This window comes from Argopecten irradians, chromosome 15 (genome assembly GCF_041381155.1).
Source record: "Argopecten irradians isolate NY chromosome 15, Ai_NY, whole genome shotgun sequence".
NCBI lineage: Eukaryota > Metazoa > Mollusca > Bivalvia > Pectinida > Pectinidae > Argopecten > Argopecten irradians.
The window spans coordinates 9,216,373-9,360,551 of NC_091148.1; the positions used below are offsets into that span (position 1 = coordinate 9,216,373).

Consider the following 144,179-nt stretch of genomic DNA (forward strand, 5'->3'; position numbering starts at 1 on the left):
AAATCCTAGGAAAATCGCTACAAGTCATAGAGTTCTTTATTGTAAACGCTAATTTTGCCACTAACATCCTTCAGGGAGGTTGGAACAGAAGAACTTGTATAAAAAGTAGGGGGCGTCCCATGTCTAGAGGAAAAGTCCTTTAAATCGCTCAATAGAGTTCTACTCTTACATAAATTGTAACCAACTTTTTGCCACAAACATCTCTTGGGGGAAGGAACAGAATGGTTTTTATATAATTTTGTTTTGGCTCTGACCCCCCGGGGTGTGCAGGAGGGGCGGGGCCCAATTGGGGAAATAGTAGTTAAATCCATTCAAATCGCCTACTTGTCATCGAGTCTTTCTGGAATGTAACAAAAGTTGGCCCACAAACATCCTTGTGGGGAAGGGGAACAGAACATTATGCTTTTGTATAAATTTTGGGCTCAAAAATGGCTCTTTGCCCCCCGGGGGCTGGAGGGGCGGGGCCCCAATAGGGGAAATAGAGGTAAATCCTTTAATTCGCTATTAGTCATAGAGTTCTACATGGATTGTAACCAAATTTTGCCACAAACATCCTTGGGGGAAGGGGAACAGAACTTGTATAAATTTTGGCTCTTGCCCCCCCGGGGGCTGGAGGGGCGGGGCCCAATAGGGGAAATAGAGGTAAATCCTTTAATTCGCTATTAGTCATAGAGTTTTGCTTGGATCGTGACCACATTTGGCCATAAACATTCTTTGGGGAAGGAGAACAGAACTTCGGCTCTGACCCCCTGGGGGCAGGAGGGGTGGGGCCCAATAGGGGACTTAGAGGTTAATATTAAAATTCCTTCAGAAAAGAAACAATGAACCTGTATTCAGAACATTACTTAGCATTACAAACCAGGTGGAGCGATACAGGCCCTCTGGGCCTCTTGTTAGTATGAGTTTGCATTCTGCCGTACACTGTTCTTTTTTTATAGCTCACACCTGGCCCAAAGGGCCGGTAAGCTTATGTCGTGGCACGGCGTTTGTCGTCCGTCCCGTCAATATTTTCCTTTTAAATCGCTACTAGTCATACCGCTCTGCATAGATTGTAACCAAATTTGACCACAAACATCCTTGGGGGAAGTGGAACAGAACTTTGAATATAAAGTTTGGCTCTGACTCCCAGAGTCCGTTTTGGTGTAGTATGTCTTATGTTTTTGTATTTCCCCATCCCTGCTGATGTTCTTGGAGTAGGTGGCATTTGGAAATAGTGCTGTCCAAGTCAGATGAACTATCCAGCATGTATATAGATGTTATTGTATCAGTTTGTGTGTTTCTGTTGATTTTTGAACAGTGTCTTGGTGGGCAGGTGTCTGTGTGAAAAGTTATTGGTGTATTGAAGTGTTTGTGTAGAGATTGGTGTAGACTGTGTAGATATTGTCTGTTCTCTCATACCAGTTTTGTGTGTTTATAAGGTCACGGACTTTGTTGATTACGTCCCTATCTGTGATGCTTGTGTAACGGGCTATAAGGACTTTGTTGCCTGATAACTCGGCCGTGATGTGTATTCCTGTCTGTGCGGTGGGAGCAATTGTTTTGGTTATGATTGGTTTTATAGTGCGAGTATTTTTGATGACATCTATATGAATAAAGGATGTCTTTGGAAACATGTGGTATGAAGGTTTTTTTGCCCTTAAAATCGTTTGTTTCTTTTATTCTGTTGTGCACGTTGTTGGGTGTGTGGTGCGTTGGATTTTGTGACGGGGTAAGTGATTTTATTAAAACCAACTTCCCTTAATTGTGTTGTTGTGTTAAATTCCAGTAAGATGGATGTAGTGTGTTGTTTGTTTTTATTGTACATTCTGCTGGCTGATTTAACGTTATTTATTGTTTGCTATTGTGATGTGGGTGTGGTGAGAGGGATGCGATATATGACTCATTTTGACGAAGATAGTTTGGAGGGAGCGTGTTTGGACCGGGGTGGGACGGTATACAGGAGGTACCGTCGATATGGTTTACCATAAACGCCTTTTAGAGTGTCACCATGGTAGCACAGAGGATGCGAATGTTACCTTTGATCCGAACATCTACACGCCCGTGTAGGCAGAGATGTCTCCACGTACACGCCCTGCATGAAGTGGCTTCTTCTCCTTGTTTGTTTGATTAACGTCCTATTTATGATCATTTTAAAAACGTACACTATGAAAGGACAACAGTTTCACTATACAAGAAGACACAACATGACCATACCGCAGTCTCCCGAAACACGCACATTGCACAACATACACACTGCATGCATGAGAGGCATTCCTTACATAACCATAGCTGTTAATAGGACGTTAATTAATCAAACAGATAGCATAGTAGCAATACGAATATGAACGTAATTCTGGCTGACTTATCCAGTCTACCAAAGCCAGCTCGTGGTTGACATCCTCTACCATATGATGAAAAAAATATTTGATGATGCCGACGAACTGTCCTTGTGAAAGGCCACAGAAAATCACACACAATGAAACATTTGCCCTGTGCTGTCCTATGTAATGTCTATCTTTAGTGCACCTCTGCTGCTCCTGATGTTTTGGAAGCATAGTGGTAGGTGGTGATGCTCTGACCGGTGACAGGTCTGCCGAAACGTTTGTCTATAGAATCACGTTCAATTGATGTCATTTTGCGCGGTGTTGGTTGAAAGGCCCTTTCCTCAAGAACTGTAATGGAACCTTGCAACCATCTTGCCGCAAACTAAGGGTTCTGGCTAACAAGCCCATTACAGCATGGTCACCAGCCAGTGCAACTTTGAATTTACAAAAATACAAAATAAGAGATATTTATTTATATATAAAGAGATGGTTTGTTATATATCATAGACATACAATCATGTATCAGCAAAGTTCTATTAAAATGACTGAAAATATTTTATTGTATACTTTAATAATCTTTTAGCTTATTGATACACAGAATAATTTGTTTAGTTAATCGTCATTGACATTGTTAACATTCACATTTTTTCCATATAGCAGTAATCTAATTATTTTTGTATAGATGGATAAAATTAAGTTCCACTATACCAGAAGACACAACACGAATATACCGCAGTCTCCCAAAACACGCACCTCGCACTTCACACACGCTACACACTGTATGCATAGGAGGCCGTCCTTATAATAATTAAAGCATACAATTACACCCAGAGATATTAACTGTTGTTTATTGGAGACACACGCAACATACCTTCATCTTCCTACTAGCACTGAGCTCCGGATTCCTATAGCTGGTGATACACTCAGAAAAGGTCTTGTTAAATCGCTCATTATGGATACATCCAGAAGTAGTCTGGCATACATGGCAGGCTGTCCTTACATGACCATCAAGCTGTTAATAGGACGTTAATTAATTAATGAAACAAACAAAGAAGACACAACATGAATATACCGCAGTCTCCAAAAACACACACCTCGCACAACATACACGCAACACATCACAAACATGGGAGGCCGTCCTTACATGACCGTAGCTGTTAATAGGACGTAAAGTAATCAAACAAACAAACTATCTATATACAGTCACATCTGCATAAGTATCTGGAAAATGTTCGAGTGCAAAGAAAATGCCACCCGGACATGTAGATTTAACAGGAGCACTTGTCCAACGGACGAGTGCATTTCACAGTTGTGTCAGTGTTATAGACTGTACCTGTTGCGACGGGTTTGGCTGGTTACCTATCTGCCATTGGGATATGAAGACACCTGGACAAGAGAACAAATATAACACATATTCAGTAATTGAATCTGGCCTTACCTATGAGGGTGTGACAACAAAACCAACAAGAGGCCCAGAGGGCCTGTATCGCTCACCTGGTTTGTAATGCCAAGTAATGTTCTGAATACAGGTTCATTGTTTCTTTTCTGAAGGAATTTTAATATTAACCTCTAAATCCCCTATTGGGCCCCACCCCTCCTGCCCCCAGGGGGTCAGAGCCAAAATTTATACAAGTTCTGTTCCCCTTCCCCCAAGGATGTTTATGGCCAAATTTGGTCACAATCCAAGCAAAACTCTAGGACAAGTAGCGATTTATAGGATTTACCTCTATTTCCCCTATTGGGCCTCACCCGTCCTGCCCCCGGGGGGCCAGAGCCAAAATTTATACAAGTTCTGTTCCCCTTCCAAAAAGGATTTTTGTGGCCAAATTTGGTTACATTCCATGCAGAACTCTATGACTAGTAGCGATTTAAAGGATTTACCTCTATTTCCCCTATTGGGCCCCGCCCCTCCTGCCCCCGGGGGACCAGAGCCAAAATTTATACAAGTTCTGTTCCCCTTTCCCCAAGGATGTTTGTGGCCAAATTTGGTTACAATCCATGCAGAACTCTATGACTAGTAGCGATTTATAGGATTTACCTCTATTTCCACTATAGGGGCCCACCCCTCCTGCCCCCGGGGGGTCAGAGCCAAAATTTATACAAGTTCTGTTCCCCTTCCCCCAAGGATGTTTGTGGCCAAATTTGGTTACAATTCATGTACAACTCTATGACTAGTAGCGATTTAAAGGATTTACCTCTATTTCCCCTATTGGGCCCCGCCCCTCCTGCCCCCGGGGAACCAGAGCCAAAATTTATACAAGTTCTGTTCCCCCCTCCCCCAAGGATGCTTGTGGCCAAATTTGGTTACAATCCATGCAGAACTCTATGACTAGTAGTGATTTAAAGGAAATGTTGACGGACAGACGGACGGACGGACGACGGACGCCGCGCCATGACATAAGCTCACCGGCCCTTCGGGCCAGGTGAGCTAAAAATGTACCTGTTGCGATGGGTTTGGCTTTCTGCCATTGGGATATGAAGACACCTGGACAAGAGAACAAATATAACACATATTCAGTAACTGAATCTGGAAGAAGAAGACACAAACATGGATATACCGCAGTCTCCAAAAACACACACCTCGCACTTCACACACGCTGTTAATAATATAATAGGACGTTAATTAATGGAACAAACAAAACTTACTGCAAATGTATTAAATTTATTATATAAATCCTATTAGTTATAACATTACTTGTTGAAAAGTCCTACCTCCTGGACATACACTCTTTAGACCTCATTAGGACTTCACTGCTGATGAACCCGTTAAATTACCTCTCTTGAGCACGCACTTTACACCCATCTTCATCTCCATTGAGTAATTTTGTGATATGCTCGGCGACAACCTGAAAATAATATCTACCTCTCTGGAGCACGCACTTTACATCCATCTTCATCTCCATTGAGTAGTTTTGTGATATGCTCGGCGACAATCTGAAAATAATATCTTTAGTATGAAAACTATGCACAGTAACAGTCAAGATTTGATTGTTAGATATTCTCCCTCCCTTTTCTTGTTTTTAATACTAGGTATTATTGATGTACATTAGTTTATACACTACATTTAAATTAAATTAAAACGTATATTATACTCGTACATCTACCCACCTCTCCCATTTTATTTAAGAAATACATAATAAGTAATAGGATTTAATTATACAAGACTGATTGAATATGATATTGGACACACCAGTGTTTATAATAAAATTTTAGCGCTAACATAGTCTTCCGAACAACTAAAGTTTAACTCTACAGGAGTTAATGACCTTAACAACATGCATCAGTTTCACAGGGGAATGTTGGCGTTCCATATCGAGGTAGGGTATTCTCATCCACTGGCGGCTTCCATATCGTCCACTGTCTTGTGTAGCTGATGATAACATTGCCTTGTGATTGGTACTAGAATGTAAAACCATTCAAATGAATACTAGAAAATCTAAGCATATATCAATTTACAACGAATACTGAAAGGTCATATGGGGACACCTTAAATGACTAGCACCCAGTGTCTCTACAACATCAATTCAACATTAAAACTATGCAAATATATATACTATGCTAAAATATTAATAAAATTTGAGATGTATTTAGCAAAATATTCATAAGTGAATAAATTAAATTTTTGTATGAAATCACAACATTTTTATCACCTTAATGCTTTTGTTATAGTAAAATTGAATATGTTGATTCACTGATGGACCAATGCTCAATTTCTTTCTATGATAAAGACAAAAGCAACAATCTGGTTATATTATATTATATGGCACCAAAAATTTGAAAAGCACCACTTGCTAACTTTGCTCCTTCGTCATGTAATTTGATCAAACCATGAAATTTGCTTGTATAGTCAATATTTGGGCTCCTGCCCCCGGGGGAACATAACTTTAATAAACTCGAAATAGTTACGTACATATTGTAACAAAATGTTGCCCATCTTGGGGGAAGGGTTCCCTATCAAATTTTTTGGCTCTTGCCTGCATATATTGTGGTAACCAAATTTTGCCACAAATTTTGCCACAAACAAACATGCATGGGGGAAGTAGAAACAGAACTTTATAAAGTTTGGCTCTTGACTCCCAGAGTCCGGGGAGGAAGGAACTAGTATAGGAAATCATTCCCAATGGGGTAAATAGAACGTCAATTTCCCATTTAAATCTTTGGGGAAGGAGAACAGAACTGACCCCTACTCGGTGCGAATAAAGTTAAGAGGTATAATATTAAAATCCTTCAGAGGTGGAACCGGTAATACAGACACTTTGGCATTACACCAAGTCACTCCTTGTTAGTATGAGTTTGCATTTTCCGTACATCTGTTCTTTTTTATGAGAATCCAGATAAAGCTTAATAATATTTATTTATTTTTTTTTCTGTAAACCTTGACCACAAACATCCTTGGGGGAATATGGCAGGTAGTTTGGGACTCCCAATGTCCCAATCCCCCCATCCCTGCTGAGATCTTAAAGGTAACTGCACAATATATAAATATATTGATATGCACCAAAAAGTGTTTTCATGTTAAAAGAAATGTGTGATGTACAAGATGCACTTGCTAGACATGTTGGACTGTGTATCCTTACACAGTCTGTGATTTATGAAGGTCAGGGGAACGTCCCCTACTAAATGCTTTACCAGGCAATGACTTTGTTGCCTGATAACTCGGGTCGGCCGTGATGTGTATTTGTCTGTGGCGGTGGGAGCAATTGTTTTGGTTTTGATTGGTTTAGGAAACCAAGTGCGAGTATTTTTGATGACATCTATATGAATAAAAGGATGTCTTTGGACAAACATTGTGGTATGAAGTTTTTTTTGCCCTTTAAAATCGTTTGTTTTTCTTTTATTCTGTGTGTGCACGTTGTTGGGTGTGTGGTGCGTTGGATTTGAGTGACGGGGGTAAGTGATTTTATTAAAACCAACTTCCCTTAATTGTGTTGTTGTGTTAAATTCCAGTAAGATGGATGTATTTGTGTGTTGTTTGTTTTTATTGTACATTCTGCTGGCTGATTTAACGTTATTTATTGTTTGCTATTGTGATGTGGGTGTGGTGAGAGGGATGCGATATATGACTCATTTTGACGAAGATAGTTTGGAGGGAGCGTGTTTGGACCGGGGTGGGGCGGTATACAGGAGGTACCGTCGATATGGTTTACCATAAACGCCTTTTAGAGTGTCACCATGGTAGCACAGAGGATGCGAATGTTACCTTTGATCCGAACATCTACACGCCCGTGTAGGCAGAGATGTCTCCACGTACACGCCCTGCATGAAGTGGCTTCTTCTCCTTGTTTGTTTGATTAACGTCCTATTTATGATCATTTTAAAAACGTACACTATGAAAGGACAACAGTTTCACTATACAAGAAGACACAACATGACCATACCGCAGTCTCCCGAAACACGCACATTGCACAACATACACACTGCATGCATGAGAGGCATTCCTTACATAACCATAGCTGTTAATAGGACGTTAATTAATCAAACAGATAGCATAGTAGCAATACGAATATGAACGTAATTCTGGCTGACTTATCCAGTCTACCAAAGCCAGCTCGTGGTTGACATCCTCTACCATATGATGAAAAAAATATTTGATGATGCCGACGAACTGTCCTTGTGAAAGGCCACAGAAAATCACACACAATGAAACATTTGCCCTGTGCTGTCCTATGTAATGTCTATCTTTAGTGCACCTCTGCTGCTCCTGATGTTTTGGAAGCATAGTGGTAGGTGGTGATGCTCTGACCGGTGACAGGTCTGCCGAAACGTTTGTCTATAGAATCACGTTCAATTTTGATGTCATTTTGCGCGGTGTTGGTTGAAAGGCCCTTTCCTCAAGAACTGTAATGGAACCTTGCAACCATCTTGCCGCAAACTAAGGGGTTCTGGCTTAACAAGCCCATTACAGCATGGTCACCAGCCAGTGCAACTTTGAATTTACAAAAATACAAAATAAGAGATATTTATATTTATATATAAAGAGATGGTTTGTATATATCATAGACAAACAATCATGTATCAGCAAAGTTCTATTAAAATGACTGAAAATATTTTTTGTATACTTTAATTAATCTTTTAGCTTATTGATACACAGAATAATTTGTTTAGTTAATCGTCCATTGACATTGTTAACATTCACATTTTTTCTCATATAGCAGATAATCTAATTATTTTGTATAGGTGTGATGGTGCAATTCCCGCGTTCCATATCAGTGTAGCTGACACACAACACTTATACCGCAGTAGCTCCCAATTTGACAAACTGTTCGCCTTCACACACGCTACACACTGTAAGCAAGGAGGCCGTCCTTGATAATAATTAAAGCTACAATTACACCCAGAGATATTAACTTTGTTTCAGATCCGGTTAGACGACACGCAACATGGGCCCTTCATTTCCTCAATCGGCTGGTCATCCGCCGAGCCCTTGATTCGTAGATACACTCCAAGAAGGTCTTGGCTTATCGGTCAATCGTGAGTTTACATTTGGATTGTCTTGATTCTGATCGATCTTGCAGGTGTACAATCTTACGAGCGTGACGCAAGCTTGATTTGAATTATGTTTTGTTCGAAATATTCTTCCGAGAATACAATCTGTGTAGACCCTGACACTTTGACATTGGATATCCATGTCATCATGAGTGTCACCCCTGCACAACATTGGGCTCCGAGGTGGGTGGGGGCACAGCTATCGAATTGTAATTAACTCTAAAAGATGGCTTCCAAAAACAAACAAAAATGAACTACAACCAAAATCTCCCCAAAAGGAATCAACCACAAATCAACAAACAAAAAGCGGTACAACAAACACATTCCCACAGTTTCTGGTCATGTCCTCTACACAGAGGGGCAAGACCACTGCAGGTTTATCACCCTTAATATTGCGAAAGGGCATCAAGGCATTGCTGGAGATGTCAAATCTGTGCGAAGCCTTTGGGATCGGGTGATCTCCTAATAGAGGTTTTCCGCAAGCAACAAGCGGAGAACCTCCTTGGAACCAACATTTTTGCCGGCCTACCTATGTGTGTGTAAAACCACACTCATCATTAAATTGCAGCAAGGGGGTAATCAGGTGCCCAGCCTTGCGCAATGACAATGAGGCTGACATACTGTCATACTTCCAAGAGGAGAACATTCCGGTCTCTCAATGTTAAAAACCATCATGACGAGCCAAAAAAAAGTGGGAGCTTGGTCCCAACACACACTTTTATCTTAACATTCGCTACACCAACATTACCACAGAGCGTAACTGTTGGATACCAACGTTTACAATGTCACTGTCTACATCCCAAATCCATTGAGGTGCCGTAACTGCCAGAGGTACGGCCATCATTTGAGAACAATTGTAGACGGAAAATGGTATGTCAGTACTGTGGCCGTGAAGGTCACGACGAAAAAAAGACGAATGTGACATTGTCAACCGTCACTGCGTCAATTGCGGGGGTGACCATGCTGCGTCTGCTCGCACCTGTCCCGCCTGGACTCGGGAGAGGGAGATATTACGGGTCAAATATACCCAAGGTGTCTCTTTCCCCGAGGCTAGGAGGATAGTCGAGCGTTCAGACCTGAATGTGGCAACCTATGCTCAGATCACCCGCGCAAAGACGCCTGTTGACAGTGTCACCGTCAAACATGCGTCGGTCCAGGCCTTGGTTGACAAGCCTAACTGGGACAATGATGTCCCAGATATGGCTGATGCTAAGACCTGCAAAATAATCATGGGGGACCCGAACAGGTTCAAGTCTGGTCCATATAAGCCCCAACACAAACCACAACAAAAACCACAACAAAAACCACCTGGAGCTAAAACGCCAATCCCACCGGCGTCTCCAGAACTTACACAACACCAAACACCGAACATTAGAAAAAAAGTTACCGCCGCTCGTCATAGACGTGCTACATCTTCACCGTCTATTGACGTAAAAAAAAAACCCTGAGAAAGCCAAGCGACCAGCTAATACACCACCGCAGGAGCAACGCCAGACAAAAACCACCAAGGTAAAGCTGGCGAGGCTCCCTGCACTAAACAACAAACCCAGTAAGGGATCAGATGACCCTATCCTTGGACGGAACATCTATGATGTTCTATCGGACGACAGCGAGTTTGGTGACAACACATTTATCGCCACCAAACAACCTACTTCAAGTAGTCCTGTCGGTCCGACAAACTATCCTCAGGGACCAACATAGAGACAAACACTATCATACAATGGAACATTACGCGGATTTAAAGCGAACATAGAAGAATTAAAACATCTTATACAATCAAAAAAACCCATCCATATTCTGCCTTCAAGAAATAATGCTGAAAGACACCATCAATCTCAGACAATTTACACTATACACCAAAACTCCAACAACAGGTGGCCGCCCATCAGGTGGTGTGGCGGTGGCGGTGCATAAAAACGTTCCTCACAGACACATTCAGCTAAATACCACCTTACAAGCTGTTGCTATAAGCGCAACTCTTCACCGAAAAATAACAGTCTGTTCTATATATTTACCTCCAAATACTCCATTTAGTTGTGATGAACTGAGTAACATCGTATCACAACTACCAGTGCCATATATTATCATGGGTGACTTTAACGGTCATAATAGCCTCTGGGGCTCCCCAGGCACTGACGATAGAGGTAGACGTATCGAAGATTTTATTAATAAAAACAGCTTATGTCTTTATAACACCAATGCCCCAACATATTTACACCCTGCCTCTGGCTCGCTTACCCACATTGATCTATCGTTGTGCCATCCATCAATTCTTCTGGATTATGATTGGATGGTCAACGGTGATCTCTGTGGGAGCGATCACTTTCCAATTATACTTAAAAACATAGGGTCACCAAAACTTGAGGAGCCTATTCCTCGTTGGAATCTACATAAGGCGGACTGGGTTCAATTTAAAAATTTGTGCGCAGAGGAGCTCATTGAGGATAAATTTTTGAACCTCGATGACCCCATTAAAATTTTCACAGAAGCGCTCACTTCTATCGCTACAAAAACCATACCAAAATCCGTGCCAAAACCTACAAAGTTTCGTCTCTCAAATGATTCATTTATCAATAGATCTGGTTAGAAATTCCGCTCTGAGGCGGTACTTGGCTTCGCCAACCGTCTCAAACTATAAACAATTTTAAAATTTGGAGAGCAAAAGCTCGAAGGTCTATCAAATCCGACAAAAAAAAGTACTTGGAAAGAGTACGTCTCAAAAATTAATTCCAATACATCTTCGAAGAAAGTTTGGGAAATGATTGGAAAAATCAGTGGGAAAAGAAAAGCAACACCATCCTCCCACCTCATTAACAACAATAAAATATTTTCTTCAAAATCCGAAATAGCTGACGCCTTTGCCAAAAATTTTGCTAAAAATTCATCCATCAAAAATCATTCCAAAAAATTTCAAAAAATTTAAAAAGGAAAAAGAGACGTCTTAATTTTAAATCCTCCAATAGTGAAAGTTACAATAGGCCTTTCGAGATACCAGAATTGCTCGAGTCCCTTGAGAAATCAAAGGACTCGGCAGCTGGACCAGACGAAATTCCATATATGTTTTTTAAAACAATTTAGACTCTTCACTAAAATGTCTTTTAACTATATTTAATCAAGTTTACTCTTCTGGCAAAATTCCCGAGTCTTGGAAGGAATCTACTATTATACCCATTCCCTTCCGAAGCCCGGGAAAGATGCTACTGATGCCAATAACTATCGTCCTATTTCATTGACGAGTTGTATTTGTAAAACTCTAGAACGTATGATAAATACCAGATTAGTTTGGTTCCTGGAATCAAACAATATTTTAAGTCCTTTGCAAAGCGACTTTAGAAACCGCAGGGGAACGGTAGACCACTTAGTTAGACTAGAAACATTTATACGAGAAGCATTTGCCAAGAAAGAACATCTTGTAGCTGTATTCTTTGACCTTGAAAAGGCATACGACACAACTTGGAAATATGGAATCATGAACGATCTCCATGATATCAGTTATACGTGGTAATTTGCCAAAGTTTATATCAAATTTATATCTGACAGGCATTTCAAAGTTCGAACGGGGTTCAACTTATTCAGAAACAGAAACACAGGAGATTGGGCGTCCCTCAGGGTGGTATCTTGTCCGTCACACATTTTTGGACTAAAAATTAACAGCACCTTAACCAAATGTCTTGGCCAATCTACGGAAGGGTCTCTCTATTTGTGGGATGATTTCTTGATCTGTTACAGATCAAAAAACATGCACACTATAGAACGGCAACTACAACAATGTTTAGGCAAATTACAAAATTGGGCTGACGAAAATGGCTTTAGATTTTCAAGATCAAAAACTGTCTGTATGCACTTCTGTCAAAAACGAAAACCACACAATGATCCTGACCTCACACTCAATGGAATTAAAATGCCAGTAGTTGAACAAACTAAATTCTTGGACTAATATTTTGATTCGAAACTGTCCTTTGTTCCACATATCAAACATCCTGAAGGATAAGTGCTCGAAGGCGTTGAACATTCTACGAGTTCTTTCCCATTCTGATTGGGGTGCAGACCGTGAAATGGTTACTTCTACGTATCTATCGGGCACTTATTAGATCAAAACTTGACTACGGCTCTATTGTCTATGGATCGGCTCGCAGCTCCTATCTACAGATGCTTGACCCTATACAGAATCAGGGGACTGCGTCTGGCACTTGGAGCTTTTCGAACAACACCTGTGAAGAGTCTCCATGTGGAAGCTAATGAGCCATCTCTAGACGATCGACGAAAGAAATTATCCTTACAGTATGCTGCTCAACTGAAATCCAACCCAAAAAAATCCTGCATTTTAACAGTTCTTGTATTCAATCCACAACACCAAGAAATATTTACACAAAATCAAAAACTCTAAACAATTTAAACAGAATTTAAAATTTTTTCCCCTAACTTGGGCCCTTCGACTGTCCATGTCGGTGGGAGACACCAGAGCCAGGAAGTTTGTACCACTCTCTGTGGCTCCAACTGGACACACATGATTTTACACATTTATCTATTGAGAGGGGAGGATTCCAACATGCCATGCATGTGATTTAAACCATCAAACCTCTCTCACAGTGGAGTGCATATTTTTATTGCATTGTATTGATTTTAAAGTACACAACGAGATAAATACAAAAGATGTCTGACATGTACAACTTTGTTTTGTTTGTGGCATAATCGTTTTTTAATTATCTCAAAGAGATCTATGACTATTTTAGATAAAATTGCCTCCATTTTTTCTGAAGGGAAATCGTATCATCGGGGGGCAACTCAACATCGAAGAACATCGTTTCATCAACATCTGTTCATGACTTTTCTCAAGGTGTTTTAGGCTTTGAAATCCCATGCAAACCCTAGAAATTTAACGTTTAATCCAATTCCTTTTAGTCCTTACTTGCTATTTTCTTACCCTGAATTACTTATCCTGATTCCCATGTTTGTAGTTTTTGGCCCCTAAAGGGGACCTTGGTCGATATGGCATGGTTACCATAAAACTCAAACTTCATGGGTAGCACAAACACAGAATACCCTTTTGAACATACGCCCGTTAATCGATTTCTTCCCCATTGTCAACATTCACACTTTTTGCCATATAGCAGTAGATCATCTAATTATACACTTTGAATTGATGGAACCAATTAGTTCCCACTATACCAAGAAGACAACTATGACGAACATTCCGCAGTCTCCCAAAACACGCACCTCGCACTTCACACACTCTACACACTGTAGTGCCCCATTCCTTACATGACCCCGGGGCTGTTAATAGGACGTTAAAATTAATCAAACAAACAAATTTACGCATACAATTACGCCCAGGAGCTATTACTGGTTTATTGGAGGATCCACTACATGCCATGCATGTCTTCTCCTCTCAATAGTGGAGCTCGGGATTTTATTGCATTGATACATTGAGGTCTTTTAAATCGCACATATGGATTAAAGGCCCAGAACGTTGTCTGGGTGTTCCATGTACACTTTGTCAGTGCTGTCAAATGATGTAATGAAGGTTCATCACAAATCTCTTAAGCAAAAAACTCATCATACTTTATCAACTCAAACAACATATCATTACAAATTGTATGAGTTTTTACCCTCTATGTGTTTATACAATTTGCCGAAAGTTTAATGTATAAAATCTTTTTAAATCCGTACGTGATGTGTTTTATTTTCATCAAAATATTTTACAAAGTTTGACTTGAAACCTCTGCCCCTATTTTAGCTTTTGGCCCAAAGATTTTGTGTCGATGGGATTTTAATCTTTGATAACAAGAATCTTTGAGAACTTTTATACTTAAAAAAAAATTGAAGAAATTCAATTCATTTTTGTAGTTGCAAACTTTTATATTATATACAAAGACAAGAATAACTTAGCATTTATTTAATCTGAAGAGATGGTTTATCAATGTAATTACTTAAAGATGCTCGAGAGAGCATAAAATGATGGCCATTATTTGAACAATAATTGGTGTTTAATCATGTATAATAAATGCCTAATAACTTAACACAAAAAATAAGATTTAATTTATTTCGTCTTTGGTGCATGCGCAGTCATGAGTTCATTCCATATCAGATAATAGTGCCAAATTTTTTTCATGCTATGGATAATAATTATTTTTCATTTGTAACTTGGCAAAATTAGATGTTAAAATTTTCAAGTGTGGTGTAAAGTAAATAACTTTTGTAATGGAAACAATACTTAATCTCTTTCCTATAATTATTTTTTAGCTCAACAACCTACCCCGATAGGGCCGGTGAGCTTATACAAGTTGTCCTTATTGGCGCGATGTCCCAACAATAGTCCGTTCCCGTTGGCCTCCGTCAACATTTCCTATAAATCGCTACTTGTCCTAGAGTCTACACTGCATGGATTGTTGTTAAAAATTTGGATACACAAACATCCTTGTGGGAAGGGGAACAGAACTTGTTCCTTTTTGGCTCTGGCCCCCCGGGGGCAGGAGGTACTTTATGGGCCCATTAATGGAAACAATAGAGGTAAATCCTTTAAAATCGCTACTAGTCATAGAGAACTGCATGGACCAGCAGGAACCAAATTTGCCACAAACATCCTATTGGGGGAAGGGGAACAGAACTTTATAAATTTTGGCTCTGCCCCCCGGGGCAGGAGGGGCTTACATTCCCAATTAGGGGAAAATAGAGGTAAATCCTTTAAATCGCTACTAGTCATATAGTTATGCATGGATTGGAACCAAATTTGGCCACAAACATCATTGGGGAACGGGAACAGAACTTGTATAAATTTTGGCTCTGACATGTAGATTTACAGGAAGGGCGGGGCCCAATACAGGGGCAAATAGAGGTAAATCCTTAGAGTGAAAAATCGCTACCTGTCCTAGATGTTTGGCATGGATTGATAACCAAAATTTGGGCCATGAAACATCCTGGGGAAGGGAACAGAACTTTGTATAAATATTGGCTCTGAATCCCCAGGGGCCAGGAGGGGCGGGGCCCAATAGGGGAAATAGAGGTACAAATCCTTTAAATCGCTACTTTTCATAGAGTTGTGAATGGAATGTACCCAAATTTGGCCATAAAACATCTTTTCTGTAGGAAGGGGAACAGAACTTTTTAAAAACTTTGGGGGCTCTGACCCCCCCGGGCAGGGGCGGGCCACAATAGGGGAAATACAAGAGGTCTCCTTTAAATCGCAACTTGTCATAGAGATGTTCTGCAGGGAATTTTGACAACCAAAAATACAAACTCCTGGGGAAGGGGACAAGTAACTTTATAATACCTCTATTCCCCTATTGGGGCTGGAGGGGGGGGCCCAATAGGGGAAATAGAGGTAAATTTTAAATCTACTTCCCCTTCACAGATTTTCCACATGGCCAAATTTGGTTAACATTCCATTTGGCCAGAAACATCCTTGGGATTTAAAGGATGTTACCTATAATATTTTGGCTATCTGGTGGGCCCCGCCCCTAAGCTAGAAGGTAAATTAGCCAAAATCGCTATACTAGTCTGTAGAGTTTTCTTTCCCCAAGGATGATTGTAACCAAATTTGGCCACAAAGAACTCCTTGACTAGGGAAGGGGAACAGAACTTATTTATCAAGAGAGGGGAACTCAATATGGACTGTTCCCCAATCGACTCAAAATTCAACAGTTCTACATATTTTATGAAATTAAACCCAGACCAAGTGATGTTTGGAAAACAAAAACCAATGACATATGGTGTAGATCTAAAAACTAAAACCAATAATTTGACCTAATGATTTGTGTGCTCGCATATTAAATATAAGAAACCATAGCAAGTTATCTGTTTGTGCCCCCGTGAAAGAGAAATTACAATCTACAACAAAATTTAGTTAATGCTATGAGCTATTGTAAATTCACATATGTGAGCACAACAAATGCAAAAATTTTGTAATAATCCATGCATTGTTCCTACTCTGATGGATCCTCAAATTGATTGAATGGAAATGCAATTCTATAGAGCTTGTTAAATCCAATTATCTTTGACATGTTATTAAGAGTTACAAATGCTGTTACCTTCAAACATGCCATGGTTGTAAATTAATGTCAGGATATTAATACGAATGGGTTTGGGTTCAAAACTCTGTTTTCTTTACACCTTTCCAGATGTTATAAAAATTTCACTACTCCACTATACAAGACTAAAGACAACATGGAATATACCGCAGTCTCCCAAAACACAACACCTCGGCACTTCACACACGCTACACACCGCATACATAAGTGGAACCTTACATGGCCACTGGCTGTTAATTAAACAAAACTTATTGCAAATGTATTAAATTTATTATATAAATCCTATAAGTTATAACATTACTTGTTGAAAAGTCTTACCTCCATTTGACATACACTCTTTAGACCTATCAGGACAATTGCTGATGAACCGGTTAAATGTACTTCTCTTGAGCACGCGCTTTACATCCATCTTCATTTTCCATTGAGTAGTTTTGTGATATGCTCGGCGACAACCTGGAAAATAATATCTACCATCTCTGGGGCACGCACTTTACATCCATCAAATTATCTCCATTGAGTAGTTTTTGTGATATGCTCGGCGACCAAACTGAAAATAATATCTACCTCTGTTGAGCAACTTTACATCCATCTTCATCTCCTTTGAGTAGTTTTGTGATATACTCGGGGATTTAACCTGTAAAATAATATTCTTTAATTATGAAAACTATGCACAGTAACAGTCAAGATTTGATTGTTAGATATTCTCCCTCCCTTTTCTTGTTTTTAATACTAGGTATTATTGATGTACATTAGTTTATACACTACATTTAAATTAAATTAAAACGTATATTATACTCGTACATCTACCCACCTCTCCCATTTTATTTAAGAAATACATAATAAGTAATAGGATTTAATTATACAAGACTGATTGAATATGATATTGGACACACCAGTGTTTATAATAAAATTTTAGCGATAACATAGTCTTCCGAACAACTAAAGTTTAACTTTACAGGAGTTACTGACCTTAACAACATGCATCAGTTTCACAGGGGTATGTTGGCGTTGCATATCGAGTAGGGCATTCTCATCCACTGGCGACTTCCATATCGTCCACTGTCTTGCGTAGTTGATGATAACATTGCCTTGTGATATGTACTAGAATGTAAAACCATCCACATGAATACTAGGAAATCTAAGCATATATCAATTTACAACGAATACTGAAAGGTCATATAGGGACACCTTAAATGACTAGCACCCAGTGTCTCTTCAACATCAATTCAACATTAAAACTATTCAAATATATTGCTATGTTTGTTTGATTAATTAAACGTCCTATTAACAGCTATGGTGAATAAATTTGAAATGGAATGATTGTTTGATAGAAAATATAGCTTTAAACATGTAAGGACCGGCCTCCCTATTGACAGCTATGGTCATGTAAGGACGGCGTCCCATGTATGCGATGTATTGGCGTGTATGTTGTTCTGGGTGCATGTTTTAGGAACTTTAGATAAAGTTAGTTAGGAAGAAGAGAAAAGATAAGATCCTAAATAGTCGCCTTTTACGATCATGCAATAGGGGCAGCAGGTACAATTCTAACGAATTTACAACTTAATCATACCTAACAGTTTTTCATTTGAGATAGGTTAAATCCCCACTTATTAGCCCACTCGTAAATAGTTGATTGAATATACATACATTTTGTAGATAAAAACCTAACGTTTTTGTATTAGTCCAAATACATGCGTCATCTGCATTCAGCATATTGAGCTAAATTGGTCTTATTATATAGCGTATCTTTAAGAGCATTGCTATAGATATTAAAAAGAGTAGGAGATATTACGCTACCCTGAGCTACACCGTTTTCCAATTCATATTGATCTGATAACTTATCGTGAATTCTAACCTGGATCTTATGGTTTTTAAGAAAACTGCTCTCTCAAGATCTAAAAAGACGGCTTATGTACTTACAATCTGATTAAAATACAGATCCTTATTATCACTACATTAGATAAGAACGGAGTGGTTATAAGGATCTGTATCTCAATCATTGATGTACTTTGTTTGAGATTGAAACCTTTCTTTATATCTTAAGTTAGTCTAAGAATTGGGTCTAATGTTGATCCATCTTTACAGAACCCGTTCTGTTCCTCGTTAATGATACCTGATCGCTCTAGTATATTAACGAGTCTTTTATTTACCAGTATTCGTAACTTAACATAGGTGCGATGTTAATGCTATAGGCCTATATGATGCAGGATCCAGTGGGTTTTTAGTTTTTACCTCGTTTTAGTATAGGTTTTTCCACGATGTAAGTATATATACATGTTCCAAAATATGGTTAATTAGTGTGACAATAATCCTTGTTATGTTATCTGGATAATGTTTGAGGATGGTGTATGGCATGGTGATGTGTTTTTCTTGTTCTGAAGTGCCTGTTCGTATTCTGTAATTGTGAATTGGCAGTTCAGGATACCTGTAATGGGGCCTAGATCGTTAATCAATTTCTGAATGCTAACCTGGTCTTTAATTTTAATTTGTTTAAAATTCGGAGGTTAAATTATCACTACTGCTAGCGCTTTGATGTTGTTTAGCTAGAGTATCTGCCTTTTCCTTATCAGTTATGTTGTTTATACCTAATATAGGAATTCTGATCTATTTATTTCCCAAATGGCTTTGGCCTTCGTCCAAACATTCTTTAAATTAGTTTTATTATTTAATGATGAGCAAAACTCTTCTCAGTGATTTTGTTTAGCATTTCGAATAATGTTATTGAAATTGATTTTACACCTAACATTCTGTTTTAGGTGATGCATTAGTTTTATCTGTCCTCCATTCTTAGCTAACCTACACTCAACGTTCCACCATGGATTAATTTTTCCTAAGTTTTTAGGTTTACCTGATGTTCTAGGTATACAAGCTGAAGCTAGATCTAATATAATGGTGGTAAAATTGGAATTGAAATTATCAATTTTATCGTCATAAATATCGTCAAGCTGGATATTTTCAGTTAACGATTAAATTTATACTGTTTATAAGGAATTCCGCTTTTTACACAATTGGCCAAACCTTGACCCGAATCATATTGGAGTCTGGGATTGTAACCATAAATTTTAGGACTTTTGTGTTTAGGTTGTAGTTTCGTTTCTTGAATACACAAAATATCGGGTGAATTATATTTTTTTTTTAAATAATAATTCTGGGAGTTTTGGCCTAATACCTTCTGAATTTCAGTGCATTAGAGTGAGGCCGGACTGATCTGGAGTCATATTATTGAACATAAATGGAGGTGTTATTTCAAGTGGCTTTCAGTATCTATTTGCAGAGTAGTTTGCGTATGACGTGTCCTGATCTTGTATGCGTATCTGTATCTTTTGCCCTAGATTTAGTGTTTGGGCGGGGATGTTTTGGTGTAGTATATCTTATGTTTTTGTATTACCTATCTGCTTGGGTTTTTTGAGTAGGTGACTTGGATTGACATTTGAAAATTGTGTTATCCAAGTCAGATGAACTGTCCAGCATGTTTATTGATGTCATTATATCACTTTGTGTTTCTGTTGAAACGGTGTATGTAAAAAAAAAGTATTGGTGTTGTTAGAGACTGAAATGTTGTTTGTGTAGAGATTGGTGTAAGACTGTGTAGATATACTGTGTAGGCACGTTGTTGTGTGTGTGGTGCAATTTGAATTTTGTGCGGGTAAGTGCTTTTTAAAACCCACTTTCCTTGGTAGTGTTTCTGTCCATTTTAAATTCAGAAGTATTGGTGTAGTTAAATTCCAGTAAGATGGATGTAGTGTGTTGTTTGTTTTAATTGTACATTCTGCTGCTGATTTAACGTTATTTATTTTTTGTAGTTGTGGTGTGGTGAGAGGATACGATATTTGACCCTTTTGGATAAAGATAGTTTGGAAGGAGCAGGTTTATACCGGGGTGGGGCGTTATAAGGCGTGTTTTTGACCACCGCACAGTACAGGAGGTACCGTCGATACGGTCTATCATTAACGCCTTGTGGAGCATCACCATGGTAGTGCAAAGGATGAGGATGATACCCGAAGGTAACATCCGAACGTCTCTGACGACACTGGTGACGCCCGTGTAGCCAGAGATGTCCCAAGTCCACGCCCTGCATGACGTGGCCTCGTCTCCTTGATGAGGATAAACCACTGCAGGGTTAACAGCAGAGGGAGTTGATGGGACCATATGTTACAAAATGAAGTATGGATCGAAAGGGGAAAAAAAAAACGGATAGAAGTAAAATTTATGGGGAGATTACGCCTATTGACCACTAGCGGGTACAGGTGCAATCAGGTTTTGACGTGTCGAGTCACGGAATGAGTCTTGGACTCAGCGTACTTGGGTGTGTGAGGGTAAGGGTAGTCTAGTGTGATAATAAAGTCTAGATAGGTGTTTAGCGAGACGAGGCAAGTCAGGTGTGATAGGTGTCTAAGGGTAGTAGCGACCCCTGAGGGCATGTATCAGTCAGGTGTGACGAGGTGAGTCACAGACAGTGCATTATTACCAAGATAAAGATCCAGGATCATAAGGGTAGTCAGCCCAACTGAGAGGGATAACCACTGCAGGTTTAAACAGGCAGAGGAAGCTGATGGACCATAGTTGCAAAATAAAGTAATGGATCGAAAGGGGAAAAAAAAAATCGGATAGAAGTAAAAATTTAAGGAGATAACGCCTATTGACCAATAGCGGGTACAGGTGATCAGGTTTGACGCGAGTCACGGAACAGTGTGCGGGTAAGGGTAAGTCAAGTGTGATAATAAAAGTCCACTGATAGGTGTAGCGGAGAGGGCAGTCAGGTGTGACGAGAGTCACAGACAGTTTACACAGGTAAGGGTAGTCAGGTGTTGAACGAGGTGCCTGACCTGAAGCAAACAAAAGAAGAGCAAATTCCATTGGGGGTCATGTTGGGGATGACCTTCATACCACTGCACTTCAGATCAAATGCAGATTCTACAACCTTGCTGCATCAATTGAAAACGTCATTTCGTCCCTGTAACCATATACAATTAGCTTTGTTGTGCTTTTTTGGGAGATATTATTTATGTACACGAACAAAATTCTGACAGCTTTTTCAATCTATTTTCGTCCTTGAAATTCATTGAGTCAAAAATTCTGCAATCCAGCAATTTGATTGGTCATTTCCAAAGGTCTGTTCATGACCCCTAATGGAATTTTTCTCAGATAATCTTATCAAACGTATTGATAGTTAAGGATCTGAATTTTTAATCAGATTGCTTACTCCATACGGTCGAAGAAGGATACTGCTAATTCTTCGTCCCTTGTTCTGTATGCTGCCTTATCTTCCTCGAAACTACGCGCGTATGAAAGGAAGGGTCAAATCTGAAAACGACGTGATCCTGTGTAAGCTATTATTCTGCCTCCTGCATGTTTTGTCTTATACAAGAATAGGATTGTGAATCCCTAAAAGAAAACAACCAAAATCTCTGGGGGGGGTTGATTCATTTTACCACAGGAAAAAAATATAAAAAACCTGTTATCGATAATAAAGATTGGTTTGGTTATTTTTTACGTCCCTATTAACAAGCCAGGGTCATGTACGGACGTGCCAGGTTTGTTGTGGAGGAAAGCCGGATTACCTCGGAGAAAACCACCGACCAGCGGTCAGTACTGCAACTTCCCCACATGGGATTCCGAACCCCCGCTTCCCAGAGGAGGGCTTGTGGTAGTATGTCGGGACATCTTAACCACTTCTGGCCACCGTGGCCCTATCTTATACCAGTTTTATAACATCATGTATTTGAATAGTTTTCAGTTTTAATGACTGCTATTAGAATCGCAGGAACCAACCATCACATCAATTCACACAATCAGTCCCTCTGCCAAAACAGTATTGTAACCATAAATAGAAAAAAATATTTAAGTGAAGTGTCACGTAAGAATATCGGTATACTTATTATGGTGTTTATCAAAATCACAGAAATATGTTTTGCTTACTGTCTGAATAGGCAAAGTAAAAGTGAGATGGAATATAGAATGACATGCATTAAATAGAGTCATTTTATTAGTATTTAACCTTTCAATGGGTAACTGGTTAATGGGTACACGATGATTATAGCATTCTGCTGTAGCATGGTTCTGTTTTTTTTAGCTCACCTGGCCCCGAAGGCCGGTTAGCTTATGTCCATCGGCCCGTCGTCCGTCCGTCTGTCAAAGACCGTCAACCTTCCTTTTAATCGCTACTAGTCATAGAGTTCTGCATGGAATGTAACCTATAATTTTTGGCCAAAAACAACCCTTCGGGGAAGAGGAACATAGTTTGTATACATTTTGGGCTCTTACCCCCAGGGGGCAGGAGGGGCGGGGCCCTATAGGGGAAATAGAGGTAAATCCTTTTAAATCGCTACTTGTCAGAGTTCCAGCATGAGAATGTAACCAAAGTTTGGCCACAAACATCCTGGGAGAAGTGGGAGGGAGTGGGAACATAGAACATTTTTAATAATTGGCTCAATTTTTTTTTTTTATTTTTTTTTTAATTATCCTAGGGTTTTGCATTAAATATATGGTATGTGAAACAATTCGTATTTTATTAAAATTGGGTTTCGTGGTCAAATTTTCCATTGTCCGTAAAAAGTGGTTCTTTTGGACAGAAACATCCGTCGGAGTAAGTGGGATAGAGTTATATAAAATAAATTTGTGGCATCCTTAATTGTTAGAATCGTGATACGATAAGGCCATCCACAGCGCTACAGCAACCAATGGATCTACAATCCAGTCCGAAGGCCTAGCCATACACCATTCAATAGTGGAATTATTAAATGAATGTTTAGTCAATGTTTACGATGATAAGGATAATAGTCGATGGAGATTGAAAAGGGGATTTCACTTACTGTTATAATAGGGTCTATGCCTAGTGCCGGAATCTAATTGGTCAACTAAGGAATAACGTTGAAGCAGACTTATGGAATGAAGTTTTAAGAAGGATTTCTCGCGCCCCGTTATTACAAAGAGTCCGAGACTGTTTGGTCGATATAAAGAGATAAAAATGCTGTTAAGCGAAGTATATATGGATAGAAAATGAGACATAGGACCAATTCCCTTGCCCAGAAACTTTAGTCCCATCCGCAGATTGAATTATTTAAATTCACATTCGTTTTAAACCATTGAAATGCATTTACCTATATCCATACCGGAATGTAAGTCCCTAAAGACCCCTTATAGTAAGGCAGAAGAGCCAAAACACTTTCAAATCTATAATTTCAGAAAAAAATGACGTCCATTCTTAATACTGGATATCCAATATGATATAAGATTACTAATATTGATAAGAGGATCGTACAACAGTCCCGTTTCGGGGTCATGTATCCCGATGACCTTTGATTGAAAAAGACCAATCAGATTGCTGCTGTCAGAATATATGACCTGGGCACACTGAAATTGATCCTGAACATGGGACCCGACAATAGTGTTAGTATACATCTCTTGGTTGAGCACAAATCGAAGATGGCATACCAGTGACATGCAATCATTAATTAATTTCCAATATAAATTATTGCCGATGTAGTCATAGATGACGCATTAAGGCCCCTTGGCCACTTGTTTCATATTCCACAGACTGATTGATGATTTACATGCAATGGGTGCTGCTTGGTTCAAGCAGTAGCTGCCTTATACCGAAGCTTCTATATATAAACACACACCACAAAAGACAGCTACAAAAGTTGTACCTCCAACGTCATCAATTCATACTGAGTTTTATTCGCCGCAACTTATACATACTAGAACAATGTCCAAGCCATTAATAAGGGATACTAATGGGATATTAGTACTGCAGGAGAATTAGCCATTATGAAGCTATGAAGTGAAGTAATATTGATTCTACATGGTTAAAGTGTGATAAATCGTTTGACTCACAGCATTTAAGGGTGGGATATTGACTCATGTTATTGAAGATTGTTCTTAAAACAAAGGCCCTGCAGGTAGGCATTAGAATTGTACTGCTGCCCATATTCATGATCGTTAAGCGACTAAATTTAGGAATCTTATCTTTTCCTCCTCTTTTTTTTCCCCCCTAACTGAAAAAAAAAAAACTTTATCTTTCTAATGGCCTCCCTTTTTAGTGGCAACCCGCCTCACTTTTGCCTTGAGTTGAGCTTCGTCCTAGTGAGGAAGGACTCTGGGTTCTGTCCCCTGCCGAGACACACCGAAAGTCTATAAAATGTTTTAGTATTTCTGCTCCAGCTTTGTCGCTCAGCATACAGGGAGTGGAGGACGACTGGTTCGCCCGTCGTCAGTATAATGTATCGGTAGGTGTGTTCTGGGGCTTCGGCGGCATGTTCAGTGGGATATAGCACTATAAAAAGGGCAATCATATTTTACTAAAGGAAGAAGAGAAACATGAATATGTCCTTGCAGCCTGCCCAAAGGCTTGGCACTTCTCGCAGGTCAAATACAATGGGGCCGGTCCATTACAATGACCATAACTGGGTTCAATACAACGTTAATTACATCAAACAAACAAGTTCTTCAAAAAAAAAACATCCAGGGTCCCAGAAACATCTCACATAAATCCTAAGGGCTGAAAAGGTTGTAGATTTGTTAATAAATAAGCCTTCAAATACATGCAAACATATCTCCCAAGTTATGAACGTTGAAGGCTTGAACACATCTTTGGACGTTCCTGCTCAACACATTTGCACACTGTTTTACATACAATTGTATTGTGGGCAATCATCATCCATTACTATTTATTTACTTTTACCACATATTTGTTTTTCATTCATTCTTTTGTGTTCATACCTAACACAACAGAGCATTTATGTTTTAACATTTTTTTGAATACACAAAACGATTTCCATATATGACTCTTTACTGTTAAGTCTGGGTCTGGTTATAGCCTAGCTAGCAGTAGTGGGCCTTTAAAAAAATTCAGTTCAATTAAGTTCATTCACTGTCCAGTAATCTTGACTAATCGTTTCCCCAACTGGATTAGTTTCCTGTGCATTCTTTCAGGATTCATACATTTGGTGTGGTATTGGAAGTCTGGATAAAGATCTGCAACTTCGGCCAACATTACCTGAAAAAACGTTTTCAAAATCTGCAGTGAACAGGACTTGGGTCTTGTTTGTCTTTTTTTATTTTACGCATTCTGGATCACATGTTCTGGATGATACCTGTTTGAATAGCCAGTATTAAAATGTGTCGTAATCTTTTATGCCGTCCCAATTAACCTATCTTCTACAAAGTCTGCTGAATGCAAGAGGAGTATGATGAATTTCCTGTGGTTCACCTTCGATAATCAATCTCAATTCAAAATTTGCCAGAATATGGTCCCCACCGGGCCCCAAGGTCCAGATTGGACGACCAAAATGTTGTAAAATTAATAAACGAGATTTACCAAACAATCTTTCTTCAAAAAACAAATGTTTATTAAATGGCAGCAAATGAAACATTGTATTCCTATCTCCTATTGAAATTCGGTTTGAACGGGAACGTCCTTAAGGTATCTATGGTGACTCAGATATACCAATATTGAATAGGATTAAATTAAGCCAAATTCAAAAGTGGCAATTACATAGGATGCAATATCTTAAGTACCATAAACAACTGGAAGTGATCATTTACATCGTATTACACATGCACCCATCATTGTTATAGGAAGCCAACTCCTAAATGTTGTCATAATTACAGTTTTGCCTTTGATGCTTTAATCCTATTAAAAACCCAAATTTCCCATCCAGGGCAATTAGGAGCATGGTCACAACACAAATAGGCTAAAACTTTTTCAATAAGCATCGTTCTAGACTAGGGAAAATGGTAAAATTAAATATTTTAAAAATGGGAAAGGTCCATTAAGGTACCTTTATTAAAAAATTATGAATCATTTAGCTTACCCTTCTATATCGAAGTCACGTGTTTAGCCTGGGGAGCTAGACAGTCAAGTTTACAATATTTTCAATTTATCGAGTTTTGCTCAAACTCATGGAGTGTTCATTGTTATTGAGTTTTCCCAAACTTGGTTATAATTTTAGGCCTGCAGATAGCCATTTCAGGTTCATTCCACATTGCGTTGTGGCGCGTATATGGTTAAGTGAGGGCTGGATCGAATTGTCCAAATAGGCTGAGACTTCAAAACTGATCGGTATATTCATGACTGGACCTGTTAGTAAGTGAAATTTTGCCCTTTTAAGCTAATAGCAGAAAGGGCCGAGAGACTTTACAAAAATGTGAATAAACAGGACCCTGGGGTCTTGTTTCCCCTTGGGGGAGGAGGGTCAAACCATTTATTAGTTTTATATAGGGACACTTAACAGCATTTTGGATTGTTTGCTCATTTCAAATTTCTCAAACAGTCAAACTTGGTTAGGGATTCGAAACAGCCTGAATAGACATTTTAAATAAAAATCTGGCATTTGGCAATTGACCCCCTGGGATGATCTGAGGGGCGGGGGCCATAAAAAAATAGTTAGGCTCAAAACTTCAAAAATACTCTTTTAAAATTCATGGAGTTGCTGGATGGTTAATCAATACACTTTATAGATGAAAATCAGCCTTGGGTTTGCCTATAGGAAAATTGTAACTACATATGACTGTGGGTCTGAGGACCTGCTGTCCCATTGGGGGAGGGGCGTTAAGTTTAATAGGGAAATAAGGAAAAACACATTAATGAGCTACTTGTGCACACAATAGAGTTCATAGGAAATAGAGTTTGTTTTCAAACTTGGGCTCTACAATTATTATCCTGAGATAACAGATTTTAATATCAAAACATTGGTCTGGTCCGACCCCCTGGGGGCAGTGACGAGGGGCGGGACAAAAATAGAGGGAAATAGGCAAAAACTCAAAAATCCTAAAATTCTGGCACAATGTAAGAATCACTAAATATTTTTAATGAAAAGGTTTTGAAGGGATTGCCTTCAAATATGCAAAATATATCCAAAAACACAGTGGGTCTCACGATTGCCACACCTGGCAGAAAACAATTGTATTTAGTTGGCACCTGACCCCGAACTTTTGGATATTTATTTGCCCAATTGGTTAAGGAAATAGTCAACACTTGATTAAATCCTATACAGCACATACTTCTTATCTGCATTTTAACCATTTCCACAAAGCCGTCCTCGATGACCCCCTGGGGACCCAGACGGGTTTAAAATTTTGTCAGTATTTAACAATCTGGGTCTGTGATTAGGTGTGCTCCAAAATGATTACGGACGGATAAAATGCAAATTAAGTATCCATTCACTTCATAGTCTTAAATGTCAAATTTATAACTATCCTTTAGGTTTCAAAATGGCAGTGAACATACTTGGATCTTGTTCAATGTTTTACATGTTCTACATTCTGGACACCTGTTGCATTGCCATATAATGTGTCAATCTGCCGTCCCAGATAACCTACAAATAGACTGTGACGGGCAACTGTTTCCTCTGTGAGATTTCCTCCTGCATCCTTCAATGATTCTGAAAAAATATATGTGTATATGTTCAAAGTCCAACTGACAAAAAACTATAATAAACATTTAAACAATGTCTTCACTCAAAAACATAATGTTTATTTCCACCAAACCAAATACCTACCCACCATATACTAAATTGAAGAGATGAAAATTGTTATCTTAGTGCTATTACGTGAGTGAAACGAGGACATACGGAAATGTATCCTTGACCAGATATATATTATATGTATAGGATTAATTATGCCACATATTATGCAATTGTAAACATTGTAGGGGCTATAGTCCAATACATTCTAGAAGTGACCATCTACCGGATACATACACCAATGTTGCACATTAGGTGAAGCACATCCAGTCATTCACATTTTGCCTTTGATGCTTCTAGTAGCTTTGAAAAATAAAACAATTTCCCTCATCTCCAGGGCATGAGCATGGTCCACCTCTTCTTACTGAACTTTTTGAATAAGCAGCGTTCTGTTAAATAAAATTAAATATGTTAAATTAGTGGGAAAGGCTCATTTATACCTTTTAAAAAAAGAAAACTCATTTATTCAAATTTTAAATGCAAGTCATGTTTGACTTTCTCCATGTTTACAATATTTTGTTTGTTTGTTTGTTTGATTAGTTAACGTCCTATTAACAGCCAGGGTCATGTAAGGACGGCCTCCCATGTATGCAGTGTGATGCGTGTATGTTATGCGAGGTGCGTGTTTTGGGAGACTGCGGTATATTCATGTAGTGTCCTCATTGTATAGTGGAACTTTTGCCCTTTTTATAGTGCTATATGTCATGAAGCATGCCGCCGAAGACACCAAACAATATACCAGGTAATATTGAAGAATTCAACATAAACCATGTATTTAAAGTATTAGATGACAGCTTAAAAGCAGATTTTTCCGGAAATAATTGTCATTCTTTACTCTAGACATTAAGAAATAGGAGTATCAGGGTTCGAAACTAACGCTAGTCCGTTAGTCCGACACTAGTTAAAAATCTGAAGGACTAGTCAATTCTGTTTGTCTGATAGTCCCGTTGATTAGTTATCATATCAATTTAATACTTAATAATGACATCCATATGAGTGCTGTTTACGACTTTATGAAACGTGCCTTCCGTAGCCCTTTACGTAAGGACTGCGTTCATTGGATAAACCACGATTGCATCAGCCAATGAGAGATAGCGTTACACATCGCTAACTTACTACAGTCATAGTTATGCTAGTGTTTGTTTTTTATGAATATCATGACGGTGATATCATGTAAATAATCGAGATCGAACGATATTGAAAGTGAAAGTTCGTCTGTTAGTTCGCCGCCCGTAGATCTCGATGTGGAGATACCTAGGAAATGTTGCGCCACACTGTAAGAAAAAAAACAGATGAAGAGGTATTGGCCGGCCAGAGAATTTACGATCAGAAGCAGCGTGTCAGAAAATTCCAGCCGGCTTGGCAGAAGACATTCACTTGGTTGGAATATGACCCCGACATTGGGATATTTTGTACGTTATGCAAAACAGAGAAGACCAGTACAGGTAGCTTCATTACCGGTTGTCAAAATATGCGCCTGGAAACTGTAAAATCTCACGATAATTCAGAGTCCCATCGGAAAATTGTACTTACAAATTTTGTGTCCTATTAACAGCTATGGTCATAAAAGACTAAAAATATACCAGACGGAGGGTGCTAGGATTGTATCCATGATGCACAAGTCTACACTTGACAAATTATCTATCCTTTTTAGAAACGCCCATGCCATGCTATTTGATAGAATGGAAGACCATTTACGGACTCTACCAAAATGTGCAAGTTAGACCAGGCCAAAGGTTTAGATATTGGAAACACATACTTGAATGACAAGTCATGTCAAGCATCCATAGCAGCTATTGCTGATACACAAAGAAAAACGCAGTGCACGCACGTCAAGGACGCTAGATTTATATCTATAATTAGTGATGGCTCAACTGATTCTTCATCTAAAGAAGCTGAGATTTTGTACCTGAGGACATCTGTGAAATGCAAGGTAAATAAAATATTGTAGGTTGTTCAATAGACTGAGTATAAAAGTCTTAATGCTGTAAAAGTAATTCTATTTTGATTTTAAGACATTCAGAGGATTCTCAAATTTATTTTATAAAGTGAAAAAATTGTCTTAAAGTTTTTAAGTGAAAAAGTGAACTATTTATAGCTTGAAACAGAAATAAAGACTATAAATCATTATTGCTTTATATAGCTGTGCAACTATTTCAATTGCAGGTTTCCACATTTTTTGTTGGGATTCGCAATGTACCTCGCGGGGATGCAGTTACCATCAGTTCAGCTCTCATTCAACTACTGAATGATCGGTTTGGAGAATCCTGGAAGGAAAAGCTGATCGGGGCAGGGATGGATGGCGCTGCTGTCATGACAGGGAAAAAGTCCGGAGTAGTGAAGAAAGTGTCTGATTACACTGGAAAACCAGTTACAGCAATTCACTGTTCTGCACACAGGTACATTTTTTAACTCACCTGGCCCGCTCACCGGCCCTTTGCCATGGCGCGGTTCCGTCCGTCGTCCGTCTGTCAACATTTTCTTTAAATCGCTACTTGTCATAAAGTACTGCATGAATTTTAACAAAATTTGGTAGAAACTTTTTTAGAAGAAGGGCATCAAATTTTGCATAAATGGTGACCCTGACCCCCTGGGGCAGGAGGGGCGGGGCCCAATAGGGGTAATAGAGGTAAATCCTATAAATCGCTATTTGTCCTAGAGTTCTGGATGGATTGCAACCAAATTTGGCCAGAAACTTCCTTAGGGGAAGGGGATCAGATTTTGCATAAATGGTGACCCTGACTCTCCTTGGGCAGGAGGGGCGGGGCCCAATAGGGGTAATAGAGGTAAATCCTATAAATCACTACTTGTCCTAGAGTTCTACATGGATTGCAACCAAATTTGGCAAGAAACTTCCTTGTGGGAAGGGGAACAGAACATGTATAAATTTTGGCTCTGACCATGTAGAGAACCAAATGCAATGGATTTCTACTTTAAGATTTAGTTCAAAATAACAGCATTAGTCTTCAAATTTAAGGAAAATGATGTATATTCATCCTTTTGATTTCTTTAAATAACATTGTATATATCCTTCCATTCATTTTTGGTAATGACACAAACAGCAAGAACAAGTTCTTGAATGAGCTATGCCAGAACATAGCAGCTAGATTCGGTGGTGATATGGAGTTATTTCGCCAAAGCACCATACTGTCTTTTCAAACCCCTGACAATACATATAACTATATTGATTTCTTTAATAACATTGTATATATCCTTTCATTCATTTTTGGTAATGACAAACAGCAAGAACAAGTTCTTGAATGAGCTATGCCAGAACATAGCAGCTAGATTCGCTGGTGATATGGAGTTATTTCGCCAAAGCACCATACTGTCTTTTCAAAGATGGCCTTTTGATATCGAACAACACGTAGGTATTCTGACAATACATATAACTATATTGTTTCTAAGCAATATCATATCATTGTGTTCAAACATTTTTATTATTATATTGGATAATAAGATTCTAGTGAAGGAAACAAGTTAATTCTCAATGTAAAAATATCTTTCAAATATCAAGACAAGATCTCCAAAAAATCAAAATAGAATATTGAAAACGATTTATTTCATTAATGTTTATGGGTACATTTTACTTATTACATCTTATTATGTTGGGCTTATCGAATCACATTTCGTCCATGGTCTGTCGACAGTCTGTAGTCCGATCGTAAAAGGCGACTAAATCTAAGATATTATTTGTTCTCTTCTTTCTAACTGACTTTATCTTTCTTAATGTCTCCCATTGCACCGCCTCACTTTTGGCCTTGAGTTGAGCTTTCGCCCCTGTGAGGAAAGCTCTTGGTTCTGTCCCCTAGCCGAGACACATCAAAGTATTTAAATGTGGTACATTCAGGGAATTGAACGACTGATTTGCCAATTCTCGGTATAATGTGACGGGGGTGGTGTGTTGTGTTTTGGTGTCTTCGGCGGCATGTTTCAGTGATATAGCACTAATAAAACAGCAACAGTTCCACTATACAAGAAGACACAACATGAATATACCACAGTCTCCCAAAACACGCACCTCTCCCAACATACACGTAACACATCACAAACATGGGAGGCCGTCCTTACATGACCGTAGCTGTTTATAGGACGTTGATAAATCAAACAAACAAACAATCGCTCCACATTCCCTCGGGCATTTCTGCTAGACAAAAATTGGTTGCGTATGATCTGAGGAAGGCTCTGGGTTCTGTCCCCTGGCCGAGACACAACAAAGTCTATAAAAGTGGTAGTTTCTGCTCCTGCTTAGCGTTCAGCATACAGGGAGTGGGACGACTGGTTCGCCCGTTGTCAGTATAATGTGACCGGGTGGGGTGTGTTGCTTGATGTCTTCGGCGGCATGCTTCAGTGTATAGCACTATAAAAAGGGCAACAGTTCCACTATACAAGAAGACACAACATGAATATACCGCAGTCTCCCGAAACACGCACCTCGCACAACATACACGCAACACTACGCATACATGGAAGGCCGTCCTTACATGACCATAGCTGTTAATAGGACGTTAATTTATCAAACAAACAAACAAAACCTTGCAGGTAGGGCGTTAGAATTGTACCTGCTGCCCCTATTTTATGATCGTAAAAGGCGACTAAATTTAGGATCTTATCTTTTCCCTTCTTCCTAACTGACTTCATCCTTCCTACCGCCTCACTTTTGGCCTTGCGTTCTCCCCTGTGAGGAAGGCAGACCATCGTTAATGAACTTAATAAATTACGGCATGAATAACAAATCCAATCTTTCATGACTAGGTTAGGACGGATTTTTTTTCGAAAAAAGTCTCGGGTCTCTCAAAAATATCAAAATCTGATTTTTCAAATGTAGTCCCCGGCTACGTGTTTGCACCTAGACAAGTAGACATTGTCAGTTAATTAAACGATAATGAAAACCCTTCACGATTTTGTTTGTTTGATTAATTAACTTCCTATTAACAGCTATGGTCATGTAAGGACGGCCTCCCATGTGTGTTGTGTGTATGTTGTACGAGGGTCACATTACAGTTTTTCCCTATTTGCTCCTCCTGGTCCTTTGCCAATTGGCTCCTGTCCCTCTTCACCTTGTGAACCACACTCCTTACATTAAAATGTCGGGGGATGTCAGCTGGGCTCTGGAGCACCTTGTGTCTCCTGGCTACAAGCAGCTGCATATGCGCAGGTCTCTGTGCTGTATATTTGCAATTACTGTAGGGGCATTTCAGTTGTTCCCCATGTTTGTCCCTGATATGTTGGTCTCTTCATCTGAGGGTAAGTTTTATTGCATGATGCACAAAGGAACAACCTTGGAGGGACGACATTCTGTATCACAAAAAAAACTGAAAAAAAATCATTAGTTTCTGGTAATGTGACCGGAAGGGGTGTGTTGCTTGATGTCTTCGGTGACATGCTTCAGTGATATAGCACTATAAAAAGGGCAACAGTTCCACTATGCAAGAAGACACAACACGAACATACTTCAGTCTCCCAAACCATGCATCTCACACTTCACACACGCTACACACTGCATAAATGGGAGGCCATCCTTACATGACCCTGGCTGTTAATAGGACGTTCAAATAATCAAACAATTCTAACTGCTGTCCCCTTTTGTTTGTTTGTTTGTTTGATTTATTTACGTCCTATTAACAGCTATAGTCATGTAAGGACGGCCTCCCATGTATGCGGTGTGTTGCGTGTATGTTGTGCGAGGTGAGTGTACTGGGAGACTGCGGTATATTTGTGTTGTGTCTTCTTGTATAGTGGAACTGTTGCCCTTTTTATAGTGCTATATCACTGAAGCATGCTGCCGAAGACACCAAGCAACACACCCCACCCGGTCACATTATACTGACAACGGGCGAACCAGTCGTCCCACTTTTATAGACTTTGGTGTGTCTCGGCCAGGGGACAGAACCCAGAGCCTTCCTCACAGGGGCGAACGCCCAACTCAAGGCCAAAAGTGAGGCGGTGCCAAGGGAGGCATTAGGAAAGATAAAGTCAGTTAGGAAGAAGAGAAAAGATAAGATCCTAAATTTAGTCGCCTTTTACGATCATGCAATAGGGGCAGCAGGTACAATTCTAACGCCCTTCTGTCCCCAAGCCGAGATACGCCAAGTCTATAAAAGTGGTAGTTTCTGCCCTGCATAGCGCTCAGCATACAGGCAGTGAGACGACTGATTCGCCCGTTGTCAGTATATGTGACCGGGTTTGGTGTGTTGCTTGGTGTCTTTGGCGGTATACTTCAGTTATATAGCACTATAAAAAGGGCAACAGTTCCACTATACAAGAAGACAACATGAATATACCACAGTCTCCCAAAACACGCACCACGCTTAACATACACGCAATACAACACATATATGGGAGGCCGTCCTTACATGACCCTGGCTGTTAATAGGACGTTAAAATAATCAAACAAACAATTCTGGGTTCTGTCCCCTGGCCGCGACACGCCAAAGTCTCTAAAAGTGGAAGTTTCTTCTGCTTAGCGCTGAGCATACAGGGAGTGGGCCGCATGCTTCTGTGATATAGCACTATAAAAAGGGCAACAGTTCCACTATACAAGATTTGTTTGTTTATTTGATTAATTAACGTCCTATTAAAAGCTATGGTCATGTAAGGATGGCCTCCCATGCATGCGGTATGTTGTGGGAGGTGCGGGTTTTGGGAGACTGCGGTATATTCATGTTGTGTCTTCTTGTATAATGGAATTGTTGCCATTTTTATACTGACAACGGGCGAACCAGTCGTCCCACTCCCTGTATGCTGAGCGCTAAGCAGGAGCAGAAACTACCATTTTTATAGAATTTGGTTCGTCTCGGCCAGGGGACAGAACCCAAACCTTCCTCACAGGGGCGAACGCTCAACTCGAGGCCAAAAGTGAGGCGGTGCCAAGGGAGGCATTAGGAAAGATAGTCTTTTTACGATCATGCAATAGGGGCAGCAGGTACAATTCTAACGCCCTACCTGCAGGGCGAACTATACAAGAAGACACAACATGAATATACCGCAGTCTCGCACAACAAACACACAGCATGCATGGGAGGCTGTCCTTACATGACCATAGCTGTTAATAGGACGTTGATTAATCAAACAAACAAAATATGAAGGGTTTTCATTATCCTTTAATTAACTGACAATGTCTAGGTTCAATTACATAGCCGGGGACTACATTTGCAATATCAGATTTGGATGTTTTTTGAGGACCGAGTCTTTTTTCAAAAAAGTCCGTCCTTCCCTGGTCATGAAAGATTGGATTTGTTATTCATGCCGTAATTTATTTAGTTCAGTAACAATGGTCTGCCGTTATAGCTATTATAATTATAGCTTCAACTATAAGAGTGCCTCGTGAATTGCCCCTGAGTCTGCTATTGGCCTCAAATTATCTTAGTCTATCGTAATGTCTTACGAAACGCATGATGATGTTTACTTTGTTGTAAATTTAGTTTGGGCAGTATTCTCTGCAGCCAATCAATTTATGCAAAAAGATATATGAATCGTGGATTATAAGCTGTACAAAAAAGTGTAGCTTGTTTGGACTTGGTCGATCAACAGCGACCAGGTATCTGAATTGGTAGATCATTGATCCGACTAGTGTTCAGCGGAACTAGTACTGTGTTCGAGCTCCAGACTAACAGTTCCATTTTCTATTCTGTTCCAAAAAAACTCGAAAAAGATACGAAAAATTAAATCAACACTAATTAAACCTTTGTGCCATATACCTGTATGTTTCAGTAGTTATTGTGGGAGGCATTTGTGATTTAAGCAACTGTATTACATTTATATGAAGCCAATTATTTTGTATTGAAATTATCTAAGCCATTCCAGGGTATAACATCTAATAAAAGCTTGAAAGAATTATTTTGCAGGACCCAGATCAAGTTGTAAAGGTGTGTGTGGTGTTGATGATGATGTATGTGTTTTACAGCACGGCAAAACTTGATGCCATGGAAATTAACAACAATCCCAGCAATCTGATTGGTTCAATTATTCCAATTTATTAGCACCTGGTGACAAAATCTTCCAAAACTTTTGCCGCCATTACACAGGAAAAAGTGCATACACGTTTTACATACGTTGTAAAACGCATGTTAAGGACCACACATGTAAAACGTACGAACGAAACGTATGTAATACGTGTGTTAAACATGCGTAATACACATGATCTTTGTTTGATTAATTTACGTCCTATTAACAGCTATGGTCATGTAAGGACGGCCTCCCATGTATGTGGTGTGCTGCATGTATGTTGTGCGAGGTGCGTGTTCTGGGAGACTGCGGTATATTCATGTTGTGTCTTCTTGTATAGTGGAACTATTGCCCTTTTTATAGTGCTATATCACTGAAGCATGCCGCCGAAGACACCAAGCAACACACCCCACCCGGCCACATTATACTGACAACAGGCGAAACAGTCGACCCACTCCCTGTATGCTGAGCGCCAAGCAGGAGCAGAAACTACCACTTTTATAGACTTTGGTGTGTCTCGGCCAGGGGACAGAACCCAGAGCCTTCCTCACAGGGGCGAACGCTCAACACAAGGCCAAAGGTGGTGCCAAGGAAGGCATTAGGAAAGATCAAGTCAGTTAGGAAGAAAAGAAAAGATAAGATCCTAAAGTTAGTCGCGTCTGCTTCAGTTATCGAATATGAAATCCCTACCCTATACTTAAACTTATTCTCGAGATGTGGAGAAAAAAAAATAATAGTTACTTCCCTTCGTTTCACTACGGCGATTCGGTGCACATTTGGTGTCTTCAAAGTTTGATACTCCATTTCAAGTGTTATATTAAAGTGAACAGTCGGGCAAGGATGGCTAAAGTCGGTAAAAATGGTGTGAATATATCCAGTATAATTTCTTATGAAATAGAAAAATAAAATCTCTCGCCAAAATCTGTCTGCGTACGAAGAAATTAATTTAAAGTATAGGAATCCTAAACTGTCCTCCCGGCTGACTATGTCCGTGGTTACATTTCCACGCAGCCTTGCTTTCAATGCTTTCAACTTTCCTTTACTTTAATGGTCAAAACTGGGAAACGTAAGCAGAACTTGACGGCCCTGCAGGTAGGGCGTTAGAATTGTACCTGCTGCCCCTATTGCATGATCGTAAAAGGCGACTAAATTTAGGACCTTATCTTTTCTATTCTTCCTAACTGACTTTATCCTTCCTAATGCCTCCCTTGGCACCGCCTCACTTTTGGCCTTGAGTTGAGCGTTCGCCCCTGTGAGGAAGGCTCTGGGTTCTTTCCCCTGGCCGACACACACCAAAGTCTGTAAAAGTGGTAGTTTCTGCTCCTGCTTAGCGCTCAGCAACAAGGGAGTAGGACGACTGGTTCGCCCGTTGTCAGTATAATGTGACCGGGTGGGGTGTGTTGCTTGGTGTCTTCGGCAGCATGCCTCAGTGATATAGCACTATAAAAAGGGCAAAAGTTCCACTATACAAGAAGACACAACATGAATATACCGCAGTCTCCCAAAACACGCACCTCGCACAACATGCACGCAACACACCGCATACATGGGAGGCCGTCCTTACATGACCATAGCTGTTAATAGGACGTTAATTAATCAAACAAACAAAAAAAACGTAAGCAGAACTTGACCGTCGTATTAATATGTGAGAACTTTTTGAAGGCCAATGTACGCATTTAGACTGGTTTTCTTTGCCCGACTATTCACTTTAAGTTATATTGAAACTGAAAGTCAGCAAAATACTTGATACTAGCGGTGGTCACGTGGCCTGAGAAACCAACCGATATGTTGGATAGACCAACCATTGATTGGTGTCTTCAACATCGATCTCTTGAGCAGATACTTGATGAGATACAGTATAGATGAGTGAGACAATATAATACATTTGTTGAATGAGAGATATACATGAAGAGTGTAAGCCGTATTCGCAATCTGATTAAAATACATATCCTTATTATCACTACGTTTGACGCTCAGCATACAGGGATTGGGACGACTGGTTCGCCTGTTGTCAGTATAATGTGACCATAGCTGTTAATAGGACGTTAATTTATCAAACTGTGCTGTACTTATAATTAGGAATGTTTTCAGCATAATCATTCACTGCTAATCCCTACAGTCATGTATCAGTCGGAAACCTCCATCAGGCTTTGATATGACCCCTAAAGGACTGACTATCTTGGGTGTAAAGGGCACTTTAACATAATTACCATTCTCAATTTCGGTCAAAACTTAAAGGACTTGAGGGTCTAGCTGATGGGTAATTTTTAGGTCATCTGACCGAAGGTCAGGATGACCTGTTGCCATCGTGTTTTGTCCGCCGTCGTGCATAAGACTATTTATACAAAAGCCTACTCCTCCTTCATCCTTGGATGGATTTCATCCATATTTGGTGTGAAACATCATTGGGGAAGGACAATCATATTTTATATAAATGAGCCTGGTCCGACCCCTAGGGGCTGAGGGGTGGGGCCCCAAAAGGGCTAATTTTCTTAATTTTAGCTGGCCCATTTCCTGTTTTCAGGTTTCGGTCTCCGATCTCAATGAAAATTGGTCTTTAGGGGTTTTAATTGATGCCGAACAACATGCAAACATTATCGTTAAGATTTTGGTATTCCAAGATGGCCGCTGGCCCACTTCCTGTTTTAAGGTTTCATAGGGGTTTATGGTGGTCCAAAATGGGAGCTTTGCTGAAATTTGGCTTTAAAATCCGACTCCTCCTTATATTAATCCTTGAATGGGTTACAACCATATATGGATGAAGGGCTACCAAGTTTGTTAAACAAATGACATTTACCTTTTTCAGAAACTTACATATTCAACCAAGGAGTTTCTTGTATTGTTTATATTAATCGTCAATACTTTATACTGTGACTTTGTTGTTTTGTGCCATGAGTCAGATGACCGTTAAGGCCCTTGGGCCTATTGTTTGGATAAGCTCTGGCAGGACTAGATACAGGATCAATAATATCAAAACCATTCCTAATTCCATTTAAGATGTAAGACTTCAAAATCATTGCCTAATTCATTCTCCCAGGCCTTTATGTTCAAACAAGCAGAGGGCTTAGATTGCTTAGCTACACTTGGTTTTTTTAAACTATGGTTTCCTCTAGCATGAGACGCAAAACATGCTGGTATTGAATAGTATTGAACAAACATGCCCGTATCGACACTGATGTGCCTGACACACCCCTTTAGAATTAAATCTTTTGCATATTTCCTTCCCTTGGGGTGTAAAATTAGCAAATTTCTGTTCAGTACCGGGGGCCAAAGGTTTTTCCCTCTGTTTTGCAGACTGAGAATTTGATGACTGATATGGTCTGAGGCGCAAAAATTCGTCCGATAGGTGAGAGACAGCGCTGCCCCAACAGAACTTGTGGACATGTTGGAGACGTCTGTATTCCCTATCATATAGGAAGACAGATATCGAATCGTGTGTTGAATTTTGTAAACGATATTAATCCCATTGATTGCTGTGTGATAAGGTAATCCTTAAAATGTGAGTCTTTGGAAACAGGAGCGATTCAATCCAACACAAATTTTATGTAATATAGCCTAATTTGCATGGGACCATTTGTGACAGAGATACATATTTATTCAAATTTAGGTTTTTTGGGGGCCCAGCTTATAAATAAATAATAGAAGACCCACTCTTATTTATGACACAATTAATCTGCATATACCCCACTAACATAATCTGTGATATCTAAAATTGTTTATGTCAAACGTGGCCTGAAAGTGGTGATATTTACATGTAACACTGTGGTTCCTGATCATGTTAAACCCCTACACTTGCAGTGTTTCATCAAGTTTATTTTTCAACCAGGCTTCCCAGTCGTGATACGGTTAGCTCCTCTATGAAGGTAGAATCAACATCATGTCCTATCATAATGGGAAGTGTCATCTGATTGTAGCCGATTCCTGGACCTGGGGTGTGGAGCCGCCTGTGGCTCCTTCTGCTCTACGTTGTACTGCCTCTACCGGATCCGTCGAAAAAGTTTGTTTCACAGCTTTGACAATGAGTTTGACCTGTCCTTCAGGGATCTCGGACTTGGCCAGATCTTGGACTTGGCCAGGTCCTCTGAAGTAAGGCATGAGAGGGCCTCCATTGAACAAAAACCCAAATGGAAGAGTAAATTTAGTGAATCCTCAGTTGTTGTTTTTTTCTGTGTTGCCCAGATCTCCACTTTTTTCATTTCCGCGTTCATATCAGAGGAATCCATGATTAGTATTTGTTCCAAAATCAGGCCGAATTAAAGTTGAGTTTATGTTCTTTCTAAAGTTGACTGAATAATGTTACTGACTTGGAATTGACCACAAAAAAAACAGCCAGTCACAAAAGGCCTCACATTCCTAGTAGAAATGGCAAAACAAATGCATGACTCTTCAGAAGATTTGAGACGTTTTTCATGATGCTCATCCATCCCTCCATGAATGGAACTATGAAAGTTGTCCATAGATACGTCCAATTTGGAAATATTAAAAGAATTAAAGTGTTTTCTTTTCCATCGCAATTTTGTAATTTTTCAAAATTTTTAATTTGATCGTCAGTGTGATATTATGATTCGCAAAATTTAACAGCTAGAGATATAGAGATGTGTGACAATAGTTCAGATGAACAATTGATACCATAAAATTTTCTGCATGAGAATATATAGGCCGATATGTTTTCCAAAAAACAGAAAGTATTTGAATCCGAATATTCACTGACGAATCAAGCGGGTTCCGATTCAGGCACTGCCGAAAATTATTTGAAAGTGACACTTTGCTTTGAATTTCCTATATACATATCAGAGGTTGGAGCAAGTCTTTAAACGATTGGATGCTACCTACCCTATCGTAGAGTTGTTGTGTCCCAGGGGAAATCACAACATGCTCCCCATTTGTTTACATATCTACTATACATGAAAAAGTCCGAGAGACTCGAACGACAGTAAACCACGTTAACGAGACCTTGCGAGACTTGATAAAACATTGTTAATAAACACTAATTTCGTTAAAAGGCAATATCTAGTAATTGTGTTCATGTAAAACGAATTCCTAAACTGTAATTTAATTTCAAAGGGGGCATACTACAGAAAGATAATAGAATGAGGAGGGAAGGTACCGGAAGGTACAGTGCCGAAGAACAAGTGTGGTGTGTAGCGAGACAGGTATTGCATGTAATATTGTATACATATTACAAATGATTCTTCCGCCTACAATTAATAAAATATTATCTAGATAATATATACTACAGTAGGTAGGTATCAATACGGGGGTTTAGAGATCCCAAAACAACGTGAGTAAAGTACAATTTACTGTCGATTAGTCCCACAATCATGTTATTTGACTTTTGCCTATAGAGCGTTCAGCCCCTGTGAGGAAGGCTCTGGGTTCTGTCCCCTGGCCGAGACACACCAAAGTCTATAAAAGTGGTAGTTTCTGCCTCCTGTCTTAGCGAACGTTCAGGCATACAGGGAGTCGGGACGACGTGGTTACGAACCGTTGTCATTATTGACTGATAATGTGACCGGGTGGGGTGTGTTGCTTGGTGTCTTCGCAGGCATGCTTCAGTGATATACGCAACTATAAAAAGGGCAAACAGTGTCCACTTATACAAGAAGTCACAACACAAACATACCGCAGTCTCCAAGTACACTCACCATCGCACAACATACACGCACACACATCCGCATAGCATGGGAGGGCAGCTTCCGTCCTTACATGACCATTCAGCGGGCTACCTGCTGTTAAATAGGACGTTTAATAAATCAAACAAACAAACAAATGTGATTATGAAGCACGTCATTATTTAACCTAGTTTCAAGACGTCATAATCACCGGATGGTGGGACTAATAGATGGTAAATTGTACTACATGTACTTGCGTCATTTTGGGAGCTTGAAACCCCTGTTTTGTTATTTCATTAGTGTTCAAGTGAAAATTACATCATATTCTCTGAAAATAATATGTAATGCTGACAAATTGATGACGTTACAAACAATTAACATGGGCAGATCACTCTGAAAGTGCAACAGGATAGTCTAGATATACTGTACCCTATATAAATATTGATAAAACATTTTACCACTGAGTAAGTATATTTGAGTTTGTTTAGATAAAACAATTATGGATATTTCAGTAGGAATATTTCCCATTCCACGTGATACTCGATATTGTTTGTGTGGGACTATTGTTTCTATTAGTGATGGAATGACGTTAAAAGATGATATCCCGCGCTAACGTCATTTCAGCGGGAATATTACAAAGGACTATGTTCCATTACTGCTAGAGATACTAGTACCACACAAACGTTATCGGGTATCTCGTGATATGGGAATTATTCCAATTATTGTTGCCATTATAATCAATCATGTGTTCATTCCTTTTCACAGGCAGTGGATGTAAAGGCTCGCTTTATGAAGGTTGGTGCATCGGTACGCGGTGAGAGGACAGCACAGCTTAACCGACTCCAACAGATAGAAGGCATATTGGAGATGTCCGGACGACTATAAATTTCCCCACACATCTCACCTCCCCCTCTCCCGAGCCAGAGGAAGGCGAGGAGGAGGTTCCAGCTAAAAAGAAAGCAACTCATCGCAAGAAATGAACAGATGATGATATATTCCATTGTACAGCATCTTCCAATGAGATTCTGTGTTGTTCTTATCGACAATAAGGACTTCACCAGCAAAACATTCCACCAGAATCCAAGGAAATTTTAAGCATTTGCACTCTAAGGTTGCTTGCAAATGAAAGTGAAATTCTATGAAGTAGTAATATTTTGAAGATATGTGTTAAAAGAACATACTATATCTAAAAATTTTGTTTTCATATTGTGGATAATATAAATTTCTATATCTCGTATACATTTTCTGAAAACATGAATCTGGAAAGTAATCATAATTTATTATCTTTTGGACGAAGTCTCTGTACTTAGTTCCGTCCACCATCTTGAACTGTGATAAAAGCATGAATACAAACGGGTACCATTGTTCAATCTCCATTCAATGGGTAAAAAATTCAAAACCTAACATATTGTCATCAATTTTTATTCGTCATTAAAAAGTAAATATTTAATCTCTAATGCTTAAGTCCAAAAGTTTTAAATATGTTCCACATTTTGAGTAGTTTCCATAAACAATACTATTTAAGAAATATAATGAAACTGTAAATGAAGTAAATTCCTTTGAGATCTTGAATTAAATATTCTGCAGATAGATTTCAGACTTTTTAAAAGTTTAACTAAACACAAATATCATTTTTGCCAGTCTGCTACTTCCTCAGGTAAAAATAATACACATCAAATCAAGCATCACATACCATACTCCCAACACACTTTACGTATATGTTTATGTATTTATGATTAACAATAGACCGTATTCAACCCAATACACGCCCCTTATGTATCTCACATATTACACTCAAATATTGAAATGTAGAGTACATAATTAAAAAAAATGACTTTCACCTATCATTATCGAAGATACTTTGGAATCCTAGATCTGTTTCTTGAATTTTTCTAATAGTGTCCAACTTAAGTCTCTCATTGAAATGTGTATTCCATTTAACCTTTGTAAATCAAGTAGGGAGTATTTTTTTCAGTAGGAATCATTTCTTTTGCAGCATAGTAAACTGTTTTGAAAACACTTTTGTACACCCATCTGGTTCGGGTGCACTGTCGTCAGCATCTGTATCGTTAAAAACCTAGTCCTCTATTTTGAGGTCACCTGAAACGTAAAATATCATCACTGACAGAAATGTGTCTGTATCAATCATAATTATGATTGAATTTTCAAGAAAGTATATTGTCTTCCCAAAATACTTACCTCTCACAACGCACACGCTACACACATGTCTGTTTATAGGACATTAATTAATAAAACATTTAACAAACAGGCAATTTCTCACGTATGTCAGATCAAGATCAGACGTCCGCGTGGTTTGGTTGGATAGACAGACACGCGCAATTTATTAGGCTCCACCAAGCTATCTAATCATCACTCCATGTGCGCATGTTCAGGTATCACTCAACAAAAAGTAGCATACCCAATGATTGACAAACCAAACAGTGATATATGGCGAAACACATGTAAAATCTGCAGCGCCGCATGTTCAGGTATATTTGTGTATACGCTATTTTTTCATGTCTGTTGTTAGCAAAAGCTGCGGTTTGTGATGTCTTACTGGATATTGGTATAAACTAGAGCAGAGCCGTTTAATTCAGTGCATCATCCGAACTCAAAGGGTTATAATCACTGTGGTTATGCCATGCATGTGATTCTGCTCTCACAGTGGAACATATTTTAGTGCACTGAATTGATTTTAAGCACATACGAGATAAGTACTACGATGTCTCCGACATGTACACTTTGTTTCATGCCCGAGACATGATCGTATTTTTAATTATCTCAAAGAAATCGGTATGAACGTTTTCTCATCATATCATCGTATCAACTGAACATTTCATTGTTTTATCAACTTTGTGCATGAGTTTTCTCGTGTGTTTTAGCCAAAACTATTTTATCCCATGCAAACCTTTTTTTTATCAAATAAACGTTTACAATCTGTGTTTTAGTCCTTACCTACCTTTTCTTAACCTGATCTTTTATCCTGATATTAATGCATGACTTGTAGTTTGGCCCTAAATGACCTTAGTTGTCGATGGGCCGTAAAACTCGAACAAACAAGTTTTATCCCCACGCGTATGTCATAGTAAAACTATGAGGCATTTTAGGAGGAAACAACCTAGTCAATTACATACCACGTCTTTGAAGAAAGGAGCCACGCCCAAGGCCATACCCACTATTGTACCATATATTGTTTTGGAATAAGGCCAAACAATTAATATGTCTGTTTAGAATTTCCCGATCGACCCTTTTTTATCTCCGACCCTATTAAAAAAACAAAAAACACACACACACAAAAACAATCAAAGTTGGGATTTCGATCTCAGACTCCGGTTCCGGCCATTTCTTTAGAGTGAAATACACTAAAAAAATCGCGACCTACCGACCCTATTTTTTGCCAATGTAACCCTAAAACGACGTATATACTTTTTTGGCCTAAAAAATTCTGTTTGTGTACAGCAAAGGCCGAACTCAACTGTCTCATGTTGCGCGAAGAACCTTCAGTTTTGTTATAATATTATATGAGTGGATATAACAGTAGTGTTAGTAAGCCCTGGATCATGTAAATCACTTGAGTCGACTTTCAGTACCATGGGTTGCGGAAGGCTATGGATCCTATCTCCTTGCCGCGACACATCTTTTATAACAATGATAATTTCTGTTCATGATTAGAGCGCTTCATAGGAGTGGGACGACTGGTTTGTGCGTTATCAGTTTAATATGACCGAGTGATGTGTGTGGTTTGATGACTTGGTGATATGCCTCAGTGAGATAGCACTTTAATATGTGACAAGACACGAACATACCGCAGCCTCCTAAAACATACTTGACAATCACCATGCACAACATACTGCACAATGACTATAGCAGGCAATTGGACATTAGACAAAGCCATAAAGCACTAGTGAATCTCAAATGTTCGAAAGGAACATACCACAGCTCCATATACTTACTGCACATATACGACTGTTATGCACGTTATAGTTACATAAACGCCTTAACACGAAATTGATATTCTCTAAGATAATTAATCAAGCTGGGCCATATAAGCTGGTTGTTTTCCGATGTTTCTGAATACCTAGTGACATTTATATTGTATTTTATAGGACATTTTCATGCTAATTTCATACCAAGCATCGATCGAGGACGGGAGTGAATATAACGAAAGTAATAGTAATCCCTGGAGTACCGAGGATGGCAAAGAGTTTGACCTGATTTCACATAAAATGCTTTTGTCAATTGACATGGAAATATGATCGAATTAACGTAAAGAAAACTTCATGTCAATTTTAGTTAAAATTCAAGTTGAACAAAGAGTCACATTATCTCCCGCGCCCCGCAGTTGATGTAAAAACCTAAATACATCAAGGTCAAAGTAACAATTATTCAAGTATAACTTTAAAGGGACTAAATCGTTAAAAAGTCATATCATAAAAGATAAAAAGAATTATAGGACAAAAAATAATTGTGAAAGTTGTGTGCTTTGTGTTAATAACAAAATTTAAGTTTGTATAACAATTTTGTTCAAAATGGAGAAAAACTGAAAATAAATAGAAACGACCTAGTCACTATTTCATATTATTATCTTTCGGCGAGTGTAAACAAGCCATATGTGCATGCGCGACGCGTGAACATTCAAAACATTCGATCGCAGGAAATCTCATCTGTCTAATGGACATATCTGCTATCGACTGAAAACACAAATTTATCGACTACAGGTTCCTGATTACTGTGTTAATCTAATAAACGTTGAAACGTATGCAGAAGTTTTGTCAAGAGTTTCTAAGTGTAAATAATCCTATACTGTACAGATTTTTGCTGCCATAAAGAAGAGTTTTTACTATGTTATATGGTTTAATACTTGCTTCTACCATTATTTTATTTTCATTTATCATGATATTATTCCCTGTGAGGAAGGCTCTGGGTTCTGTCCCCTGGCCGAGACACACCAAAGTCTATAAAAGTGGTAGTTTCTGCTCCTGCTTTGCGTTCAGCATACAGGGAGTGGGACGACTGGTTCGCCCGTTGTCAGTATAATGTGACCGGGTGGGGTGTGTTGCTTGGTGTCTTCGGCGGCATGCTTCAGTGATATAGCACTATAAAAAGGGCAACAGTTCCACTATACAAGAAGACACAACACTAACATACCGCAGTCTCCCAAAACACGCACCTCGCACAACATACACGCAACACACCGCATACATGGGAGGCCGTCCTTACATGACCATAGCTGTTAATAGGACGTTAATAAATCAAACAAACAAACAAGGTACTATTCCGCTAAAACTGCCAATATTATTAGGCTTATAAAAATTTGGTCTAGTATATAGACTTTATAATAAGGACAAAATGGGGGAAGAAACCCTAATAATACAGGCATGTTTAGCGGACTAAGTAAGTACGTGTATTTCTTTTATCATAATATCAATATTTGACATTCCCTATACATTGTATATCCTTAGTTATAGTGTCTATCCGTCTAATGGACATTCCCTATATATCTCTAGTTATAGTCTTTATCCGTCTAATGGACATTCCTTATTTAGCCCTAGCTTTAATATATATCCTTCTAATAGAAATTCCTTATATATCCTTATTTATATTATCTATCCGTCTAATGGACATTCCCTATATGTACCTAGTTATAGTCTCTATCCGTCTAATGGACATTCCCCTACATATCACTAGTTATATAACTTTTTACCATCTGATTTACTTTACAAAAACAGCCTATTATATATTTAAATCTTATGTGTATTTTTATGTATTCAAAGCAAAAGTATACCTTACTGTTTGCTTAATATTGTGCACGTACACCTGTATTCATGTATAATATATACATAATGAACGGATGAAAATACCTCTCACTTCTTGTCATATTTCCATCAAAATCTAAAGCTTCATAGAAAGTATGCTGTTTTACTTGGCAATGTAGATACAGGGGCGTAGGAAGCGGGGGTGGGAGGTGGGGGTCGCGGTTGGAGGGGTTCAGGGGGGACAATTGCCTCTCCGTTTCCCAGGACGGGGGCATACATGTCTCCCCCCCCCATTTTCGCCGACTGAAATGTTCAAAAATTGCACATTTGAAAGAAAAAAGGGTCCTCCTACACATTTTCGTGAACTAGACTAAAAATGTCAATCAAGGGATTCTACGTACTATTTTTTAAAAATGTCTCTTAAAAGATTCATTTGTTTATATGACTTAGCAAGACAATTAATTCATTTATATTTTGTGTTAAACAACAATGTGCCGATGGTGTGAAGCCGGTATGTTCAGATCGAGCAGAGTTGCATAATGATATGACGGCATTCACAATTATCATCTTTAAATGCAGGTAACTTTAAATAAAAAGAGTATCATGTTAAGAACGCTTTAAAATCATTATAATATATCGTAAAACTTATCACAGCCATTCTAAATCGTAAATATTCTTCCCGGGGGAGACCCCCTGATCCCTCAAACACCAAATTCTCGCGTCTTCGGCGCTCAAAAAATCATCAAAATGCATCGTTAAACTCATCTTAGCCATTCTAAATCGTATATTTTTTTCTCGTAGGAGTTTCTCAGTCCCCCAAACACCAAAATATCGCACCTTCGGCGCTCGCATGGCAATTTGCGTTTTCATTAGTTTCCTCGCCACTGTCTATAAATGTGTACAAGGATTCTACTGAACGATATATGAAACAAGTTTATAAAGTATATATGGTTGTGTGTTGAATTAAAGAATTAATCTCCTCCTGTGGGTGCGGAGCGAGGAGGGGGGGGTGTCCAATATTGAGGACCTTTGCCCTACCCCCCCCCCCCCTGCAATTACGTTTCACCTTTTTACGCCACTGAGATACGCTGTAAATGTGTATCGGCTTTTACGCTTAATGAGGCCAATGTAACCGATAAAATATAAGTTGCCTCTTAGTGGTGTTATTACATCTATATCCATTAGGCGGATGAGATTTTCAGCGACCCCGATTTCGAACTCAAAGATGCACTCGGTTAGTTCCGTTGTAAACAGTCAATGCCGACAGCTACAATTTCTTGTTGTGTTTGGCGATATTTTAACGTTAATAAACATTGCCAATAGTTCAAATTAAATGTTGTAATTAAAAAAAAACTTTCTAATTTCAGGTATAAGAACGTTTGTAGGAAGTCAAAAACCCTAAGAAATCTATGTTAATCTAATGATTCAGTAACTTAAAATTTATACTTGTGTTGTAAATAGAAAAAAATAGCAAGTAACAAAAAGAAACTGTAATTTGGTATTTACTATTTTTGCCTGGTAACAGAAAAAATTTCAAAAATTAAAGGTCCGCAAAAGCAAAAAGCACAACTAGGGCGCTTGTCTGATATATACAGAACGTTTTAAGGAGCTTCGTTAAACGGTTTTGGAGTAATAGCCTAGAAAAGATTCTTGGACAGACGGAGCCCAATTTTAATATCCCCGCAAACGCGTTTTGTGGGGGATAAGCAACCTGGAATATACACCGGGAATTCTGGCTCATTTCAAAACATGTCCATGTGATTTGACTTAAAACGTTTAAGGATATTTTTTACAAAATAACATGCATGATGTGTTAACCAATTTTATATAGTTTGCTTGTATTAATTGGTTTGTCATGACAATTTGTGTGCTAGTGATATGTCCGTTAGAGTTATGGTTCTTGAGCAGGACATGATGTTATGACAGAAACAGTTACATGTAATTACTTTATAACGACATATGAAGTCGACAGGAGTTATATTTCCTGAAGACAAATAGAGTTTTGTATTGTGGCACATAAAATGGGTTATAAGGCTAGAATTAACATTTGCCATCGTTATACATTTATTATTTATAACATTCTACATAATAATAGAAATAGTCGTTGTGTTTTTTAGATAATCACACAAAGATTATCATTGAAGCAGAGACATTTTATATCATAGTTCTGTAAATCCACTTTCTTTCGCGTCCGATTTACTTTAGTGAATTTCGTAAAAGAAGCAAATTCGCGAAGATTGACCATCGCGAATTGATATCATCAACACTTCTATTAGCAAGCATTTCCATTTATTTTTTTAATCCGCAAATGTTTATCTTCGCAAACTTGTTTTGAAATGCAAATCGCGAAATTTAGTAACTGCGAGAGAAAGTTTATAGCATCTACTGGTATGAAAAGAAAACAAATAAATGATAGAAGTGGTGCTCCTTAAAAAGAATAAAACAAAAACAATTTACTTTAGATGATACATTAGGAGGACACGCATGGTTTTTGACGATGATAGTTAACAAATAACGATAAGTCTAAGGGGTTGCGTCCCTTAAATTCATAAAACATATATGGCGTACATACTTATAATTAAACTATTTACATTAGCAGTTCCTCCTGAGAACAAACTTTAAAAAAAAATTCAAACACATTTCGTACATAAAATAGATATATGGTAGACTAACAATTATGCAAGAAGAAAGGGAAAAATAAAACAAATGACAAACATTTTTGTGCTGTGGATTGATCGTCAAAATGAGTAATGTAATTATCATGGTATTATTTACTCGCGTTTTCATTGTTCATCGATTAAGTCGCAAAAACTCAATCTATAAAATACAGTAATAGGAAATCATATTACATTAGTACCATAAAGTCAAGTTGCAATATATGAATAAAATCTACTATGATATAATTTTCTTTTTTTAATTAATTTTACAAATAAATATATATGACATGTAACATTATCACCTTAATGTTTTTAATGGAGAGGGACAAAAATCGAAACTCGTAATACAAAATATAATTATGATGGCCATTGACAGTTATTTTTTTTAATTATTTAATAACTTCTACTAATTTTGCCGTAAAGACAATGAATCTGAACACATAATTTCGGTAGTATATTTTCGAAATCACGTTAGTTAAGTCAAAAATAAAATAAAACAAATATTTACAACAAACATAGAACGTGCGAAAAGACTCGCTTCTGACACAGTGAACATGTACATGTACATCTTTGAAATAAACAAAGCATTCCGCTCAAACTGAAAGTTACATGACGAATTTTCGTATTCAGAGTTGAAATAATTAAATATTTTAACGAGAACAAATATCACACACGCATTTGAGGAACCCATCTTCAATTAACCACAATATGATCCAGGTCAATAGGTCAGGAAGTACTTTTGTCCATTCGGAGCCGCTCAGGTGGGACCATAATCCTATATATTAATTCGGAATCACTCGGATGTGACGATACCATCCATATTGTTTTTGACGAGGTTTGTGATGCTGTTGATTATTATGATGATGTATATAATCGGTTTTGTATGACCCGTGAATAGCAATGAGATAGACAGTAAGGGACAAAGAGAAGTATCATCTATCACCTATCATCTGTCATCTTCGTCAGAATCATCGTTACCTCCCCCGTTTCCTTCACCATCAGTGTAATCTGTGAATGACAAAAAAAACAACGTAAAATTATAAAGAGGAATGAAAATACATGACTAATAATAATAAAACAAGGGATCACAATTTATTAGAAAGTATTCATAGTTATGATGACCAAAAGAGAAAAAAGAGAGAATAAAAAAATTATAGATATACATGAATAATAATGATAAAACTGAGAGAGTAATTTATTAGAAAATTATCTTAATAGTGATGAAGTAAAAAAGAATTCGAAATGAAAAAAATACATATGTAAATAGTATGATTCATAAAAATATCAAATGTAGTAACATGTGAAAGACAAAGATTATAAAAATGAATTAATAACGAATAATATTAATAATAAAACGTTGATCGCAATATTTCAAAAGATAACCATATTAATGATTGAGTAAGAAAAAGGGCAATCGAAATATAACTACATATACACATGTACAGCTTATATGATTAAAAAGAATTTTAATATCAAACCGAGGAAGACAAATAATAAAGATGAAGCAATAAAATTCGGAGAATACAAATCATTAGAAAAGAATTATGAAATGATGATCGTATTAAAAAGATACCTGTATACAGATAATATAATTACAATAATGTGTTAATATAAAAAGACAATGACTTCTGTATTTATATGTAGACACTTATAAGCCAATTGAATTTAATTATATTAATGTCAATGAAAAAAATCGCGATTAATACATACAAATACCATGATTCCTAATTAGTAATGAGCTGCAGTAAACAAATAAAAATAAGAATACAAAAATACCCTGAAGAATTATGAAATATTGTTTGTTGGTAAGGTAAGGGACAAAATACTACAGAATCCCTCACAAGAGGAATATAAATAAACAAAATTTCAAAAATCAAATCTAATATCAAACTAATTTAACATAATCAGGTTTTAAAACAAAACATACTAATAACTTTGTAATTTGGAAGCAAAGATGTGTAAAATATTACTGTGTTTGGAAGTTTGACACGATAATATTCATTTTTAAATTTCGTTAAATACGCCACATTTAGTTTCATGCGAAATTAAGTTGGTTAACAGCATATTGTCTAGGTGTTTTGTTAACATACCTATAACCTGTCCGTTGTTGTATCCCTCCTGTGTCGGGTAATCGTTATAGCCATTATTCCACTGCTGATTCCCGCCTTCGTTATTCCCATATTGCGTATTTTCCTGTCCGTATTCGTTTTGGTGATTATACTCCTGCATTCCGTTTTGTTGATTATACTCTCCCTGTGCGTCATATCCAGTATTATGACTTGTCCAGATTTCCGTTGGAGCATTCTGTTGCCAGCTATTCGCTCTTCTATTATCTCGTCTTTCCCAGCCGCCATTACTATGCGTTTCCCTCCCTCCCCACCCTGTTGAACCCTGCGGTCCTGGGTGACTGCTCCACCCGCCATGCGATGAACCATGAGTCTGGCTTTGTGGCCAAGGATCGGCCTGGTTATGATTATTGGATCTGAACTCTGATGGAGGTTCTTCCGTTGTGGTCTTTGTAACATCTCCTACATTATATTGTGCAGGGATACTGTTTGACAATGGTTCCCGTTGTTGGCCTGTCATACCTGCTTCTGGTCTCTCAAAATGTGATAGCGAAGGACGCGATCTTCGCATGTAATCTGGTGCATACGGATCTGGGTTATGTCTCTCATTTACATACGGAGCGTTTTGTGTTCCCTCCGGATTGGTCCACGAAGACTGGCCCCACGATGACGCCCCATTGTATGAAGACGTCTGTCCTGTCGTCTGCCCGTTGTAGCTATTTGGTCCTCGCCTTCTCTCAAACGTATGTTGTTCAACAGGATGTGTGTCATATTGTGTCGGTCTTGTTTCGGACGGATCTATACCATAAATGGAACTAGAGTGATGATGCTCCCAGCCGCCGTCGGTAGTCGGTATAGATATTTCTATGTGGTGTATTTCCTGTTGCTGAGGTCTTGGTTGCCTACGTTTAAATCCATTTTGATTATTGTCCGGATATGGGATTTCAAGCGGTTGGTAATATCTTGTATCTCCCTGGTGGTCGGGATATGGTTGTTGATCAATATTTTGATAATGTCTTTGGTGATACGGCGGATGTGGCGGTTTTTGGGTTGGTTGTGGATTTGGTGGATGATGAAACGATGGATCCCCGTGAATCATACCACCATTTGTGTTGATCTGGGTACTCTGGATTTCAAACGGCTGATATGTGCTGGATCTAAATCTTTTAGAAAATGGATGGTTGCTATCAACGGGAGGTTCCGAACTAAATAAATCTAAACTACCAATTTCTTGTTGTTGCCTACGTCCTCCAAATATATCATAAAATGGACGTATTTCTCTTTCACGAGGCTTCTCTGTTGTGGATTCAAGTGGCTTTTCCTGAGGAGGTAGTGGGATTTGTTCTGGTATGTCATTGGCCCATTGTTTTGGTTTTGCATTAAGCACACTTTCCAGTTGCTCAATTACCGTCTCATCTTGAAGTTGACTTTTTGTTTGTGCCGGCTTTTCAATTTTATTTACTTTTAAATTGTCTATGGAATGCGACATGGGTTTGTCATGGACAGAAGTTTCCTGAGTAGAAATATCTATTGTAATTGTAGGTTTTGTTACAGGTTCAATATTAAGTGTGTCATTCGTTGTGGTTGCACCTTCTCCCTCTAACGAATACATAGGTAAATCAGAGAAAGTTTGGTTGTCTCCCTTTGGTAGCTCTTCCGGTTTTATCAATGATTCTATTTCCGGAATAGGAATATTCTCAGGAGTTGTAAATTGTATCGAAGGGACCTCTTCCGGTTTTGTAAAAGATTCTGTTTCTGGGTTAGGTATATTGTCAGGAGTTGTGAAATGTGCAGAATGGCCATCAATGCCGAGAAAATCTAAGCTTCCCTTCAAAGATAAGAAATCGTTCATTAACGTATCTGTTGTTGACATAGCGTCGGTTTTAAATTCGAAATTCGTAGGGGTGTTATCACCCGTATTTGTTGAATTCGATTCATTGTTATCTTGAAACTGTTGAATTACAGAAGGTGTTGTATTCACATCTTTTAATGCCGCCGCTTCCGCCATCCGGAAGACATCGGTTAAAGCTTTATATGCATCAGTGTAAAAGTCGTTTGGTTTAGTGGTAACCGGAATTGGCACAAAGGAAGGAGAATTCTTAGGGGAAGCAGGGGGAGTTTGTTGTTGGTGACGCGTCTCATTTTGTACATCTTTATACGGATCCTGCATAAAGGTATCACGTGACTTAGTTCCAGTAGAAGAACCAAACTGACGACCGGATAGAAAATCCAGAGCTGGCGGTAGAGCATCTGTTGGGCTAGGCTCGGCAACTTTAGGCTGGGGAGTGGGTTCTGCTGGTGGAGAAAATAGTTTTAAAAAGGTAAATGTACATTACTGTAACATACAGTATGTTCTGTAAGACCTGCATCATTAGCAATGCTTTTTACGATCCAATACTTAATGTTTTTCAAAGTGCGTTGTTGTTCATAGTGGTTTATAATAAATCTCCAGATATATAGGTTACACGTTACCCAGTAATCACTACAACAACATGTTATCGCTATCATTAGTCTTTAATCAAAATTATGATTCCATGACAGTTGGTCATTTTTTGTTAAATTTTCATTCGGGGCAATTCATAGTTATGATTAATTACGTCAACTCGTAGCTGTAGCTCTTTATTTTATTCAGCTGTCAACTTCATGCATGTGAATTTGTTTCAATTTTGAATTTAAGGTAAAATGTCGAGATTAGATATCGATGGATGTGATTGGCGAACTACAGTAATGATTCACCCATATTTGTTTTATTTATCTATTTATTATTTATCTAGGCAATATTTCAATTTTGGGGTAAAGAATATCTATACACAAAACGTTTACTTTTGCTTTTTAGACTCAAAATTTTCCTACCTTTTGTCGTCTGCTCCGTCTCCGAAAGTCGTTTTTCCTCTAAAGCTAACTTTTTATTAACATATTTCTCCATTAGATTTAAGGCTTCGTCCTCCGACATCTGTCGTTTCCTATTATTTCTCGTAGAAAACTGTTTTCGACGTTTTGTTTTAGACGGTGTACTCAGTATCTGTCGTCTGCGATTGTGTAAACTTTTTGGTGACGTCACATCCGGTATATATTGGTTTTGAGGAGGAATATTTCCACTGTGAATCCACTCCGATGGGTTATTAGACTTAGGAATGCTTTCGATTGGAACCCATTCTGATTGGCTCACGTGACTTTGGGACCATCTTGACCGCACTCTGGGTGGTCCTGAAATCCAGGTCTGGGTTGGTCTTTGTCTCTGATTAGAATGAGAAAACGAAATGATGACACAAATTGTAACTTAATCAAATTGTGATGGCTACCCAAATGGGCGACATTTAACTTGAAAATCCACCATGTAAATTACAACATGACATAATTATTGGTAATGCAAATTAATTAATTACCACTCTACATAAGAATTATGCAGAAGGTTAGTTATGACATGATACAGCATCTAATTTTGTTGGGATCTAAATTTCATCGATAAAAATATTTGCAATTGTAACCACCACATAGGATTATTGTAGAAATTAAGGTGAAAACCAAACACTATTGACTACTATAATATTAAATGTTTAAAGTGAACAGTCGGGCAAGGATGGCTAAAGTTGGTAAAAATGGTGTGAATGTATCCAGAATTATTTCTTATGAAATAGAAAAATAAAATCTCTCGTCAAAATCTGTCTGCGTACGAAGAAATTAATTTAAAGTATGGGAATTCTAAAACGTCCTCCCGGCTCACTATGTCTGTGGTTACATTTCCACGTAGCCTCGCTTTCAATGCTTTCAACTTTTCTTTACTTTAATGGTCAGAACTGGGAAACCAAGCAGAACTTGACCGTCCTATTAATATGTGAGAACTTTTGGAAGGCCAATGAACGCATTTAGACTGGTTTTCTTTGCCCAACTATTCACTTTAATAAAATTTATTAAAAGTTATATTAGCGTAAGTGGGGGTGACCCCACAAATCGCTTTACGCTAAACAATGCTATGACTGTCTCTAACCTTTCTCGCGACTATAAATATAATTTCTTATGAACTGTTATCAGTTGTAACTATTCTGTGTCTGCACATTACAAAATTATCTGCCCCATGCGGGTAGGTATTGATTGTGACGTCACGTGCTTGTGAGCGTAACGTCACACTTTTCAGAGAAAAAGACGTTAAATTCTATCATAAAATAATGACGTCACAAATTGTGATAATCTAAACCGACTCGCAAGAGAGGTAACTCTGTAATATGCAAAGACGAAATTATGATGATCTAACTCCCTCACTCTTTCCAGAAAGGAACCGGAAACAGGTCGTACCGTAATTCTGACGCCATTATTTCTTCCCATAGATTGTGACCATTGCTGATTTCCTGTGTTAATACCAAACACATTGTCTGTGTTTTGGAAATGTTGATTTAGATAAGGAGGCTGTCCTAGCCGCTGTGTTGACACTGTTCGACTGATGGTCTGTGGAGGCTGTTTAACAACGATCACCGTCGATCTTCCGAAATGTAAGTACGTCAGAGGGACTAGTACCGTTAGCAGGGACATCCCCATATTGTTCTGAAAAGTAGAAATGTTTTTTTATAAAAATGCGAATAAGTCACGTACCATGCGATACCCAATAACGTTTGTGCGAGTAAAGTAACATCAGGGGTGATGGAACGTAACTATTTGTAATTTTGCCGACGAAATGACGTTAACATTGAATATCATCTTTAAACGTCATTTCATTACCAATAGAAACAACAATCCCTCACAAAAGTTATCAGGTATCACGTTGTAATTTAATGATTCTCATTAAAGAGCAACTTATTAGTGATATGAAATCCAAGGTAAATGTCATTTGAATTTGCATTACTATAGAATTACAAATTTCATATTAGAAGTCGAGAAAATGTCCAGTTTTGAAAATGCTTTAAACACATAATAACCAGGATTATATGAGTCTTATAAATCGGAAATTAAATCACTATGAAAATAGGGATACTAATGGGGCATGAGAACGCGAAGATAAATTGGTTTATCATCGTAATTAAAAAAAAATGTCCCTTTTCGTCGAATCATGACCTTCACTTTCAAAGAAAAGGAGCCCTTCCTTTGAAAACGTGGTTATTTTGTAGATGTCAGCTAATTTGTTTAGTTGTTTAAAAGTTGTAAAGTTGTGAAACGTCATAGAGTTATTGTTAAACAATTCTTTATCTCGGCAGTTTTGATTCGCGGGATCCGCATTAGAAATACCTATTCGCGATTTAATTCTGACAATGTAAAATCGCACGCGATACTGTGGTATATTAATGTATATCAACTTGAGTTTTAACACTCTTTAACTTACATGAACTGTATGCAGGAACTGTCCGGTAAGGGAGTTCTTTTATATCAGTTCATTGATATTTATATTTATGCTCACGTCATCGGAACCATCACTAAGAGGAAAGACCTGTCATTTAAAACTGACAGTCCTCGCGTGCCCGTTAAAACGTCATATAATATAGGATGGTGTTAAGTCACGGCATCCTTGATGGTCCGGGGGCTACTCTCACGATCGTTATATCCACATTCGGATTATTTCATATAAAACAGAATGCAGGTTTGAAGAAAATACGACCAAGTATAAAGGATGAGGCCATTATGACCATTGTATATTTGAGAGCGTATTAAAGGAATACTACCGACAGAGTAATATAATTTACAAAAAATCGTTTTAAACCACTAAGGCAATTTAAAATAGTTGAAATGAAATAATATTGTGATATGTTGATACTTTTATAACTAGTTTTGCGAATGGCTTATTTATAGTAGGTATCATTAGGGTTCCGTATATCTATAATTGAGTACTAGTTGTAAATTTGATATCGAACAAAAGTTCAATGTCAAATTAATTGCTAGATGTATATTTTGGATCAACCAGAATTTCCGTAAGAAAACCGTTTTGTATTTGTTTTTGCAGTATTTACAAATTATATTCAAAGGTATCTTTCTATATGATTTATTCCTTTCCTAATGTTTTGAACCAAACATATATATATATATAATCTACTCACAAAGTGGAACTAAGTTCAAAGTAAATAGTTTTGGTGTATTTTACCAAACACATAATTCTTTCAAAGCGATAGTAATAGTTCAAAACACATTTCTACTGTAAAGGATACACCAATCTCGTTTCCTTAACATTCGTAGCTTAATTGCCCAAAGTCTAAATGAAAAGTGTGTACCTACAATAGTTTCCAATATAAAATTGAAGAAGCTATATTAACACCAATATGCTTTTTCTATTACACAAGTATAAATCAACTTACTTTCGCCAATTCATCAATGCATGTAAAATTGCGAAAGTTTTGCTACGCGCATTAATATCAAGATCTCTTCAATTGTAATAGTACGTTATTATTTACAAACATTTATGAAATCGATATATTTATTATCCGCGAAAGGAGTTGATTTATAGTAGTCATATTACCATCCGAATTTTTTTTTTTTGTGCGTTTCATAATTTTAACCATACCTCTCATTAATCCAATTAATCCAGTGACATGAATTACAGATCCAATAATTACATTAAAGAGAATAATGCCCAAATCCCGTCGTCACCTTATCGCAGACATTCTCGCTTTAACGAGATTTCAGTGAATCGCCTTTCCCCAAGGAACAGCCTGACATGATTGATGGTCAATTTATTTGTATACAAATATAGTAAGTATGGAGCATAAAACACATTATTTACTCAGAACATGAAGGAATCTGGTTAAAATCAGTATAATGTCGTTGTATGTAATACTTAGCGAGGAAATTTTTACTTATTTTCATTTTTGTCATGAATGTTGCCTGTCTCTTGATAACAATGATACATAATAAATGCCCACCTTGGAATCAGTAGGTTGATAAATTGTATTGCGTTATTATAATCAATTGTTTTATTAATATGGATATTAATTGTTGACGTGATAATTGATCACCTTGCATAATTATACATATTTAACAATATCAGCTGTTTAATGTATATTTTTTCGGTTGAATCTGTTTTTAGAGTGTCAGAAAGAAGACTAAACGGCAAATGTTTACTGTATACATATAGTTGTTAAATTTTGCAGGTGTAAAATTCCGCGATTTACTGCTTTAGACTTATTCACAGGGTTTATTTTCGCGAATTATTTCTGTAGATATTTATACTACAGGCAAGAATATGTCAAACCATGAATTTGATAAAATTTTGCGAGGTACTGTCCTTCGCAAATTTGGATAGATTCGCGAAATTAGCAAAATTAAACCCCCGCGAATATTAGCAACAATACGATATTTATTCTGAACAGAAAAATATATAATTTCATTAAACACTACATCAAATTTTGAAGTTAACTGACAGTTCTTAAACCATAAAGTCCTTACAATGCATGGGTGTGACCCGATGTATCATTAATACTAAAAAAGAATAATGATAAAATGATACTGCGAGAATTGATATAATTTTTTAAGCTGCATCCTTTTTCCGCTCCAGTCGATGATAAATTATTTACTGATAGACGTTATAAAATGGGTTGATTACTTTTTATTATTGATTTGTTTTACTTTAAAATTGATTTTTTCCTGATTCCCAAATGAAGGAACGCCCCTAAACCATTATCGACATTCGTTTGGTTTTACTTGATTTTGCTTTGCATAATTAACACAGAACTTGTTTCGTTGTTGTATAACTGAATGTTTTTTTTTATCGAAATGTACACACAATGTATATCGTATGAATGCAGCGTAATCATATAGACTGCAGTTTGTCTCGAAACACATAACCAAATGCCCTTTTTTTCCATTGATGAGCGAAAGCTATTAATCCATTAAAAGAAATTCGATTGATTTGAAAACCTAATCAATCTAATAAAGGTGTTATAACTGTCATATTATTTTAACAATTAAAACATTTTGTTAATTTATTACCTCATTAAGATTACTGATTTGAAAACCAAATCAATTTCAGAAAGGTACTGTAACTGTCAAATTATCTTAACAATTGAAAAAATTATTAATTTTTTCCCTCATTAAGAAAATATTCTCATAAAAAACTGTTATGGTATTCATACGACTAAAAATTTTTCACATGTCAAGCAATGTAAACCACAGACCTGTCATAGTCTCACACCTTTTTTAGGATGTTCAACAATGCTTCCTTGTTATAATAATTAATTCGAATTATCAATTATAAAAACGTAACACCTTAATGCCGTAACCACATAGCAGGCATACAAAGTGATATATATTTTCGTAATCGTAGAATTGCAATTAATTTCTGAATTTTCGTTACGCTTGACCGCAAGAAGGAGTATCAATATTTTTCGAAATGAATATTCATATTCTAAGCATTATTAATGTTGTGGTAATTAGATGGAATATCCGTCATGAAATTATTAATCAAGCAATTAACTATGTGTAATCAATTTACGCTTTAGTTACGTCACATAATTACGGAAGTCTATAAATAAAATGTGCCTGCCTTACCTTTGAAGATAATGCATTAATTGAAAAAAAGATGTAGATTTTACTTTAAAAATTATAAATAAGGTTATTTCCTATCACTTTGTGGTATAATTATGTGAGTCAAAATAAGCTAATAGATGTTTGAAAATGAATCCGAGCTATATCTTCATGATATACCCTCCCTATGATATTCGATTTTCTCTATGTTATATGTTGTATTTTTGCTATGTTTCAAAAAGTTTGAGGGTTTAATTCTTTCTATGGATGGTTGTTTGTAATCTGTCTTTCAGAGTATATGTATGTTATTAAAGTTTGTCTCAATATTTTTCAAATCAATTTTTTAAGATTTTAGGATTGCTCCCGAAATTGTGAAAATGTCGTTCTAGAGGTACTGATTTCTTGGGGAAAAGTATGAACCAGTAGATTTTAATGACGACACCCGCCATAAAATGAATTAAAATTATGATAATCAATCTCATGCATTAAAGAAGTGACCCAATAATTAATAAATGTTTGGAGGAAAGGATGAAAGAGGGACATTCAGTTAATCTTTTCCATATGAAAAATACATTGAACTATTAACCTATTGTAGTTATTTTTTAATTTTGGAATGTTTCATGGAGAATAAAATTGATATTGTCAATAAGTAATAAAAACTTTTACCAATTTCAATAGATCACAATATTTCACTTGATAACAAATACAATATTACATTTGGTAAATGTCTCATCACTAAATTTTTTTTTCAACAATTCAAATTTGATGTAACAGGCTCATACTTTCTTTAAATATCTATCTGCAATGTACTTCTATTAACTAAAAACCTGCAACTTCATAATTAACTTAACGTGTACTGAGTTTAAGCGTTCTGAGGAGGTGTTGCTTTATTAGAGCAATCTAAAATTCATACAACTACATCTCACTATGTATATCTACACAGAATAGCATTTCGGACAAATTTTGGCGCTGGTCTCAAATTATCGCAATGGCGTGAGAGCGAATTGCGCTAAATCTAAAATACCGCTAAAAGAAGTACACATACAGTATACATGTAAAGGTAACTTAACATTTTATATAGCTGGCTCATTAATTAATTTTGATTTATTTGCAAATACGTCAAATTAATTGCACACCTGCAACTTCCATAATAAATAAATATTTACATCTTGCAACACCATAAACTAAGTTTCTTTCGCGAGCGATTTGTTTTCGCGATTTCGCAATTCATATAAATTTGCGAAAGTTTATTTCTCGAATTGTCATCGACATCATGTGTATTTATAGGAATTCTATTTAATTTTTCAATGCGCAAATTGAATCTTCGCGAACTGTTCTCTGAAATATAAATCACGAAACTTAATAGCCGCGAAAGTAAGTAGAAGAAAGAACACATAGTGTTCAATACTTACATCCGTTCTTTGAAGTATAGGTGACACAAACACACGATTTGGTAGGAGATTAACCCGCGCCATCCAACGGCTCCATCATCCTTATCCCCCCAAACAATACTATTACGGTCCTGTAGGAGTGGGAAGTGTATATTAAAGTACATAGCAACCCGTCACAGTACAGTTATTGTTATATATACACACACCGTCAGTTTATGATTATGCATTAGCAGAGGTTTGACATCTCAAGCCCAATGATTGATAAGGTGTGTTGATTGGAGGATGGACGACAGGTAAAGGGAGGATCATACAGGTAAAAAAATACAGGTAAATACAGGTGAGATAATTAGGTAATGCAATCACGTTCTGGTGTGTTTACGGTAGTATGAATACATCTAACGGAACAGAATGTATCATAAAGGGCACTTTGACATATTCATAAAGTAAAAACAAGATGTAGTACAATAAATACGTGTGAAATACTCAACAATTAAAAACAAAGAATTTGAGTTATTTAAGATGTCACAAAGACTTTATCAAATTTCAAGCACGGGAAATATATCCCCGACCTTGTCCTTTCTACGTCATTCTGCGATAAGGAAGCAACATACAAAGTCTTCAAAATAGGTGACGTCAAAGAGAAGGACTGTCTGTCTTTTATGAATGCACATTGATGACAATGATTGGATTGTAGTGTATAAATAGAACAGGAGAACCTGTCTTTTAGATCAATCTACAAGATGTCAAAATGTTTATCTTTTCGCTGTGTGTTTTTATCCATCGCTGAATTTTAATTCTGAATGTTTCAATTATCTTTCATATTGTTATATGTTAAATATTCATAAGAACATGCATTTTATGTTTTATCGCATAACTTGTACGTCAGTCATGTCATATACATATAGTTATATTTTGAGTGTTTCGTCACTATATGAATCAGCCAACTGACGAAAACGCGTTCCATGGGAAATTTATATAGCTTCTGCTATTCATAGCCGCTATGAAAATTAGAAAAATACATCAAATTTCTGTGTTTATTGTAAGACACGCATGTAATAACACCATTCTGTCTTCACAGGAAATAATGACGTTATACCTTACACTTGTGGCTATGTAATATGAAATTTATTAGAATCGATATACCATGATCCTTTATTGAACTCGTTTAATAAATTTCATATTACACATATTTATAATGTACATAGCCAGTTATGTAAGATCCTCTATATTTAATCCAACTATTTTTCTTCAAAAGTTTAACATTAGCATCAACTTTTCACTTTACTTTACACATTCTTACTAAAAGATCTCTCTGGTGTTCATAAATATTAAGAACATATTCTTCCGGAATTTATACTGACTTGCATCATCTTCCTTAAATGTGAGATACCGTGATATATTTGGGTTTTTCTTGACAATCGGTTATTCAATTTTTTTGCAATTATTCGCAAAGAATTTGGAGAAGACGGATTATAAGTTTACAACTTGTGTCTAATCCCATTTGTATATAATGTGCAAATAAAATATGTTTAAATCAAATCAATTTCAATTCGCGTTCGAGCTCTATCGCGAAATTTCGCGAAAATTTTATTTCGCGAATCGGTCAACTGTAGCGCGAACCCTCAACCACCTTTGGAAACTTAAACTTCACTATGCTCTGGTTACATACCGCAACCCAATGTAGGCGGAATACGCGAATAACTGATGATGGCCCTGAACATGAGGCCAAACACGAAGCTGTGTTAATGGAAGTGCGAGGAAGATTATGTCAGGTAGGAATTAGAGAAAATATAATCGCATAATTTATGTGCAAAAGGGATATTGATTCCATTCCTGCGGCCAACCTGTAACACATCCTCGATACCCCACGGGTTACCGTCACTGACGTAAAAAAACATCAAAGACGTTGTAGATGTCCCGAAAATAGTAGAAAAACTACAAATATACATATTTTAGCGCAATCAAATTAAGGCTCAAGCTTTGCTTTGGAACAGGTAAGTTCAATATTAAATGCGCGCGCATCCACACAAAATCAATTACATAGAGCAATATAAATCGCAAAAATAATATCGCTGACTCGCAACTTACATACAAAACAACGTGAAAATAAGTCTGATTCGAAAATAAGCCATTTCTGAAATAACGCCTGTTTCAAGCAATTAACGAAAATGGTATTCTTGTAGTCAAATTCCGTAAATAACGCCTTCAGTTTCTTGACAAAGTATATTTCTTATTTTTTCTAAAATCATTTTGATAATTTTGTAAAGAGAAACCTTTTTCTGCTGTATGTAATACTTATTAATATGCTGGTATCGTACTGTTCGTTTGTTACCATATCTACGGTATGTAGTTTTGTTGTTTTTTTTTCAATATTTTTCTTTTAATTTGTCCAACTGATAAGATCGATATTTGTGTAGATTTGTTCTATAAATATCCCTGACTCACACCTCGTGCGGCCCGTGTGGTATCTTATCTGTAGTGTGTTTATGTTTACTATACATCATATGATTCTGTGTCGATCTGACCTACATTACGGTTATCAGTAATGACGTCACAGTGACAGGTGTTTTGATTAGCGTTTTTTAAATAGCGTATATCCCGGATCGCGGGACAAATTTGTCGCGATTCGGACCAAAAACATAGGAAAATTGAATTTTAGCGAAGGAAATTATCATGATTTGGCTTCAATGTTAATTAAGATATTCAACCAAATTTTAATATTTCACAGATCATATCTTTGCGACCACGTCGGCGAAAATAGCCAGTTATACGCTATGTGTGAGAGAAATTGAAGACGAATATTATTTCATTCTTCAATATAATGAACATGATAAAAATGATAGAATATATTAAGTTAATAATGGAAAAACGCGATTGCAATAAGTTAACTGAATTGTTCTGTTCTTTTTAATTTTGTCAATTGTATTATGGCCGCCACAATTAGATTATTTGTTTCACGTTCTGGCCACATCCACACTTTAAACCACAACGATTCAAACATATTTATTTAGTTTTATGTATTATAAAATTATCTTTAATATTTTTTTTCTAGATATTTTAAATTAATAAGCGATGTTAATTCTGAAAATAACTACTAGGAAAACAATAAGACAAAGAAACAGTTTCATTATCCCGAAAAATGCATATACATGTAGTTTAAAACATTAGGCAGTTTATTAATTCATTAATTAGTCTTAATGACTCGAGTATTCGATCAGTATAAACGTTCTTTTCAAAAAAATAAATCTTGATTTAATATCTATCCTTTTGACGTTGCCAGGACATGCACTGACTAAAAATGTACCTTTAAACACCTTGGGTCGATCAAAGCCATGAACACAGTTTCCAGATTGCCAACCGACAATAAATACTGATGTAATTGGCACCTAGGAGTCTTGTATTTTGTAGTTTTATTTGCAATAAGTCCTGTGAAAGAAGACTAAATAAAATCAAATGTTTCAATGTTTTAAGATTAATGCTTCTATAATTTTGCTTCACATTATGTTTTTTTCACAAAGGAAAACAAAAATATGAAAAGAAACAAGCCTCGTCATATATTGATAGCACAGTACACGTGCACTAAATATATAGTGCATATATATTCCTTTTCGAACTGCGTTAACGAAAAGATTTCGCTAAGAAAACATCATACTTATTTTTAAAACAAAGATTAAAATTTTAAAATGACATCAATTGATATGGAGATAATATCAATATTTATTTATAGATTAAGCTAATCCTTTTAACCAATGTTTTGTGTAAATTGCTGACGTCCATATCTTTGTTGGCAGGTAACTGTTATCAGTGCCCCGTATGTCTCACCGTTGTTCAGAATCACGAGGCTATCACATAAGTCAGCACATTTCGAAATCGTGTTTCCATGAGCTGTATAAATACGCCGATAGCACAATTCAAGTACCAGATTACTTTTCCAATAAACATAAGCACACAAATTTGACTATGTTTACAGTATTTATATTCCTGTGTGTGAGTTTTTGTCTCGCAGGTTGTGAAGTTACCGACACGACAGAAGCTGCTGCAGTCAGCCATGTCGCTGCCGTTGACAAGGTAACAACCACCAGCGACGCCGCGTCGACAACTGGTCGCCCTTTCCAGCTACAGAAGCCGATGCCAACCCGAAAGTTTGCCCATGAGTCGAACCTGGATAAAGACGGAGCCTACTGGTTGTTCTGGGAAGCTAACCAGACCCATGTTACATTCGAGACTCACGTTAAAACCAGAGGATATGTTGGGTTTGGAATTTCAGGAAATGGGCAGATGTTTCCAGGTGATGTTGTGGTCGGATGGGTGAAAGACGGAGTAACGCACTTTAAGGTATTTATTATTATTGCAAATAATCCGCGGCTATCCCTCTCTGGAATTATGCAAAACGCACAAGTTACCCATTATGCTTGACTAGTCTACAGTTTGATCCCACCTCCCAGGGATAAATGCGGTCAATTCTTTGAGTCAGTCCCTTAAATTGCAAGAATAATTTATATTTGTGCTTTAATGGTATATAGTTTTACTAAGCTTGAAACTCCGGACATGCTTTCTAAAAAACCTTATAAAAAGTCTTATTTTATCTATTCTGTCTTTGCATATAAGAGAGTAAGCTCCCATTGTGACGTCATTATTATGTGGGTGCAAATCATGTGTTTTCTCCTATAAATAATACGTACCTTTCGCAAACACATGACGTCAGAATAAATACCTAGCTGTAAGACCAATAACTCTGTTGTATGCATATACAGAATATATTTAGCAACTTATACTGATATTGTCTCTATTGCATTAGGACTGCCATACGACTGCACACGCCATGCCTCAGGAGGATGACTCACAGGACTGGGTCTTACTACACGGGGAGGAAAACGACTTCGGAACAGTACTCAGATTCACTCGGAAGCTTGATACTTGTGACGATGATGATTTCAAGATAACGGTGAGAATTTCATTCTATAGACACAATGTTATAGCCTATTTAATCATTAAAGATGTCTAGTTTTTTTTAAATTATTTTCAAAACAAAACAAAAATGCTTTGATAATCAAAACTAACATAAAATTGACAATGCAATTTAGTTAGGCATTCTATTGAGATTTGAAAAGGGAAAGCATTTCATAAATCGTTCTCGAGATATTCTCTACTTAAAGCAACACTATCTCACGCTTGATATCCGAAAAAGAAAATATTTTGATTATATTACAATAATGACAACATTTATACATATTTAATTACAGATACTAGAGTATGTAACAATTAATATTTCCCAGACCATATATATCAGAAACGTATTGTTTCCACTATTTATTACGTCAAACTTTGGTATATCATTAATAATAGCTGGGTTTTTTTTTACAAAAAACAGGATGATACCATAAGAGTTATTTTTTCCTACCATCCTGATGATCCAGCTCATGTGACGTCACTTCCGTGGCACGGTCTGGCTCGTAGAGGATCACGTGCGCTGCTGCTACTATCTGCCACTTCCGCTTCCGCAATTACAGTTCCTTCTGATGTTCAGACATTCGGATTCCTGAAGAGCAATGTAAGAATAAATCTGTTAAGCCTTCCAAAATCAAACTCTTTTAAATGTCTGCTCTTACAAATTACAAAGATATCAAAGGTACCTAAAATATACATGTATATAAAATCTCCCGATGAGAAATAGCTGAGAAAGCGCTAGGGAACACATAAATGTCTTACTGTTTGTTATAATATAATATTATGAAATATATTTAAATTTGAAGGGAGATTTAAAAAAAAATAAAAATGCCAAACTTCATTTTCAACTCTTATATGTACATGTAAATTACCTATGTATTATAAGTATTTTAAATTTCAAAATATTGGTATTTTTTGACGATAATTAACACTTTAAAACTCTTTTTTTTTGGTTTGTGAGTATGAAAAATATGGCACATATAACAATTTTAGGTTTTCGATTATGTGATTATTTTCCAGTACCACGTCCCAGCTGCAGGCACTACATACCACTGTTCCACCTACAGGCTCCCTGACCTTCCAACAAAACACCACATGTTCAAGGTAAGTATCGACTCTCTGAAATTTGATGTCTCCGGTAATAAATCGAGAAGTATCAAAATACCAAAATTAGAATATTATGCGATCCGTTGAGATAAACTTTTCGTGATTATTATAACTTATTGTTTCGATAATATCTGTGAAATAAATAGTAGTCTTAATTGCTAATTTATAATTATAATACTTCACGAGTGATTTACGAGATTTTTATATTTTATTTTTACAATTTATTAAGTTAACATTATATTTTATTAATATAATATATTACAGTATGAGCCGTACGTGCAGAAGGGCAATGAGAAGCATGTGCATCACATTGTTCTGTATTTCTACAATAGAGAAATTGATCCCCAGTATGATAATCTTAATTTCGACTGCACGATGGGAAAAAACACACCAGACGCACTAACTGGCCTGCGGAGTATTTTCCTCGTCTGGGCTGTCGGTGGAGGGGTAAGTATATACAGAGTAATCGCCCTTTCAGATATCAATTGTGACGTCATTATTTTGTGAACGGAAGTCACATCGTTTTCTCTAAAACGTATGGCGTTACGCCTCCAAACACACGACGTCACAATCAATACCTAACCGCAAGGGCAGAAAACTCTGCAATATGCCAATACAGAATATACACCCTTGTATTCTGTTGTTTTTATTTTTCTAGTAGCATTTGCATTTTTTAAACATACGCTTGTTGCATTAATGTCATTTATGTAGCGTGAAAATTCTAACCCTATGTAACCTTTGATGCAAAATATCGCCGGCATAATTATTGCAAGATTCAACATGAAATGTTATATTTTTTATCAAAAGTAGGGAATCAATCGTTATTCAAGTTGTTGGGTTTTTTTGTCAATGGCAATGTGTAAATCGTTATATGTCTTATCATTGGCAATGAGTCAATCGTTATATTTTCATCAATAGCAATGAATGAATCATTATATTTTTATCAAAGAAAATGAGTCAATAGTTATATCATTTTATGATAACGAGTTAATCGCTATATCTTTTTATCAATTATAATGTGTCAATTGTTATATTTTATCATTGGCAATGAGCCAATCGTTATATTCACTACCAATGAAAATGAGCCAATCGTTATATTTTTTATCAACGGAAATGAGTCCATTTTTATCAAATACTGTATCTGTATTTTATCCATAGACTTACTATCTCCCGGAACACACGGGCATTCCATTGGGTGACCATGGCGATCCCAAGTTCTTTGTTATGGAAACCCACTATGACAACCCAACACATAAAACAGGTAAGAGGTCAAATCAAATCTTGTGCAATAGAGTAGACGGGTTCCCTCCCAAAGTTCTCTACTGTCCACCAAGCGGTGTCACGCTCACTGTGCACGTATGCAAGGGAGGTAACTGAGACCGAAACCAGTTTGTTATTTGTCTTCTGCTTTTCGTCAGTTTGGAAGTCATCCTATCAAAGTATCCAATATCAAAGTTTGCAAAAAATAATAGAAAACAAAAATATTAGAAAATATCAACAAAATATATCTTAAAATATTATAGAGTTATTTCCCCTGAAGGAATCCACATGTAGATGATTTATGTAATCAACTTCAGATGTAAATATCATATACTATGAATAAAGTGTGATTTTAGCCATACGTGTCTATTCAAAAAAACTCCTGTCATTTTAAACTTTTGTGAAATTAGAAATGAAAGATTAACCTGTCAAAAGGTTAAAATCTGTATCTTCATTCTAACATGTCTTTTTATCTGTATTATTTTCCGGAATTTCAGATATTGTTGACAGCTCAGGTATTATAATATCGTACACGTCACAACTACGTCAGCATGATGCCGGGATGATCTACGCTGGAGCTGACGTATACCCCACACAAATTATTCCGCCATACGAGAAGGCATTCGTTACAAAATCTTACTGCCCAGAGGAATGCTTTCAGAGTGTAAGAAAATGATTTACTATTTTGTATCTATTATCACGTAAAAATCGTAAAAAAACAAAAGTGTTCATTGTACCAAATTTCCAAGATACACCAAACTTAGTGTTTTATCTATAAACTATCCTCGCCTCTTCCTATCCGGTCGATTATAGCTTATCACGGTGGTAAACAATCCAGATATGATTTTATGAATAAAAAGACATTTAAACTTTTTTCAGTTCGTTTTTAGTTGTATAGTGCGTACTATTTCCCAGAATACAGCTTTTCACATCAGAAATAACCAAATAAACCTGAAAAATTATTCGCCTACAAATGAAAATTTATTATCACACATGTTTATTATCCTTTAGGCATTACCGGAAACCGGCGTTAATGTGTTTGCGGTTTTCCAACATGCGCACTTATTAGGAACCGCTATCAAAACACGTCACTTTCGTAACGGGACGGAACTGGAGCCGTTCGCCGACGACAAACATTACGACTTTGATTTCCAGGATATCAGGGCTAGAACACACGAAATTCATCTACAAAAGGTAAAACATATTAAAATTTGTCAGACTGTAATAGTTATTTTTTGATAGGACCGATTAACTTTGATTGTTTATACCCAAAAAGACCATAAAACTTTACTATATGTGATACTATATTCTACACACTCAATTTATTTATTTATCGTATACCTGAGAAATTGCATGATAGTATGATGTATGTGAACTTTTATGAACAGCTCAATAACAATACATTGTATATAAATAAAAAAATATAAAATGAAATAAGAATTCGTGATACATGTACATTTTAGTAATCTTATTTGAAACAAGATGGCATAATATATCCTTTCTAAAAACAATAATACTACTTTCTGTAGTTAGAGAGAGTTTTTTTTTTAAATTGGAAAACTTATGCCCAAACACATTGCAATAAAATATCACAATAAAATATGTTTAAATCATTTTTTTTATTTTGTTACAGGGCGATAGTGTCGCCGTGGACTGCACATACGACTCACGTTTAAAAACCAAACCTACTTATGTAAGTAGACTTCCCAAAACAATGTATTCACAGAACTTTCAAAATAAAAAAAAATGTTGCGAGTTTACCCATTCATGTCAAAACTTACCTTATCCAAGACTGATTTTAATCTTACAAAGTAACTCTAAAACAAGTTTTATGATGGTTAAACATCCCAAAAATTATATCAGAGCAAAAAATGTTAAGAGTCAAACTATTTTTAACTTTATACTTTTCTGAGAAAACGACGTGAGTGTTGCTCACTAAACAATGACTTCACAAGGAATACCTAACCCGCATGGGAGTTAACTCTATATTATACAAAGACTGAATTGATGACAAACGAACGCACCACTGTCTTATACAGGGCGGTATTTCCACACAAGAAGAGATGTGCATTAGTATGCTGTTATTCTACCCACCGATGAAGATGAACGGCTGTACCAGCAAACCGCTGTATGAGAATGTCTCCACGTCCCTGATGGATGCTGTCAAGGCTATAGGGGCGTGGGACTGGACACAGCCCTCGGTCAGGAGACGCTTCAAATCCATAGTTGACAACACCAATCATCAAATGCACTGCCATGCTGGCGGCATGAAAGTACGGAATATAGTGTCGTTTTTCGCTCACCTGGCCCGAAGGGCCGGTGAGCTTATGTCATGGCGCGGCGTCCGTCGTCCGTCCGTCCGTCCGTCCGTCCGTCCGTCCGTCCGTCAACATTTCCTTTAAATCGCTACTTGTCATAGAGTTCTGCATGGATTGTAACCAAATTTGGCCACAAACATCCTTGGGGGAGGGGGAACAGAACTTGTATAAATTTTGGCTCTGTCCCCCCCGGGGCAGGAGGGGCGGGGCCAAATAGGGGAAATAGAGGTAAATCCTATAAATCGCTACTTGTCCTAGAGTTCTGCAAGGATTGTAACCAAATTTGACCACAAACATCCTTAGGGGAGGGGAAACAGAACTTGTATAAATTTTGGCTCTGGTCCCCCAGGGGCAGGAGGGGCGGGGCCCAATAGGGGTAATAGAGGTATATCCTTTAAATCGCTACTTGTCCTAGAGTTCTGCATGGATTGTAACCAAAATTAGCCACAAACATCATTGGGGGAAGGGGAACAGAACTTGTGTAAATTTTGACTCTGGTCTCCCGGGGGCAGGAGGGGCGGGGCCCAATAGGGGAAATAGAGGTAAATCCTTTAAATCGCTACTAGTCATAGAGTTCTGAATGGAATGTAACCAAATATGGCCACAAACATCCTTGGGGGAAGGGGAACAGAACTTGTATAAATTTTGGCTCTGGTCCCCCGGGGGCAGGAGGGGCGGGGCCCAATAGGGGTAATAGAGGTAAATCCTTTAAATCGCTACTAGTCATAGAGTTTTGAATGGAATGTAACCAAATTTGGCCACAACATCCTTGGGGGAGGGGAAACAGACCTTGTATAAATTTTGGCTCTGACCCCCACGGGGGCAGGAGGGGCGGGGCCCAATAGGGGAAATAGAGGTAAATCCTTTAAATCTCTACTTGTCCTAGAGCTCTACATGAATTGTAACCAAATTTGGCCACAAACATCCTTGGGGGAAGGGGAACAGAACTTGTATAAATTTTGGCTCTGGTCCCCCGGGGGCAGGAGGGGCGGGGCCCAATAGGGGTAATAGAGGTAAATCCTTTAAATCGCTACTAGTCATAGAGTTCTGAATGGATTGTAACCAAATTTGGCCACAAACATCCTTGGGGGAGGGGGAACAGAACTTGTATAAATTTTGGCTCTGACCCCCCGGGGGCAGGAGGGGCGGGGCCCAATAGGGGAAATAGAGGTAAATCCTTTAAATCGCTACTAGTCATAGAGTTCGGCATGGATTGTAACCAAATTTGGCCACAAACATCCTTGGGGAAGGGGAACAGAACTTGTATAAATTTTGACTCTGGCCCCCCGAGGGTAGGACGGATGGGGCCCAATAGGGGAAATAGAGGTAAATCCTATAAATCACTTCTTGTCCTAGAGTTTTGCTTGGATTGTGACCAAATTTGGCCATAAACATCCTTGGGGGAAGGGAAACAGAACTTGTATAAATTTTGGCTCTGACCCCCTGGGGGCGGGAGGGGTGGGGCCCAATAGGGGATTTAGAGGTTAATATTAAAATTCCTTCAGAAAAGAAACAATGAACCTGTATTCAGAACATTACTTGGCATTACAAACCAGGTGAGCGATACAGGCCCTCTGGGCCTCTTGTTTACTATTATAATTGCATTATTTGATATTCTTAGAATTTCAGTTTTACCTTTCGACACTTGTGTTTAACTGTTGGATTGGCAATTAAGGTTTCATAGTGCTTATTTTGACATTGTAAATACTAGAATGATTATAGTGAGATTCACAAATAATTGAAAACTTACCTTGTTTATTGATCTAATATGTTATTTATTTATATTTTTTAAATTTATTTTTATTGGTGTTTTCTAAAAAAAATTTTAAAAAATATTTATCATAAATTTATTCATTCCTTTTTCTTAGTTTTTTATTTATCTATTTATTATTATTTTTTTTTTTTTTTTTTTTTTGTAATTTCAAAATTTGAATTCAAAATAGGAGAAGCAATTTAAGGCCCAATATACGGAACTTTCATTATTTTTGTAATCACAAACATTTACTATGACCGAACATAATACCAATGACCTAGAATAAAGATGAAAGACGTGTATTATGACATTATTCCGTGCTGATAAACCTATGATATCAAACGGTCAAAAATCGTCTTGTAAACATATCTTGAAACAGTCGCAATCACAAAAAATACAATTACCGGAGCTTCGTATATAGCTCCACAGGGAACTGGCACAAATATCTAACCAACAGTAATATATTTATTACAGTATCAAAGGTATGATCTCTACGGTAGAAGAAAATGGAAATATTTTTTTTTAATCTGAAGTGGGCTCTACACATCAGTGACGCATATCTTACCTTAAAGAGAAATAATTGATTCTATTATACATATCTATACTGTTGGTTAGAAATTCGTGTCATGCCCCTGTGTAAAGGCCTACACATTGTGTACAGTTGCTATAACATGTCCCTGTTTTTTTCGTGGGAGGTCGATCGAGATACGACAATTACCGAAGTGCTTCGTGTAGAGGCCTATAGTCTACGTCGATCGCGTTACATGATCTTTTCCGGAAATCGAGAGGTTCCATGAACTTCCTCCTATTGTTTTGGTTTGTTTTTATCGTGAGCCACATAAATAATTTTTAACATTTTTACATTTTTTTCGAAACTTCACAGTTGGTATCAGTAGCATCTTACCTTGCTTTAGTCAACATTTTATGCAGAGAGAACGTAGTAATTTTCTTGTAAATGTTTGTGGTTACAAAAAAACCGAATACTTATATTCTGTTTTTAATCTTTATTGTCGTTATTCTTATATGACTCAGTTATTTAATATGAATATATAGATATTTGTTCCTTTTGGTCAATGTAATCTTAATATTTTTCACTTGATATTATTCCAGGTACAGAGAATTACTAGGAAAATAGTCCCACCTACACAGACCTACCAAGAACCAAGAGGAAATTGTCCAACATGAACATCATATCGCCAGTCATAGTTCCCTCATTATTAAAAAAAATAAACATACTTAGTGGTGAGACAAGGAAACCCGGTGGAAATCGATAATGTTACAATGATGTAATTAGTATAGTTTAACATGTGTATTTACAGCATAATGCAAATTTAAGCTTTGGTATTTGGTTTTCGAAATTGAACGGATATTTATTTGTACTTTCGTAATAAAGGACAGAATTAAAAAAAATATTGGCTTTCTCACTTTTTTAAACAAAGAATTCTATCAAGCCTGAATACATGACACATACTTGAGCAATGTATCTGGTATGTTCTTACATTCATTTCAGACTTTAGTAGTTGTTCTCATTTAAGAGTTTATGTTGCGTACTTTTTTTGGATCGATGGATGAATTACATTTCAGAATATGAAAACCATTCAACATTTTGCCGCTTTACTACCTCTGTGGTATATGTGCTAATTTAAGGAATAGGTTTATTTTGTTGAGGTTATAAGGGTATAATGATAATGGAGCACGTGTAAATTATGTAACCCCGGCGATGATAATGGAGCACGTGTAAATTATGTAACCCCGGCGATGATAATGGAGCACGTGTAAATTATGTAACCCCGGCGATGATAATGGAGCACGTGTAAATTATGTAACCCCAGCGAAGCCGGCTTACATAAAATTTACACAGGCTTCATTATCATTATACCCTCATAAACTCAACAAAATAAACATTTATTCCTTATATTTACAGTTTTTCAAGTAAATGAATATCATTTTTTCCCGCGGCAGTTGCATATGTTTTATTAAAATACCGATATTTTTTCTCTCCCGTCATCGTCAACGAATTCGATTGAACAACTGATTGGAATCGAGTCATTCACATGTTCCCGCCAAAAGTAGGGCCATGACCCCACGTTTCTACGCCATCGACTATTCACGTAATAATAGAAATGCTGCACGTGCTGTGCTAACATTATACACTGATAATGATTATAAAAGAAAGCATGGTTATTGAGTCCATGTCAGTACAAACTGTAAATATATTATCTTTCATCGCCATTGGCGTGAGAAATGAGAATCTCAACACGAGGGTCAGAGTCTTAAGTTGTCGAACACAAGGCTTTGCCGAGTGTTTGACGGCTTAAAAATCTTATCCCGAGGTAAAAAAAATGATTTTCAATGTCCCAATATGATGGTTTTTTATTTTATGATTTGTTTTGGTAAAGTTTGCGTTCGAATATTTTAACCAAATACATCGCATAAATACAATGAGAGCTACTTAGTTGATTTCAACTCTTTTTCACTTATCACTTCTTACATATATTGTTATATTTTTCTGCTACTTTGTGTTTGCTATACACGTTATTTATTCATAAACAACGCATTCTTTATTCACTTTGACAAAATGTCTACGTGCAAAATCTCTCGTATTCAAATATGTCTCAATAATTCAGTGTACTTGAACTTTACATGTCAATTATCTGTAAGTTTTCCTATATACTTTTTCGTGTTGACGTGACCTTATTATATTCAAGTTAATACTAAGTAAAAAAATAGAAATATGTCTGTTAGACATTTATTGCTCGCTAACTACTTCCTAACCTTAATTTCCAGTATGAAATTATCCTCGGTAACAAGTGCATTTTCGCTCATTATCTTTTGACTATTGACCTTGTTATAAATATTTTCCTTTACTTCATCAGGACTTCAAATGTGAAATGACTTTCAACTTTATTAATTGTGTTCTTTGTTACATAGAAGTGTGTTTATTATCATATTGGTATTGATACGATAGACTTGTTTCGCTGTTCAAAATAGTCTTCCGCTAGAACACTGTCCAATTTCTGTGCACGTGGTGACTTTCCTGTGTCATACGTGAACGCCTATCTGGGGTATAGCAGATAGAGAGCACAGACACTCAGGCTAATATTTCATGGTTTTTGTTTTCATTCTGTTTCTCTCACGCAAGGCTGGGTAAGGCTAAATAACGCTGTAAATGTCTTTGGCCGGTACTAAAAGTGATTCGTTACGTCACTTTCTTTTATTGACTGTATAAACCTGGTTTGCATTGTATTGTTCCTTAAGTTCCCAAAGTCGATCAAATGCTTAGAACATAAAAATTATAAATAAAAAGGATTATTTTTCGGGATTTCGACTAACAATGCCATAGGATATACATGTACTTTTCTTTGTGTTGGCGGCTTGTTTAAAATTCATTGCAGAATATTTGATTGTCAGATATTATCAGACAACTAGTATTTATCAAAATATAGACAAACTTTCAATTTCGTTTCCATGTACGAGTGGTGAAATCAGCGGCTAAGGTCGATTTTTCGGCAAATTGCTCTAAGTTTGAAGAGAGCATGAATCTTTGCAAACGGTTTCAAGAAAACATGGACCTAAAACACCAGGGCCCCTGGCGGCCGCCATACTGTTTTTCAAAATTGCCGTCGTCAAAAACCACCTTCTACGACCAATATCTTACGTTCTATACCAGCTAGACCGAAACATTCTATTAGTTGTAAAATTCATACAGAGGGATCGCCATTTTTTGTATTTGTACATCATAAATAAGGATGATATTTTAGATTATTTCGACTGGTTGTGCTGCATTGAAATATGATTGCAAATAGGATTGCATCTAAACCAATTATTGTGAATTTCAACCCTATTTTAGTCAACTACAAACAAATTCAGTATACTACAAGTCACCACCAAAACATATTCACAAACATTATATTACAACAGTTTGAACACCATCCTCAATACTCCAGGGGTTCCGATCACTTACGATCTCTACACCTCTGGACTATCTCATAGTAAAATTGAAGGCAGCTCAGCGGAAAACTTTTGTCCAATTACAGGCATGCAAATATTTTCCTTGAAGACAACATGAGAGAGCGACGCCTAACATCAAAGCCACACATTTGACCACAGTGTACCGTTATACGGTTCTTTTAATGTGCATCAAAGGACTGAATACCTAGTTTGTTCTGTTGCCTCCAGTTTTACTATTAGATAGTCCATGGAGTGTAGAGATCGTAGGTGATCGGAACCCCTGGAGTATCGAGGATGATCGAACACCAGACATCTTCGTATGTTTAAGAAAAGCCGTCGATATTGACTAGATTTCTAAAATTGGACACGCCGATTCCACGGTAGAATTAACAAATATTTCCGGAATAGTGTCCAGATTGAAAATTAGTGTGCCCCAAGTATTGATGGCTAACGTTAGAACTCCAACCGCCACTAGGTTTATCACTGATCCCGTCATGGCCTGAAAAAAACACCGGATATGATAATCAACTGCGTATGTGCGGGTTATTGAAAATAAATATCGTTAAACTGTAAACCGAGTAAATTTCGCGGGTTGTTTATTTTCCATATATTCGCGTTTCACTGAAATCCACGAATAACAAACACAAGCGAAATAATCAGAAAATCATTGGCGTACCTACAAACAATTATTTATTTTAAGAATTCTAGGAATCGATGAACTGAAAAATTTAACATCCGTGAATATGTTCCGTATAGAAAACCGCAAAAAACCTGTGAATTTAATCTAAAGTCCTTTACAATAACACTTAAAACCATTCTATACGTAAATATCAACAAAGATTCAAGTTTGTTTCGACCCCGACATGTTAGTACATGAATTTGTAGATGAGATTGAAATTCAGTAATTCCAAAAAATATTTATATAATTCCAAAAAATATTTATAATGATTTCTTAAAATCTTTGGTACAGCAGTTGTTGAAAGTCGATACTTGTAAACATGGCTTCATTTTAGACTGGTCGCCATAGAAATTACGATTTTTGCCGAACGGATTCGGAAAGTTCATAACCCGTTCTCAGAAGAGTTCGGATAGACGTTTCGTAGTTACGTTTGTCATATGTAAGTCAAAGTTCAGCACGCGCGTGAAGCCCAAGCTCAATGTCAAAGGTGATATAGAATGTCCAATTGGACTGAATATGACGGTTTGCAAGTTACGGTTTCTGACGTGAATATATTCGACGTATGCAAGCGGTCTTGCTCTGGAAAAGACCGAAAACTTTAACTCTCACCAGAAGTACAGATATCTTTGTCCGATAATGTACAAAATATAATTAGGTTAAAACATGTTTGACTCATGCAAAAGCCGTATATAAGAGACTGTTTCATTTTGTTGCAGAAAATGAACTAATAAAAGTGTAATGTTTCTGAAACTTTCCGGAACATTTTTTGTATGGGTATAATTTGCTATCTTTAGTTCAGGCTTTCTTTTTCTTAAAGGTATACTATATCTCCCTTACCATATCCAGTATCCTTACAGTTCCGGTTGAGAATACAATGGCGTTAGGAGGACAAGCTACGGGTAACATGAAGGAAAATGAGCAGGCGATGCAGGTCGGTATCATCAGGTACAGGGGATGAATTCCTACTGTCAAAGCCTAGAAAAAAGATAGGATTTTTCTATTGCTAAAGGACTGAAAAATGCAAAGCCATGGAGAAATTATTTGGCACTTTTCTGTAATTAAGTTCAAGACAAAAAAACCCGGTTGATACGGAAGAATGAACGCTTTCTGTTGCATCAACGACAAAAATAACATTGTTTTAATACCATGATCTCAACTATCACTGGATTACGAAAAAGGACCAGCATTGAATGTTCATAGGCATAAAACATGAAAAGTCGAATCCAAAAAGAAACAGAACACTTTACCTAAGCAAGAAGGATAATGATTCCGTATACATACAATGTATGTAAATAAGTTAACTGTTTTAATGACATCAAAACCAATTCAGATCAAATAATGATTTCGAAATTTTAAATCCAACTTAATGAAGATTTTTAAGACGATATAATTCCGCGGTGAGTAGAAGAAAAATAATTTCGCGTAATAACGCGATACTTTCGCGTACTTATGTGAAACTTTAGCGTAATTTCGCTAAACTATCGCGTTATTACGCAAAACTTTGGTGTTATTACTCGAAACTTTCGCATTATTACGCAAAACTTTTAGCCTTACTACGCGATACTTTGGGAATATTACGTGAAACTTTTCGCGTTACTGCGCGAACATTTTGGCACATTTTCATTGTTGAAGTCCTAATTAATTAAATGTTAGAATAATAATAATGTTTTGCAGCTGTTACTAGCAAATCTTAGATTTGTGAAGTTCAATTAAGAAAATTGATGAAAAATTCAAAGAGTAGGTCATAGTGACCTAGTTTAAAATTTGTTCTATTTCAGCATTAAAAACTTCAATATTTTTTGCTGAATTTTTTTTGAGATTGATGCATGTACACAGTATTTACGTACCAGTTCAAACATAATCGGGATCAGGAGGCTGGATGTGGTTGCGTTACTTTTGATCTCTGTGAAGACAGTCACGATAAGACACAGAACAAGGTTCATGAGCCAGGAGTCAAGATCTTTTAGTATTCAAACCGGAAGTCTGTATAACAAACGAAATCAAATACAACACTTTTGTTTTATTAATTTCCAATGAAGAGCTCTTTGTTACGTAATGCTACTATGTAATATAAGGCATAAAGCAAAACACATGAAGATCAATTTTTTTGTAAGGTTTCAAGATTTTTGCGCTCTGTGATTTGCGCATTACAAATTATGCAGAATGCATGTTTTATTGCTTTTAATGGCACATCCAAAGACCATATTCGGGGAAGACAGATTAAATATACATTGACAAGATAAATGTAGTAGCTATTTACGTTTGTTACGTACACTGTTTTGTTTTTTTCGTAGGTGTAATATTTCGCGATTTATTCTTTCGCGGGAGTTTCATTTTCGCGAATCCTATTGATAGCATTTGAAATCGTCATTCACACGACAGGTTGTGATATATAAAATCATGGAACGCGTTTGGATTTTTCAATGATTTTGGCACCCATATGAAAGATACGCTTCGAATATAAAACCCAAGAATTTTCGTTGTTTACAATAAAATTGATATAAAAGTAATACCTAAATGGTTTTGGCATACATTGAAAAAAATAATTCATGTTATTTCATCTAATATAAATATCCCGTCTTGTTTTCAACAAAGAAAACATTTTGATCATAAATGAAAAATCTTGAGTCCGCCATCTTGGATCCAAGTGGTACCCTTCTGAAAACGCACCACTTGTACCGGTACAGATCTGCTGATACGGCGCGTTCCATTTGAGATACAACAGATTCGTATCGATACAGCTGGTACTAATCTGCAAATGGAACGCACGGATGATTTCGATAAATTTCTTGCGTTTGGATGGATACGCAAACTTAGCAAATCTGAAATCCGCATATACAATGTGCATGAATTATATAAATAATTATAAATGCTTTGCTTACATTACTGGCATCAGCCAGCGCAAATCCTCCGCCGACCAACAATATCACACCCCAAGCTATCTTCTTCTCTGCAACCGGCCAGGTGAGAATGGGAGTATAAACAGGGCCGCTTAGGTCTAGAACAAAATTTAAAATATATGCAATTAATTGCATCGAACGAGATATTAGTGTCGCTATATGATAGTTTAGAAGTTTACCTTTTTGTTTGTTCAAAGAATCGTTAAGAAAAGTTTCATACAGTTTTTCATTCTTCGTTTCACTGATGAAAACGTTTTAAATGATACTGAGATAATAATCAAGAATCAAAATTTAGCTAAACTTCATAAAAAAATAAAGGGTTTTACCTGTCAGAGGATTCCACTTGCTTGGCAGCTTGTTTGGCAGTATAAACAACACTGTCGCCATCAAAACAGCAACTGTGGTATCTGTCACTGTACTTTCCCTATATTAAAAAACAAACAACATAAAACAATAGCTGTGGCATCCGTCACTGTACATCTCCTGTATTAAAAATCAACATAAAAACAGCCGCTGTGGCATCAGTCACTGTACATCTCCTATATAAGAAAAACAAACATAAAAACTGCAGCTGTGTCGTCCATCTCTTAACATCTCCTATATAAAAAACAAACAACATTAAAACAGCAGCTGTGGCATCCGTCACTATACTTCTCATATATTAAAAAACAAACAACATAAAACAGCAGCTGTGGCATCCGTCACTATACTTCTCCTATATCAAAAAACAAACAACATAAAAACAGCAGCTGTGGCATCCGTCACTATACTTCTCATATATTAAAAAACAAACAACATAAAACAGCAGCTGTGGCATCCGTCACTATACTTCTCCTATATCAAAAAACAAACAACATAAAAACGGCAGCTGTGGCATCCGTTACTATACTTCTCCTATATCAAAAAGCAAACAACATAAAACAACAGCTGTGGCATCCGTCACTATACTTCTCCTATATAAAAAAACAAACAACATACAAACAGCAGCTGTGGCATCCGTCACTATACTTCTCCTATATAAAAAAACAAACAACATAAAAACAGCAGCTGTGTCATCAGTCACTGTACATCTCCTATATAAGAAAAACAAACAACATAAAAACAGCAGCTGTGTCATCCGTCACTGTACATCTCAATTATTGAAATAATTATTTTTTCTTTGTTTTCATACCAAATTTGGCTTTCTGATTGGCCAATATTTTTTGCATACCACTATGAAAAAAAAATCCGAGAATGGCGCGAAATCCAGACGTTATCGTGACGTCACAATAGAGACATTGACGTTGCGTATTGATTCGGAAAAAAGAATCCCTTAAAAAAACCACTATAATGTTACATTTAAACATACTTCATTTTATCAAATAGAGTATAAAATTGATTATAAGTATTGATGTCACTATTTTTTGATTTCATCGGGTTATGAAAAAAAAATTATTTGCAAACTTTTTCATACCCCGATAAAATTAAAAAAAATAGTGACATCAATGTTTAACCCTCTTGCTGCCAGAACTCTGTTTGAAATATGTGACGTCACTGCCAGAACTAATGACGTAACGTCAAGTTCGCGACGTTGTATATGTACATGCAGCTGCAGGTGCAGTACCAGTTTAGTATTGACGATCCCAATCATTTACGTCATCAACCTCGATGATATTTTACAATAAAAGAGAGAAGAGATGGAACTGTACAATGTGCATTATTTATTATTCTTGTTAAGCACACAGGGATCTGAGAATTCATTGACCCACCAGAGTGTCCTAACACCATTTTAGACGTTTTAGAGGTCTAGATAAAAAACGGTAAAAATCATTAAAAAAAAATCAAAAATGAATGTATATTCTACCATGTATGATTTTTATCGTTTTTTCATCTAGAGGGTAGGTGGGTCCATGATTACATAATGTGTAACTTATTCTCAGATCCCAGTGGTTAAGCACGCTTGAAGTTTCGCGAAGAGAGCTATTTCCTAAACATTTTTTCCTGAAACACACTTAACACACATTTAACACACAGTCCGGCATCACGAAAAGAGCACCATATTCTTCTTTGACTTAGGCCTATCTGACAAAATTTCTTTTGGATCTTAGGCCTAAAATAAACCCCATTATTACCACTTACATATACTTTATATTGAGATTTACAACAGGGGTATTGAGCTTCTTTTCTTTTTTTTTATGTCGCAAGTAATAATGACGATTTGTCGATGAATAAAAATACGATAATAATTTATTGATCTTTTGATTCTCCTTGTCACGTCATATTCGTAAATATGTGTAAACCAATATTTTGTATCATTACACTATATAATTCTTAACTTTTTGAATACATTTGTATCAAATCTTTTATTTTTTATTGAAACAGTAATTTGTAGTTTCAAAGATTTACCGTGGGGAGCCCATCGGAAACAAATTGTCAGTTTTCCGGTCACAATAACGAGGACCATTACATGTATATATTTCTGCACTGTATATGTAGGTTCCAAGTGTTTTGAGAGAAATACATACAGCTGTATGATAGCCTGTTTCCGACTTGGCCAAAACGAGTCAAATCTTTGTATTTTTGTCTTCCTATAATAGAAAACGATAATTCTCATTTATGCAAAACAAACTCGCGTTTTCTAATGAGCATGGATACATTAAAATTAAGTTAACAAACGCGCTTAGATTTAACCTATGAGTATTTTCGTGGTTAGACTACACTGTGTTAAAATAAATAATGGAATCTAGGCTTGTCTGACCATATTGTACGGTTTTTATTTATTCTCAAATGTACAGTGATGGATAATGATTCTAAATTGAAAATGCTCTCGCCAGAATCATATGAATCTAAGAATTAGTTGTATTTCTTAAAATATTTTTGGACCATTTTAGATTTTTTAGGCGTTCTACACGCTGTGTATCCGGCCATGTAGGGTATGATGTTTACCTACTTTTATATATCCCCAACCACGACTAAAACTGGTCTTTGAAGGCTAGGATATATAAATGTCCAAATTTATAATACTGTATCAATTAATAATTCTCATATCCCTCTGATCAAAATGTTCTATCGTCTTTATTTCATTTCTATTTTACATTTTTTGCCAATTTACAGTTAGGAAATCCGTATAGTTCAACACTACTTTTGAAACTCACAATACTTTCGTCGATTGTCAAATCCCGGGCTACATTTCATAACCCATTTTGAAAGTCCGATTGAATAAAGCCAGATTTTTTATTCTTCATTAATCCTATATGCTGAATAATGCAGTTGGAAATAAAGAAATTGAAATGAATCGGTATGACTGCTATTGTTTTCCATCCGTCAATATCGACGGATATTTGAGTCTGGTAAATGATGAGGGGGGTTATACACAGTAAGGGTTTTTGTTGAACGTGATAGAATGAAGAAAAAAAACTAGATAGAAAAGAAGAAAAAATGTAGAAAACAAGAAATCTTATGGCTAGCGAATCGTTGTAAAGGATTCAAGGACTTTTATAGGGATATCTGCCTTGAAGTCTGCTAGTGTGGTGCTACATTGTATGATACAATATACTGCTTCCGTTGTGTAATTGTGGAACGGGAAAGGGGTGTTTTACACGATGTGTATGCATATTCTTACACCGGATATTGCTATCAGTGAAAGGTATGTAGATCTAGATGAACTATTTACACTATAATCATAATAATTGTTTTTACATATTGGCTTGTTTACAAAAGTTACCTACGTAGCCCAATATTATTTGTATATGGTTAAGATGTCCCGACATATTACCACAAGCCCTCCACCTCTGGGAAGCGGGTTCGAATCCCATGTGGGGCAGTTGCCAGGTACTGACCGCTGGCCGGTGGTTTTTCTCCGGTACTCCGGCTTTCCTCCATCAACAAACCTGGTACGTCCTTACATGACCCTGGCTGTTAATAGGACGTAAAAATAAACAAACCAATATTGTATATCCTGAATCTACAATATTTGTTGGGGGAATTGGTGTCTTGGGTAGCAGATATTTATCTACATGTTAATGTGCCTACCTATAGTTCTACTACCTGTTCCAGTTAATATTATTATTATGGTATAAAAACCATATCATCGGACATGTTCAATAAGATAATATGCATTTTTGACGGTCACGACGAAGAGATACAGCCATACACATGTCACTTTATCTGGATTTGTATCCTGCCATTCATGCATTTAATCCATAGCACGGTGTTGTCTTGATCAAAATACTTCCTTTTGTATATGTTAATATCTTGGACATAACCTCATTTAAATGAGTTTCCGTTCCGGGAACTGAAAACAGGTTAAAGTAGTCAATAGAATCCGATTTGATATCTGGCGAGTCGATGAACCTTATGTCTTTCACAAACTCACATAAGTGTATACGTCACGAAGATCTCGTCCATTGTCCTCGAGATCTGGCGGTCCTCGCCTATAGCATTAATTATCTTCGTTTGATATATCAAATTCCATATCAGAATCGTTTTCTAAATAATATTCCATATCAACATGTTTCGTATATGGTGTCACTCATCTAAATTACGTAGTTACGTGCTAATCGGCGGAGTGACTACATTAATTGAGATAAAAAAGTTATATAAAGTACCGAAGTTGTAACGCTGTGCAACATCTTACGATTTACGATATACAGACGTCAGTAATTAGATCCCTCTTACCCAAAGTAACCTTGTAATTGCACTGAGTTTTTTCTTTTCATTTTGTGTTTCTACTGTATCTTATTTTGATGAGAAACATAATTTGGCCCAATACAATGATACATTTTAGAACAACCGCTTCAATAACGTCATTATTTTGCGACCGTTTCCTATCGCAGCAGAGTTAAAACCCGCAAATACGCTGTGTATTTCTTCTATAATATTCTATCGTAATGACATTATCACTGTAATCCAAAAGACTTCTGCTATTTTTAACAAATTATCCTCTGCTGAAAAGTAAATGGGTTTCTCAAAAACCATTGCCTTGTTCATCATATTGTTCCGTACGTCATATATCCTAATCTTTACGTCATGTGTTAAAATGTGTTTTTTTTTTGACAAAGTGGGACATTAAAAAGTCACTGTGTACCATGAATTATTTCAAAATGAAATATTTTCGCTGTATATATGATGGAGTCGTGATTCTAGGTTCATTGGAGACCAATAACGATAGTCTGTTGAAAATCAAGCGAGCTATACGCCACGCACACGGGATTACTTGAAATGGACATATATGTACACTCTGGCAGCCAGCCGACAATGTACATATATGTACACTCTGACATCAATGCTTAAAAAACATAAAAAACAGCAACTGTGACATCCGTGACTGTGCATCTCCTATATAAAAAACAAACAACATAAAAACAGCAACTGTGGCATCCGTCGTTGTACATCTCATATATTAAAAAAAACATAAAAAAACAGCAGCTGTGGCATTCGTCACTGTACTTCTCCTATATAAAAAACAAACAACATAAAAACATCAGCAGTGACATCCGTCCTGTACTTCTCCTCTATAAAAAACAAACCACATAAAAACAGCCGCTGTGACATCAGTCACTGTACATCGCCTATATAAAAAAAAATAAAACAACATAAACACAGCAGCTGTGGCATTCGTCACTGTACTTCTCCTATATAAGAAAAACAAACAACATAAACACATCAGCTGTGACATCAGTCACTGTACATCGCCTATATAAGAAAAACAAAAAAACATAAAAACAGCAACTGTGGCATTCGTCACTGTACTTCTCCTATATAAAAAACAAACAACATAAAAACATCAGCTGTGACATCCGTCACTTTACTTCTCCTATATAAAAAACAAACCACATATAAACAGTCGCTGTGACATCAGTCACTGTACATCGCCTATATAAGAAAAACAAAAAACATAAAAACAGCAACTGTGGCATCCGTCATTGCACATCTCATATACTAAAAGAACCATAAAAATAGCCGCTGTGACATCAGTCACTGTACATCTCCTATTTTAAAAAACAAACCACATAATAACAGCAACTGTGGCATCCGTCACTATACTTCTCCTAAATCAAAAACAAACAACATAAAAACAGCATCTGTCGCATCCGTCAATATATCTATCCCATTATAAGGAATTTGACCAAAGTTGTCTCAAGACATATTGAAGCATAGTGTTTTAGCGGACGTTTTAATTTGACGCTAAAATGTCTCTGCGCTGAAGGTTAAAATAAATAGCACCCAAAATCCTTGTTTACAGTCTTGCATATGTATTTTGAACGAGCAAGCATAACAAACACGTATTCGTTAGAAGTAGTAAGCCTGTTTATAGATACAAAAGAGCAGAGCATATACTCACCCGTCAACGTCCAAGAAAGCATCACCCCAGCCTCCAACACCAGGTATATTGCGTAACAAGAACATCAAGGCTAGCCCGACAAAAATCACCATTACTTCAATCTCTCCAAACCTTAAATATTTAGATTATGATAAAATAAACCGATAAGATAATCAATATAAAAAACACAAATATCAAGATTCCACCTATTCGGTAAAAATCAAATGAATATAGAATTTTGGATTTAACAACATAAGCGTCACAAAGCATATAATTTTGCATTTCAAAATCGCTTTCAAAGGCTTCAAAAGCATTCGCGAAAATAATTCCCAACAGATAATTTCGTAAAAATAAATCGTGATTTTTTTACTCGCAAACAGTAATATGAAGAATACCAAATGACAACATCAAGGTCAGAATGAAAAGAGACCATTACAGAAAATATTTACATTATTGAACATAGATATCACCTAAAACGTCATCCGCTGACAAATGCACTTAATTTGTCATTCGAATCTTGAGTTTGTATAACCTGGTGACATATGTTACGTAGGTTGTCAATGACGTAGGTTGCCAATGATGTATGTTGTCAATGACGTACGTTGTCAATGACGTAGGTTGTCAGTGATGTATGTTGTCAATGACGTACGTTGTCAATGACGTAGGTTGTCAATGATGTATGTTGTCAATGACGTACGTTGTCAATGATGTATGTTGTCAATGACGTATCTTGTCAATGATGTATGTTGTCGATGATGTATGTTGTCAATGACGTATCTTGTCAATGACGTACGTTGTCAATGACGAACGAAGAACGTCAGTGACACAACAATAGGAAATAGGAAGCAAGCATTTCGTTATCTTAAATAAGCATTACCTCACATTTCCAAGTTTTTTGTACTCCTGTTTTACAAACGTCATCATCCGATCTTGTCTTTCTTTATCAGATGTTTTACAGCAACTAGAATGAAAAGGTTGAATATTTTGTAGTCAGACACAAGGATAGAAGCGAATTCTAGTAGAAGGATTATACGTATCCGCCCTATTATACCTTACGCCATTATCCTTCTGGGTGACTTTTGAGCAACACCATTGTAGCTAAACTTCAAAGGGTTATGATCACTTACGATCTCTACTCTCCTTATATATGTCACAGCGAAATTGAAGGTTATGTATGCGACATCGGATGAGAAGGTTGTTTGGTCTCTCTGTACATCTTCAAAGGAAAATTCGGTAGGCCTGTGATTGGTCTTTTTTTCTCCGGAAATGCTTTCAGTTTTGTTACATTATGACATAGTATAGGGGTGTAGTAATAAGTGATTGTAATTCCTGGAAATCGAAGATGGACTAGTATAAATCGTGAAGCCACTGCTCCGATAAGTAGATAAATAAAAATAAAGGTAATTTAGAATTGTTTATGTATTCAAGTGGTGATTAATGCTTGTTTGTGATGATTGAGAGACCTCCTTTGGGGATACTTTTTGTATGGAGGTTGACATCAGGGCCCCAACATTGGCAGTTTAGATAGAATAGAATAGGACAATAAAGTGCATTTTTGTTCCATCCAAAAAGAAGATAACTCAATGAAAATGCAATATTTTTGGTGGGAATGGGTGTGGGTTGTGGGGGGGAAGTATTGTTTTTTAAGTAATTTTCGGGATGTCAAAGGTCTTATATTACACTATATGTTGTTATGAGATTTCACCATGATTTTAATATTTATACATACCTGCACCTGGTAAACACAACTTGGAGCCATAACCAAGCCAGAATCAACATCAGGATAGAAAGAGGAAAAGCGAATCCCATCCAGCTGCCGTAGGTGATGCCAGAGTAAGAAGCCCCATAGTCTTGGTAACGTCTGAAAACGTAAAAGGATTACCAGATTGATATACTGTGAAATCATTAATTTTCGTGGGGGTTTAATTTTCGTGGTTTGCGTTTTTAAACCGAAGTCAACGAATTCACGTCCGCATGAAAAATGTTCTTTTCAATGAGAGATGTTAAACATTATACAAAAGGTAAGATTATGTATTGATTAGCACCTCACTGCATAAAATCTATTTCAGAGAATAGCATATCAAAGTTGGACCTTTTCCACGAACAATGAAGTACTGTGTGTATTAGGCATCAATGTGATTAAAACGATACATAAATAAGTCATCTACCCAAATTAAACTTAAATTTTTATATATACACGTGAAAGTGATGAGTTTTGCAATTATAAGCGTTAATCATCATGAAGGTCAATTTCGAGTAGTGTGAAGTGTTGTATCAAATATTAGAATAGCCCTGCAAATAATTGAACTAGGTTTGTAACAAATAACCCCTATAATCTGGTAATTCTCAAACCACACAATTATAGAATCCCATTTCATTTACTCTCTTCAATTTAAATGCGCTCTATAATCACAAATAAAATATTAGAACAGGACATGTGGGTGAAGCAACATCAAATGCAAAACAATGTATAATATCTTAAAATACCAAAATGTTTTGTAATTTTGATTGTGTAAATCTTAATTTTTCTACAAATTATCACTTCATAAATCAACTTTAAATCATATCAAGCTTTACAAATAATTAGAATCTAGATTTTTCTGCGAGACCGTCTGTTAGACAAGGGCTTCCATCCAGTTTCACAATAAATAGAATTTCTGCTTGAGAACGATGGTAATACCATAACAATGCGACCTGACTCTAATTGTATTTTTTTTTTAAGATTTCAGCTTCAGCGACCGTACACCCGTCCCATAGCTCACAACAATATTCCAATATAGAAATAATAAAAGTATTATAAACTTTGGTTAACGTATGTCTGGAGAGAATGAACTTCAAATTGTTTCGTGACAGTTTTACTGATATGGTCTATATGTCTGCCCCATTTACAATTGAAATCAATATAAACCCCGAGATGTCGGTGACTATCAACAAAGTCGATATCTACATTATTAAAAACAATACCAATTACATAGTTAATGTCAATATTCGAAATGAGGATAACCTGTGTTTTTACTAGATTAAACTTCACTAACCATTTACCAGCCCAAGACTGGATATTCGAGAGATCATTATTTTTTTTTCTATTATTTGTGGGAATTTATCATCAGTGCATAGAAGAGAAGTGTCATGAGCGAAAAGCTTAAATAGACTGTCTAAATTATCAGTAATATCATTAATACAAAGAATGAATGAAAGGGGACCTAGGACAGACCCTTGAGTCCCCCTCTGCCTTCGTAATTATAACATTAGATTAAGCATTCCCCAGACATATTTGTTGGGACCTTTTCTTAATATAATCAGCTAACTGTATCAATAATTTTCCCGATTTACCATAGCTAGTTAATTGTGTTTCCAATCCCTTGTGTCATACTCTGTCGAACGCCTTAGACATATCACAGAACACTTAACAGGTTGGTTTTCTTTGTTTTGACAAATAATCACATATATTTTGAAAAAAAATCTATAAGTTAATGAGTAGTAGAATGGCCAGGTTGAAAACCAGCTGATATTTATAAATAAGCAAATTATCTTACAAATAATTACGTTAATAATTTGCAACTAGTCTTTCAAATACTTTACCAATGGTACATAATAATGAAGGCATAACTAATGCATGTTTCCATTGTGTTGGAAAGGATCTAGTCTCCAATGACGTTCGAAAGGTAATAGAAAGAGGGTAGGCTTCTGCACTTGCAGTATTTTCAGCATAATGTGACTTATTGAATCGTGTCCTTTCCCAGTTTTTAATGATTAAAAACATTAAATAAACGGTGTTTTTGTCATTTCTTGTTTTAATTTTTTCTCAAAAATAATTTTTAACATCAACTTTTATCTTAATTACCAGATTTATTTACTCGGAACATTTTATTGAATTTCGAAGCCTGTAGCATGCTGGGATGAAGGGCTACCAAGTTTGTTCGAATGAAAGACCTTGACCTTCATTCAATGTCACAGGGGTCAAATAGGCTAAGATCTTTAAACAACTTCTACTCCAGAACCGTGAGGTCTAGGATGCTCATATTAGACCTGCAGCATGCTGGGATGAAGGGCTACAATGTTTGCTCAAATGGATGACATTGACCTTCACTCAAGGTCAAGGGGTCAAATAGGCTTAAATCTGTAAACGACTTTTTGAGAATAACTAGGAGGCCTAGAGATCTAATATTGGGACTCTGACATGCTGGGATGAAGAGCTACCAGGTTTGTTCAAATAAATGACCTTGACTTTCATTCAATTTCGAGTTTAATAAACATGATAAACAACAGTCACTTGTTGGGGAACCTCTATAATCCAATGGTATTGTTTATTTATCTTTTACATATTTTAACATATTCATTATAGACCATCATTTTGATTTTGAATTTCCAATTTTTGTAACTTACTTGTCAACATGCGCCTGAAACACTAGGGTAGCGAGATTGCCGTTAAGCGTGGCTATTCCTCCAATATTGGCAGCGTACGCCACGCCAAGAGCAAATCCTTTGTTCAGGTGTTTACTGTCATGTCGAACTAAATTTCGTCTATAGATAAAAGAAGCAAAATAAAGTTATACATATTTGTATAATGCTTAATATTCATATATTTGTTTTTATAACTTGTATTTGTTCTTGGGACTTCAGGTGACCTAAAACTAATACCTACAACCGCTATAAAGGTCTTATGAAACCTCAAACCTGCTATCCAAATTGGACAGGCCATTAGTTATTGAATGGAGAAACAAGCATGAGAAATGACCAGTTTATGCCATACCCTTGTACGAGTGTCTTTGGGCTCCCACTTTCTATTGTCTTTACTTGAATCTCTCGTGTATCATTATTGTTTTCGTGATTAACTAAAACGAAACAAAACATTTTTTTTTGTAATAACATTGAATAGTTAATTCGATTTTTTCTGGAAGGTTGTGTAGAGCTATACATGTACATATAGATATATGTACTGGAGCTACATATGTGAAACAGACTATAGTTATAATATAAGCTTTGTTTCGGGGTTGCCTGCAAAGATGACTGCTGTATACTAACGTGTTTTGCTTACCATGCCAATTATTACAGTTATGCAGTTTACCAGTGTATCTATGTTACAACAGGTTGGAAGGAGAAGCAGGAAATGAGAAGAAACAAACTAAAGCCAAAACGTCCCCACAATTTCATTTGGGGGCTAAACAATTACCATTAAACAATGTGTAAATGCAAAATATATTAACTCATGTACTTGATTCGTCAGATTCAGTTTCGTCGTCCATTGTTGTCGTCTGCTCGGAGACTGCAATCAGAACTGGGAGCATCATAGATGTCGCTGCTGTGTTACTGATCCACATTGACAGGAACCACGTGGGTAGCATCAGACCGAGCATCATTCTAAAGGAAAATATTGAGTTAAAGTCCGAATGACTTCTATACTATATTTCTTTGAACATTATGCAGTGAAATAGTCATAATCTGAAAACATTTAACACTTTATATTATATTTCGTCTTTTTGTGGCGACCAGAACAAATAAAATATCTACGATGTCCTCGCTCCTTAAATATTGTGACACGAACTGATTTGACAAATAAATCATTTCATTATTATGGTACGAAAAAATTATATTGAAAAACAACTGAAACATACAGAATCTATCTGAAAATACAAATATTCAGAATGACGGCAAGCTTTGATTTAATAATATTGTTTTGGTGTCACTCACGCTTTAGGACTTGTTCCAAGTATCATGGTGATCCTCATGGCTATACGTTTGTGTAAGTTGACCTCGTGCATCGCAACAGCAAATACCAGACCGACAAGGAACAGTGCACTAGTATCCTGAAAAATAAAAACAAAATATCAGATCGACCAGGAACGGTGCAATGGTATGTTAAGGAGATAAGCCTCAAACTGTACTATATGTGTGAGAGGGTACAGCAACGAACATACCGCAGTCTCCCAGTACACTCACCTCGCACAACATACACGCAACACACCGCATACATGGGAGGCCGTCCTTACATGACCATAGCTGTTAATAGGACGATAATAAATCAAACAAACAAACAAACAAACGAAGCACGTTAGAGCCGAGAGCTGTTTTCTCTCACACATATAGTACAGTGTAAGGCTTATCTCTATCTTAAAAAACACAGTTCCTTTTTTGTTAATAAAAACCCGAGTATACTAAAAATTCATCATTTATAATCCAGGTGGGTAGCATATGCTGAAAATAACAATGTGCATTCATCCATGTCATTCTATTCATCATATGGCATACCAGTAACAGGTAATGGCATACCAGTAACAGGTAATAAAGCATGCACACATTTTTACTTACGTCTTTATGGGTGCAGTCAACCATACCAATGCATTCATCACATATAAACCTGGTGAACCTAAAATACTTCTATAACGAATATTATTCATTTCTAAAATGTCTTCCTAGGATGGACATAGCATTGCTCTACCAGGACAACGTCTTTACTGGTGTTTACATGATTAATGATACATTGTATGTAGAAACTGAAAAGTATTTACAATGTGTGATTTATTGTTTTCTTTTATATCTGACAAAATAAAATGAAAAAAATGCTCGAGAAATGGAAAGAAACTCGCCAAAATAAAGTATTAATAACAACAAAAATTGAAGAAAAAACAGAAAGTGCTGAAAATTGTAGGATATTACAAGAAATTCGTTACATGATATTTATTTGTGTGTTGGTAAACTAAGCAACATGTGAGAGTTGATTAACCCCAACAAAAAGTTTTTGAATACGAAAAGTATGTCCATTGGATTTACAGTGATATACTCCACTATTCTAACAGACGTTGTTGGTAGGAGCTTACATAATGTAAGAGTGAATGTGGAAAAAATCTTGAAATCCAAACGTTCAAAGATCACCAAATGTTGTATATTTGTACGTGCAACATGGAACACGTTCGTGTGCATACTTTGCTGCAGAAGAAGTGACAGTGTACATTTAGCCCTAGAATAATATTACCGTCGAAAAACAGTGCAGGATGCATTTATAAAGTTTATTTTCAAAGATGGAATTAATACATTCAAATTGAAATTCTGAATATTGTCTATGAATGATATATGTATGTTGTTGAAGATGCATACATGTATTTCTTATATAAGTGTTTTAAAACTCTTTTGGAATTGTTTATGCCTTGACACTTTGAGCTGTGTTCAGGATTTACCTATAACTGGTTTATAAGTGACTGTCCGAAAAATAAACACATATAAACCGGGCAGCGGTCCAAAATCTTAATATAAATCGGTTACAAGTCACTTATAGACCAGTTATGGGTACATCCTGTACATTCCATGAAATATAACACAAAAAGAAGAAAAAAATATAAACGCTGACTGTGTTTTAACCTGGAATAAACACCAAATATCAGACCGACCAGGAACAGTGCACTGATGTCCGGGAATAAACACCAAATACCAGAGAGACCAGGAACAGTGCACTGATGTCCGGGAATAAACACCAAATACCAGAGAGACCAGGAACAGTGCACTGATGTCCAGGAATAAGTACCAAATACCAGAGAGACCAGGAACAGTGCACTGATGTCCGGGAATAAACACCAAATACCAGAGAGACCAGGAACAGTGCACTGATGTCCGGGAATAAACACCAAATACCAGAGAGACCAGGAACAGTGCACTGATGTCCGGGAATAAACACCAAATACCAGAGAGACCAGGAACAGTGCACTGATGTCCGGGAATAAACACCAAATACCAGAGAGACCAGGAACAGTGCACTGATGTCCGGGAATAAACACCAAATACCAGAGAGACCACGAACAGTGCACTTATATCCTGGAATTACAGTAATACATAAGACATAAACCCTAATCCTTAGAAACGCATTAATCCTTAGAAACGCATTTTGAAAAAATAAATATTTCAATAATTTATTTTTTTTAATCTCAAATGTATACTTTTTAACTTGCATTGTCAACTTGTTAAGTGAAAGGATCTAGCATAATATAATAACGTCCATCCTCGATACTCCAATGGTTACTATCAGTGTCGTTAGGTTCATCCCTGGATGTCAATATCATAGTAAAAGTGAAGGAAGTTTTGGAGAAAACACTGAACAATCAAGTTCGTGAGTCTGCATATTTCATTTAAAAATTAGAGGGAGAATGAGAACTTCAAAGAGACACAGACAACCACAGTGTATCATTGAGAAAAAGCATTTACAAAACTGTTCGAGTTAGAGTTTTTTCAACAAACTGACTTATGAAGATCAGGAAAGAGTCGATATATGTTGGTGTCGTTGGTATTTTATTTCAGTAAAAAAGCAGTTACAAATCTGATAGAGTAAGAAGGGGCTTTTTTCAACAAAATAATGGGTGAAGGTCAGGAACGATAAAAGAAAGGGGAAAATGCATGCGTCGGTATCGATGCTGACTCACGTTGAAGTAGTTCTTGGATACCGCCTGGCTGGACTGAACTTCTAGCAAAGGCAGAAGAAACAATGGTGTCAGAGCCGTGACTGCCATTGGCAGAGCACCGGTCAACCAAAGGGTTGCCATAGTAACCATGACGTAAGCACATCGTGACTCCTGAAAAATAAATAAAACAAGTCAAATGTAATTTAAAATATAATTCAATAGGCTTCATTTCTTTCATAGGATTGTACATTCAACCTGTTATTATTATCAATATCACGATGGTAAAGGCGATAAAGATTTTAACGTTTATATAAATTTATATAAGTTGGCGATTCTTGAAGTATACTTTGCTTTACTTCACTTGATGTACCGAAAAGAACATTTAGTTGGTAAAACTTAAATACAATAGTGATGTAGGCTTTTGACGTTTGATATTGAAATTAAAAGATGCGTATACTAATGATGTGTCATTATCCGCAAGGTTTTGCCAAGAACAGACATCCGAGCGAACACACAAGATTACTCAACAACATTTGCTAAAAATGTAGAAAACAGAATTCTAATAATAAATGTACAATATTTTTTTTAATCTTAATAATTTTTAGTCCTAGCTGACAACTTGCCCCGTGCAGAAGTATCTGTCCTTGGGGTAAGGTGTCGTCGGTGACGTTAATTTATTTTGATAAAAATAACGTCCATATTGATAAAAATATAACTTTGCTAGATGCCTGCACATTTTTAATTGATAACTCTGTAATATACAAAAAATGTATACTTTCTTGTCAATACTTTCTTTATCAGATATTTAAGAAATTTGTTAAAAGTAATTAATTTCTGTGACTGATTTTGGCCATGTCGCAATGGCGGAGCGACAGAAATACCTCGACCATTGGATGACTGTCCGATAAAACGGCCCTGTCGATGTCACATTCGTGGGGTACTTCCGTCGCATTGACAGGCTGGTTTTTTCGCGCATTTTCGTTCTCCGCATTGCCTTCCACGCCATTGCGACAAATTAACACTGGCGAATTGTCGCATTGGCGTCCCTGCTAAATCAGTCACTAGAACTAGTAAATCTTTACCTCATAAAAGAACAAACTCACCAAAGACCAATCCAAGAGGAAGCTTATCGGAGCAAGGAAAGCAAAGATGATGAAAATGATTGTTCTGAAATTCCAAAATATCCTCCAAGCCATCCGGCAAAATGTAAAATCCATGTTGAAAGCACACAGTATGTGGGAGACAATTGACATAAATTGGTACGTTGTATAGTATCTACCTGTCGTTAGCGCAATAGCAGATTGCCCTATCTGAACCTGCTAATATCGTATATCAATATCAATATGTTACACCGCCATACACCAGATATCTTCCCAAGCGTATGGTGTATTACCTATGAAAACAATTGAAATTAAGATAAAAATTATGTCAGCTCTTACAGCTGTTACGTTATAGTTACTAATACTCCTATGACATAACAGTGGAAAGTATAGTAAGCATTGTTTTGTATATTGAATTTATGCTGATTATAGCGTGTGGTGAACCTGACACTGCTCTTAGTCTTGTGCAAGTCACGCAATTACGTAGGATGGCATTTATCAATGGACGACATTTTGGGATCCAATACCTTTGCCCCAGAACAGAGAGCACATGTTCCCTTCCAGAATGTCTGCTCTCAATCTCATGGCTATGTCGAACAATGGGTTTGGAGACGTTATGATCTCTTGGAAGAATTACAGGATGCTGCGCGGAGTCTGCCATAGGAGCAGATAACAATCTTCCACCTATATGAAGAAGGCCATCGCGTTCCAAGGCTGGCTCTAGTGCATAAATGCGACTATTTTTACTATTCTTCCCTCGACAAGATTTCAAAACAGACAGTTCTTCGCCAAACGTTTGTTGCTGCATGTATTGAAATATCACTATCTCGGCGTCTCTGATATCCTCCACAGAAACACGGCCTGTTACGGTTTTCTTACGAAGATAATCCTTGTACTTCAAAAGCCAAACTACAGCCTTCTTTAGACGGTGCCATGATGAGTAGTGTGTCAAAAGTCTATCTGTTGGGCCATCTTCTACCGTCGTTTCAACAACACAAGACTTAGCGTCAGCTCGAACTTCCGTATCATCGGGAGAGATATCTGAGCATGTCGGAAGTTCTGGCCATTCAGACTCATCCTGCCACAGGAAATCCGGCCCATGTTTCCACCGTTTTCTTTGTAACCATTCCGTTCAGCCCTCTAGAAACGGCGTCAGCGGGGTTCAGACTTCCGTCAACATGTCTCGAACTCTCAGGCGAAGATTCATCATGTATGATCGCGACGCGATTTGCAACAAATGTGTGGAAACGTCTCCTCTTGTTCTTGATGTATTGTAGAACAATCATACTATCTGACCAGAACACGTTTCTAAGACCCAGTTCGTCGCTTAAAATACTACTGACGCGTACTGCCAGCACGGCAGCTGAAAGTACCAGTCGCGGTATAGTCATTTTCCGTATAGGAGTAAGCCGAGACTTTCCAAGCAGAAACGCACAGTGAATTTCCTGGTTGCAGTTTAACACACGGAGGTAAGAAACCGCTCCATAAGCTTCCTGGGACGCATCACAGAAATGATGTAGTTCTACTCTTTCTGCATAGCTGAAACTTTTTGGCATGAGACAACGATCCATCTCAAACTCCTTGAGCTTTGGCAACTCATTTAACCACTTTGACCAAGACTTCTTACTTCTGTCCTACAAGTCGTCATCCCAGTCTTTGTTCATCCTACATTCTGTCTGAAGAATCTTTTTTGCTTGAAAAACGAATGGACATACGAATCCTAAAGGATCATACAGAACTAGTAACGCTTAGGACGCTTCGTCTTGTGTAGTTTGAATCTTTCTCTCCAATTTTGATTCACAGAGTGTCGAATTCGATATTCCATAGAACGTCAAGCGCTCTTTCGATTAGCAATGATCCACAATGCAATTCGATATTGCGCCTTTCCGAGACTCGTTCTCCTAATGGAACAGTTTCCATTACTGCATCGTTGTTGGACACCCACTTGGTCAGTCAAAAACCTCATAATGAGATGATATGTATCAGTGCACGAACAAGCTCTATTGCGCGTTCCTCACCATCAACTGACTTCAGACAGTCATCAACGTAAAAGTTGTTCAACACGGTGTGTACAGTCTCGGGATCAAAGGATGCAGCATTTGCCTCAGCGGTATGCCTCAAAGCAAATTTCGTACAACTTGGACTCCAAACATCTCCGAAAGGATGCTCAGTCATTCGATATACGCTCGCAAAACCTTAGCAGGACGCCAAGCAACTTATTTGCCAAATCCGGTCCTTGCGATACGTTCTTATTTAGCGAGGTGTTCTTACATTCAGCTGCACAATCGAAGACGACTTTTAGCTTGTCGGGCTTGTTAGGATTAGAAACAGCATGGTGGGGCAGATACCATAATTTCCCTTCTTCCGCATTGCAGGTTGATGGAATACGTTTAGCGTAACCTCTATCAAATAGTTTGTTGACCTCTTCAGTATATCTCTTGTGTAGATCAGTATCTTTAGATAGGCGTTTCTTCAGGCAAAGAAACCATTTTAATGCCAATGAGTTGTTGTCTGGTAAGTTGGGACATTCTTCAATAAACGGAATGCTGAGCTCATAATGTCTTTCCTTTAGCTTATTAAAGTCATTCCACACTTTCACAATTCTTCTATCATCGACCGACAACTAAGGCACGCTCCCTGCTAAGACCTGGCCAGTATCAATCGACCAATACCGTTCCACTCTCGCCTCCAGACTAATGTCGGAATCTGACTTGCCACAGACAAAATGACATGCTGATGCCATATGCAGGTCATCACTAATGTTACCAATCGGGCCGTTAATAGTCCATCCAAGTACTGTCTTTATAGCGTAAAGTTCTCCATCCTTGACGCGGCGTATTTCAACAGGCATCAATCCTTTAGGAACGTCTTGCCCGATGAGCAGACTTACATTTGGCCTGTATGGCACTGAGACGTCATTCAATTTGTTCCACCTTGAGACATCCGCTGAAGTTGCTACACTGCCTTGTAATTCTGGAAAGTCATTTAAGGCGTAAACTCTTTGCAAACAGAGTATCTCGCGACATTTACGTTTGCCCACAGTGCTCATTACCTCTAGACGTACTTCTTCTACCAGCATGTCCTTTCCGTCATTGTCATTAAAAGTTTTCAAATACAGAGAAGCAGGTTGACCACTAATCCCAAGCTAGTTCACCAGTTCAACTCAATAGAAAGTCTTATTGTTGCCAGGATCCAATAATGCATTGGTTCTTACAAAGTCACTTTGGCCTTTACCTCGAACAAGGACGGTTACAATAGGAAGTGACACTTTCGAGGTTCCATTTTCGAGCCCTTCGCAAGCGCTACTGCTAGCTTCTATCCTATTTCCAGAAGTCGGTGACGTGTTGAAATAATGTTGAGATTGTGTTTCTGACTTTTGTGACCCATCCTTTTTCACCAGAAATGAGGTATGAAGCAACCTTGAGTGTCTCATCTTACAATTGTCTATAATACACTTAGGTAATTGTTTGCAGAACTTGGCAGAGTGGTTGCTATAATTCAGACAGTTAAAACACAGTTTATGTTCCTTCACAACGTCTAGCCGTTTTGCTGGTGTCGTGTAAAGAAACTTCTTGCAGGTGCTCATCTGATGATTACCACTGCATTTAAAACAATTATATTCCTTCGAGCCAGAATCAGTTGACTTGTCGGTTATTTTCGATGACTTGTCAGTGCTCTGCACACTAAAACTAGTACTTTCCCGTTTTGTGGGTTTCGATTTTGACTTTGTGTCCCTACGCATTTTCTGTTCAACAACTCCAAACACCGGGTCAAAGAGTACCTTAGCAACTGTTTCTAGAAAGAAGGTAAACTTGACGATGTGTGGATATTTCCCTGTAATCTCCACCGTTCGCTGTGCTTCCTTACGCCATCTTCCTTGAATGTATAACGGTAATCGCGAAACGAGTTTCACCATACGACAACGAGAATCAGTTTCCTCAAGCATGTCCATAGCCCTCAGTGCCTCCACACATGCTTTAACATCATCAGCCAGATCGCGGACTCCCTGAGGATTGTTTAGTCGGATACGATCTCCTTCAGTTATTTGCTTTATCCAGGCTTCGGCCACCATGAAGTTGTTCCCGAACCGTCCTTTAGCAGTTTTCTGACTTGCTTGTAGCCTTCGTTAGGTTTCATCATTAAACATGGCTTGATAACTTGAGCAGCTTTTCCAGTACAATATTCGATAGTCTGTTTACACCATCTTCAACCATAGACTGCCCAACACTTGCATCAAAGGAGTTTATGACCACCCAATACTCCAATGGATTACCATCAAATGTTACAATGCTGACTCACAGCATCAAGCAATCGTAATTCATATTCACTTTTGCTGTTGAATAAGTACACTTTGTCTTAATTCTTGAGGTCTGACTCCATCCGATGCCCGATCGTAATTACTTCCTTGTTGAACAGTTCGCTAGTGCAAAAGCCTTGAGGCTGGGCTCCGCCAGATGTCTGATAACTTTCCTGGACGCAGCGCGTTTCCGGGTAGATTGTCGGTGCGGTAGGGTTTAGCATATTTGATTCGGCGATATCTGGCTTAACGGTAAAGTATTCGGTAACTTGGCTGTCGCATGATTTCGCGTACTTAGATAATGCGTTTCTCTCTGCGTTGGCAGCTTGAATATCAGCTTGGAGTTTAAGTCTTTTCATTTTCTGCTCAACCTGAAACTGTTGATACTGTTGATATTCTAAATCCATTTCTGTGTTGATAAACTGAGGCTTCGCCTTCAGCAGGCCTTGTTTTGATGCGGCATTTAGTCCTCTAGGGCACTAGATGCAGATGAAGCCTTCGAACGTTTTGAAGATACTTTAGAAACACTATCCTCGGGTTTCACTAAGTCATTAGTTTCCATATGTTTGCGATGATAGAGTTTATTAGAATGGAAAAAAATATAAGAAGCATTCTGTGACAATTGAACCCCGGTCGCCTGCACAGGAATTTTGAAACATACCACTCGACCACATTCCTCACTACTCCGGGTATTACATTATAATATAATGAAGTTACAATGGGCACTTTTCTTCATTTCCGTTTCCGGTTTAAATACTAAACACAGATTGGAATGAACGTCACTGCCCGGTGCTGCCAATGTCATCCTAAATACAGTCGGGTCAATTCAGAGTGGACCGTCACTGCCCTGCAACTACAATTGCGTAGTAAATACAGCCTGATTGTAAATCGTTAACGCCAGGCACTACAAAACGTCTTACTAAACATAGCCTGACCATTTTTGTTGATTTTGGTATAAAATTGCTTTTCATTAATAATCTTCACACATCTTTGTTATTGATATACATATATAGTCTTTGCACATAATTTTTGTAAAAGTTAAAGTTTGTGAATTCATTTTTGCTATTTTTTGGAAGATGTTTAAAAAGATCGGATTGAAATATTCTCACATGATATAACAACGACTCAAAAAAGATATTTGTTCACATTTGATGACACAATTCAAATCCAGAAGCATATATATTTCGGTTAATATAATGTATTTCACTCATCGACTATTCTCAAGACGCTTGTGTGAATATCCACTTGATTTTAGTAAAATCGTACGTTAAATTCAAAATAAGAATATACATGAGTTGTATACGAAATTTCGTTGGGATTTAATAAAACTGTGTTTTTCGCTTTAGTTTTATGCTGAGATAAATCATCTTTAATGAGTTTTGTGTACAAAGGCATATACACGGTACTTGAGGGCAGACCTAGGAAGAAAATCGGAATTTCCAGGCGTAGTACAGACTGCGTTACGTACTGATGCGGTGATATTAACTAGCTCATTCAGACAGATCAATGAAGGGATTACCCAAGGAACATAGCGGAGAACGAAGGTGGCGTACTTGGCAGTTCCAAGTGGAGGTAATTAAGCTGAAGGGGATTACCGTCACGCCCAGTCCGGACAACACTACAGGCCGTTTGAAAAGTCGGGAAGGCAAAGAAGACGGCATTACGTAGACAAGCAAGGCTGCGGAACGTGCATATTGTTTGCTATCGATCAGACTTCACAAGCAGGACTAAAAGCCATCCATGGACGAATAGTGAGTTGACCGCCATGTCGACCCACCATCACGAGGACGTTCAGGGACCTTTGTTGAAACGTCTTCTTACTGATGAACCCTGATGATGTCAATGTATACGCAGTAACCCGACTGCATTGATATGCGAAGCTAAAATGCCTTTAAACAGACCATCGTAAGTGTATATATGGTCAATGTTTTATTGCAATAAGCATATTAGTAAAAAATGCACATGCTTGGTGCCATATATACTATGATGCGTGATAGAGTTTATTAGAATTGAAAAAAAAAAATAAGAAGCATTCTGTGACAATTGAACCCCGGTCGCCTGCACAGGAATTTTGAAACATACCACTCGACCACATTCCTCACTACTCCAGGTATTACATTATAATATAATGAAGTTACAAACAGGCACTTTTCTTCATTTCCGTTTCCGGTTTGAATACTAAATACCGACTGGAATGAACGTCACTGCCCGGCGCTGCCAATGTCATCCTAAATACAGCCGGGTCAATTCAGAGTGGACCGTCACTGCCCTGCAACTAAAATTGCGTAGTAAATACAGCCTGATTGTAAATCGTTAACGCCAGGCACTCCAAAACGTCTAACTAAACATAGCCTGACCATTTTTGTTGATTTTGGTATAAAATTGGTTTTCATCAATAATCTTCACACATCTTTGTAAGTGATATACATATATAGTCTTTGCACATAATTTTTGTAAAAGTTAAAGTTTGTGAATCCATTTTTGCTATTTTTTGGAAGATGTTTAAAAAGATCGGATTGAATTATTCTCACATAATATAACTACGACTCAAAAAGTCCATCAATTAAATAGAGTAGAAAACATATTTGTTCACATTTGTCGATACAATTCAAATCCAGAAGCATATGTATTTCGGTTAATATAATGTATTTCACTCATCGACTATTCTCAAGACGCTTGTGTGAATATCCACTTGATTTTAGTAAAATCGCACGTTAAATTCAAAGTAAGAATATACATGAGTTGTAAACGAAATTTCATTGGGATTTTAAGAAAAACTGTGTATTTCGCTTTAGTTTTATGCTGAGATAAATCATCTTTAATGAGTTTTGTGTACAAAGGCATCTACATGGTACATGTACTTGAGGGCAGAACTAGGAAGAACATCGGAATTTCCAGGCGTAGTACAGACTGCGTTACGTACTGATGCGGTGATATTAACTAGCTCATTCAGACAGATCAATGAAGGGATTACCCAAGGAACATAGCAGAGAACGGTGGCGCACTTGGCTGTTCCAAGGGAGGTAAGGCTGCAGGGGATTACCGTCACGCTCAGTCCGGACAACACTACAGGCCGTTGGAAAAGTCGGGAAGGCAAAGAAGACGGCATTATGTAGACGAGCAAAGGCTGCGGAACGTGCATATTGTTTGCTAATGATCAGACTTCACAAGAAGGACTAAAAGCCATCCATGGACGAATAGTGGGTTGACCGCCATGTCGACCCACCATCACGAGGACGTTCAGGGACCTTTGTTGAAACGTCTTCTTACTGATGAACCCTGATGATGTCAATGTTTACGCAGTAACCCGACTGCATTGATATGCGAAGCTAAAATGCCTTTAAACAGACCATCGTAAGTGTATATATGGTCAATGTTTTATTGCAATAAACATATTAGTAAAAAATGCACATGCTTGGTGCCATATATACCATGATGCGTGATAGAGTTTATTAGAATTGAAAAAAAAAATAAGAAGCATTCTGTGACAATTGAACCCCGGTCGCCTGCACAGGAATTTTGAAACATACCACTCGACCACATTCCTCACTACTCCAGGTATTACATTATAATATAATGAAGTTACAAACGGGCACTTTTCTTCATTTCCGTTTCCGGTTTAAATACTAAATACCGACTGGAATGAACGTCACTCCCCGGCGCTGCCAATGTCATCCTAAATACAGCCGGGTCAATTCAGAGTGGACCGTCACTGCCCTGCAACTAAAATTGCGTAGTAAATACAGCCTGATTGTAAATCGTTAACGCCAGGCACTACAAAACGCCTTACTAAACATAGCCTGACCATTTTTGTTGAGTTTGGTATAAAATTGGTTTTCATCAATAATCTCCACACATCTTTGTTATTGATATACATATATAGTCTTTGCACATAATTTTTGTAAAAGTTAAAGTTTGTGAATCCATTTTTGCTATTTTTAGAAGATGTTTAAAAAGATCGGAATGAATTATTCTCACATAATATAACTACGACTCAAAAAGTCCATCAATTAAATAGAGTAGAAAACATATTTGTTCACATTTGTCGATACAATTCAAATCCATAAGCATATGTATTTCGGTTAATATAATGTATTTCGCTCATCGACTATTCTCAAGACGCTTGTGTGAATATCCACTTGATTTTAGTAAAATCGCACGTTAAATTCAAAGTAACAATATACATGAGTTGTATACGAATTTTCATTGGGATTTTAAGAAAAACTGTGTATTTCGCTTTAGTTTTATGCTGAGATAAATCATCTTTAATGAGTTTTGTGTACAAAGGCATCTACATGGTACATGTACTTGAGGGCAGAATTAGGAAGAACATCGGAATTTCCAGGCGTAGTACAGACTGCGTTACGTACTGATGCGGTGATATTAACTAGCTCATTCAGACAGATCAATGAAGGGATTACCCAAGGAACATAGCAGAGAACGAAGGTGGCGCACTTGGCTGTTCCAAGGGGAGCTTGGCTGTTCCAAGGGGAGGTAGGCTGCAGGGGATTACCGTCACGCTCAGTCCGGACAACACTACAGGCCGTTTCGTCGGGAAGGCAAAGAAGACGGCATTACGTACACGAGCAAAGGCTGCGGAACGTGCATATTGTTTGCTATCGATCAGACTTATTTAGAAGGACTAAAAGCCATCCATGGACGAATAGTGGGTTGACCGCCATGTCGACCCACCATCACGAGGACGTTCAGGGACCTTTGTTGAAACGTCTTCTTACTGATGAACCCTGATGATATCAATGTATACGCAGTAACCCGACTGCATTGATATGCGAAGCTAAAATGCCTTTAAACAGACCATCGTAAGTGTATATATGGTCAATGTTTTATTGCAATAAACATATTAGTAAAAAATGCACATGCTTGGTGCCATATATACCATGATGCGTGATAGAGTTTATTAGAATTGAAAAAAAAAATAAGAAGCATTCTGTGACAATTGAACCCCGGTCGCCTGCACAGGAATTTTGAAACATACCACTCGACCACATTCCTCACTACTCCAGGTATTACATTATAATATAATGAAGTTACAAACGGGCACTTTTCTTCATTTCCGTTTCCGGTTTAAATACTAAATACCGACTGGAATGAACGTCACTGCCCGGCGCTGCCAATGTCATCCTAAATACAGCCGGGTCAATTCAGAGTGGACCGTCACTGCCCTGCAACTAAAATTGCGTAGTAAATACAGCCTGATTGTAAATCGTTAACGCCAGGCACTACAAAACGCCTTACTAAACATAGCCTGATCATTTTTGTTGAGTTTGGTATAAAATTGGTTTTCATCAATAATCTCCACACATCTTTGTTATTGATATACATATATAGTCTTTGCACATAATTTTTGTAAAAGTTAAAGTTTGTGAATCCATTTTTGCTATTTTTAGAAGATGTTTAAAAAAATCGGAATGAATTATTCTCACATAATATAACTACGACTCAAAAAGTCCATCAATAAAATAGAGTAGAAAAAATATTTGTTCACATTTGATGACACAATTCAAATCCAGAAGCATATGTATTTCGGTTAATATAATGTATTTCACTCATCGACTATTCTCAAGACGCTTGTGTGAATATCCACTTGATTTTAGTAAAATCGCACGTTAAATTCAAAGTAAAAATATACATGAGTTGTAAACGAAATTTCATTGGGATTTTAAGAAAAACTGTGTATTTCGCTTTAGTTTTATGCTGAGATAAATCATCTTTAATGAGTTTTGTGTACAAAGGCATCTACATGGTACATGTACTTGAGGGCAGAACTAGGAAGAACATCGGAATTTCCAGGCGTAGTACAGACTGCGTTACGTACTGATGCGGTGATATTAACTAGCTCATTCAGACAGATCAATGAAGGGATTACCCAAGGAACATAGCAGAGAACGAAGGTGGCGCACTTGGCTGTTCCAAGGGGAGGTAGGCTGCAGGGGATTACCGTCACGCTCAGTCCGGACAACACTACAGGCCGTTTCGTCGGGAAGGCAAAGAAGACGGCATTACGTACACGAGCAAAGGCTGCGGAACGTGCATATTGTTTGCTATCGATCAGACTTATTTAGAAGGACTAAAAGCCATCCATGGACGAATAGTGGGTTGACCGCCATGTCGACCCACCATCACGAGGACGTTCAGGGACCTTTGTTGAAACGTCTTCTTACTGATGAACCCTGATGATATCAATGTTTACGCAGTAACCCGACTGCATTGATATGCGAAGCTAAAATGCCTTTAAACAGACCATCGTAAGTGTATATATGGTCAATGTTTTATTGCAATAAACATATTAGTAAAAAATGCACATGCTTGGTGCCATATATACCATGATGCGTGATAGAGTTTATTAGAATTGAAAAAAAAATAAGAAGCATTCTGTGACAATTGAACCCCGGTCGCCTGCACAGGAATTTTGAAACATACCACTCGACCACATTCCTCACTACTCCAGGTATTACATTATAATATAATGAAGTTACAAACGGGCACTTTTCTTCATTTCCGTTTCCGGTTTAAATACTAAATACCGACTGGAATGAACGTCACTGCCCGGCGCTGCCAATGTCATCCTAAATACAGCCGGGTCAATTCAGAGTGGACCGTCACTGCCCTGCAACTAAAATTGCGTAGTAAATACAGCCTGATTGTAAATCGTTAACGCCAGGCACTACAAAACGCCTTACTAAACATAGCCTGACCATTTTTGTTGAGTTTGGTATAAAATTGGTTTTCATCAATAATCTCCACACATCTTTGTTATTGATATACATATATAGTCTTTGCACATAATTTTTGTAAAAGTTAAAGTTTGTGAATCCATTTTTGCTATTTTTAGAAGATGTTTAAAAAGATCGGAATGAATTATTCTCACATAATATAACTACGACTCAAAAAGTCCATCAATTAAATAAAGTAAAAAAAAATATTTGTTCACATTTGATGACACAATTCAAATCCAGAAGCATATGTATTTCGGTTAATATAATGTATTTCGCTCATCGACTATTCTCAAGACGCTTGTGTGAATATCCACTTGATTTTAGTAAAATCGCACGTTAAATTCAAAGTAAGAATATACATGAGTTGTATACGAATTTTCATTGGGATTTTAAGAAAAACTGTGTATTTCGCTTTAGTTTTATGCTGAGATAAATCATCTTTAATGAGTTTTGTGTACAAAGGCATCTACATGGTACATGTACTTGAGGGCAGAACTAGGAAGAACATCGGAATTTCCAGGCGTAGTACAGACTGCGTTACGTACTGATGCGGTGATATTAACTAGCTCATTCAGACAGATCAATGAAGGGATTACCCAAGGAACATAGCAGAGAACGAAGGTGGCGCACTTGGCTGTTCCAAGGGGAGGTAGGCTGCAGGGGATTACCGTCACGCTCAGTCCGGACAACACTACAGGCCGTTTCGTCGGGAAGGCAAAGAAGACGGCATTACGTACACGAGCAAAGGCTGCGGAACGTGCATATTGTTTGCTATCGATCAGACTTATTTAGAAGGACTAAAAGCCATCCATGGACGAATAGTGGGTTGACCGCCATGTCGACCCACCATCACGAGGACGTTCAGGGACCTTTGTTGAAACGTCTTCTTACTGATGAACCCTGATGATATCAATGTATACGCAGTAACCCGACTGCATTGATATGCGAAGCTAAAATGCCTTTAAACAGACCATCGTAAGTGTATATATGGTCAATGTTTTATTGCAATAAACATATTAGTAAAAAATGCACATGCTTGGTGCCATATATACCATGATGCGTGATAGAGTTTATTAGAATTGAAAAAAAAAAAAAAATATGAAGCATTCTGTGACAATTGAACCCCGGTCGCCTGCACAGGAATTTTGAAACATACCACTCGACCACATTCCTCACTACTCCAGGTATTACATTATAATATAATGAAGTTACAAACGGGCACTTTTCTTCATTTCCGTTTCCGGTTTAAATACTAAATACCGACTGGAATGAACGTCACTGCCCGGCGCTGCCAATGTCATCCTAAATACAGCCGGGTCAATTCAGAGTGGACCGTCACTGCCCTGCAACTAAAATTGCGTAGTAAATACAGCCTGATTGTAAATCGTTAACGCCAGGCACTACAAAACGCCTTACTAAACATAGCCTGATCATTTTTGTTGAGTTTGGTATAAAATTGGTTTTCATCAATAATCTCCACACATCTTTGTTATTGATATACATTATATAGTCTTTGCACATAATTTTTGTAAAAGTTAAAGTTTGTGAATCCATTTTTGCTATTTTTAGAAGATGTTTAAAAAGATCGGAATGAATTATTCTCACATAATATAACTACGACTCAAAAAGTCCATCAATTAAATAGAGTAGAAAACATATTTGTTCACATTTGTCGATACAATTCAAATCCAGAAGCATATGTATTTCGGTTAATATAATGTATTTCGCTCATCGACTATTCTCAAGACGCTTGTGTGAATATCCACTTGATTTTAGTAAAATCGCACGTTAAATTCAAAGTAAGAATATACATGAGTTGTATACGAATTTTCATTGGGATTTTAAGAAAAACTGTGTATTTCGCTTTAGTTTTATGCTGAGATAAATCATCTTTAATGAGTTTTGTGTACAAAGGCATCTACATGGTACATGTACTTGAGGGCAGAACTAGGAAGAACATCGGAATTTCCAGGCGTAGTACAGACTGCGTTACGTACTGATGCGGTGATATTAACTAGCTCATTCAGACAGATCAATGAAGGGATTACCCAAGGAACATAGCAGAGAACGAAGGTGGCGCACTTGGCTGTTCCAAGGGGAGGTAGGCTGCAGGGGATTACCGTCACGCTCAGTCCGGACAACACTACAGGCCGTTTCGTCGGGAAGGCAAAGAAGACGGCATTACGTACACGAGCAAAGGCTGCGGAACGTGCATATTGTTTGCTATCGATCAGACTTATTTAGAAGGACTAAAAGCCATCCATGGACGAATAGTGGGTTGACCGCCATGTCGACCCACCATCACGAGGACGTTCAGGGACCTTTGTTGAAACGTCTTCTTACTGATGAACCCTGATGATATCAATGTTTACGCAGTAACCCGACTGCATTGATATGCGAAGCTAAAATGCCTTTAAACAGACCATTGTAAGTGTATATATGGTCAATGTTTTATTGCAATAAACATATTAGTAAAAAATGCACATGCTTGGTGCCATATATACCATGATGCGTGATAGATTTTATTAGAATTGAAAAAAAAATAAGAAGCATTCTGTGACAATTGAACCCCGGTCGCCTGCACAGGAATTTTGAAACATACCACTCGACCACATTCCTCACTACTCCAGGTATTACATTATAATATAATGAAGTTATAAACGGGCACTTTTCTTCATTTCCGTTTCCGGTTTAAATACTAAATACCGACTGGAATGAACGTCACTGCCCGGCGCTGCCAATGTCATCCTAAATACAGCCGGGTCAATTCAGAGTGGACCGTCACTGCCCTGCAACTAAAATTGCGTAGTAAATACAGCCTGATTGTAAATCGTTAACGCCAGGCACTACAAAACGCCTTACTAAACATAGCCTGACCATTTTTGTTGAGTTTGGTATAAAATTGGTTTTCATCAATAATCTCCACACATCTTTGTTATTGATATACATATATAGTCTTTGCACATAATTTTTGTAAAAGTTAAAGTTTGTGAATCCATTTTTGCTATTTTTAGAAGATGTTTAAAAAGATCGGAATGAATTATTCTCACATAATATAACTACGACTCAAAAAGTCCATCAATTAAATAGAGTAGAAAACATATTTGTTCACATTTGTCGATACAATTCAAATCCAGAAGCATATGTATTTCGGTTAATATAATGTATTTCGCTCATCGACTATTCTCAAGACGCTTGTGTGAATATCCACTTGATTTCAGTAAAATCGCACGTTAAATTCAAAGTAAGAATATTCATGAGTTGTATACGAATTTTCATTGGGATTTTAAGAAAAACTGTGTATTTCGCTTTAGTTTTATGCTGAGATAAATCATCTTTAATGAGTTTTGTGTACAAAGGCATCTACATGGTACATGTACTTGAGGGCAGAACTAGGAAGAACATCGGAATTTCCAGGCGTAGTACAGACTGCGTTACGTACTGATGCGGTGATATTAACTAGCTCATTCAGACAGATCAATGAAGGGATTACCCAAGGAACATAGCAGAGAACGAAGGTGGCGCACTTGGCTGTTCCAAGGGGAGGTAGGCTGCAGGGGATTACCGTCACGCTCAGTCCGGACAACACTACAGGCCGTTTCGTCGGGAAGGCAAAGAAGACGGCATTACGTACACGAGCAAAGGCTGCGGAACGTGCATATTGTTTGCTATCGATCAGACTTATTTAGAAGGACTAAAAGCCATCCATGGACGAATAGTGGGTTGACCGCCATGTCGACCCACCATCACGAGGACGTTCAGGGACCTTTGTTGAAACGTCTTCTTACTGATGAACCCTGATGATATCAATGTATACGCAGTAACCCGACTGCATTGATATGCGAAGCTAAAATGCCTTTAAACAGACCATTGTAAGTGTATATATGGTCAATGTTTTATTGCAATAAACATATTAGTAAAAAATGCACATGCTTGGTGCCATATATACCATGATGCGTGATAGAGTTTATTAGAATTGAAAAAAAAATAAGAAGCATTCTGTGACAATTGAACCCCGGTCGCCTGCACAGGAATTTTGAAACATACCACTCGACCACATTCCTCACTACTCCAGGTATTACATTATAATATAATGAAGTTACAAACGGGCACTTTTCTTCATTTCCGTTTCCGGTTTAAATACTAAATACCGACTGGAATGAACGTCACTGCCCGGCGCTGCCAATGTCATCCTAAATACAGCCGGGTCAATTCAGAGTGGACCGTCACTGCCCTGCAACTAAAATTGCGTAGTAAATACAGCCTGATTGTAAATCGTTAACGCCAGGCACTACAAAACGCCTTACTAAACATAGCCTGACCATTTTTGTTGAGTTTGGTATAAAATTGGTTTTCATCAATAATCTCCACACATCTTTGTTATTGATATACATATATAGTCTTTGCACATAATTTTTGTAAAAGTTAAAGTTTGTGAATCCATTTTTGCTATTTTTAGAAGATGTTTAAAAAGATCGGAATGAATTATTCTCACATAATATAACTACGACTCAAAAAGTCCATCAATTAAATAGAGTAGAAAACATATTTGTTCACATTTGTCGATACAATTCAAATCCAGAAGCATATGTATTTCGGTTAATATAATGTATTTCGCTCATCGACTATTCTCAAGACGCTTGTGTGAATATCCACTTGATTTCAATAAAATCGCACGTTAAATTCAAAGTAAGAATATACATGAGTTGTATACGAATTTTCATTGGGATTTTAAGAAAAACTGTGTATTTCGCTTTAGTTTTATGCTGAGATAAATCATCTTTAATGAGTTTTGTGTACAAAGGCATCTACATGGTACATGTACTTGAGGGCAGAACTAGGAAGAACATCGGAATTTCCAGGCGTAGTACAGACTGCGTTACGTACTGATGCGGTGATATTAACTAGCTCATTCAGACAGATCAATGAAGGGATTACCCAAGGAACATAGCAGAGAACGAAGGTGGCGCACTTGGCTGTTCCAAGGGGAGGTAGGCTGCAGGGGATTACCGTCACGCTCAGTCCGGACAACACTACAGGCCGTTTCGTCGGGAAGGCAAAGAAGACGGCATTACGTACACGAGCAAAGGCTGCGGAACGTGCATATTGTTTGCTATCGATCAGACTTATTTAGAAGGACTAAAAGCCATCCATGGACGAATAGTGGGTTGACCGCCATGTCGACCCACCATCACGAGGACGTTCAGGGACCTTTGTTGAAACGTCTTCTTACTGATGAACCCTGATGATATCAATGTATACGCAGTAACCCGACTGCATTGATATGCGAAGCTAAAATGCCTTTAAACAGACCATCGTAAGTGTATATATGGTCAATGTTTTATTGCAATAAACATATTAGTAAAAAATGCACATGCTTGGTGCCATATATACCATGATGCGTGATAGAGTTTATTAGAATTGAAAAAAAAAAAAAATAAGAAGCATTCTGTGACAATTGAACCCCGGTCGCCTGCACAGGAATTTTGAAACATACCACTCGACCACATTCCTCACTACTCCAGGTATTACATTATAATATAATGAAGTTACAAACGGGCACTTTTCTTCATTTCCGTTTCCGGTTTAAATACTAAATACCGACTGGAATGAACGTCACTGCCCGGCGCTGCCAATGTCATCCTAAATACAGCCGGGTCAATTCAGAGTGGACCGTCACTGCCCTGCAACTAAAATTGCGTAGTAAATACAGCCTGATTGTAAATCGTTAACGCCAGGCACTACAAAACGCCTTACTAAACATAGCCTGACCATTTTTGTTGAGTTTGGTATAAAATTGGTTTTCATCAATAATCTCCACACATCTTTGTTATTGATATACATATATAGTCTTTGCACATAATTTTTGTAAAAGTTAAAGTTTGTGAATCCATTTTTGCTATTTTTAGAAGATGTTTAAAAAGATCGGAATGAATTATTCTCACATAATATAACTACGACTCAAAAAGTCCATCAATTAAATAGAGTAGAAAACATATTTGTTCACATTTGTCGATACAATTCAAATCCAGAAGCATATGTATTTCGGTTAATATAATGTATTTCGCTCATCGACTATTCTCAAGACGCTTGTGTGAATATCCACTTGATTTTAATAAAATCGCACGTTAAATTCAAAGTAAGAATATACATGAGTTGTATACGAATTTTCATTGGGATTTTAAGAAAAACTGTGTATTTCGCTTTAGTTTTATGCTGAGATAAATCATCTTTAATGAGTTTTGTGTACAAAGGCATCTACATGGTACATGTACTTGAGGGCAGAACTAGGAAGAACATCGGAATTTCCAGGCGTAGTACAGACTGCGTTACGTACTGATGCGGTGATATTAACTAGCTCATTCAGACAGATCAATGAAGGGATTACCCAAGGAACATAGCAGAGAACGAAGGTGGCGCACTTGGCTGTTCCAAGGGGAGGTAGGCTGCAGGGGATTACCGTCACGCTCAGTCCGGACAACACTACAGGCCGTTTCGTCGGGAAGGCAAAGAAGACGGCATTACGTACACGAGCAAAGGCTGCGGAACGTGCATATTGTTTGCTATCGATCAGACTTATTTAGAAGGACTAAAAGCCATCCATGGACGAATAGTGGGTTGACCGCCATGTCGACCCACCATCACGAGGACGTTCAGGGACCTTTGTTGAAACGTCTTCTTACTGATGAACCCTGATGATGTCAATGTTTACGCAGTAACCCGACTGCATTGATATGCGAAGCTAAAATGCCTTTAAACAGACCATCGTAAGTGTATATATGGTCAATGTTTTATTGCAATAAACATATTAGTAAAAAATGCACATGCTTGGTGCCATATATACCATGATGCGTGATAGAGTTTATTAGAATTGAAAAAAAAAATAAGAAGCATTCTGTGACAATTGAACCCCGGTCGCCTGCACAGGAATTTTGAAACATACCACTCGACCACATTCCTCACTACTCCAGGTATTACATTATAATATAATGAAGTTACAAACGGGCACTTTTCTTCATTTCCGTTTCCGGTTTAAATACTAAATACCGACTGGAATGAACGTCACTGCCCGGCGCTGCCAATGTCATCCTAAATACAGCCGGGTCAATTCAGAGTGGACCGTCACTGCCCTGCAACTAAAATTGCGTAGTAAATACAGCCTGATTGTAAATCGTTAACGCCAGGCACTACAAAACGCCTTACTAAACATAGCCTGATCATTTTTGTTGAGTTTGGTATAAAATTGGTTTTCATCAATAATCTCCACACATCTTTGTTATTGATATACATATATAGTCTTTGCACATAATTTTTGTAAAAGTTAAAGTTTGTGAATCCATTTTTGCTATTTTTAGAAGATGTTTAAAAAGATCGGAATGAATTATTCTCACATAATATAACTACGACTCAAAAAGTCCATCAATTAAATAGAGTAGAAAACATATTTGTTCACATTTGTCGATACAATTCAAATCCAGAAGCATATGTATTTCGGTTAATATAATGTATTTCGCTCATCGACTATTCTCAAGACGCTTGTGTGAATATCCACTTGATTTTAGTAAAATCGCACGTTAAATTCAAAGTAAGAATATACATGAGTTGTATACGAATTTTCATTGGGATTTTAAGAAAAACTGTGTATTTCGCTTTAGTTTTATGCTGAGATATAAATCATCTTTAATGAGTTTTGTGTACAAAGGCATCTACATGGTACATGTACTTGAGGGCAGAACTAGGAAGAACATCGGAATTTCCAGGCGTAGTACAGACTGCGTTACGTACTGATGCGGTGATATTAACTAGCTCATTCAGACAGATCAATGAAGGGATTACCCAAGGAACATAGCAGAGAACGAAGGTGGCGCACTTGGCTGTTCCAAGGGGAGGTAGGCTGCAGGGGATTACCGTCACGCTCAGTCCGGACAACACTACAGGCCGTTTCGTCGGGAAGGCAAAGAAGACGGCATTACGTACACGAGCAAAGGCTGCGGAACGTGCATATTGTTTGCTATCGATCAGACTTATTTAGAAGGACTAAAAGCCATCCATGGACGAATAGTGGGTTGACCGCCATGTCGACCCACCATCACGAGGACGTTCAGGGACCTTTGTTGAAACGTCTTCTTACTGATGAACCCTGATGATATCAATGTATACGCAGTAACCCGACTGCATTGATATGCGAAGCTAAAATGCCTTTAAACAGACCATCGTAAGTGTATATATGGTCAATGTTTTATTGCAATAAACATATTAGTAAAAAATGCACATGCTTGGTGCCATATATTCCATGATGCGTGATAGAGTTTATTAGAATTGAAAAAAAAAAAAAAATAAGAAGCATTCTGTGACAATTGAACCCCGGTCGCCTGCACAGGAATTTTGAAACATACCACTCGACCACATTCCTCACTACTCCAGGTATTACATTATAATATAATGAAGTTACAAACGGGCACTTTTCTTCATTTCCGTTTCCGGTTTAAATACTAAATACCGACTGGAATGAACGTCACTGCCCGGCGCTGCCAATGTCATCCTAAATACAGCCGGGTCAATTCAGAGTGGACCGTCACTGCCCTGCAACTAAAATTGCGTAGTAAATACAGCCTGATTGTAAATCGTTAACGCCAGGCACTACAAAACGCCTTACTAAACATAGCCTGATCATTTTTGTTGAGTTTGGTATAAAATTGGTTTTCATCAATAATCTCCACACATCTTTGTTATTGATATACATATATAGTCTTTGCACATAATTTTTGTAAAAGTTAAAGTTTGTGAATCCATTTTTGCTATTTTTAGAAGATGTTTAAAAAGATCGGAATGAATTATTCTCACATAATATAACTACGACTCAAAAAGTCCATCAATTAAATAGAGTAGAAAACATATTTGTTCACATTTGTCGATACAATTCAAATCCATAAGCATATGTATTTCGGTTAATATAATGTATTTCGCTCATCGACTATTCTCAAGACGCTTGTGTGAATATCCACTTGATTTTAGTAAAATCGCACGTTAAATTCAAAGTAACAATATACATGAGTTGTATACGAATTTTCATTGGGATTTTAAGAAAAACTGTGTATTTCGCTTTAGTTTTATGCTGAGATAAATCATCTTTAATGAGTTTTGTGTACAAAGGCATCTACATGGTACATGTACTTGAGGGCAGAACTAGGAAGAACATCGGAATTTCCAGGCGTAGTACAGACTGCGTTACGTACTGATGCGGTGATATTAACTAGCTCATTCAGACAGATCAATGAAGGGATTACCCAAGGAACATAGCAGAGAACGAAGGTGGCGCACTTGGCTGTTCCAAGGGGAGGTAGGCTGCAGGGGATTACCGTCACGCTCAGTCCGGACAACACTACAGGCCGTTTCGTCGGGAAGGCAAAGAAGACGGCATTACGTACACGAGCAAAGGCTGCGGAACGTGCATATTGTTTGCTATCGATCAGACTTATTTAGAAGGACTAAAAGCCATCCATGGACGAATAGTGGGTTGACCGCCATGTCGACCCACCATCACGAGGACGTTCAGGGACCTTTGTTGAAACGTCTTCTTACTGATGAACCCTGATGATATCAATGTTTACGCAGTAACCCGACTGCATTGATATGCGAAGCTAAAATGCCTTTAAACAGACCATCGTAAGTGTATATATGGTCAATGTTTTATTGCAATAAACATATTAGTAAAAAATGCACATGCTTGGTGCCATATATACCATGATGCGTGATAGAGTTTATTAGAATTGAAAAAAAAAAAAAAAATAAGAAGCATTCTGTGACAATTGAACCCCGGTCGCCTGCACAGGAATTTTGAAACATACCACTCGACCACATTCCTCACTTCTCCAGGTATTACATTATAATATAATGAAGTTACAAACGGGCACTTTTCTTCATTTCCGTTTCCGGTTTAAATACTAAATACCGACTGGAATGAACGTCACTGCCCGGCGCTGCCAATGTCATCCTAAATACAGCCGGGTCAATTCAGAGTGGACCGTCACTGCCCTGCAACTAAAATTGCGTAGTAAATACAGCCTGATTGTAAATCGTTAACGCCAGGCACTACAAAACGCCTTACTAAACATAGCCTGACCATTTTTGTTGAGTTTGGTATAAAATTGGTTTTCATCAATAATCTCCACACATCTTTGTTATTGATATACATATATAGTCTTTGCACATAATTTTTGTAAAAGTTAAAGTTTGTGAATCCATTTTTGCTATTTTTAGAAGATGTTTAAAAAGATCGGAATGAATTATTCTCACATAATATAACTACGACTCAAAAAGTCCATCAATTAAATAGAGTAGAAAACATATTTGTTCACATTTGTCGATACAATTCAAATCCAGAAGCATATGTATTTCGGTTAATATAATGTATTTCGCTCATCGACTATTCTCAAACGCTTGTGTGAATATCCACTTGATTTCAGTAAAATCGCACGTTAAATTCAAAGTAAGAATATACATGAGTTGTATACGAATTTTCATTGGGATTTTAAGAAAAACTGTGTATTTCGCTTTAGTTTTATGCTGAGATAAATCATCTTTAATGAGTTTTGTGTACAAAGGCATCTACATGGTACATGTACTTGAGGGCAGAACTAGGAAGAACATCGGAATTTCCAGGCGTAGTACAGACTGCGTTACGTACTGATGCGGTGATATTAACTAGCTCATTCAGACAGATCAATGAAGGGATTACCCAAGGAACATAGCAGAGAACGAAGGTGGCGCACTTGGCTGTTCCAAGGGGAGGTAGGCTGCAGGGGATTACCGTCACGCTCAGTCCGGACAACACTACAGGCCGTTTCGTCGGGAAGGCAAAGAAGACGGCATTACGTACACGAGCAAAGGCTGCGGAACGTGCATATTGTTTGCTATCGATCAGACTTATTTTAGAAGGACTAAAAGCCATCCATGGACGAATAGTGGGTTGACCGCCATGTCGACCCACCATCACGAGGACGTTCAGGGACCTTTGTTGAAACGTCTTCTTACTGATGAACCCTGATGATATCAATGTTTACGCAGTAACCCGACTGCATTGATATGCGAAGCTAAAATGCCTTTAAACAGACCATCGTAAGTGTATATATGGTCAATGTTTTATTGCAAATAAACATATTAGTAAAAAATGCACATGCTTGGTGCCATATATACCATGATGCGTGATAGAGTTTATTAGAATTGAAAAAAAAAAAATAAGAAGCATTCTGTGACAATTGAACCCCGGTCGCCTGCACAGGAATTTTGAAACATACCACTCGACCACATTCCTCACTACTCCAGGTATTACATTATAATATAATGAAGTTACAAACGGGCACTTTTCTTCATTTCCGTTTCCGGTTTAAATACTAAATACCGACTGGAATGAACGTCACTGCCCGGCGCTGCCAATGTCATCCTAAATACAGCCGGGTCAATTCAGAGTGGACCGTCACTGCCCTGCAACTAAAATTGCGTAGTAAATACAGCCTGATTGTAAATCGTTAACGCCAGGCACTACAAAACGCCTTACTAAACATAGCCTGACCATTTTTGTTGAGTTTGGTATAAAATTGGTTTTCATCAATAATCTCCACACATCTTTGTTATTGATATACATATATAGTCTTTGCACATAATTTTTGTAAAAGTTAAAGTTTGTGAATCCATTTTTGCTATTTTTAGAAGATGTTTAAAAAGATCGGAATGAATTATTCTCACATAATATAACTACGACTCAAAAAGTCCATCAATTAAATAGAGTAGAAAACATATTTGTTCACATTTGTCGATACAATTCAAATCCAGAAGCATATGTATTTCGGTTAATATAATGTATTTCGCTCATCGACTATTCTCAAGACGCTTGTGTGAATATCCACTTGATTTCAGTAAAATCGCACGTTAAATTCAAAGTAAGAATATACATGAGTTGTATACGAATTTTCATTGGGATTTTAAGAAAAACTGTGTATTTCGCTTTAGTTTTATGCTGAGATAAATCATCTTTAATGAGTTTTGTGTACAAAGGCATCTACATGGTACATGTACTTGAGGGCAGAACTAGGAAGAACATCGGAATTTCCAGGCGTAGTACAGACTGCGTTACGTACTGATGCGGTGATATTAACTAGCTCATTCAGACAGATCAATGAAGGGATTACCCAAGGAACATAGCAGAGAACGAAGGTGGCGCACTTGGCTGTTCCAAGGGGAGGTAGGCTGCAGGGGATTACCGTCACGCTCAGTCCGGACAACACTACAGGCCGTTTCGTCGGGAAGGCAAAGAAGACGGCATTACGTACACGAGCAAAGGCTGCGGAACGTGCATATTGTTTGCTATCGATCAGACTTATTTAGAAGGACTAAAAGCCATCCATGGACGAATAGTGGGTTGACCGCCATGTCGACCCACCATCACGAGGACGTTCAGGGACCTTTGTTGAAACGTCTTCTTACTGATGAACCCTGATGATATCAATGTTTACGCAGTAACCCGACTGCATTGATATGCGAAGCTAAAATGCCTTTAAACAGACCATCGTAAGTGTATATATGGTCAATGTTTTATTGCAATAAACATATTAGTAAAAAATGCACATGCTTGGTGCCATATATACCATGATGCGTGATAGAGTTTATTAGATTGAAAAAAAAAAAAAAAATAAGAAGCATTCTGTGACAATTGAACCCCGGTCGCCTGCACAGGAATTTTGAAACATACCACTCGACCACATTCCTCACTACTCCAGGTATTACATTATAATATAATGAAGTTACAAACGGGCACTTTTCTTCATTTCCGTTTCCGGTTTAAATACTAAATACCGACTGGAATGAACGTCACTGCCCGGCGCTGCCAATGTCATCCTAAATACAGCCGGGTCAATTCAGAGTGGACCGTCACTGCCCTGCAACTAAAATTGCGTAGTAAATACAGCCTGATTGTAAATCGTTAACGCCAGGCACTACAAAACGCCTTACTAAACATAGCCTGACCATTTTTGTTGAGTTTGGTATAAAATTGGTTTTCATCAATAATCTCCACACATCTTTGTTATTGATATACATATATAGTCTTTGCACATAATTTTTGTAAAAGTTAAAGTTTGTGAATCCATTTTTGCTATTTTTAGAAGATGTTTAAAAAGATCGGAATGAATTATTCTCACATAATATAACTACGACTCAAAAAGTCCATCAATTAAATAGAGTAGAAAAACATATTTGTTAACATTTGTCGATACAATTCAAATCCAGAAGCATATGTATTTCGGTTAATATAATGTATTTCGCTCATCGACTATTCTCAAGACGCTTGTGTGAATATCCACTTGATTTCAGTAAAATCGCACGTTAAATTCAAAGTAAGAATATACATGAGTTGTATACGAATTTTCATTGGGATTTTAAGAAAAACTGTGTATTTCGCTTTAGTTTTATGCTGAGATAAATCATCTTTAATGAGTTTTGTGTACAAAGGCATCTACATGGTACATGTACTTGAGGGCAGAACTAGGAAGAACATCGGAATTTCCAGGCGTAGTACAGACTGCGTTACGTACTGATGCGGTGATATTAACTAGCTCATTCAGACAGATCAATGAAGGGATTACCCAAGGAACATAGCAGAGAACGAAGGTGGCGCACTTGGCTGTTCCAAGGGGAGGTAGGCTGCAGGGGATTACCGTCACGCTCAGTCCGGACAACACTACAGGCCGTTTCGTCGGGAAGGCAAAGAAGACGGCATTACGTACACGAGCAAAGGCTGCGGAACGTGCATATTGTTTGCTATCGATCAGACTTATTTAGAAGGACTAAAAGCCATCCATGGACGAATAGTGGGTTGACCGCCATGTCGACCCACCATCACGAGGACGTTCAGGGACCTTTGTTGAAACGTCTTCTTACTGATGAACCCTGATGATATCAATGTATACGCAGTAACCCGACTGCATTGATATGCGAAGCTAAAATGCCTTTAAACAGACCATTGTAAGTGTATATATGGTCAATGTTTTATTGCAATAAACATATTAGTAAAAAATGCACATGCTTGGTGCCATATATACCATGATGCGTGATAGAGTTTATTAGAATTGAAAAAAAAAAATAAGAAGCATTCTGTGACAATTGAACCCCGGTCGCCTGCACAGGAATTTTGAAACATACCACTCGACCACATTCCTCACTACTCCAGGTATTACATTATAATATAATGAAGTTACAAACGGGCACTTTTCTTCATTTCCGTTTCCGGTTTAAATACTAAATACCGACTGGAATGAACGTCACTGCCCGGCGCTGCCAATGTCATCCTAAATACAGCCGGGTCAATTCAGAGTGGACCGTCACTGCCCTGCAACTAAAATTGCGTAGTAAATACAGCCTGATTGTAAATCGTTAACGCCAGGCACTACAAAACGCCTTACTAAACATAGCCTGACCATTTTTGTTGAGTTTGGTATAAAATTGGTTTTCATCAATAATCTCCACACATCTTTGTTATTGATATACATATATAGTCTTTGCACATAATTTTTGTAAAAGTTAAAGTTTGTGAATCCATTTTTGCTATTTTTAGAAGATGTTTAAAAAGATCGGAATGAATTATTCTCACATAATATAACTACGACTCAAAAAGTCCATCAATTAAATAGAGTAGAAAACATATTTGTTCACATTTGTCGATACAATTCAAATCCAGAAGCATATGTATTTCGGTTAATATAATGTATTTCGCTCATCGACTATTCTCAAACGCTTGTGTGAATATCCACTTGATTTCAGTAAAATCGCACGTTAAATTCAAAGTAAGAATATTCATGAGTTGTATACGAATTTTCATTGGGATTTTAAGAAAAACTGTGTATTTCGCTTTAGTTTTATGCTGAGATAAATCATCTTTAATGAGTTTTGTGTACAAAGGCATCTACATGGTACATGTACTTGAGGGCAGAACTAGGAAGAACATCGGAATTTCCAGGCGTAGTACAGACTGCGTTACGTACTGATGCGGTGATATTAACTAGCTCATTCAGACAGATCAATGAAGGGATTACCCAAGGAACATAGCAGAGAACGAAGGTGGCGCACTTGGCTGTTCCAAGGGGAGGTAGGCTGCAGGGGATTACCGTCACGCTCAGTCCGGACAACACTACAGGCCGTTTCGTCGGGAAGGCAAAGAAGACGGCATTACGTACACGAGCAAAGGCTGCGGAACGTGCATATTGTTTGCTATCGATCAGACTTATTTAGAAGGACTAAAAGCCATCCATGGACGAATAGTGGGTTGACCGCCATGTCGACCCACCATCACGAGGACGTTCAGGGACCTTTGTTGAAACGTCTTCTTACTGATGAACCCTGATGATGTCAATGTTTACGCAGTAACCCGACTGCATTGATATGCGAAGCTAAAATGCCTTTAAACAGACCATCGTAAGTGTATATATGGTCAATGTTTTATTGCAATAAGCATATTAGTAAAAAATGCACATGCTTGGTGCCATATATACCATGATGCGTGATAGAGTTTATTAGAATTGAAAAAAAAAAAAAATAAGAAGCATTCTGTGACAATTGAACCCCGGTCGCCTGCACAGGAATTTTGAAACATACCACTCGACCACATTCCTCACTACTCCAGGTATTACATTATAATATAATGAAGTTACAAACGGGCACTTTTCTTCATTTCCGTTTCCGGTTTAAATACTAAATACCGACTGGAATGAACGTCACTGCCCGGCGCTGCCAATGTCATCCTAAATACAGCCGGGTCAATTCAGAGTGGACCGTCACTGCCCTGCAACTAAAATTGCGTAGTAAATACAGCCTGATTGTAAATCGTTAACGCCAGGCACTACAAAACGCCTTACTAAACATAGCCTGATCATTTTTGTTGAGTTTGGTATAAAATTGGTTTTCATCAATAATCTCCACACATCTTTGTTATTGATATACATATATAGTCTTTGCACATAATTTTTGTAAAAGTTAAAGTTTGTGAATCCATTTTTGCTATTTTTTGGAAGATGTTTAAAAAGATCGGATTGAATTATTCTCACATAATATAACTACGACTCAAAAAGTCCATCAATTAAATAGAGTAGAAAACATATTTGTTCACATTTGTCGATACAATTCAAATCCAGAAGCATATGTATTTCGGTTAATATAATGTATTTCGCTCATCGACTATTCTCAAGACGCTTGTGTGAATATCCACTTGATTTTAGTAAAATCGCACGTTAAATTCAAAGTAAGAATATACATGAGTTGTATACGAATTTTCATTGGGATTTTAAGAAAAACTGTGTATTTCGCTTTAGTTTTATGCTGAGATAAATCATCTTTAATGAGTTTTGTGTACAAAGGCATCTACATGGTACATGTACTTGAGGGCAGAACTAGGAAGAACATCGGAATTTCCAGGCGTAGTACAGACTGCGTTACGTACTGATGCGGTGATATTAACTAGCTCATTCAGACAGATCAATGAAGGGATTACCCAAGGAACATAGCAGAGAACGAAGGTGGCGCACTTGGCTGTTCCAAGGGGAGGTAGGCTGCAGGGGATTACCGTCACGCTCAGTCCGGACAACACTACAGGCCGTTTCGTCGGGAAGGCAAAGAAGACGGCATTACGTACACGAGCAAAGGCTGCGGAACGTGCATATTGTTTGCTATCGATCAGACTTATTTAGAAGGACTAAAAGCCATCCATGGACGAATAGTGGGTTGACCGCCATGTCGACCCACCATCACGAGGACGTTCAGGGACCTTTGTTGAAACGTCTTCTTACTGATGAACCCTGATGATGTCAATGTTTACGCAGTAACCCGACTGCATTGATATGCGAAGCTAAAATGCCTTTAAACAGACCATCGTAAGTGTATATATGGTCAATGTTTTATTGCAATAAACATATTAGTAAAAAATGCACATGCTTGGTGCCATGTATACTATGATGCGTGATAGAGTTTATTAGAATTGAAAAAAAAAAAAATAAGAAGCATTCTGTGACAATTGAACCCCGGTCGCCTGCACAGGAATTTTGAAACATACCACTCGACCACATTCCTCACTACTCCAGGTATTACATTATAATATAATGAAGTTACAAACGGGCACTTTTCTTCATTTCCGTTTCCGGTTTAAATACTAAATACCGACTGGAATGAACGTCACTGCCCGGCGCTGCCAATGTCATCCTAAATACAGCCGGGTCAATTCAGAGTGGACCGTCACTGCCCTGCAACTAAAATTGCGTAGTAAATACAGCCTGATTGTAAATCGTTAACGCCAGGCACTACAAAACGCCTTACTAAACATAGCCTGACCATTTTTGTTGAGTTTGGTATAAAATTGGTTTTCATCAATAATCTCCACACATCTTTGTTATTGATATACATATATAGTCTTTGCACATAATTTTTGTAAAAGTTAAAGTTTGTGAATCCATTTTTGCTATTTTTAGAAGATGTTTAAAAAGATCGGAATGAATTATTCTCACATAATATAACTACGACTCAAAAAGTCCATCAATTAAATAGAGTAGAAAACATATTTGTTCACATTTGTCGATACAATTCAAATCCAGAAGCATATGTATTTCGGTTAATATAATGTATTTCGCTCATCGACTATTCTCAAGACGCTTGTGTGAATATCCACTTGATTTTAGTAAAATCGCACGTTAAATTCAAAGTAAGAATATACATGAGTTGTATACGAATTTTCATTGGGATTTTAAGAAAAACTGTGTATTTCGCTTTAGTTTTATGCTGAGATAAATCATCTTTAATGAGTTTTGTGTACAAAGGCATCTACATGGTACATGTACTTGAGGGCAGAACTAGGAAGAACATCGGAATTTCCAGGCGTAGTACAGACTGCGTTACGTACTGATGCGGTGATATTAACTAGCTCATTCAGACAGATCAATGAAGGGATTACCCAAGGAACATAGCAGAGAACGAAGGTGGCGCACTTGGCTGTTCCAAGGGGAGGTAGGCTGCAGGGGATTACCGTCACGCTCAGTCCGGACAACACTACAGGCCGTTTCGTCGGGAAGGCAAAGAAGACGGCATTACGTACACGAGCAAAGGCTGCGGAACGTGCATATTGTTTGCTATCGATCAGACTTATTTAGAAGGACTAAAAGCCATCCATGGACGAATAGTGGGTTGACCGCCATGTCGACCCACCATCACGAGGACGTTCAGGGACCTTTGTTGAAACGTCTTCTTACTGATGAACCCTGATGATATCAATGTTTACGCAGTAACCCGACTGCATTGATATGCGAAGCTAAAATGCCTTTAAACAGACCATCGTAAGTGTATATATGGTCAATGTTTTATTGCAATAAACATATTAGTAAAAAATGCACATGCTTGGTGCCATATATACCATGATGCGTGATAGAGTTTATTAGAATTGAAAAAAAAAAATAAGAAGCATTCTGTGACAATTGAACCCCGGTCGCCTGCACAGGAATTTTGAAACATACCACTCGACCACATTCCTCACTACTCCAGGTATTACATTATAATATAATGAAGTTACAAACGGGCACTTTTCTTCATTTCCGTTTCCGGTTTAAATACTAAATACCGACTGGAATGAACGTCACTGCCCGGCGCTGCCAATGTCATCCTAAATACAGCCGGGTCAATTCAGAGTGGACCGTCACTGCCCTGCAACTAAAATTGCGTAGTAAATACAGCCTGATTGTAAATCGTTAACGCCAGGCACTACAAAACGCCTTACTAAACATAGCCTGACCATTTTTGTTGAGTTTGGTATAAAATTGGTTTTCATCAATAATCTCCACACATCTTTGTTATTGATATACATATATAGTCTTTGCACATAATTTTTGTAAAAGTTAAAGTTTGTGAATCCATTTTTGCTATTTTTAGAAGATGTTTAAAAAGATCGGAATGAATTATTCTCACATAATATAACTACGACTCAAAAAGTCCATCAATTAAATAGAGTAGAAAACATATTTGTTCACATTTGATGACACAATTCAAATCCAGAAGCATATGTATTTCGGTTAATATAATGTATTTCACTCATCGACTATTCTCAAGACGCTTGTGTGAATATCCACTTGATTTTAGTAAAATCGCACGTTAAATTCAAAGTAAGAATATACATGAGTTGTATACGAATTTTCATTGGGATTTTAAGAAAAACTGTGTATTTCGCTTTAGTTTTATGCTGAGATAAATCATCTTTAATGAGTTTTGTGTACAAAGGCATCTACATGGTACATGTACTTGAGGGCAGAACTAGGAAGAACATCGGAATTTCCAGGCGTAGTACAGACTGCGTTACGTACTGATGCGGTGATATTAACTAGCTCATTCAGACAGATCAATGAAGGGATTACCCAAGGAACATAGCAGAGAACGAAGGTGGCGCACTTGGCTGTTCCAAGGGGAGGTAGGCTGCAGGGGATTACCGTCACGCTCAGTCCGGACAACACTACAGGCCGTTTCGTCGGGAAGGCAAAGAAGACGGCATTACGTACACGAGCAAAGGCTGCGGAACGTGCATATTGTTTGCTATCGATCAGACTTATTTAGAAGGACTAAAAGCCATCCATGGACGAATAGTGGGTTGACCGCCATGTCGACCCACCATCACGAGGACGTTCAGGGACCTTTGTTGAAACGTCTTCTTACTGATGAACCCTGATGATATCAATGTTTACGCAGTAACCCGACTGCATTGATATGCGAAGCTAAAATGCCTTTAAACAGACCATCGTAAGTGTATATATGGTCAATGTTTTATTGCAATAAACATATTAGTAAAAAATGCACATGCTTGGTGCCATATATACCATGATGCGTGATAGAGTTTATTAGAATTGAAAAAAAAATAAGAAGCATTCTGTGACAATTGAACCCCGGTCGCCTGCACAGGAATTTTGAAACATACCACTCGACCACATTCCTCACTACTCCAGGTATTACATTATAATATAATGAAGTTACAAACGGGCACTTTTCTTCATTTCCGTTTCCGGTTTAAATACTAAATACCGACTGGAATGAACGTCACTGCCCGGCGCTGCCAATGTCATCCTAAATACAGCCGGGTCAATTCAGAGTGGACCGTCACTGCCCTGCAACTAAAATTGCGTAGTAAATACAGCCTGATTGTAAATCGTTAACGCCAGGCACTACAAAACGCCTTACTAAAGATAGCCTGACCATTTTTGTTGAGTTTGGTATAAAATTGGTTTTCATCAATAATCTCCACACATCTTTGTTATTGATATACATATATAGTCTTTGCACATAATTTTTGTAAAAGTTAAAGTTTGTGAATCCATTTTTGCTATTTTTAGAAGATGTTTAAAAAGATCGGAATGAATTATTCTCACATAATATAACTACGACTCAAAAAGTCCATCAATTAAATAGAGTAGAAAACATATTTGTTCACATTTGTCGATACAATTCAAATCCAGAAGCATATGTATTTCGGTTAATATAATGTATTTCGCTCATCGACTATTCTCAAGACGCTTGTGTGAATATCCACTTGATTTTAGTAAAATCGCACGTTAAATTCAAAGTAAGAATATACATGAGTTGTATACGAATTTTCATTGGGATTTTAAGAAAAACTGTGTATTTCGCTTTAGTTTTATGCTGAGATAAATCATCTTTAATGAGTTTTGTGTACAAAGGCATCTACATGGTACATGTACTTGAGGGCAGAACTAGGAAGAACATCGGAATTTCCAGGCGTAGTACAGACTGCGTTACGTACTGATGCGGTGATATTAACTAGCTCATTCAGACAGATCAATGAAGGGATTACCCAAGGAACATAGCAGAGAACGAAGGTGGCGCACTTGGCTGTTCCAAGGGGAGGTAGGCTGCAGGGGATTACCGTCACGCTCAGTCCGGACAACACTACAGGCCGTTTCGTCGGGAAGGCAAAGAAGACGGCATTACGTACACGAGCAAAGGCTGCGGAACGTGCATATTGTTTGCTATCGATCAGACTTATTTAGAAGGACTAAAAGCCATCCATGGACGAATAGTGGGTTGACCGCCATGTCGACCCACCATCACGAGGACGTTCAGGGACCTTTGTTGAAACGTCTTCTTACTGATGAACCCCTGATGATATCAATGTTTACGCAGTAACCCGACTGCATTGATATGCGAAGCTAAAATGCCTTTAAACAGACCATCGTAAGTGTATATATGGTCAATGTTTTATTGCAATAAACATATTAGTAAAAAATGCACATGCTTGGTGCCATATATACCATGATGCGTGATAGAGTTTATTAGAATTGAAAAAAAAATAAGAAGCATTCTGTGACAATTGAACCCCGGTCGCCTGCACAGGAATTTTGAAACATACCACTCGACCACATTCCTCACTACTCCAGGTATTACATTATAATATAATGAAGTTACAAACGGGCACTTTTCTTCATTTCCGTTTCCGGTTTAAATACTAAATACCGACTGGAATGAACGTCACTGCCCGGCGCTGCCAATGTCATCCTAAATACAGCCGGGTCAATTCAGAGTGGACCGTCACTGCCCTGCAACTAAAATTGCGTAGTAAATACAGCCTGATTGTAAATCGTTAACGCCAGGCACTACAAAACGCCTTACTAAACATAGCCTGACCATTTTTGTTGAGTTTGGTATAAAATTGGTTTTCATCAATAATCTCCACACATCTTTGTTATTGATATACATATATAGTCTTTGCACATAATTTTTGTAAAAGTTAAAGTTTGTGAATCCATTTTTGCTATTTTTAGAAGATGTTTTAAAAAGATCGGAATGAATTATTCTCACATAATATAACTACGACTCAAAAAGTCCATCAATTAAATAGAGTAGAAAACATATTTGTTCACATTTGTCGATACAATTCAAATCCAGAAGCATATGTATTTCGGTAAATATAATGTATTTCGCTCATCGACTATTCTCAAGACGCTTGTGTGAATATCCACTTGATTTCAGTAAAATCGCACGTTAAATTCAAAGTAACAATATACATGAGTTGTATACGAATTTTCATTGGGATTTTAAGAAAAACTGTGTATTTCGCTTTAGTTTTATGCTGAGATAAATCATCTTTAATGAGTTTTGTGTACAAAGGCATCTACATGGTACATGTACTTGAGGGCAGAACTAGGAAGAACATCGGAATTTCCAGGCGTAGTACAGACTGCGTTACGTACTGATGCGGTGATATTAACTAGCTCATTCAGACAGATCAATGAAGGGATTACCCAAGGAACATAGCAGAGAACGAAGGTGGCGCACTTGGCTGTTCCAAGGGGAGGTAGGCTGCAGGGGATTACCGTCACGCTCAGTCCGGACAACACTACAGGCCGTTTCGTCGGGAAGGCAAAGAAGACGGCATTACGTACACGAGCAAAGGCTGCGGAACGTGCATATTGTTTGCTATCGATCAGACTTATTTAGAAGGACTAAAAGCCATCCATGGACGAATAGTGGGTTGACCGCCATGTCGACCCACCATCACGAGGACGTTCAGGGACCTTTGTTGAAACGTCTTCTTACTGATGAACCCTGATGATGTCAATGTTTACGCAGTAACCCGACTGCATTGATATGCGAAGCTAAAATGCCTTTAAACAGACCATCGTAAGTGTATATATGGTCAATGTTTTATTGCAATAAACATATTAGTAAAAAATGCACATGCTTGGTGCCATGTATACTATGATGCGTGATAGAGTTTATTAGAATTGAAAAAAAAAAAAATAAGAAGCATTCTGTGACAATTGAACCCCGGTCGCCTGCACAGGAATTTTGAAACATACCACTCGACCACATTCCTCACTACTCCAGGTATTACATTATAATATAATGAAGTTACAAACGGGCACTTTTCTTCATTTCCGTTTCCGGTTTAAATACTAAATACCGACTGGAATGAACGTCACTGCCCGGCGCTGCCAATGTCATCCTAAATACAGCCGGGTCAATTCAGAGTGGACCGTCACTGCCCTGCAACTAAAATTGCGTAGTAAATACAGCCTGATTGTAAATCGTTAACGCCAGGCACTACAAAACGCCTTACGTAATCTGGACACAGGTAAACAATGTGACGTTCATTCTTTTTATAACTACGACTGCTTTTATTCATTAATTTATAATGTAGTAGAGTATTTGAGGAATTGTCGAGTGTGTACAATTCAAAATTCCTGAAGCCATAGTATTTCGTTAATTACTAATGTTTCGCTCACGATATTCTCAAGACGCTTTTTGTTCAATCCCTCGTCACCCCCTGATGGTTTCAGTATCTAAATGCACGTTAATAGTACCAAACCGTAAATCCCCATCAGTTGTATTACGCATTCAATATCTTTTATTTTCTATTGGTATGAAAAAACTGTGTATTTAGTCGCTTTTTTTATGCTCTGTTTAAAGTTTTTCATTTTAGTTTCACGCCATAGTTGTCAATGCAAGTCGGGTTAATGCGTAAACACATTACATTCAGTTTGTTCCTGTTAAAAGGGCTTTTCATCAACGGTAATGCCGATGACGTTTCAATTTTCAAATCAAGGTCCCTGAACGTCCTCGTGATGGTGGGTCGACATGGCGGTCAACCCACTATTCGTCCATGGATGGCTTTTATTCCTTCTTTTTAAGTCTGATCGATAGCAAACAATATGCACGTTTAACCTAGGGGAGCAGACCTTTGCTCGTGTACGTAATGGCCGCTTCGTTTTGCTGTTCCAAGGGGACGAAAGGGCTGTAGTGTTGTCCGGACGCTCAGTGCCGGTAATCCCCTGCAGCCTACCTCCCCTTGGAACAGCCAAGTGCGCCACCTTCGTACTCTGCTATGTTCCTTGGGGTAAATCCCTTCATTGATCTGTCTGAATGAGCTAGTTAATATCACCGCATCAGTACGTAACGCAGTCTGTACATCCATGGAAATTCCGATAGTTCTTCCTAGTTCTGCCCACAAGTCATGTAGTGCCATGTCAGTATGTCGCTTTGTACACAAAACTCATTAAGATGATGATTTATCTCAGCATAAAACTAAAGCGAAATACACAGTTTTTCTTAAATCCCAATGAAAATTCGTATACAACTCATGTAAATGCCTTTTACTTTGAATTTAACGTGCGATTTTTACTAAAATCAAGTGAATATTCACACAAAGCGTCTTGAGAATAGTCGATGAGCGAAATACATTAGAATTAACCGAAATACATATGCTTCTGGATTTGAATTGTATCGACAAATGTGAACAAATATGTTTTCTACTCTATTTAATTGATGGACTTTTTGAGTCGTAGTTATATTATGTGAGAATAATTCATTCCGATCTTTTTTAAACATCTTCTAAAAGAACAAAAAATGGATTCACAAACTTTAACTTTTACAAAATTTTGTGCAAAGACTATATATGTATATCAATAACAAAGATTGTGTTTAAAGATTATTGATGAAAACCAATTTTATACCAAACTCAACAAAAATGGTCAGGCTATGTTTAGTAAGGCGTTTTGTAGTGCCTGGCGTTTTAACGATTTACAATCTAGGCTGTATTTACTACGCAATTTAGTTGCAAAGTGACGGTCCACTCTGAATTGACCCGGCTGTGTATTTAGGATGACATTGGCAGCGCCGGGCAGTGACGTTCATTCCAGTCGGTATTTAGTATTTAAACCGGAAAACGGAAATGAAGAAAATTGCCCGTTTGTAACTTCATTATATTATAATGTAATACCTGGAGTAGTGAGGAATGTGGTCGAGTGGTATGTTTCAAAATCAAACATGCCCTGTGCAGGCGACTCGGGTTCAATTGTCACAGAATGCTTTATATTTTAATTTTTTTTCAATTCTAATAAACTCTATCACGCATCATGGTACCTATGGCACCAAGCATTGTGCATTTTTTACTAATATTTTATTGCAATAAAACATTGAAATTACACTTACGATTGGTCTGTTTAAAGGCATTTTAGCTTCGCATATCAATGCAGATCGGGTTACTGCGTAAACATTGATATCATCAGGGTTCATTTTAAGAAGACGTTTCAACAAAGGTCCCCTGAACGTCCTCGTGATGGTGGGTCGACATGGCTTCAACCCACTATTCGTCCATGGATGGCTTTATCCTTCTAAATAAGTCTGATCGATAGCAAACAATATGCACGTTCCGCAGCCTTTGGCTCGTGTACGTCCAATGCCGTCTTCTTTGCCTTATTACGAAACGGCCTGTAGCATTGTCCGGACTGAGCGTGACGGTAATTGCAGTGCCTACGGGAAGGCTCCCCTTGGAACAGCCAAGTGCGCCACCTTCGTACTCTTGCTATGTCTCCTATGGGTATTCCCCTTCATCTGATCTGTCTGAATAAGCTTAGTTAATATCAACCCGCATCAGTAGACGTTAACGCAGGTTTCTGTTACTACGCCTGGTAAATTCCGATGTTTTGACTGGCTTCTGCCTAGTTCTGGGCCTCTCAAGTTACATTACCAATTGTAGCACAATGCCTTTGTACGACAAAACACATTAAAGATGATTTTGTCTACAGGCATAAAACTTAAAATGCGAAAATACACAGTTTTTATTACTTAAATCCCAATGAAAATATGCGTAACAACTCGTTTATAATCTTACTTTTTGAATTTAACGTGCGATTTATACATAAAATCAACCCCTGTGAAAATCACACAAGCGTCTTGGAGAAAAGTCTATGATGCGAAATACATTATATTAGCGCGAAATACATATGCTTCTAAGGATATTGTAATGAGTATCTGTACAAAATGTGAACCAATTATTGTTTTCTACTCTATTTAATTGATGGACTTTTTGAGTCTGAAGTTAAAAATTATGTGAGAATAATCATTCCGATCTTTTTAAACATCTTCTAAAAATAGCAAAAAATGGATTCACAAACTTTAACTTTTACAAAAAATTATGGTGCAAAGACTATATATGTATATCAATAACAAAGATGTGTGAGAGATTATTGATGAAAACCAATTTTATACCAAACTCAACAAAAATGGTCAGGCTATGTTTTAAGTAAGGGCGTTTTTGATAGTGCCAGGGCGTTAACGATTTATTTGACAATCAGGCTGTCTATTACTCACGCAATTTTAGTTGCAGGGCAGTGACGGTGCCACTCTGAATTGACGCCGGCTGTAGTTAGGATGACATTGGCATCGCGCCGGGCAGTGACGTTCATTCCAGTCGGTATTTAGTATTTAATACCGGAAACGGAAATGAAGAAAAAGTGCCCGTTTGTAACTTCATTATATTATAATGTAATACCTGGACTAGTGAGGATTGTGGTCGAGTGGTATGTTTCAAAATTCCTGTGCAGGCGACCGGGGTTCAATTGTCACAGAATGCTTCTTATTTTTTTTTTTTTTCAATTCTAATAAACTCTATCACGCATCATGGTATATATGGCACCAAGCATGTGCATTTTTTACTAATATGTTTATTGCAATAAAACATTGACCATATATACACTTACGATGGTCTGTTTAAAGGCATTTTAGCTTCGCATATCAATGCAGTCGGGTTACTGCGTAAACATTGACATCATCAGGGTTCATCAGTAAGAAGACGTTTCAACAAAGGTCCCTGAACGTCCTCGTGATGGTGGGTCGACATGGCGGTCAACCCACTATTCGTCCATGGATGGCTTTTAGTCCTTCTAAATAAGTCTGATCGATAGCAAACAATATGCACGTTCCGCAGCCTTTGCTCGTGTACGTAATGCCGTCTTCTTTGCCTTCCCGACGAAACGGCCTGTAGTGTTGTCCGGACTGAGCGTGACGGTAATCCCCTGCAGCCTACCTCCCCTTGGAACAGCCAAGTGCGCCACCTTCGTTCTCTGCTATGTTCCTTGGGTAATCCCTTCATTGATCTGTCTGAATGAGCTAGTTAATATCACCGCATCAGTACGTAACGCAGTCTGTACTACGCCTGGAAATTCCGATGTTCTTCCTAGTTCTGCCCTCAAGTACATGTACCATGTAGATGCCTTTGTACACAAAACTCATTAAAGATGATTTATCTCAGCATAAAAACTAAAGCGAAATTACACAGTTTTTCTTAAAATCCCAATGAAAATTCTGTATATCAACTCATGTATATTCTTACTTTGAATTTAACGTGCGATTTTACTGAAATCAAGTGGATATTCACACAAGCGTCTTGAGAATAGTCGATGAGCGAAATACATTATATTAACCGAAATACATATGCTTCTGGATTTGAATTGTATCGACAAATGTGAACAAATATGTTTTCTACTCTATTTAATTGATGGACTTTTTGAGTCGTAGTTATATTATGTGAGAATAAATTTCATTCCGATCTTTTTAAACATCTTCTAAAAATAGCAAAAAATGGATCTCACAAACTTTAACTTTTACAAAAAATTATGTGCAAAGACTATATATGTGTATATCAATAACAAAAGATGTGTGGAGATTATTGATGAAAACAAATTTTTTATACCAAACTCAACAAAAATGGTCAGGCTATGTTTAGTAAGGCGTTTTGTAGTGCCTGGCGTTAACGATTTACAATCAGGCTGTATTTACTACGCAATTTTAGTTGCAGGGCAGTGACGGTCCACTCTGAATTGACCCGGCTGTATTTAGGATGACATTGGCAGCGCCGGGCAGTGACGTTCATTCCAGTCGGTATTTAGTATTTAAACCGGAAACGGAAATGAAGAAAAGTGCCCGTTTGTAACTTCATTATATTATAATGTAATACCTGGAGTAGTGAGGAATGTGGTCGAGTGGTATGTTTCAAAATTCCTGTGCAGGCGACCGGGGTTCAATTGTCACAGAATGCTTCTTATTTTTTTTTCAATTCTAATAAACTCTATCACGCATCATGGTATATATGGCACCAAGCATGTGCATTTTTTACTAATATGTTTATTGCAATAAAACATTGACCATATATACACTTACGATGGTCTGTTTAAAGGCATTTTAGCTTCGCATATCAATGCAGTCGGGTTACTGCGTATACATTGATATCATCAGCCGGGTTCATCAGTAAGAAAACGTTTCAACAAAGGTCCCTGAACGTCCTCGTGATGGTGGGTCGACATGGCGGTCAACCCACTATTCGTCCATGGATGGCTTTTAGTCCTTCTAAATAAGTCTGATCGATAGCAAACAATATGCACGTTCCGCAGCCTTTGCTCGTGTACGTAATGCCGTCTTCTTTGCCTTCCCGACGAAACGGCCTGTAGTGTTGTCCGGACTGAGCGTGACGGTAATCCCCTGCAGCCAAGCTCCCCTTGGAACAGCCAAGTGCGCCACCTTCGTTCCTCGTATGTTCCTTGGGTAATCCCTTCATTGATCTGTCTGAATGAGCTAGTTAATATCACACGCATCAGTACGTAACGCAGTCTGTACTACGCCTGGAAATTCCGATGTTCTTCCTAGTTCTGCCCTCAAGTACATGTACCATGTAGATGCCTTTGTACACAAAACTCATTAAAGATGATTTATCTCAGCATAAAACTAAAGCGAAATACACAGTTTTTCTTAAAATCCCAATGAAAATTCGTATACAACTCATGTATATTCTTACTTTGAATTTAACGTGCGATTTTACTAAAATCAAGTGGATATTCACACAAGCGTCTTGAGAATAGTCGATGAGCGAAATACATTATATTAACCGAAATACATATGCTTCTGGATTTGAATTGTATCGACAAATGTGAACAAATATGTTTTCTACTCTATTTAATTGATGGACTTTTTGAGTCGTAGTTATATTATGTGAGAATAATTCATTCCGATCTTTTTAAACATCTTCTAAAAATAGCAAAAATGGATTCACAAACTTTAACTTTTACAAAAATTATGTGCAAAGACTATATATGTATATCAATAACAAAGATGTGTGGAGATTATTGATGAAAACCAATTTTATACCAAACTCAACAAAAATGATCAGGCTATGTTTAGTAAGGCGTTTTGTAGTGCCTGGCGTTAACGATTTACAATCAGGCTGTATTTACTACGCAATTTTAGTTGCAGGGCAGTGACGGTCCACTCTGAATTGACCCGGCTGTATTTAGGATGACATTGGCAGCGCCGGGCAGTGACGTTCATTCCAGTCGGTATTTAGTATTTAAACCGGAAACGGAAATGAAGAAAAGTGCCCGTTTGTAACTTCATTATATTATAATGTAATACCTGGAGTAGTGAGGAATGTGGTCGAGTGGTATGTTTCAAAATTCCTGTGCAGGCGACCGGGGTTCAATTGTCACAGAATGCTTCTTATTTTTTTTTTTTCAAATTCTAATAAACTCTTATCACGCATCATGGTATATATATGGCACCAAGCATGTGCATTTTTTACTAATATAGTATTTTATTGAGCAATAAAACATTGACCATATATACACTTACGATGGTCTGTTTAAAGGCATTTTAGCTTCGCATATCAATGCAGTCGGGTTACTGCGTAAACATTGATATCATCAGGTTGTTCATCAGTAAGAAGACGTTTCAACAAAGGTTCCTGAACGTCCTCGTGATGGTGGGTCGACATGGCGGTCAACCACTATTCGTCCATGGATGGCTTTTAGACCTTCGTAAATAAGTCTGATCGATAGCAAACAATATGCACGTTCCGCAGCCTTTGCTCGTGTACGTAATGCCGTCTTCTTTGCCTTCCCGACGAAACGGCCTGTAGTGTTGTCCGGACTGAGCGTGACGGTAATCCCCTCCTTGCAGGGGGTCCTACCTCCCTTGGAACAGTCCCAAGTGCGCCCCTAAAAAACGCCCCTTCGTTCTAAGCATGCTATGTTCCTTTGGGGTAAACATACCATTCATTGAGTACATGTATGTGGAGTGAGCTATAGTGTAATAAGTCGACCGGATCAGGTACGTAAGCGCAGTCATGCAAGTGAATCAGTCTGTCAGTTTCGCATAGAATATTCTCTGTTAGTTCTTCTTAGTTCTAGCCCTTCGATTGTACCACTGTCTTCCCATTGTTGATGGTTTGCGTTTGACACTCTAGAACTTCATTTAAAGAAGATTTTACTTCTCAGACATTAAAACTAAAGTCGGAAATACACTGTTGTCTTAAAATGCCACCAATGAAAGATTTTCGTTGATACAACAGTCATGTTATCATGTTGCTTACGTTCCTGGAATTGTTAACCGTGTGAGTTTTGTTAGCTGTGAATGCCAAGATTGGAGTAGAATTCACGACATTGTGTCTTGAGAGAATAAGTACGACTTGAGCGAATAAATTATATTAAAGCGTAATTATGCACGTATTGTTCTTGGATTTGGTTCATTGTAGTATATCGACATGAGTGGTGGTGATGACAAATATGTTTTACTGATGTCTCTTAGTTTAGAATGATGCGAACTTTTCTTTTTGATCGCTGTTAGTAACTATTATGGTGAGGAATAATTCATTCCGATCTTTTTTATTAAACATCTCTCCTATAAAATATATACATATAAAAAAAAAAAAATGGAAATTCACCGCATTACCTTTATGACTTTTACAAAAAATTATGTGCAAAAGACTATATTATAGATATCAATTAACATAGAAGATGTGTGGAGATTATTGTTGAATGAAAGCACCAATTGTTTATACCAAACTCAACAGAAGAAAATGGTGCAGGGAGTATTGTTTAAGTTGTAAGGCGCGTTTTGTTTGGTCGTGCTCTGGCCAGGTTAAGCAGTTAACGATTACAATCAGGCCTTGTATTTACCTACGGGCAATTTTAGTTGCAGGGCAGTGTCGGTCACACTCTGGAATTGACGCCGGCTGTAGTTAGGTAGGAACATCTATGGCGCAGAGCCGGGGCAGGTGACGTTCATTTCCAGTTCGGTACCATTTTAGTTATTTAAACCGGAAACGGAAAAATTGAAGAAAAGAACAGCGCCCGTTTGTACACTTCACTTTATTCTATAATGTAATACGCTGGTAGGTGTAGTGAGGAATGTGGTCGTTCGAGTGAATTATGTTTTCAATAAATTCCTTGTGCATAGAGTCGACCCTGGGGGTTCGCAATTAGTCACAGAAGTGCTTCTTATTTTTTTATCCGCACATCTCTTATATTCAAAGATCCTATCACACAGACGTCATCATGGTATTGAGTGGATGGCACCTAGGCAGAGGCGATTTATTACGTATACTTTGTTTGTTAGCAAGCATAAAAACATTGTTCCAAAAAATACACTTTACGGATGAGTCCCGCTTCGTTAAACGCGGCGATGTTGTAGAGCTTCCGCCATCTTCAACTGCGCATGTCGGGTTACTGCCGTAAAACAGTTTGATCGATCATACAAGGGGTTCAATTCAGACTTGATAGAAGTTAGGTCGTATGTTGCAACGCAGAAGGTTCGCGCTGTTGAATCGTCCTTCGTGATGGGGGTTCTTTCGATCATGGGCGGTGCAACCCACTATTCGTCCCTTGGATGGCTTTTCGTGCCTTCATTAAATAAGTCCTTATCGGAAAAGCATACAAATATGTCACGTTCCGGCAGCTATGCTCGTGTACGTATTTGGCCGCGTCTTTTCTTTTGCCTACTGCCGTCGGAACACGGCACTGTAGCTCAGTTGTCCCGGGATATCTGATGCGATGTATCGCGTTAAATCCCCTGTGCAGGTCTACCTCCGTTCCCCTTTGGAACAGCAAGTGAGCCACCCTTCGTATCCCTGCTATGTTTCCTTGTGGTAATCGCCGTCATTGATCTGTCTGAATGTAGCTAGTTTAAGATATCCGCATCAGTACGTAACGCAGTGCGTGTTACATACGCCTTGGAAAATTCGTTGTTCTCCATGGAGTTCTGGCACTCAAGTACATTGTACCATGTAGATGCCTTGTACTACACAATACTCATTGAAAAGATGATTTATAGATCGCAGCAAAATAAATAAATAAAAGGCGAAATAAATAGAAAATACTCACAGCTCTTTTTCGCGCTCCTAATACCTCAAGTACGAAAATTTCGGATAATACAACTCCATGTGGATGTTCTTTACTTTTGAAACTTTTTTAACTGTGCGATTGTACTGAAAATCTAAACGTGGAATATATTCTCACATTGCATCTTGAGACTGTGAATTGTCAGCTTAGCAATAGCAGGCGAAAAAATAATACTTTATATTATCTACCGTAAATTAAATTTGCATTCTTTGATTTTGTAATATGTATCGATCAAGTCTTGAACCCAAGATATGTTTTTCTTACTACTATTTAATTTTGATGGACTTTTTGAAGTGTCGTAGTATATCACTTAGGTTGAGAAGTGTAATAATTACAAATCCGAACATTTGTTAATACATCTTCCAAAACAAAATAGCAAAAATTTGGATTCCACAGAAACTTGTTTACTTCTTTACAAAAAAGTTTATGTGCAAAGAGCCTTTCATATGGATATTGAATAGACAAAGATGTGGTGAAGATCTATGTTGTGTGAAAACCAATTTGTATGACCAGATTTCTCAGCTCAAAATAGTGGATCCAGGCATATGTGTGGTTGTATGGCCCGTTTTGTTAGAGCCTGAACTGCGTATTATCGATACTTACAATCAGACGTATTGTTACTCACGTCAATTTTAGTATGTGCAGAGGCGCTAGTGACACAGAGTTACCATCCTCTGAATGACCCGGCTGTTGATTTAAGGCAACGGAACTTTGGCAGCGCCGCGGCAGTGACGCTTCATTCCAGTACGGTAAGTTTAGTATTATAACCGGAAACGGAATGAGAAAAGTGCAGTTTGTGTGTAACTTCGTTTGAGTCTTTATAATGTATACCTGGAGTAGTGGAGCATGTGGTGCGAGTGGATTTGCAAAAGATTTCTTGTGACAGGCGGACCGGGGTGCAATGTGGTCAAGATTGTGCTTGCTTATTTTTTGTTTTCAATGCTAATATTCTCTATACACTGCATCATGGTATATATGGCACCAAGCATGTGTGCATTTTTTTACTAATATTGTTTTATTGCAATAAAACGATTGACCTATATATACACTTTACGATGGTCTGTTTAAAGGCATTTTAGCTTCGCATATCAATGCAAGTCGGGTTACTGCGTAAACATTGATATCATCAGGGTTCATCAGTAAGAAGACGTTTCAACAAAGGTCCCTGAACGTCCTCGTGATGGTGGGTCGACATGGCGGTCAACCCACTATTCGTCCATGGATGGCTTTTAGTCCTTCTAAATAAGTCTTGATCGATAGCAAACAATATGCACGTTCCGCAGCCTTTGCTCCGTGTACGTAATGCCGTCTTCTTTGCCTTCCCGACGAAACGGCCTGTAGTGTTGTCCGGACTGAGCGTGACGGTAATCCCCTGCAGCCAAGCTCCCCTTGGAACAGCCAAGTGCGCCACCTTCGTTCTCTGCTATGTTCCTTGGGTAATCCCTTCATTGATCTGTCTGAATGAGCTAGTTAATATCACCGCATCAGTACGTAAAACGCAAGTCTGTACTACGCCTGGAAATTCCGATGTTCTTCCTAGTTAATGCCCTCAAGTACATGTACCATGTAGATGCATTTTGTACACAAAAACTCATTAAAGGATGATTTATCTCAGCAGCATAAAGACTAAAGCGTAAAATACACAGTTTTTCTTAAAATCCCAATGAAAATTCGTATACAACTCATGTAATATTGTTACATTTGAATTTAACAGTGGCGATTTTACTGAAATCAAGTGGATATTCACACAAGCGTCTTGAGAATAGTCGATGAGCGAAATACATTATATTAACCGAAATACATATGCTTCTGGATTTGAATTGTATCGACAAATGTGAACAAATATGTTTTCTACTCTATTTAATTGAATGGACTTTTTGAGTCGTAGTTATATTATGTTTGAGAATAATTCATTCCGATCTTTTTAAAACATCTTCTAAAAATAGCAAAAATGGATTCACAAACTTTAACTTTTACAAAAATTATGTGCAAAGACTATATATGTATATCAATAACAAAGATGTGTGGAGATTATTGATGAAAACCAATTTTATACCAAACTCAACAAAAATGGTCAGGCTATGTTTTAGTAAGTGGGGCGTTTTGTGTGCCTGGCGTTAACGATTTACAATCTGGGGCTGTATTTACTACGCAATTTTAGTTGCAGGGCAGTGACGGTCCACTCTGAATTGACCCGGCTGTATTTAGGATGACATTGGCAAGCGCCGGGCAGTGACGTTCATTCCTGGTCGGGTATTTTAGTATTTAAACCGGAAACGGAAATGAAGAAAAGTGCCCGTTTGTAACTTCATTATATTATAATGTAATACCTGGAGTAGTGAGGAATGTGGTCGAGTGGTATGTTTCAAAATTTCCTGTGCAGTGGCGACCGGGGTTCAATTGTCACAGAATGCTTCTTATTTTTTTTTTTTTTAATTTCTCTAATAAACTCTATCACGCATCATGGTAAATATATGGCACCAAGTCATGTGCATTTTTTACTAATATGTTTATTGCAATAAAACATTGACCATATATACACTTTACGATGGTCTGTTTAAAGGCATTTTAGCTTCGCATATCAATGCAGTCGGGTTACTGCGTAAACATTGACATCATCAGGGTTCATCAGTAAGAAGACGTTTCAACAAAGGTCCCTGAACGTCCTCGTGATGGTGGGTCGACATGGCGGTCAACCCACTATTCGTCCATGGATGGCTTTTAGTCCTTCTAAATAAGTCTGATCGATAGCAAACAATAAATGCACGTTCCGCAGCCTTTGCTCGTGTACGTAATGCCGATTCTTCTTCTTTGCCTTCCCGACGAAACGGCCTGTAGTGTTGTCCGGACTGAGCGTGACGGTAATCCCCTGCAGCAGCTACCTCCCCTTGGAACAGCCAAGTGCGCCACCTTCGTTCTCTGCTATGTTCCTTGGGTAATCCCTTCATTGATCTGTCTGAATGAGCTAGTTAATATCACCGCATCAGTACGTAACGCAGTCTGTACTACGCCTGGAAATTCCGATGTTCTTCCTAGTTCTGCCCTCAAGTACATGTACCATGTAGATGCCTTTGTACACAAAACTCATTAAAGATGATTTATCTCAGCATAAAACTAAAGCGAAATACACAGTTTTTCTTAAAATCCCAATGAAAATTCGTATACAACTCATGTATATTCTTACTTTGAATTTAACGTGCGATTTTACTGAAATCAAGTGGATATTCACACAAGCGTCTTGAGAATAGTCGATGAGCGAAATACATTATATTAACCGAAATACATATGCTTTCTGGATTTGAATTGTATCGACAAATGTGAACAAATATGTTTTTCTACTCTTTTAATTGATGGACTTTTTGAGTCGTAGTTATATTATGTGGAGAATAATTCATTCCGATCTTTTTAAACATCTTCTATAAAAATAGCAAAAATGGATTCACAAAACTTTAACTTTTACAAAAATTATGTGCAAAGACTATATATGTATATCAATAACAAAGATGTGTGTGGAGATTATTGATGAAAACCAATTTTATACCAAACTCAACAAAAATTGGTCAGGCTATGTTTAGTAAGGCGTTTTGTAGTGCCTGGCGTTAACGATTTACAATCAGGCTGTATTTACTACGCAATTTTAGTTGCAGGGCAGTGACGGTCCACTCTGAATTGACCCGGCTGTATTTAGGATGACATTGGCAGCGCCGGGCAGTGACGTTCATTCCAGTCGGTATTTAGTATTTAAACCGGAAACGGAAATGAAGAAAAGTGCCCGTTTGTAACTTCATTATATTATAATGTAATACCTGGACTAGTGAGGAATGTGGTCGAGTGGTATGTTTCAAAATTCCTGTGCAGGCGACCGGGGTTCAATTGTCACAGAATGCTTCTTATTTTTTTTTCAATTCTAATAAACTCTATCACGCATCATGGTATATATGGCACCAAGCATGTGCATTTTTTACTAATATGTTTATTGCAATAAAACATTGACCATATATACACTTACGATGGTCTGTTTAAAGGCATTTTAGCTTCGCATATCAATGCAGTCGGGTTACTGCGTAAACATTGATATCATCAGGGTTCATCAGTAAGAAGACGTTTCAACAAAGGTCCCTGAACGTCCTCGTGATGGTGGGTCGACATGGCGGTCAACCCACTATTCGTCCATGGATGGCTTTTAGTCCTTCTAAATAAGTCTGATCGATAGCAAACAATATGCACGTTCCGCAGCCTTTGCTCGTGTACGTAATGCCGTCT

At 37.6% G+C, this 144,179-nt stretch overlaps 6 protein-coding genes across 6 annotated transcripts; 1 reads left to right on the forward strand and 5 right to left on the reverse strand.

Moving 5' to 3' along the window:
* Nucleotides 1-50,524: 50,524 nt before the first annotated feature.
* On the reverse strand, nucleotides 50,525-62,391 carry LOC138309549 (uncharacterized). The gene is made up of 5 exons (XM_069250785.1): nucleotides 62,171-62,391; nucleotides 56,613-56,858; nucleotides 55,173-55,557; nucleotides 52,344-54,611; nucleotides 50,525-51,261 (listed from the first exon to the last, which is right to left on the reverse strand). The coding sequence occupies exons 1-5, from the start codon at nucleotides 62,231-62,233 to the stop codon at nucleotides 51,200-51,202; spliced, it is 3,024 nt and encodes a 1,007-aa protein (XP_069106886.1). The 5' UTR covers nucleotides 62,234-62,391; the 3' UTR covers nucleotides 50,525-51,199.
* A 3,663-nt stretch (nucleotides 62,392-66,054) lies between these two features.
* On the forward strand, nucleotides 66,055-74,944 carry LOC138308911 (DBH-like monooxygenase protein 1 homolog). Its single transcript, XM_069249962.1, has 11 exons — nucleotides 66,055-66,484; nucleotides 66,948-67,094; nucleotides 67,521-67,700; nucleotides 68,117-68,200; nucleotides 68,468-68,650; nucleotides 69,362-69,464; nucleotides 69,961-70,127; nucleotides 70,475-70,657; nucleotides 71,097-71,156; nucleotides 71,503-71,736; nucleotides 74,645-74,944. The coding sequence occupies exons 1-11, from the start codon at nucleotides 66,110-66,112 to the stop codon at nucleotides 74,717-74,719; spliced, it is 1,791 nt and encodes a 596-aa protein (XP_069106063.1). The 5' UTR covers nucleotides 66,055-66,109; the 3' UTR covers nucleotides 74,720-74,944.
* Nucleotides 74,938-80,130, reverse strand: LOC138308912 (solute carrier family 13 member 2-like). Its single transcript, XM_069249963.1, has 3 exons — nucleotides 80,012-80,130; nucleotides 79,002-79,139; nucleotides 74,938-77,984 (listed from the first exon to the last, which is right to left on the reverse strand). Exons 1-3 carry the CDS (start codon nucleotides 80,105-80,107, stop codon nucleotides 77,832-77,834), a joined length of 387 nt encoding a protein of 128 aa, XP_069106064.1. The 5' UTR covers nucleotides 80,108-80,130; the 3' UTR covers nucleotides 74,938-77,831.
* Nucleotides 80,128-92,722, reverse strand: LOC138308563 (solute carrier family 13 member 2-like). The gene is made up of 9 exons (XM_069249610.1): nucleotides 92,581-92,722; nucleotides 92,119-92,200; nucleotides 91,752-91,889; nucleotides 89,095-89,226; nucleotides 88,243-88,326; nucleotides 87,387-87,497; nucleotides 81,391-81,488; nucleotides 81,052-81,162; nucleotides 80,128-80,147 (listed from the first exon to the last, which is right to left on the reverse strand). Exons 1-9 carry the CDS (start codon nucleotides 92,720-92,722, stop codon nucleotides 80,128-80,130), a joined length of 918 nt encoding a protein of 305 aa, XP_069105711.1.
* Nucleotides 92,723-93,052: 330 nt separating this feature from the next.
* On the reverse strand, nucleotides 93,053-97,031 carry LOC138308564 (solute carrier family 13 member 2-like). Its single transcript, XM_069249611.1, has 3 exons — nucleotides 96,856-97,031; nucleotides 95,774-95,923; nucleotides 93,053-93,172 (listed from the first exon to the last, which is right to left on the reverse strand). Exons 1-3 carry the CDS (start codon nucleotides 97,003-97,005, stop codon nucleotides 93,053-93,055), a joined length of 420 nt encoding a protein of 139 aa, XP_069105712.1. The 5' UTR covers nucleotides 97,006-97,031.
* Nucleotides 97,032-100,015: 2,984 nt separating this feature from the next.
* On the reverse strand, nucleotides 100,016-100,924 carry LOC138308565 (uncharacterized). Its single transcript, XM_069249612.1, has one exon. It carries the CDS (start codon nucleotides 100,922-100,924, stop codon nucleotides 100,016-100,018), a length of 909 nt encoding a protein of 302 aa, XP_069105713.1.
* Between the last annotated feature and the right edge of the window lie 43,255 nt (nucleotides 100,925-144,179).

Coding starts and splice junctions, on each gene's coding strand:
- LOC138309549 (XM_069250785.1), bottom strand. CDS start 62,233: ATGGCGCGGGTTAATCTCCTACCAAATCGTGTGTTTGTGTCACCTATA. Junction 55,558..56,612: donor ATAATGGCGTCAGAATTACG/GTACGACCTGTT, acceptor CATTCTAATCAG/AGACAAAGACCAACCCAGAC. Junction 51,262..52,343: donor CAACAACGGACAGGTTATAG/GTATGTTAACAA, acceptor TGTCATTCACAG/ATTACACTGATGGTGAAGGA.
- LOC138308911 (XM_069249962.1), top strand. CDS start 66,110: ATGTTTACAGTATTTATATTCCTGTGTGTGAGTTTTTGTCTCGCAGGT. Junction 71,157..71,502: donor TAAAAACCAAACCTACTTAT/GTAAGTAGACTT, acceptor TGTCTTATACAG/GGCGGTATTTCCACACAAGA. Junction 71,737..74,644: donor GCCATGCTGGCGGCATGAAA/GTACGGAATATA, acceptor ATATTATTCCAG/GTACAGAGAATTACTAGGAA.
- LOC138308912 (XM_069249963.1), bottom strand. CDS start 80,107: ATGAACCTTGTTCTGTGTCTTATCGTGACTGTCTTCACAGAGATCAAA. Junction 79,140..80,011: donor TCCCGATTATGTTTGAACTG/GTACGTAAATAC, acceptor TCTTTTTTCTAG/GCTTTGACAGTAGGAATTCA. Junction 77,985..79,001: donor CTGTAAGGATACTGGATATG/GTAAGGGAGATA, acceptor TGTTTTTTTCAG/GCCATGACGGGATCAGTGAT.
- LOC138308563 (XM_069249610.1), bottom strand. CDS start 92,722: ATGCTCGGTCTGATGCTACCCACGTGGTTCCTGTCAATGTGGATCAGT. Junction 91,890..92,118: donor CCAAAGACACTCGTACAAGG/GTATGGCATAAA, acceptor TTTTATCTATAG/ACGAAATTTAGTTCGACATG. Junction 80,148..81,051: donor ATTTGCGCTGGCTGATGCCA/GTAATGTAAGCA, acceptor TTTGTTATACAG/ACTTCCGGTTTGAATACTAA.
- LOC138308564 (XM_069249611.1), bottom strand. CDS start 97,005: ATGTCAATTGTCTCCCACATACTGTGTGCTTTCAACATGGATTTTACA. Junction 95,924..96,855: donor TCCTCTTGGATTGGTCTTTG/GTGAGTTTGTTC, acceptor TTTATTTTTCAG/GAGTCACGATGTGCTTACGT. Junction 93,173..95,773: donor TATCCAAGAACTACTTCAAC/GTGAGTCAGCAT, acceptor TTTATTTTTCAG/GATACTAGTGCACTGTTCCT.
- LOC138308565 (XM_069249612.1), bottom strand. CDS start 100,924: ATGGTGGCCGAAGCCTGGATAAAGCAAATAACTGAAGGAGATCGTATC.